General features: G+C 37.1%; 21 protein-coding genes and 2 pseudogenes across 25 annotated transcripts in view; 10 read left to right on the top strand and 13 right to left on the bottom strand.

Moving 5' to 3' along the window:
• CRLK2 (Protein kinase superfamily protein) overlaps positions 1–163 on the bottom strand; it is a 3640-nt gene extending 3477 nt beyond the window's left edge. Inside the window, exon 1 of the mRNA XM_086241133.1 lies at positions 6–163. The gene's annotated coding sequence lies outside the window, so the exon portion shown is untranslated. The remainder of the gene's footprint in view (positions 1–5) is intronic.
• Positions 164–2983: 2820 nt separating this feature from the next.
• On the top strand, positions 2984–4504 carry LOC147288409 (GDSL esterase/lipase 7-like). The gene is made up of 5 exons (XM_086242741.1): positions 2984–3146; positions 3319–3440; positions 3597–3845; positions 3946–4198; positions 4290–4504. The coding sequence occupies exons 1-5, from the start codon at positions 2984–2986 to the stop codon at positions 4502–4504; spliced, it is 1002 nt and encodes a 333-aa protein (XP_086098867.1).
• A 571-nt stretch (positions 4505–5075) lies between these two features.
• Positions 5076–6865, bottom strand: LOC147288408 (uncharacterized). Its single transcript, XM_086242658.1, has 5 exons — positions 6781–6865; positions 6632–6684; positions 6334–6485; positions 5669–5759; positions 5076–5438 (listed from the first exon to the last, which is right to left on the bottom strand). Exons 1-5 carry the CDS (start codon positions 6863–6865, stop codon positions 5076–5078), a joined length of 744 nt encoding a protein of 247 aa, XP_086098784.1.
• A 4039-nt stretch (positions 6866–10904) lies between these two features.
• On the bottom strand, positions 10905–13175 carry LOC147288407 (Galactose oxidase/kelch repeat superfamily protein). Its single transcript, XM_086241645.1, has one exon. It carries the CDS (start codon positions 12692–12694, stop codon positions 11378–11380), a length of 1317 nt encoding a protein of 438 aa, XP_086097771.1. The 5' UTR covers positions 12695–13175; the 3' UTR covers positions 10905–11377.
• A 3667-nt stretch (positions 13176–16842) lies between these two features.
• LOC147288406 (alpha/beta-Hydrolases superfamily protein) lies at positions 16843–19993 on the top strand. The gene is made up of 6 exons (XM_086239097.1): positions 16843–17380; positions 17515–17551; positions 18030–18266; positions 18376–18423; positions 19130–19596; positions 19719–19993. Exons 1-6 carry the CDS (start codon positions 17073–17075, stop codon positions 19789–19791), a joined length of 1170 nt encoding a protein of 389 aa, XP_086095223.1. The 5' UTR covers positions 16843–17072; the 3' UTR covers positions 19792–19993.
• Positions 19994–20689: 696 nt separating this feature from the next.
• Positions 20690–29767, top strand: LOC147288405 (DNA/RNA polymerases superfamily protein). Of its 4 annotated transcripts, none has more exons than XR_015121651.1 (20): positions 20690–21786; positions 22148–22357; positions 22452–22585; positions 22669–22735; positions 23076–23134; positions 23711–23828; positions 23941–24054; positions 24343–24474; positions 24560–24976; positions 25669–25719; positions 26404–26474; positions 26631–26715; positions 26964–27116; positions 27246–27320; positions 27445–27534; positions 27644–27691; positions 28464–28578; positions 28731–28834; positions 28999–29264; positions 29384–29767. XR_015121651.1 is itself a non-coding variant. In XM_086239045.1 (19 exons), the coding sequence occupies exons 1-19, from the start codon at positions 20863–20865 to the stop codon at positions 29107–29109; spliced, it is 3078 nt and encodes a 1025-aa protein (XP_086095171.1). In that variant the 5' UTR covers positions 20690–20862; the 3' UTR covers positions 29110–29767. The 4 variants fall into 4 exon arrangements, 2 of the variants coding, with proteins under 2 accessions (XP_086095171.1, XP_086095172.1); XR_015121650.1 differs by having other exon boundaries at positions 29354–29767; XM_086239045.1 differs by having other exon boundaries at positions 28999–29767.
• A 269-nt stretch (positions 29768–30036) lies between these two features.
• Positions 30037–35442, bottom strand: LOC147288404 (SMAD/FHA domain-containing protein). The gene is made up of 12 exons (XM_086240300.1): positions 34988–35442; positions 34812–34897; positions 34615–34694; positions 34440–34495; positions 34305–34353; positions 34034–34180; positions 33766–33861; positions 32245–32358; positions 31961–32091; positions 31437–31675; positions 30513–31322; positions 30037–30340 (listed from the first exon to the last, which is right to left on the bottom strand). The coding sequence occupies exons 1-12, from the start codon at positions 35389–35391 to the stop codon at positions 30291–30293; spliced, it is 2262 nt and encodes a 753-aa protein (XP_086096426.1). The 5' UTR covers positions 35392–35442; the 3' UTR covers positions 30037–30290.
• Positions 35443–35610: 168 nt separating this feature from the next.
• EMB2076 (Pentatricopeptide repeat (PPR) superfamily protein) lies at positions 35611–38317 on the top strand. The gene is made up of 3 exons (XM_086241102.1): positions 35611–35664; positions 35845–37650; positions 37965–38317. Exons 2-3 carry the CDS (start codon positions 36007–36009, stop codon positions 38175–38177), a joined length of 1857 nt encoding a protein of 618 aa, XP_086097228.1. The 5' UTR covers positions 35611–35664; positions 35845–36006; the 3' UTR covers positions 38178–38317.
• Positions 38318–38561: 244 nt separating this feature from the next.
• BLOS2 (biogenesis of lysosome organelles complex 1 subunit-like protein) lies at positions 38562–39171 on the bottom strand. The gene is made up of 2 exons (XM_086242302.1): positions 39049–39171; positions 38562–38954 (listed from the first exon to the last, which is right to left on the bottom strand). Exons 1-2 carry the CDS (start codon positions 39139–39141, stop codon positions 38685–38687), a joined length of 363 nt encoding a protein of 120 aa, XP_086098428.1. The 5' UTR covers positions 39142–39171; the 3' UTR covers positions 38562–38684.
• A 1500-nt stretch (positions 39172–40671) lies between these two features.
• LOC147288401 (amino acid transporter AVT6A-like) lies at positions 40672–43095 on the bottom strand (annotated as a pseudogene). Its single transcript, XR_015121805.1, has 5 exons — positions 42175–43095; positions 41887–42040; positions 41595–41802; positions 40890–41247; positions 40672–40802 (listed from the first exon to the last, which is right to left on the bottom strand). The product of XR_015121805.1 is annotated as an amino acid transporter AVT6A-like (transcript).
• A 524-nt stretch (positions 43096–43619) lies between these two features.
• Positions 43620–45541, bottom strand: LOC147288400 (amino acid transporter AVT6B-like). Its single transcript, XM_086241950.1, has 5 exons — positions 45136–45541; positions 44885–45037; positions 44527–44730; positions 43942–44407; positions 43620–43759 (listed from the first exon to the last, which is right to left on the bottom strand). The coding sequence occupies exons 1-5, from the start codon at positions 45524–45526 to the stop codon at positions 43642–43644; spliced, it is 1332 nt and encodes a 443-aa protein (XP_086098076.1). The 5' UTR covers positions 45527–45541; the 3' UTR covers positions 43620–43641.
• Positions 45542–46939: 1398 nt separating this feature from the next.
• On the bottom strand, positions 46940–51143 carry WIT1 (WPP domain-interacting protein 1). The gene is made up of 5 exons (XM_086241564.1): positions 51066–51143; positions 49384–49981; positions 48071–49179; positions 47422–47604; positions 46940–47189 (listed from the first exon to the last, which is right to left on the bottom strand). Exons 2-5 carry the CDS (start codon positions 49946–49948, stop codon positions 46998–47000), a joined length of 2049 nt encoding a protein of 682 aa, XP_086097690.1. The 5' UTR covers positions 49949–49981; positions 51066–51143; the 3' UTR covers positions 46940–46997.
• Positions 51144–56842: 5699 nt separating this feature from the next.
• LOC147288398 (amino acid transporter AVT6A-like) lies at positions 56843–60760 on the top strand. The gene is made up of 5 exons (XM_086241596.1): positions 56843–57950; positions 58125–58277; positions 58795–58998; positions 59578–60043; positions 60290–60760. Exons 1-5 carry the CDS (start codon positions 57524–57526, stop codon positions 60423–60425), a joined length of 1386 nt encoding a protein of 461 aa, XP_086097722.1. The 5' UTR covers positions 56843–57523; the 3' UTR covers positions 60426–60760.
• A 413-nt stretch (positions 60761–61173) lies between these two features.
• On the bottom strand, positions 61174–73982 carry LOC147288397 (ARM repeat superfamily protein). The gene is made up of 17 exons (XM_086239320.1): positions 73674–73982; positions 73044–73162; positions 72883–72928; positions 72505–72577; positions 72356–72413; positions 71989–72084; positions 71577–71694; positions 71238–71504; positions 70427–70528; positions 69887–70244; positions 69679–69792; positions 68534–69162; positions 68209–68405; positions 67522–67744; positions 66165–66284; positions 65278–66051; positions 61174–64625 (listed from the first exon to the last, which is right to left on the bottom strand). Exons 1-17 carry the CDS (start codon positions 73767–73769, stop codon positions 61557–61559), a joined length of 6459 nt encoding a protein of 2152 aa, XP_086095446.1. The 5' UTR covers positions 73770–73982; the 3' UTR covers positions 61174–61556.
• A 3403-nt stretch (positions 73983–77385) lies between these two features.
• Positions 77386–80282, bottom strand: LOC147288396 (Pentatricopeptide repeat (PPR) superfamily protein). Its single transcript, XM_086239321.1, has one exon. It carries the CDS (start codon positions 80228–80230, stop codon positions 77552–77554), a length of 2679 nt encoding a protein of 892 aa, XP_086095447.1. The 5' UTR covers positions 80231–80282; the 3' UTR covers positions 77386–77551.
• Positions 80283–80666: 384 nt separating this feature from the next.
• Positions 80667–85376, top strand: LOC147288395 (UMP-CMP kinase 3-like; annotated as a pseudogene).
• A 734-nt stretch (positions 85377–86110) lies between these two features.
• LOC147288394 (RING/U-box superfamily protein) lies at positions 86111–87493 on the top strand. Its single transcript, XM_086241484.1, has one exon. The coding sequence runs from the start codon at positions 86179–86181 to the stop codon at positions 87331–87333; it is 1155 nt and encodes a 384-aa protein (XP_086097610.1). The 5' UTR covers positions 86111–86178; the 3' UTR covers positions 87334–87493.
• Positions 87494–95458: 7965 nt separating this feature from the next.
• On the top strand, positions 95459–96109 carry LOC147288393 (basic leucine zipper 63-like). The gene has a single exon (XM_086241773.1). The coding sequence runs from the start codon at positions 95459–95461 to the stop codon at positions 96107–96109; it is 651 nt and encodes a 216-aa protein (XP_086097899.1).
• A 2774-nt stretch (positions 96110–98883) lies between these two features.
• Positions 98884–101724, bottom strand: EMB2261 (Tetratricopeptide repeat (TPR)-like superfamily protein). Its single transcript, XM_086241775.1, has one exon. The coding sequence runs from the start codon at positions 101722–101724 to the stop codon at positions 99151–99153; it is 2574 nt and encodes an 857-aa protein (XP_086097901.1). The 3' UTR covers positions 98884–99150.
• A 4583-nt stretch (positions 101725–106307) lies between these two features.
• On the top strand, positions 106308–109020 carry GAUT9 (galacturonosyltransferase 9). Its single transcript, XM_086241087.1, has 3 exons — positions 106308–106721; positions 107019–108257; positions 108480–109020. The coding sequence occupies exons 1-3, from the start codon at positions 106551–106553 to the stop codon at positions 108753–108755; spliced, it is 1686 nt and encodes a 561-aa protein (XP_086097213.1). The 5' UTR covers positions 106308–106550; the 3' UTR covers positions 108756–109020.
• Positions 109021–110536: 1516 nt separating this feature from the next.
• Positions 110537–113512, top strand: LOC147288390 (6-phosphogluconate dehydrogenase family protein). Its single transcript, XM_086241716.1, has 2 exons — positions 110537–110730; positions 111717–113512. The coding sequence occupies exon 2, from the start codon at positions 111725–111727 to the stop codon at positions 113189–113191; it is 1467 nt and encodes a 488-aa protein (XP_086097842.1). The 5' UTR covers positions 110537–110730; positions 111717–111724; the 3' UTR covers positions 113192–113512.
• A 1507-nt stretch (positions 113513–115019) lies between these two features.
• Positions 115020–115455, bottom strand: LOC147288389 (protein SOB FIVE-LIKE 3-like). The gene has a single exon (XM_086242557.1). It carries the CDS (start codon positions 115453–115455, stop codon positions 115102–115104), a length of 354 nt encoding a protein of 117 aa, XP_086098683.1. The 3' UTR covers positions 115020–115101.
• A 12049-nt stretch (positions 115456–127504) lies between these two features.
• LOC147288388 (protein GLUTAMINE DUMPER 4-like) lies at positions 127505–128031 on the bottom strand. The gene has a single exon (XM_086242464.1). The coding sequence runs from the start codon at positions 128026–128028 to the stop codon at positions 127669–127671; it is 360 nt and encodes a 119-aa protein (XP_086098590.1). The 5' UTR covers positions 128029–128031; the 3' UTR covers positions 127505–127668.
• Positions 128032–130475: the final 2444 nt, after the last annotated feature.

Below are 130475 nucleotides of genomic sequence, written 5' to 3'. Positions count from 1 at the left end.
CATACCTTATCACCTGAAAACCCAAAGAAAAGTTGATGAATGTTACTGGCATGGGTCAAGACTGATGACTCAAAGAGCAGTGACCCAGTTGATTAAAGAAACTGAAGGAAAAAAGAAACTGAAACCAAATGTGGTGGTCTGAGTTAGACTTGGAGTTTTGACCAAAAAAAAAAAAGTTAGACTTGGAGTTGATGGAATAAAGAAACGCGGTTTTTGGTTGGATTAACGATTAGGAGTGTTTCCTGGCCAAAAAAAAAAAAAACGATTAAGAGTGTTTTGTTGAGGCCTTAAAAGGAAGGAATAATTGATCGGTGAACCTAAGACATTATTTAAGCACATAATTAATAGTGTAAAAGCCAGTAGACTAGTCTTATTCGGCCGTACCCGTACATGCCTCCTTAACTTTGTTGCATCCGCCTTTAATATTTCTCATGCTTTTTTTTTTTTTAAAGTTAATTACACAGTTTATACTTACATTTTTTTAGGTTTATCGTTTTTTCACATACACTTTTTGAGATTTTAATAATTACATATACACCTCCTGAGGTTTCAAAACTGTTGCATATAACCTCTTATGGTGAGACAAAAAATGATGAGAAATTATGCAAAAATGTATGCTAAGGGGTGAAATGATCTAATAAAATTACTCAAGATGTAAGGTTCAACCTCAATACAAATATTTTTTTTTTAATATTTTTTTTCTCTTGTAGGGAGTTATATGCAATAGTTTTAAAACATCAAGGGTGTATGTGTAATTTTTAAAACTCTAGGGAGTATATGTGAAAAGACGATAAACCTCAGAAGAAGGTGTAAGTGTAATTAACTCTTCTTTTTGTCTTGATGGTCTCTCTTGTCTTTGAGTCTTTTCAAATGCAAGATAGACCAAACCCAATAGGATCTTCCCAATGCTCATGGGTTTGAGGCTTTGAGCTTGACAATTGTAATTTTACATAATTTTAAAAATTATAAAATTATTTGTATAACATTTCGTTATACCAGAGAAAAATGATAGCTGAGTTCTTAATCCAGTGTAAGAGGTAAATGCTAGTACTATGAAACTATCATGATGGAAATTATGTCAAATAATAATACAGTTAATGAAAATGAAGAAAATTGTGTTACATTTCTCTTAATGTCTTACAGTCTTTCATTTGTAGATCCCACCATTACCTACTTCGCTGCTCCAACTTGGATTGGCAAGTGGGTTTTGCTAGTTGGTTTAAAATTTCATTTTGTTAACTAAATATGCTTAATTTAAACCATCTTTTGGTGGGTTGACAACTTGACATGGTCTAGGTAGACTAATCTGACCAAATACTTGGTATGTCCTTAGATATTAAAAGTAATGAATATGAAAAGGTATGTGTTGCTTAAAATATTAATTTCTATTGAAACATATTAATTTTCAAAAAACGTTTTTGGTTAAAGACTTTTCTTCCACTTTCTACCAAAAAACCAAACAATAATAATAGAAACCCTTGTCTTCTATACTTTTTTTCTTACATGTTTTCTATTTTAAATTGCCAAGCACATCATATATAGTATACAGTAAATACATTGACTTGAATTGTTCTTATATCCTATGTCATACAAGACTTTAGGGATAGTCCCAAGAAAAATATTAGGCAAAAGTGAGATTTTGAACTCTTGATTTACACTAAGAGAAGCGTTGTTTATTATGCATAATATGTATTTGTTTGTTGCAACAAAGCAGTTTCTGAACTGGGTGATCAGAAACAATGATATTCTGGCATTATATGGTGGACCTTGATAGATATATAATAAATTAATGAATTGGGTAGATCTCTATGAGGCAGCCTGCATGATCCACGTACTATTACAAGGTTCAGAAAATATTAGTTAATTGACATCAAGGCTAGATTGCTAGAATTTTCATGCAATTTATGACTTGCCTTAATGTCCCAACCATAATTATTATTCCAGATTTTTGTTTTTTGAGAGATCCAATTATTAAAGATTTAAAACAATGTAATATTTTTGGCAGGATTAGGTAGAGCTCATGAAAGAGGATTTGTTATGTAAAAAAGACCTACCCACTTGATTTTACAACATTGCCAAATGCATTGGGAGTGGTCCACTTTAATTATTGTTTTGCTAATTAAAAGACAGTGTTCAAAACTTAAGGTCTCTGGCATCAACTAAAGTTGGTCCTCTTGTGGCTGGTTCATGGGTGCTTTTCCTTTTATGAAAGCCAATTGCCAGACCGGTCTTATTTTGCAAAGTGGAATCAGTTGGGAAAGTTTCATGGGCCGGGCTGTGATATTCTGTAAATGAATTATGAAAGTCATACTTTTCAGTTCTCTGCTTCAATACCCAAATGTGAGTGGTTGGGCCTTGCTATTTGACCAGTAAGGCAAGTTACTCTTAATGGGCCATTCACGGAAGCCCATTCATAGAGATGGGTGTAGTCTAATTACCAACCTCCTTTCTTTTTAACAAGTAATATACTGTTATATTATCTGTCACATTACTTGGTAACTAAAATTTCGTGAAACTAAATTTGCAGTGAGGTCAAGTTGTTTCTAAAGATCAACTTTCAACAACTGCAGGCGCAATCCATGACCCCAAAACAACATGTTTGCAGCATCTGTTTGTTTGGAGGCTGCCTGTGGTTCACATGAGATGTGAGTTGGGCCTCCAATTAAGAGCTAGTTAGCAGTTACTTATAGAATTAGGCCATGATTCAATCACTTTCCAAAAGAGACATACCAACCAATCCACATCGGTTATACCTTTAAATCCTCACCCTCATTGGTTTTCCATGTGACTCAGCAATGCCAATGAGCATTCCTCCCAAGTCCCAACAAAGCTATATATATTTCAGGACTTACTAAGTTTCCTTTTGCATCAAATTAAGCATGCAATAATATTGCAGATGAGAACCATGAAATCAATGTCACTTGTTTTGTTGTTCACAGGTTTCTTCCACTTTCAGTCACTGCAGATGGTGCATAGTTTGCCAATGGCACCAGCATTGTATGTGTTTGGAGATTCCTTGTTTGACAGTGGCAACAATAATTTCTTGCCAACTGTAGCCAGAGCAAACTTCCTTCCCTATGGTGTGAATTTTGTGGAGGGAGTCACTGGAAGATTCACCAATGGTAGAACAGTAGCAGATTTTATAGGTACGAATTGCCCAAAAGAAGCTATATATGCTTCTGTTTAATTGTTAAGGCTCCGTTTGGTATCCTTTCTGAAGATACTGTCAAGAAAATGTTTTGAATCGCGAATCAAACGGACCTTTTTTCAGTCATTATTGAAACTAATTTAATTGGTTTGTGTTGTGATTTTCGTTAGCTGAATTTCTTGGCCTACCATACCCTCCACCATATATGAGCATACGTGCATCTGCAGCACTTACAGGCATGAATTATGCATCTGGGTCTTGTGGCATTCTCTCAGAAACTGGAAGCCATTTTGTAAGTGAATCAGTGAACCAGTTCTAGACCATATATGCATGTTTATGAATTATGCACACCATATCATCAAAATTAATTATGATGAGCTTTCATCAATTTGATTAAATTGACTATTGATCTTATATGTATATGGTGGTGGTTCTTAAATTTTTGCAGGGGAAATGCTTGAATCTAAAAGAACAGATAGATTTTTTTCAAAGAACAATCAAGTCAGACATATCAAGACACTTCAAGCATCCAAATGATCTTCTTGAGTACTTGTCCAAGTCCATATTTATATTCTCTATAGGCAGCAATGATTTTATCAATAACTACCTTGAAACCCAAGTATATGATACAAGCAAACACTACTCTCCTCAACAATTTGCACAACTCTTAATCGATACACTTGCTCACCATTTTGAGGTATACTAGCTATTTATCTATCTATCTAATCTTTCTCTCTGGCCATTCATTGTGGGATTATCGAAACTAATTTAATTAATTAACAACCATAATGGTGCAGAGGTTGTATAATTTAGGAGCCAGGAAAGTGATCATGTTTGAAGTTGGCCCCATTGGATGCATCCCATCAATTGCAAAGACACATAGCCACAGTGGAAGCTGTGTGGAAGAAACAAACCGCCTAGCCTCCATTTATAATGTTAAACTTGGTCCAATGCTTGCAAATTTAACATCCACCCTCCATGGTTCTTTCTTCGTTCTTGGGCATGCTAATTGGATTGGCTACGATGCAATTACAAGTCCTGATAAATACGGTAATTAATTAACTAATTTCAAAGAATTAGTTCTGATTAATTAATGAATTAATCACATATATTAATTGTTAATTATATGAATCTATCTCAGGCCTAATGGACTCAAGCAATCCATGCTGCACTACTTGGGCAAATGGGACTTCAGGGTGTATTCCATTGCTTACACCATGCTTTGAACCAAATAATCACTTCTTTTTTGATGCTTATCATCTCACTGAATCTGCTTGTTCAGTCATAGCAACTGGTTGCTTCAATGGTACCACTGTATGCGCCCCATTCAACATTAAGCAACTTGTAAAAATGTGATATTATATATAGTACGTATACATACATATATGTAGTCTATGCATCACATCAGCAATGTAATTGGTAAAATTAATAGCTAGCTTAATGTACAATTAAATTAAAGCTGCTTCAAAGAAGGAATTAATTGGTGATATTTTTTTTTTCCATGATTTTGCATAATTAGGAGAAACCCAATAAATTAAATTATATAAAGGTCACAAAATTTACTAGCTAGCAGCAGATTATGATATTCTTATATATATGATCGATCACTTCACAGAACTAGTCTAAGTACTTCACATTAGTAGAGGCCAGCTGTAAGAAGGCACACGTACACTTAATATTGTACAGCACTTGTTATATATGTAAAAACTAATAAACTAGTTCTTAGTTTCTATGCTATTGCTGATCAAAAAACAAAACATATAAACAAAAGCAGCACACCATATATATTATATAGGCTATATATATAGGGGACTTCACTAGCTCGTTCCTACTGGGAGGGGGCCGAGGACAAAATTGTGAGCCTAGCTAATCAATCCGAAACCGTACGTTTAGGGTTTTGGGATTGAGTAGTACTAGTACTAGTGGATCAATGGGATGGTTCATGATTGTTTATGGGTGGCTTGCGGTGACCCATTCCCTTATAATCTTTATGCATCAGGCTTACTAACTCTCTTGTTGCCTTAAGAAGCCTTCTTGTTTCATCATCATGATCAGTACTATCATGACCATGATCATGAGTCCTCCTACTCTTTTGAGAGGCTACTAGTACTGGATGATCCGCCGACGTCGTCCTTGATGAGGCACTGATCTGCAAGCCGGCTTTGGTATTTGGCTCTGTCTTGGCATCTTGAGAGTGCTGCTGCTTTGGCTCATCACCTCTAGGAACTCCAAAAGTACTACTGGCTGCACTTTCCAATGTTCTTGGGCGCTCCAATATTTTGATATTGCCCTGCTGGTGTGTAAACATAACCAAGTTAGCGTTAGGTTAATGTGAATGGTATGTATATGGTCCATGTTTCGATGTTTTGTAAAACAATAACATTAGGGTTACCAAATTTTTTCACCAAAAAAAAGCAAGAAAAATTAAGCAACATGCAACTAATTTGTTTCTGAAAGTTAGTGTACGTACGTGTGTATGAGAGATATATAGAGCTAGCTAGGGAGAAAAGGAGAACAGACCTGTTGGTTCAGTTTGCTTTGAGGTCTTCCATGGGAATTGCAGTTAACTTTTGAAGCTTGACTGTGCTTTCCTGCAATAAGACAACAAATTAAATATTTAACATGAACCCATATTATTATATATTAACCTTTCTTCCGTGAAACCGGACAATTCACATATCTCAAAATTTTGGTTCCAATAATCATATGTAATAAATTAATCTTTTAAGATCATGATAGATTTACATCCATTAAATATCGAGTATCTAGAGCATCATATAAGAGCGCAAGAAAAGCCCTTCCAACATATATATATATTTTGAAAGATTGATACATACACAATTCTACATCACATGATCATATATCTCACATATGTTTTCACTAGAGCTAGCATCTCATGAAAACGTACAAGCTAGACACAGAAGGAAGATAGATAAACGGATCTTAGAAGCTTGGGTTTCAATGGTTTCCCTGGTCAATTGTGCTTAGGAGGGTGGCGTATAGGCCCGTGATAATCAGCACCAAAAGCCACAAAATCATGATGAACAATTTTGAAGTACTTCTTAGCAGTATTATTACTACTACTTTTATGATGATGATGATGATGATCTCCAAGTTTACATTTTACATGATTTAGATCTCCCTTTCCTTCAAAGTCACAATTTCCATCAGAACTATGGGTTGCACCTGAATTCTTTGATGATGTACTGATCTCTCCATTCAGCCCAGCTGGTCTTGCAGCTATCTCTTCCCTCAACACTTTGTGAGCCACCATTTTCCTTCCTCCAAGCCCTATCATCCTTGACCCACCCATCTTAGAAATTCTATCAATTACTTCCTGTATATCATGTATATATATATATATATATATACTTATTATATGATTTAGCTATACAAATATTATCAAAAATTGTAAAAGGCTACTTGATTAATTAATCATAAAAATTAAACAATATTCATGGAATAACAAGCAACTCGATGTACCTTTTGAGCAGACAGTACTACATGTTTTCTAGTCATTGAAAGCCCTTCTTTTCCTACAAATTCAAACGAGATCGAGTTTAATATATATGGGAAAATTAATCCTCCCAAATATTTCAGAGAAAATAATTAAGCCATATATATATATCTACCTTGATGATCATGTGCGGTGCTAAACTCGGCTAGGGCATGCATAACAAAAAGAAGCCCTACTACGAAGCTTTTAATCTGCAGCATCTTGGTCATTTTCTGTTTCTTGCTTATCTAATTTCTAGCTAGGGTATTGATCTTTAGACTAACAACAAAAAGAGGGGAAACTCGGAGAGACTGAAGTGGGTTATATAGAGAGTTTCAAACCCAAGTCAAAGACTCAAAGCTAGAGTTCAGACACGTACGTACTCTTTCTGCATAAAATATATTTCTCCTGGTTTTGCAGGCTACAGACACAACTTGGAAGAACCCAAAACTGAATAAAATATTCAAAACAATATAAAAAAAGGAAGACAGCGTTTCCAGTTTTCGAAACTTTGAATGTGGTTTCTCACTTCACTGCTTAAACAAATTATTAAGACGTACGATGATATTTACATTTTGAGAGCTAGAGAAATTAAAATAGGGTCTTAATTTTTTGCTCATGTCTAGTGCCATGCATGCAACGAGAGGTGATTAAATAATTAGGTGCTCAAAGATGATCCTCTAACCCTTAGTATACTGATCAGGATTTAGAGAATAATCAGAGTATACTCTAGTGCTTATCTAGAGAAGTAGATTGATACATTTAAAATTGCAAAATTGAAGTGCAGGACCACTATGAGATATATGTATATATATATTTCTCAATTTCTAATTGCATTTTCAAGTCCAACAAGGAGCTGGGTCAAATTATCAGTAGTGCAGTACACATCTGCGCATTACTAAAAAGTATAGATTAATTATAATTAATTATACAGTTGTACATATATATATATATACGTACTGATCTAGCTCTAGCTTTGGCATAAATTTGCAATTATATAGGTAAGTATATATGTTGGTATTTGTGTCTAAATCTTCATAGAAATCATACTTTCAACCTTAACTAAGTTGAATAGTCAAAAAGAAGAAAAAAAAGTTGAATAGTAGTCAGATATTAGCTGTTATTTTTGTTTTTCTAATTAGACCAACCAGAACCCAGTAAAATAATGAAATGAAATATTTGATTACAAAATTAATAGGGTCAATCCTGCAGCAACGGTCTGAGTCAGAGATTCGGTCCTCAACCTCAATATATATTACACTTATATTTACAAACAAGTAGAAGAATGAGGTTTTTAAACAAAAGTACCTAGTTACCTAGCTTCTCTTGGATACCTTTTAGGGTACTGTCAAAATTAATTAATTCTTCTTTTGTGTTTAGCCAGAGGAATCATTTCATTTAGAAACATCAATTAATATATATGCATGAGACATGGTCTTAAATCATTTCTGCATCCTTAATTTGCTACCATAATCACAAACTCTGCAATTACATGCTGGTGTGGTCAGTAAATTAGGTGATTAATTATCATATAGAAAAATAAATTTAAATAATATAATCTTTTTGTAACTTCTTTATGCTATCTAATGCTCAAACAGTATAGAATTTCTGAAAATGTAGCACCAAGCAAAACAAAAGGCAATTATATTATAGCAAAAAAAAAATTGAAAATTTGTCATATGTGTCTGTGTGCGTGATATTAATGAATGCTTGAGAGCTAAGAAAAAGGAGGTGGTGGCAAGCAAAAGCATAGTTCCCAAAGAGGCATGAGCATCAAGCACGCATCAAATTAAGAGCCTGCAGGACATTGACAAGTGGCCGGTTATGCATAGAATTACTCAAAACATTTCACCTTTTAACAAGTTAATGTATGAACATATTTGGGTTATATAAATGAATTAAATAAACAAACAAGGGGATTGGAGTTGCAATTTTAGAACACGAGGGCGTGACCTCCAACTATGTGCTAGTGCTTCCACCTTGAGAACAGTGCATCTCATTTCTATTTCTCATCGCAAGTCGGTTCCACGAGTACATGGCCGGCATACCATACCAAATATTGGCTTGGGACTTGGGACTTGGGCTTAATTAACCCATCAATCACCTCTTAAAAGTTAAAACTATACTCATTGCCAAGTAATGTTTCACAAATTAAATCTCAAATAAATCCTAAATGGGGAACCATAAAAGTATAAAACCTTTTGTATTTAGTCTTTTTTTTTTGGTAACTGAAGGTGTCTTAAGCCAATTTTCACGCATCAGATTAATCTTTTAAACCGATAAAAAACAGACAATCTACATCGGACTTAAGGAATTCACAAAAAATTTTACATTCCTTACTATCTGACTTCAAAAGTCAAATTGAATGTGACTGTGTGAGTTACACAATGAAAATACTCATCCAATTAAAGGTTTATTTAGCCGTACTTTTAAAATGCCTAAAAGAGTTATCAATGAGTTAAAAGTTGTTCTAGTAGCATTTGGTAGAAATAGCTGAAAGAACTTATAGTAGTAGAAATTTATAGTTCTTTACTCAAAAGTATCTATCCTACATATGAGCTCCCCGAGTTCGAAACCCCGGCCTCCTTAATATCATTCCAAACAAAAAAAAAAAAACCCAGCAAATAGATAGAGATATTCACATGAAAAAGAATGAAATTTAGCAACAGCTATCTAAAGAGAAATGGACACATGGACATGGACAAAGTCGGCTCCTTTTACCAATATATTGTCTCTGTCTCCATAATTCTTTAGATATTTTGATAGTTATCCGAATACTACTACTAATCTACCCACTAAACCGAGGCAGGAGCACAAACCAGACGCTAGAACCAACCTTTGCTGGTTCGGAGTAAGCTACCACTTCACTTAGACACAATAAAAATGTCGGAGGGGCATCCTCATGTAATTAACACTCTTAAAATGTGTACCCACGTAAATTATGTACGGAATGAAGCTTTTTAGATTTGGGAACTTGCATCATTAAAACTGTACAGAAATTATGTACAAATTGGTGTTACCGAAGCCTGAGACCCAAGAAAAAAAAAAAACTGTCATCATTAAAGGGCTTTTGCTGTTGGACTTTGATAAGCAAAGACCCATGTTGCTAAGTTGTGAGCTACAAAGGCCCATGTTGATGGGGATAGACTCATGGACCCAGTGGACTAGGATTGGATCTTAACCATTCCAAAGAACAGGTCCATGTTATATGAAAACCTTCCTTTGCAAGAGAAAAACTTACCTACAACATCTTATTCTCGAAATGAATACATGCACTGTAATTATTTTCATCAGACCCAAGCTGTCAATGTCATTGTAGCTAACAGCTACTACAGCAAGTCAGTAGACAAAGTAAGGGTCTACCGAGGGTGCAACTCGGTCGGGTTGAAAGGTCAATTCATGTTTTATTTTTTGGATTCAGGTTTAGATGGATTGCAAATAAGTGAACCCATTATAATCCAACCTCAATTCGGGTTGGGCTCGAGTTGTCCAATATCTTTGGGTTGGACTCAATCCGTAAAATCAAATAACAGATTGGTTATCAACTTGTGAAAAAAAATATATATATATCTTATTAAAAGTATAACACAATTACCTCAAGTAATCAATCACCATAGTTCAAAACTTTAAATATCGGCTATGTTTAAATAAAAAATACCTTCAAGACTTCTATATACATAAAGATAAAATAATAATAACATCACAACCATATGTCTACCAAACATCATAATTTAAATTTTATTCCACATAAAAATATATATTTTGAGCTCCTTTTAAATCTCTAGTTCATATTCAATAACAATATATAAACTAAATATTATGTTACTAATGTAAACTAAAATGTAATATAATATATAAATTATAGCATAATACTAATACAAATCGAGTTCGAAATTCGGGTTGGCAATTCGGGCTCGGGTTCGGCTTGGGCTTGGGCGCGTATGATCTCTACCCAAGCTCAACCCAAAAAATTTGAGTTGAGGTCGGGTTCGGGTTCGGATTCGGGTGGGTTTTGATTTCTTCAAACCCTCCCACACGGGTTCAAACACCGGGTTGGGTTCGGGCAGGCTCGGGTTCACCTGGCCCAAGTTGCACCCCTAGGTTTACCACATGCATCTTGTTACATAATGAAAAGCTTCAGGAATCCAAACTATGAAATGAACCTAATCTGGTTCAAATGAAGAAAGTTACTCAGTTTAGCCTGAACCAATGGAATTGATCACAGAAAACAAATTTATATCAAGAAGACCACAGAGCATATGAAATAAATTATTAGATGGTAAATTAATAAAATGAGCAAGGTACATTAAGAATTTAAGACTTTAAGATATACACAAGTTGGATTTGTTAATAGTTTCAAAAGGTGTACAAGAGTTGGGAAAATTGCCTTCTTACAGTTCTTCCCCCGAGAACATATTCCACTAACAACCCCAGCCCTCGTCTCCAACCAAAACCTTGCTCAATCATTAGGCATCACAGAACCCTTGTATGAGGTAATATCACCAACTGTAGTCTATAAAGTCTCATTGAAAAAAATGGTTTCCTGGGATGGCACCCATATTGCCAATCCACGTTACATAGCCATGGAACTTAAATGATTAGCCAACAAGCCCAGTGTCGAATCCCTGGAGCATCAATACGTAGAAGTAGATAGGAATGGATCAGGAGAAATATGCCAACTGGACACGATATCCCCTCTACTAAAACAAGAACTGCAAAGCAAAATTTTCTGTTCAGTAGATGGAAGCATCAAATCTTGGCTCATAGAAACAAACCTGGCTGTTGTATGACGGAAGATCACAGCCTGCAATCCAGGACCACGCCTTCTTATCCACGTCATAAAGGAGGCCCTTCCCTTGGTTCCAAGATGTGAAGCAAATCAAGTTATCCTGTCCAGAGCACTCAAATCTCTCAGCTGATAACCTTAACAGAGATCGGAAATACTTTGGTGGCATCCTGCTGATCTCCACCCATAATAATTTAGCATGGTCCAATTCCCAAATTCTCATGCTCTGAAGAGTACTATAAAGACCAATCCTTCCAACTAGAAACAGACGCTTCTGGGTGCCAGCAACCAAATAACCATCCAATAGAGATCGCGGGAACCTAGCTGGAATGTGTTCCCAGTATCCTGTGTCCAGCCGATACATCATCAGGCCAAGTGGAGAAAGGGTTTCCAGATATAATCTGGAGTCACAATATGCCATCTTTGAGGAGCAAAGATTAACTGCAGGCATTATCTGGTGAATTGACCAAATATTGAGCTTCGAATCATACACTTCAGTGGGCAATGATCTGTCACCATAAATATCACTAGTGGCTATAACTTTAAATGACTGATCCTTCCGATCAACAACCATTATCAGCTGCCTTTGCTGATTATAATGCATACTTGGCAATGTCCTCCAAGTTTGTGTAAGAGGATTACAAACTAAGGTTTTAAAAGTTAAACCATCAAGCCCAGAAAAACAAACCAGACCAGCAGAAGAGCCAACCAACCAGAACGCCCACTGTGGCAAAAATGTGAATGGAATCCTGTACCATGTTTTTAATGGCAAGCTGAAGACTGAGCATTGTGGGGTCTGAGAGTTCTTCCAAAATGTGAGAAGACAAGGCCCATGAGATGGCACTTGTGAGTGAAACTTAAGAAAGCTTCTATCTTGTAGAATTGTATTCCACCGTTTACAAACACATCGGAGTCTAAATATCATAAAGGGCGGAACCCTAGCTAATATCTCATTCAACAAGTCCTCGGGCAACATTGCCCATATATTATCCTCCATTTGAACATCTGGGTGAACCGCTTTACCAAAAGTAGCAGCCGTTTCCTCATCTAGTCCTCGCGGTTTTGTCTTAATCACCTTTTGCCTCAAAGGGCTAGTGTTTCTTGATCTTGCACAACTCAAAGGACTAGTATTCCTCGACCCACCACCTCGAAGAGGTGAAACTTGATTGGGGCACCTATCATCTTCACGAGGAGACCCATTTTCTACAGATTTCGGACTAGATTCTACAGTCCCAGATTCAGATGATCCCCCAGTACCATCCATGATGGTAAAATCCTATCTAACCCAATATTTACCTCGACGAACCCAATTGATAACTCTTATTCATGTTTCGCACCCCAAAAGATAAAAACTTTCAATGCCAACCATAAATTTCCAGAATCAAATAAGAAAACCCATAATTCAAATACTACTAAGAATCATGGCATAGAACCAGCATTACAGTTCAGATTGAAAAAACAAGAAAAACCCTACTAATCTTCGGTCAGATCCAAAATTGATAATCTTGTAGATTGCAAGATGGCTCAAGTTAAACATAAAATTTTGTTGGGCACAGATCAGTTACCATTGCAAATTGAAGCCCTTTTGCCTTGTGATTTGAGATGGGTCACCTCGGGAGTCAAGAATCTTCTATGGTTCTGTTTGGTGAAAGAAACTTGTTGCAGCATAGATGAGAAAGATTTAGACATAGAAATGAGAGGAAAACCTGGGCCTAACTTGAAGGTTTCTTTCATTTGTGATTGATTTACTTCGTCACTATTTGACAAAATGGACAAGGAAGAATTCATCATATATGTGTTTGCAGGTCGTTAATCTGCTGCAGAGTAATTTGCATGATGTTGATGTCTAGCCAAGTAGAGGGTGCCACGTCAAAGATTGAAATGTGTCAAAGGGTTGATTTTCTATATTGCCTGTTAATGACATTGTTTGACTAAATCACTTTGGATATTGGACGGTCAGGATTGACTTTTAGGTGTGATTGTGTAAGCAGCAAATACATAGCGTATTCTGACCCAAAAAGTAAATTACCTCTTTGGGTTTCTTATACAGATTATTGGGCTCCACTAAGCTGCTGGTACTTTTGTTGTTGGGCTCCACTTATGTTCTAGTGGTTGTTGAAAGTGTGAAACTTTAATCTACAGAATGTACCAAACGAATACATTGTTCTTTACTAAATGTCAACCCTATGCGAAACTGTCTCTCTGTGTTATGGAGGAGCAGGCTGAGAGGAGAGGGTTCTTAGATCTTGATTTGGTGCAACCTTCATATCTCAAATATAAATGAGTTACGAACCTTATCCCATAATGAGTCTGTTATATATTCAAGACTCCTTGAAACTTAAGTTTGTTACTTAGACCGCAAGTTCTTCTTTTTCATGCGTTGTCTCTTTAATTGTCGCTCACTCTTTGGGGTACTACTGGAGCTTCAACTCATCTCTCGAATGAGTCTTTTTCCTTAATTGGGCTCTTCTCTAAAAGGGTTCATCCTCAACTGGGCCTCGGAATTGGGCTGCAAAATATTTCCCTCACGCCCTACATAAACCTTTTATTTTTATATTAAAGTAAGATCTTGTGAAATGTTACACCAAACTCAATATTAGAATGTAAATTAGAGCTTATGGCCAAACTCAATATTAGGATATAAATCTTGCTAAATTTTACTGCAGAGAAGAGTATTATAAATTTATAATGAATGTAACCTATATATGTATAGGCCCATATATATTTTTGTTCATGGTCCTATATTTTTTGTTCATTCTCCTATATAATATAGCTGCATTGTGTTCAGTGTATTTATTCATTTGTATACTGGTTAATGAATATAAAACTCAAGAAAGAATATGCAAATAGTTCTAGCTACATTGTTTTCTAACTTTTGAGATAACTGGAGAAAATCCAATGTCATCTTTAGCAATGATTGAGCAAGTTTACTATGCATGAGTTAAGAGGTTTACTCCAAACAGAGCCACATAAGGATCTATGGCTGAAAGCCATTTCCTTATGCCTTTGTTACTTTGGAAGTTGTGGATTTCCCTCCATCTGCTTCTTTTACTTTGAAACATTAGATTGGTAATCTCTCATTCCTGCAACACGGATGTTTTCTGTGTGGTAGCTTGAGCATACAACTATACAAGTACCTTTACCACAACATTACTAGGGTACCTCCTTTATACCCTCTTAATTTAGAGCCTTGTATGCTTGTAGTCATTCACTTCTATTAACCGCTTATGAAAAATGATTCTGGTAGCCTGGTGCCCAGGAGATTCTGCTTTATGAAATTGTGAATTATTGAATAGACAACTCAAATTTTACCTCCATTGGGATTCTGGGAACAAGCCCAAAAGGTGTCATACTAGTATGTTACTATATCAAAGATTCAAAATTAAATGACAAAAGAGTCCATGGCAAGCCCAATAGCCCAGAAGTACTCAGCAGATTGTACCTGAATCTGATCGGCCACAGCCAACAGGCAACTAGCAACTACCATTAGTCAAGAACCAAATTACCAATCAATAACTTCCTTGTAGGCATTTACTTACCACAAGTCACATGATACAAAGTAAAGCATTAGAAGATGAATTAGTTTCTTGCTGGAAATTGTAGGAGGATGTAGTGCTTCAAAATCAAGCATGTTATGTCTGTGGTATGAGAAATTCTTTTATGAGATATGTCTTATGAGCCATCATTTCATAATGAGGTAAAACTCACAAACATGAGACGTACCTTATTATGAGAGAATACTCCATAAAACATGTCTTATTCAAAAGTTAGTGCTACAGTCCACTTGAAATTCTGAATTTGTGAGCTCCATAGTCTATACTTTGAATCTGTTCAATTCTTATTTAAAATGGTATACAATACATTATACATGTTAGGTGTGAAGGCTGGCCCATGAAAAGCAATAACAACCTGAAAATAAACAGATAACCTTCATTTTCATGTTGTCTCATGGACAGTGTTACACTGATATGGTCCTATGGAGCCATTCTTCTAAAGATTGTCTAAAAAACCCTCACTAAATGTCAAAATGTTAAGAGTTGCAATAATGAGAAGTTTCCGGGTCAGTCTCGTCAAATTGCCGGCTGCCTCCAGGTTTATTGGGCCTTTATGGGTTGTGGGCCGGCTTAGGACTACCACTAAACCGACCCGTTTGGTTCGTTTTTGACTAATCACGACCAAGTTCACTCACAACCCGAATAACAATCAAAGAATCGGACTCCAATTTTGTATTTTTTTACTTAAAAAAAAAAAATTTGGACCCCATAATTCTGGTGTGAGTCCACTTCCCTATTCCGCAATAGATGACTATTTAATTAAAATTTTAATAAATTGATAAGAAAAATGACTGAGATTGTATTATAGAATAACTTATCTATTCCCCTATATGATATTACATGGTATCCTCACCCTATCTTATTAATAATAATGCTAGTTGTCCCACATTTATATCTCACCTGATGTGTCATTACTTTACTGGAAGTGTATTTCCTTTTTCTTTTTTAGATTTTATTTTTTAATTTGTAGTGTCCAATGTATGAATGTCATGTAAGATGGTATGAAATTGTGGTATAAAAATGTGATAAGTGTAGCATTACTGTCTTATTAATTGGCTCTCTCTCTTCTCTTATCATCTTTCTCTTGTCTCTTATCTCTATATCTCTCTTCAATGGATACTACATCACTATAACATGAACATACGTAAATTTTTTCTATATTATTAGGGTGCAAAAATGTTGTCAGGCTAACTTTGAATTCAAATAAATGGTCTTTTTGTCCAATCATGCGTACACCAATCACCCAAATTTAAATAAATTACCATATATAACCGAAAAGTTTTAGCACATAAATACAAACAATCTAGAAGATTTCAACCCTAATTTTAAGTTTGAGAAATGTTAGTGTCTGTTTTCGAAAATATGTAAATAATCGACAATTATATTAAAAAAAGTTAATTGTTATGAATCTCACATTCCCTCAACAGAATCTCCCACACTAATTTTTCTTTATAGAGTTTTACAACAACCCAATTACCTAATCGACTAAAAGACACACAAATACACAAAAACAGCTCTCCTATGACGGACTTGTCCACAGACAGCCATGGTCCAGCCATTACAAACTGATCCAAAAAAAAAAAAAAAAAAAAGTCTATCCTAAATTTCCTAGTCCTCTCAAAACACAAAAACAAAATTATTACGTTGCCAATCTGGATTTGGCAGTAGCGAAAAAACCCACAGCTTCCCAAAAGGATCAGTGGACCACTGTCGCCCCGAGAGGACACGTGTCGGCCCAGCAAAGCGCGTGCAGGTACTTGTATCTCAAATCACCATCACTGGACCACAGCCCCCGCCAGGCTCTGTCAACTTTAATCATTTTTCACACGTGGTGTCCTCCATTTCCACGCCGGAAAAACCTCCGTTCTCACTTCTCTCTCTGTCAACCTCTCAGAAATTCATTTTTCTGAATTCCGAACCCTAGAAACTCATTTTCTCTACACTTTCCCACCAACCAAACACCGATTTTAAACCTTATATTTACCGTTTCAACTTCGTTTCTGAGACTATTTCAGTATTTCTGCTGCGGATGTAAATGAGCTTAAATCTAATTTTTGTTTTATAATATTTTATTTTTGGGGCGTTGAGATGGGGGCGGTGACGTCATCGATGGCGGCCAAATTCGCGTTTTTTCCGCCGAATCCGCCGTCGTACGGACTGGAGGAGGAGGGGGAGGAAGGAAGCGGGAAGCTGAAGATGACCGGGGTGCCTACCAGGGCAAACGTCGACGTTTTGAAGCTCCGGACCAAGAGAGGGAACGACGTCGTTGCTTTATACTTTAAGAACCCCTCGGCCTCGCTCACTGTTCTTCACTCGCACGGTAACGCGGCTGATCTGGGTCAGATGTACGAGTTGTTCAGTGAGCTCAGTCTTCACCTCCGAGTGAACTTGTTGGGGTCAGTGAAAAACATCTAGTTCAATATTTGTGTGTTTCTATGTTTATTTGCATAATTATGTGTATGTATTTGTGTGTTTATGCGTTGAAAATTTTTGAACTTTATGGGTGTGTGCGTGTGTGTGTGTTTTGTAGGTATGATTATTCGGGGTACGGGCAGTCTTCTGGGAAGGTATGGGATTTGAATTTGTATTGATTTGTTTGGATGCCCAGAAAACGTCGCTCCAGTAGGGGGGGGGGGGGGAGACTGGAAATTTTCAATTTTTATCGTTTTATATCATCTATATTTTAATTTTGGTTTCTAAGAAATGGAAAATTTAAGTAAATATGAATGATGCAGTAAAGTTCTGGGCTAAGGTAAGTTTAGGTCTACAATGTGACAATTCTTTGATAATTTAATTTCAGTAGGGTTTCCTTTCTTGCAATTTCCATCAGAGGGAAATGAAAATTCAATTTGGTGGTCCAAAACACTTTAGACCAAATGATGCATCCATTAGTTGAGTTTTTCATCCAACTTTTTTCTTTCTAAAAAAATATTTTCTTCTTTCTTAGTAACCAGATTGAGCATTAGATAACCGAAATGAAGTCTTAGCTATAATTGGTTAGGAGAATGTTCAAAATAAGATATATATTCTTTCCCTTCTGGACAGCCGAGTGAGCAAAACACTTATGCTGACATAGAAGCTGCATATAGATGCCTTGTGGAGAAGTACGGTGCAAAGGAGGAAGATGTTATCTTATACGGGCAATCAGTTGGTAGTGGGCCCACTCTAGATCTAGCATCCCGGTTGCCGAGATTGAGGGCGGTGGTTCTTCACAGTCCAATCATGTCTGGCCTTCGAGTCATGTATCCGGTGAAGCGAACATACTGGTTTGACATTTATAAGGTTCTTAGACTTTATAAATTGCTCAGGTTTTGACTGTTTGATGCTTAATTTTTCACAACATTTGGAACTGTATGCACATTAATGGTAGTTTTTTCCCTTCATGGTGCAGAACATTGACAAGATACCCTTGGTCAATTGTCCTGTTCTGGTGATTCATGTGAGTACCTCTTTTTCTTTAAATCATAAGCTATATTTTCCGATACTTTTTCGAATCTAAATATGGCATGGTTTTAAAGTAGATTGATGGCTTAACAGATTGGTTACGTCATTGGACTTCAAAACATGCACTGATGCACTAGCAGCACTTCATCTATGCTTGTTCAAATTTTACTGAACCCTAAACCAAATTTAACAATTTTAACTATCTTGCATGGCTCTCTCCCCCTTTTTGAACAGCCAATTTAATCCATTGAACTGGATACTTGGACAGATATAACTTCATTGTGCCATTATGGTACTAAGTGTTCCAGAATCTAGGTGGATGTGGGTCCCAAGCACCATATGGGTTCAAAATGGTTTTACACAAGATGACTTATTTATTTATTTTTTAAAACGAAAAGGCTTGAGCTTCATTTGGGTATGAAATGAAATTGTAATATAGTTAAGTTCTTATTGATTTGATGTGCATTAAAGTAAGGTCTAAAAGGGATGCCCTTTTGATATAAATGCGCATACCTTTGTGATCTCTCTTTTTCCAGTTGCCAGCCTGTTCTTAATTCATTAGATAGCATTTCTTCGCAACGCAGATTGTATAGCATATAAAGTACATTCCTTGAGTTATGGTATCATTCATTATATGGTTAGCTTTTGAAGCATACTTATTGTCCAGGCCATTTTGTTCTGTGTTTGCCTGTTGCCTGCAGGGGACGGCTGATGATGTTGTGGATTGGTCCCATGGAAAGCAGCTTTGGGAACATTGTAAGGAGAAGTATGAACCATTATGGATAAAAGGAGGGAATCATTGTGACTTGGAGCTCTACCCACAGTACATAAAGCATCTCAAGAAGTTTGTATCGACCATCGAGAAACATCCACACCTGAGAAATAGATCTGGGCCAATTACTGATCAGCCACGGAGAAGCACTGACATTAGGGATAAATCTTGGTCCAGCACAGATCACAGAGAGATATCTAGAACAAGTACTGACCATAGAGAAAACCCTAGGGTAAGCACAGATCTCAGAGAGAAGTCAAGGGCCAGCACTGATAAGAGAGAGAGATCAAGAAAGAGTGTTGATAACCCTGAAAAAGCAAGGATTAGCATGGATCAGCCAGAAAAATCAAGGAATAGCATAGATCAGCCAGAGAAAGCAAGGAATAGCATTGACCGGTTAGCTATAACTGAATGTGTTTTTTTCACCCCATGCATGCTTTTTCTTTCTGAAACTCAATCATGCACAAGATCTTATACAACTCAAGTTTTCTGACTGTTGAAATTTATTTTGATGGCAGCTTTGGAGAGATGTTCAGATCGGTTGGATTGTGCAATATTGATTGTTTTAGGCCCACAGCGACCAGTGTATGAAGAGAAATGAGATCAGTTCACAAATTGAATCCATATTCTGCCTCGCTTCTATTTATTTTATTGGTTAATGGGGTGGTTTGGGTGATAATATAAATGCCATTGTTTCTCATTCTTAAGAGGAAAAATAGGAAATTTATTAGACCAGGCAAATTATGTATCTCAGTTAATTCTTATTCCACTTAATAAATCTAACCTCTCTCTCTCACTCTCTCTCAGTTTTGATGTGGCATGATTGTTCTATCCAAGTTTTTATAAGAGAGTCAAATTTAAAGTAATAAAAGCACCACAAAATTTAATGGAAAGCAAGAGTCCTTCAAAAAATTGGCTCAAGGGGCATATAGTTTAATATCATTTGATCAATGGTGCGGATTGGTTATCTGTAAGATGTCGTGGTGCTGTAAATTGAAGCTAGGTTTTAATGCTAAAATGACAAGTAACAATCACATCTTGGGTCTAATAAGCTCTTTGAAACTTGATGAATAAAACCATCTTGTAAAATGGATGCACACCACTTTTAATATGGTAGCTCAAGGTTTATAAGCCTTTTCAATTGCTTAAATGACATTTCACCCGCAAGGTTGTGAGCATCATCATGCTCTAATCAATAAAAGTTCCTTATGGTAAGGTGTATTTCTTGATCTCAAGTTTATGGTGTTTTTTATATTAGCCAAGAGTTTAAACAAATGTGAGAGACTACACCTGACTTGGTCATTGGCGGGATGAGATTTGAGTACCGCTCATGTTTAAATAAATCTTATTTATCATTTTAAATAATTGGTTAGTCCCAGATCAGCTATAAAAGAAATGAGAAATTAGTCCACATCATCAATAAAAGTTCCAGCACATTATCGTGAAATTACACATATTAAGCCCCCAAAAATCCGAACAGAAGCGCAAAGGCAGGGTTTAAGAAAGGGTTGAGGGCTTAAGGGCTTAAGGCGGCTGTTAGCGTACTACTCCCTCTCTCTGTCTCTATGAATTCCATTCCTTCTTCGACCCATTTCCTCTGGTCCCATCTTCATCATCACTTTCACCGATTAGTTTTTTCAAGAAAAATTTGATTATAATTTGATGTCCAGCAGCCAAATCCCACTCTCCCCTGCAAACCTCAGCACGGATTTTACATTTCTTATCCCCATTTTTTTCCACAGAAGCCCATCAATGATATCCACAACTGTGTGGAGAAGCTTTGCTAAGCAAGCCATTTCGAGGAACCAGAGGTTTCATCTCAACTCGCAATCTTTTTCACGAGCTTATAGCCTTCTGGGACTTCGCCAAGAATCTATTTTCCCAGAAAATTTTAGGCCCTTTGACCTGAGTTATCGCTCAATTTTGGGGTTTCCGGAGGTGGGTTTTTGTCGAAAAGGTGAAGTTTCTTCACGTGAGGATTATATGTGCAGGCCCAGTTTTTCGTACGTGAGGAATACGAGTGGGTTGAATGGGTCTGGTCCCAAAGGGTATGCGAGCGTAGCTGAGGCGGTTTCTTCCTCCACTGATGTTGAGGAAGATGTGTCTATTGTTGATGAAATGCAAGAATTATTGCAACAAATGAGGATAGAGGAGAAGAGGCAGGGCATACATAGGTGGCGGATTCGGCAAAATAGAGTGAGAGGAATGGGGCAAGGGAAGTACCTCTTTCTTAAGAGAAGACAAATAAAGCTTGAGACTGAAGCGTGGGAACAGGCAGCGAAAGAGTACAGGGAGCTTATGATGGACATGTGTGAGCATAAGTTAGCACCCAATTTGCCATACATGAAGTCTTTGTTTCTTGGCTGGTTTGAGCCTCTGCGCGATGCCATTGCCAAAGACCAAGACTCAATCCGGCTGAGGAAGAATAAGCCAGCTTACGCTCCCTATTTTCATCTTTTACCAGCTGATATGATGTCGGTTATTACAATGCATAAGTTGATGGGATTGTTGATGACCGGATGCGAACATGGAGCTTGCAGGGTTGTAGCGGCTGCTTGCACGATAGGTGATGCCATTGAACAGGAGGTGTGAACTTTTATTCTTCATGGATGTTTTAATTTGGTTTCTGCTACTCGTTAAATAGTCAATGCACCTCCAATTTGTTTTTTAGTTTCATTTATCTTTGCTGGAATCCAGATAATGCTGGTGCCATAGTGAAAATTCATACTTTTCCCTTTGTTTCAAAGCATGTTACCATTTGTGTGGATATGGACTTGAGGCAGGTTCTGATATCGAAACCTTAGTGCCTTGCTCTTTGTTTCTTATTGTTCTTTAGCTGCACTAAGTAAAGCATCATTCCTAAGGCTTGGTTTTCTTACTCTACACAGTGTCATCCACCCATCTCTCTTAGGATGAACACTGATGTATCACTACTTCAATGCATCAGGTTAGAATACACAATTTCTTGGAAAAGACGAAAAAGAAAAAGGTTGATAAACATCAGGTAAATGGAGAGTCTGATGCTGTAATGAAGGAACAAAAGCAGTTGAATAAAAAGGTCACTAATTTGATGAAAAAACAAAAACTGAAAGCAGTGAGACAGATAGTGAGGGGATTTGATGATTCAAAACCCTGGAGCCAGGAAGCCAAGGCTAAGGTTTGCATGGTCTTTTTTTTTTACTGGTAAAATGCTCTCACCGTTTTATTTATTTGCATTCTAAAAGGGTGCTCTTTCCCTGTGTACTTTTCAGGTCGGTAGTCGTCTGATTGAATTACTGACTCAGACAGCTTTTATACAACCCCCGGCTGATCAGTTAGCAGATGGTCCACCAGATATACGACCTGCATTTGTACACACATTTAAGACTGTGGCGAAAAATGCAAAGTATTTATTAGTCTGTCTTATCAATAAGTCTATACCACCCCTCCCCTCCCAAATAGTTTTATAGTGTTGTGTCCTTTCAACAGGAATGTCAGCAGAAAATTTGGTGTTATTGAATGTGATCCTCTTGTCCTCAAAGGCCTTGAGAAAACAGTAAGTAAATCCAATCCTTTTTCCTTTCTGTTATTCTTGAAAAAATTTAAGTTGCCTGTTTACACTTGGCACTTGGCACCTATTTTATCCATTTCTTCTTTTCAGTATCTAGGAAAGTGGTAGATAAAACATTTTGATAATATTGAAATTGATTGAAAGGTAATAACATAGTCTGTAGAGTGTTGTTCATTTGCTCCTGGCAGGTGATGCGGTGTTGGTTATCTACTTGTATAAAATTCTTATGTCCTCCTGCCAAAGGAAACACCTTGAGAAGTTTTTGCAGGATTCTTTTTTTCTTCTTTAGTGCTTGATATATTAATCATTGTTACTGTTTAAACAGGCAAGGCACATGGTGATTCCTTGTATGCCCATGTTGGTACCCCCAGTGAACTGGACAGGGTATGTTAGTTTCAGTTCTGTGTTACCATTTAAATTTTTTTACTTGATGTTCATATGTAACCAGATTGTAGGTTTTGTGATTCATAAACTTGGTACTGGATGGAATGGTGTGTATATAAGTTGTTCTATTATTTTTTTATTGCTATCCCCCTCACCCACTCCTCCCATCCCCCTGTTATGATCATCAGATACAAATTAAAACCTAAAAGTAAGGGGTGCGTTGAGTAGGGGGTGAAAATAGAATTACCCCAGTGAGAAAACTTGTATTCTTGTGGGTATGAGCTGTAGATGGAGAGTAGGATTTGATATAGAAAATAGAATAGGATTACTCTTCCAGGAAATTCAAACTTCAAAGGTGGCATGATTCAACTTTTGTAGTGCACATGAACATAGAAAATAGGAATTCAACCTTTTAAGTTCCATGTGTGGGTTTGCTAACCAATCAGGACGAACAAAAAAAAAAAAATCCTATTTAGGTGTTTTACTTCTGTTTAGATCTTTTGAGACAGATTTTCCGATTACTTTGGTTGATATAGGTTAAGCTCTTTATTTCACATTACTTTGGGTCTTTTGAAGTTATGACAAAGGAGGGCACTTTATCCTACCATCCTATGTCATGCGCACTCATGGAGCTAGACAGCAGCGTGAAGCAATTAAGAGGACTCCGACGGTGCAACTGGAACCAGTTTTTAAGGTTTGTATGCATGCATGACTTTTTCATTATGAGATCCTTTATGGAACTCAACCAATATGAAGAGTGTGTACCTGTCTAATGTGTTGATTCTCATATGTGTTCTTCTGGCCAGGCCCTGGATACTCTTGGAAATACCAGATGGAGGGTTAATAAGAGGGTACTTAGTGTTGTAGATAGAATATGGGCTAGTGGAGGCTGTCTCGCTGATTTGGTGGACCGGAAGGATGTAAGTTCATTTATCAGTCATATTTTTTTTGCCTTTATTTAAAATATTTCTAGTTATAATGTACTTGCCTAACTGACTTTAATTGGTTTGGGAAATTCAACTAACTGATTATGTGAGAGGAGCCGAGCCAAACTGGTTGGTTTAATCAGTATTTGAATTTTTTGCTCACTCGTCACTCCTACTTCATTTTACTTCCAAACTATTAATATCAATCTTGTGCTATCTAAGGCAAGTATGATTTATTGAAATTGATATGAAACTGTTTTTCTTGAACTTTCCACATTTCAGGTTCCTTTGCCAGAGAAACCAGATACTGAAGATGAAACACTGCTTAAGAAATGGAAATGGAAAGTGAAGTCTGTGACGAAAGAGAACAGGGAGAGACATTCACAGCGTTGTGACGTAGAACTTAAACTTGCTGTAAGATTTATTTCACTTCCTGTGAAGTCAGTGACCATATCATACTTAGAATAGAATATATGAAACTCATTTTACTGGGGAGCAGGTAGCACGGAAGATGAAGGATGAAGAAGGTTTTTACTATCCACACAATCTTGACTTTCGGGGTCGTGCATATCCTATGCACCCATACTTGAATCATCTTGGTTCAGATCTATGCCGGGGAATTTTAGAGTTTGCAGAGGGCCGCCCCCTTGGAAAGTCAGGCTTACGTTGGCTGAAGATACACTTGGCAAATCTCTATGCTGGTGGTGTGGACAAATTATCTTGTGAGGGTCGAATAGCTTTTACCGAGAATCATTTGGATGATATATTTGATTCTGTGGACAGACCACTAGAAGGAAGGCGCTGGTGGTTGAAGGCAGAAGATCCATTTCAGTGTTTTTCTGTGTGCATTGGCCTTACTGAAGCTCTGCGAAGCTCTTCTCCGGAAACATTTATTTCACATATCCCTGTACATCAGGTACTTTTACATTGACATTGCACTAGATCTAGGTCTCATGAGAATTCTTTTAGATTTCTATTTTTACCTCAAGGCTAGGGGATATCAGTTGACAGAGGGAGTATCCCAAATAATCTACTAGTTCTGGATTTTAAAATGGTCACAAACATGTATAATGGAGATTTTGTATTCTAGATCTTATTCGTTTGTTAAAGTTATAAAAAAATTAAACTGGAAAAGAAAAAAAAAGGAAGATTAATGTGATCAGAGCCTTGTGTAAAGGTAGCTATAGCATACAGTTCCAATTTGTTTTATGCATATATTGTCTTTGCAGGAATTGTTCACACATGCATATATACTGTCTTTTTTTTTATTAATTTTTTTTATGTGTAACCCAATTCTTATGGGATTTATTTCTTATAGTAATAATCTCCTTCCTTCAGGTCTATGTAGTAACAACCTAAGAAGTAAGTTTAGGTGGGCTTGTTTCTATTAGTTTGAGTACTTGGATACTGGAATTACCACTTATGGTAGCCTATAGGGCCTTTATCAGGTGATTTCGATGTTTCACAAATGGGGGACTGTTGTCTTAATCACATTCATTGCTCTTTTTGAAATATGAATTTTGTGTCTCATTCTCATAAAAGGTGATAACCGTGATATAATCTGGAATATCTTGTTTACCTTTCTTCCATTTATCTCATGTTCTCTAGGATGGCTCTTGCAATGGTTTACAACACTATGCTGCCCTTGGAAGAGACAAGGTAATTTCTTTCTCTCAATTTTATTTTTGAGAATACATGGGTCGCTTTTGTTTGCGTTGGTTTCCTGCTTCCCATAGAAAAAACCCAAAACTCCAGTTTTTGGAGGAATCATGTAAGCCTCTCAATAAGGGGATTCCAAAGATAATCTAGTTTGAGTAGTTTTGAGAGGACTCTAGTTTGCCTATTAGTGCCTTCCAAATGTAGGTTTGTTGACTTTTTTGCTTCCTATATCAGGTTTGAAGACATGTTCTAAGTTGGCATTCATGTTGGCTGTTAATTGTAAAATTATGAATTATGCACATCTCCAAGGTGTTAGTAACACTTGGTAGACAGTGGTTAAAAAACAAACACATAGTAGTACCGATCAGTCAAGCAAGTTTATTGAAGTACTCATGAAATTGATCATCAAAATAGCTTGTTAATTTCAGTGGTTTACTGACAAGAAGTGATTTTCAGTGGAATACATCCATTTTTTTGTCCTTTATTTTGTCAATCTAGCAGCATCGGAATGAGATTACTATATTTAATTTTGTTGAATGCCTACTCTCTCTCTCTCTCTCTCTCTCTTTTCCTCCCTCCCTCCCTCCCTCCCTCTCCTTTATCTACCTATTGTATAGCAGAAACTGTATGCATATGTTTTCAGATGTCTGTGTACTATTTTCTCATTGAAAATTTTCCATTCAGTTGGGAGCAGCTGCTGTCAATCTGGTTGCAGGAGAGAAACCTGCAGATGTTTACTCAGGAATAGCTGCTAGGTAAGTAGTTTATGAGAAAAGTTACTGTCACATAATGGGTATTGAACCTCTTCAATTTCACACATGAGTATTACCTGTCTCACTTTCCATAGAAACTATCATCATGTCATGAATAAGTAATTTAATGATGAAAAAAGTGTCATGTTCACGATGCAGGGTACTGGAGATCATGCAGAAGGATGCACATAGGGATCCTGAAGTTTTTCCAGATGCATTGCGTGCAAAAGTATTAATTAATCAGGTTGATTTTACAGCAGTTTACAGTCTTTTGGCCGAAAAAATTGGATAAGCTAATATAGGAATTAATATCATTCAGTTTCATTACAAAATTAATTTGTGTTCTAATTGACCAAAACACGTGTGCTTTACTCATATATCAGAAAATATAAGGTTGTTATCTAATTTCTGTGTGTAAATTGACTTTTTCGTATGGCTACCTGTTTATATCGTGTAACTGATAGTTGATCCTGATGGCTGGACATCATTTAGGTGGATAGGAAATTGGTGAAGCAGACTGTGATGACGTCAGTATATGGTGTCACTTACATTGGTGCTCGGGATCAAATCAAGAGGAGGTTGAAGGAACGCGGTTCCATTTCAGATGATGCAGAAGTCTTTGGTTGTTCTTGTTATGCCGCAAAGGTAACGGAAACTTATTCATATTGTCATCGCCTCACTTTTTTCTTCAGTATATAATAGGAATGCTTCTCAGATGCACACCTGCGTGTATGAGGATTTTATCCTAAATGACAAATTCTGTATTATTGGCAGACCACCTTAACTGCTTTAGGTGAGATGTTTGAAGCTGCACGAAGTATCATGAGCTGGCTTGGCGATTGTGCAAAAGTTTGTACCAGATTTCTTTCTTTTCTTCATTAATTTCTCCCAATGATTTCTTATGTTTGGATATTTTTGTCTTGATCTGCAGTTTATTGTATGAAATAATGACTGTAAGCTTGAATGTGAACAGATAATTGCAGCTGAAAATCAGCCAGTACGGTGGACAACTCCACTTGGACTTCCAGTTGTGCAACCTTACCGTATATTTGGAAGGCATCTTGTGAGTATTACAAACTTGGCTGAGTCAACAATGGTCATCAATATTCTTATCATATTCATAATTGCTAAAAGGTTAAATCAAGCCACTAAGCTTTTGGTAAATATTGCAGATTAAAACTTCCCTTCAAGTTTTAACATTACAGCAAGAAACAGAAAAGGTACTTTACTTATCTTCGTTGGGGATTCTGTCATATTGCTCTTATATGCCATTTAGTGTTACTTTCCAGCTCACACTCTTATGTTGCTTACCATCACACATTAAGTTGAGATATCTATGGATTTTCTTGTTTATTACTGGAAGGATTTTGCTAGGATCATATCATCTTATTTAATTTTATATGTGGGACACATTCCATGTGCTTTACCCCTATTTTCTTTACTTTGTACAATTTGATATCCAATATTTGGAATTTCTGCACCTGGGTTATGCAATTCTTCACCTCCTGTCCCAGAAGGTGACACTAGACATCTTTTTCCCCTCATCTCACTGGTTCTTTAATTCTTTAAATTAATATTCGGTTGCAAGCTTCTTTCTACAGAACTATGGTAGTGACCCCAATGGTTGATTCATTTTTAAGTAAGCAACTCCTCAGTTTTACGTCACATTTTAGAGGGAAAAATCTTGTTTTGTACTGGCTAGCTACCATATATGTGAGGACATTCTTGCTAAAACTGAATGTGGAATACTGAAGACTCCTTGAATCCCAATTCGAAATGATAAAATGTAGACCTAGAGTTTATGTTTACACCATCCTTAAAAGCATGGAAGTTATCTTTGGCTTGCCCGCTTGTTTTTTTTTTTTTTTTTTTTAAATCACATAACATGGTTTATGGCCAGAAAATTTAAGAGAGAACTACCAACAGTATTGGTTTAATATTTGAGATTTTCGAGCCTCAAATCTTAAACTTAAATGTTTTTCTCTATTATAGGTTATGGTCAAGAGGCAGAGGACTGCTTTCCCGCCAAATTTTGTTCATTCCCTCGATAGTTCTCATATGATGATGACTGCGGTTGCCTGTAAAAAGGCAGGCTTAAACTTTGCAGGTATCTTCTTGTGTACTCCATCTTAATTAGCTGCTCCTCTCTCTCTCTCTCTCTCTCTCTCTCTCTCTCTCTCTCTCTCTCTCTTTCACACACATACACATACACATACACACTACACTTATAATGGCTGTGTATATAACATATGATTACAGGAGTTCATGACTCGTACTGGACACATGCTTGCGATGTGGATGAAATGAACAGGATACTTCGGGAAAAGTTTGTCGAACTATATGAGACTCCAATACTCGAGAATGTACTGTATCTTCTACTTTGAAATGCTCATTCAAGTGTAATTTGAAATTGAGAAATGATTATGCCATCGTGAAGCATCCCCCAACTGCATTTTTTGAAGATGTAAACATTTTAATTTTGTTATCTTGTGTCATTGATCTAACCCATCATCTGTTTTGTGTGCAGTTGTTGGAGAGCTTTCAGCAGTCCTTTCCTACATTAACTTTCCCCCCCTTGCCTGAACGGGGTGACTTTGATTTAAGGGATGTGCTACAGTCACCTTATTTCTTTAACTGATAGATGCAGGGTTATCTTCATTTTAAACTACCTCTGCCTCCATTAGCATTCTGCCTCTGGCGTTCACTCTGTTTCTATCTACAAGCATGGAAGCAGGTTGAAGGAGAACCCTAGTAGAGTCGCTGCATTATGGGTTTAGGAAAGTCCCATCGATGGTATGTTGTCAGTGCACTTCATTCAGCTTGAACTAGCTTTGTGACACCCTTGTACAGCCATTTTTTACATGTATGCGTATGTGTAGTAGAAGATAATCCGAGGTTGATACATCAAGCAGGCTTCTTTGAGGGAAGCTGAGAAAAAAGATGTTGGGATCCTTGCTACAGCTATTCAACATTCCATTGGATTCTTGCGAAGTATGTAAAGCTGTGGCTGATTTGAGCAGTAAACTAGTCTAAAGACGGCTAGGAGGACCATGTCTTGTTGCAGGTTGCTGATGAAGATAGTTTATTTTATTTGTTTTTTACTGCAACAATGTCGGTGTAATTGCATTATTTGTACCTCTTCTAGGGTTTTGAATTTGATATCATGGCCCAATTTTATGTCAATATGTTTCTTCTTTCCTTGTAAATTTGAGAGACAAGTTTGGTTGATTAAATTTGTAATTACTGGGGAACAATTGGTTTACAGTTTATATCAATATACAAGTTTATGAGCTCTTTGGAATTAGACTGTTGAAAAGTGATTGTATGTAGCTATGTGCCTTGCTGAATAAAAGACCTGTTATACAGATTTTCCTGCGAGACATGAATTTTCATAACCAAAAACAAGTGGCAAAGAAAATCCCACTACCACTGCGAACTTTTTGAAAGGCAGAAATTGGAAGCGTAGCCCAACTTTTTTTAAAGTATATGCACATGCAGTATTGGAATAATTTACAGCTGGGCATCAGTGCCTAATTTGCTGTTTCATTGTCTTGCTGACCAGGTATTATCAATCTATATCTTCATATTAGAGAATGATTCAAAATCGAGTCTAACAATTCTCAACCTGTTTTTTTTGTTTTTCTTTAACAAAAAAGAAAAGAAAACACATTTAACAATAGGAGGAGGGCCCTGGCCAAAAAAAAAAAAAAAAACAATAGGAGGAGGGCTACCTTCAACTGTCAGCGTGTCTCCCAATTTCAATTTGATAGATGACATTTAGGCACATAAATGATCGTTCAAGAACAAACTGTCACCACACTAGTAGCCATAACGATCATTCAAGGACGTTCGTCCATCACCAGATTGTCCTGCATGAGATATAAAGATCAAAACTATCATTAAACAAGCTTTTTTTCTAAATAAAAAAGAAAGCAACAATCGGTATTCTCACCACCACCACCACCCCCACCTCAAAAAAAAGAAAAGAAAAAAAAAGGTAATAAAGAAGAACATGGAATCAAAATAGATTATTAGATTTACCTTCAGGAGGCACCCACGTTTCATCAGAATTAGTATCAAGAAATGAAGGTTTTTCGGGCCCGAGTACTCTTTTTGGCTTTTTATCCTTGCTCAATTGTTTCCCTTCTAAAATGTGTTGGCCCACATCATCTGATGCATAATAGCCTCTTTCATGTTTTAACAGCAGTGCCACAGCATCCTCTACCACAAGTTCTGGTCCTGTGGATGATGTCAACTGTTGACGAGAACCATTGTCATTACCTTCAGAATCATGAACTTGTTTCCGCTTCCTTATAATCAAACCAGGGGCAGCATTTTCAATCCCAGATTCCAGGTTAACTTTCGTGTCACCATCATTGTCCAAAATCTTCTTCCTATCTTTATAGTCAACAAATCCAACAACCTCATGCTCACTTGAAGGTGCTGCCTCTTGATGACCCTCCTCTATTTTTTTGTCCTCAATAGCCCCTAGCCATTGGGGCTTTGCAACAGTATACACAACTGTTTTGCTTTCAGTTGTATCAGTCACAACCCCAACAGGTTCTGGCTTCTTGCTCGGTTTAATAGTCACATCAGGAGTTCCCTCTTTCTGTATAGAGCCACTTTCTGGTTTTACAGGCTGAAAGCTTTCCTTTGGTTCAATTGGAGGTTGCTTCTTGATGGCAGCAGCAGGAGTTTCAGATTTGTTAGGTCTTGACTCTTGCACTTTCGAATCCCTTTTCTTGGCAGCTTCACCTGTTGGGTCAGCTATCTTCAAAAGGAAGGCTACCCTATCCAATTCGGACTGGAGAGCTAATAGTTCCTTTTGGAGTTGCTCGGTTTTGTCAAGCACTAACAAAAAGGAAATCAGACAATAAGTGGTAGCAAAAAAAGTCACCCATAATCAATTATCAACTCAAACGTACTACATATCTAGCTACATAAACCTAAAGCAAAAGTCCGCACCTAGCTGAGACGAAAGCCCTGACATGTATGCATCCAGTGCATCTCCAGCATCAGTTTCTTCTGTTGTTTTTGATGGCAATTTGTTTTTCTCAATTGAAAGCAAATCTTTCTTGTTTTCCATTTCTTTCACGATCACATCTCTCTTATCAAGAAGTGTATCAGCAGTTTCAATTGATTGGTTTTCACCAGGCTTTTTACCGGAAGGCTTCTTTGTTCGGTCATAGAATTCATCATCATCACTGAAAAGTAACAAATAATTACAGTCAATAACAATAAATCTAATTATGAAGTCATTAATCCTTTCAGAACCATATTGTACTGACAAATAAAGGATGACATTTCTACAGGCATCTAACTTAACAGTTAATCGTGAGAATGAAAAATTCAAGATTGCTGTTATAAGAATACCAGATCAAATCACATGGTCCAAAAATTTTGCGAAGGGGTGATTGAGTTTTCTATTACACACACAACCAACAAACGAATAAAAGTACAACACTTTTGCATAGTGTTTCATACAATACCTCAAGAGTTCTTCATCTTCTTCAGTTGCTCCTTTATTCTTACCACGAGACAGCTTCCCAACACGTGCACCTAAACTTTCTCGAATACTCTCATTCAGTGTTTCTTCCAAATTTTCAAGCTCTTCCATAATCTTTTAACATTTCAACAAAATAACATGTTAACCAGAAAGGTTGGGTTCTTCCCTCACCCCTTTTGGGACTGATGGTCACAAAAATCTTGTATTTATCAACTACTAGTGTAGGAGAAAGGACCAGCATATATGCCTGTTGGCAAAGAATTTTACCTGTGACATTCTTTGTTCATTTCGAGCAATCTGAGTTTGTTGCCCTTGAGTCAACCCACCTTGAGAGATGTCCTTAGCACGAATAGCATCTATCTCTTTCTTCATATGTGCAATCTACAAGCAGAAAAAATATGAGAAAAAAATTCATTACAGAAACAAGAAGTATCTACCAAAGAGCTTAGAAGCTTTATAGAGAATATTTTGTTGAGTTGACAGATTAATATGATTGGTAAGTGGTAACCATTTCAACAACCTAGGTAAAGGGATGAATAAGTCTATAAAAACAAATCTTTTATGATCAACCTATAGAAGTTTGCCAATCTTTAAGACTTTGTATCTTCTCTTTAAAAAACAAATTAAAAGCAATGAGGAGAAGGTCAGTGTTGTCAAAGTGAGGCTGTGAATCATTAACCACAACTTCATGAGAACTACATCATGTAAACAAAGGAGAGGAATTTACATAATTGGGATGACTAATGCTGGTATGCCCAACCTATTAATGGATAGTAGCAACCCATTAACTAGAACTACAAGTGCCACTCTCAACCATTTTTAATTGGTGCACTATTGCTATCATTATAATGCAAGTACATCAATTATTGCTTTCCTCAAACACCAAGCAACAATATACTGTTAACAGGTATATTAGTATGTGACTTTTCTGAAAACCAATTCAAGAACATCTTTCTCAAATATCAAGCAATATACACATATCGAAACAATAATATGTAAACAAGATTGTTGTGTTTTTTGTCTCGTCGGAAATTTCTGGAGGAAGCTACAGGTCTGGCCGAGAGCAATAGGAAGACTGGGCAGTGGGGTAGTTTGGTGTTTTCCTAGTGGGGTACGATTTTGGAAAACAAATAGGACTTGCGCAAGACTTTCCTAGTGTGGGAAGGAGTTCTAAGGGGTTTTCCTTGTGTACAAGGGAATAGAATTAGCTAATAGGTAGATTACCTAATTCTATTAGGATTAGGAATCCATATTGTAATTGGTAAGTCTATGCTCTATAAATAGGCTGCTGCAAGTCTCATAGAAAATATAACTATAGCTAGAGACTTCTAGGGAAGAAACTCAAAGGGAGACTCGGGTTAGAGACTCAAGGGTGAGTGACTTCAAGGGAAGGGTTTTTCAAGAGGGAAAAACACAAGAGAGCTATTTGTGCAAGAGAGAAGAGAGCGGCTGCGAGTTGGGCAGTCTAGGGTTTCAATAAGTTCTTGTACTCTTATTCTATACATAGTGCAGCTGTGATTCTCTAAGGATCACACGGGAACGAAGGCAAAGTCCGCCGAACCTCGATAACAAATCTTGGTGTTCTTTGTGTTTACTTTTGCTGCCATATTGTGTGTTGTTTGCTATATATGTTTTAACTCTAGAATACATCAAGGACAAGATCACAGGGGGTGTTAATTCATTACAAAGATATCTTGAGGGCATAAACCATTGGCAACAAAGGGATCTAACATATGAAGGAAGATAGCATTTCATTGATAAAAAAGCAAGAAGAATTAAACCACTTGCCTTTTCCATTCTTTTAATTATTTTTTCACGGGTTTTTTCCTGCTTATCTGTTAGCTGTCCTTTGAATGTCTGCCAAGTTACTTCCTCACCATCATCCTAAAATTCCAAAACCACACAAGTTAGTAAAGATATGAAAAAATTATTTTCTTTCAATTCATCATCCAAAAGAATGTCATACTTGAAAGAAATAGCAGGATATATAAGGCAGTTCAGGGAAATTTCTATTCACAACACATTTGATGAGGAACTGATCCTAAAATACGCATACCTCAGCTTCTTCAACAGCATCCTCTCCCATGCCCCACGAGATGCCATCAGCAAGACTAGCTTCCAGTCTTGCTCGTTGAAGTGATGCTTCCTGATCTAGTATATCTTCACGCATTTTGGCCACTCTCAAACGTTTCAAGTCTTTTTCCTACAATATAGAACAACACAATGAGCTTTTAGACACATTAATGGGTTGCAATAACTGATCCTCATAATTCGGCTCATATTCTTTCGTAAGACTTAAATCAGAAACAGTAAAATTGAAGTCTTACTGGTGGCATCAACTCAGCTGGTCCTTGGAAGATGTACAAACGAGATGAACTGTGCAAGAAACATAGAAGTTAAGAAGCTGTAGATATCTATGACAAACACAGAAGTCAAGATGATCAAGATAAAATGATACGTACAGCCCGAAACGAATGACATCACCAACATGTAAGTCCACATAAACTTTTTTGTTCACCTGATTATAAGGCAAGAAAAATGGTTACGAAATAAATATAAGATACTAACTTATTGTAACAAGAGCAATTACGACATTCACAGAAGAGAAAGAACAATCAGCTGCAGAGGAATGAATACCTGCGTCTTGTTAACAGAAGTACCATGAGTACTGCCAAGATCATAAATATAAGCCTCTCCACTTCTCTTGAACTGGAGCACTGGCAAAAGAGTGAACATTCAAATTAACAAGTCATCATTATAGATTTAGCCCAAAAAAATTTATCAAATCTATAAGAAAACCAATCATAATTATATACTAATAATGAAGTGCTGACCAGCATGAAAGCGAGAAACGGTGGGGTGCTCCAGTACGAAGTCGCAGAGATCGATACGGCCAAACATGTAAGCCCCTTTCTCATATCTAACGTTTACAATCACAAACAACTTCAACACCAATATACGAGTACGTGAAAAGTTACTTTCTTTGCCAAAAGAAGAAGAAGAAGCTTACACATTGAATTGGTCGATGATAGCACCGTCCTTGAGGACCTCGAGTTGGAACTGGTGGCATGGAGTTCCGCTCCAGGGAGGGGTCGTGTACGGGACCACAAAGCCTTTGGATTGCTGCTGCGAGGTCTGCTTGGCATTTTCCTCGGTTGCTTCTGTGGAATCGGAATTGGAGGAAATGGATTGGGGTTGGTCTTCGGGGACAGTGGTTTCGGATTGTGGAGGGCTAGAGGTTTTGGGAGGTGGAGGGCCCATTGGAGCCTTCATTGTAGTTGCAAAAGAAGAGGTTTCCGCCTGTTCGTTGTCTAGGGTTTTGTCCGGTTCGTTGTTTAGGGTTTCGGCCGGTTCGTTGTTTAGGGTTTCATAATCGGAGGCTGTGGAGGGTAGAGGAGCCATGGCGGTCGTCATTGTCGGAGAGAGAGAGGCGTAGAGAGCGTTTAGAGGCGTCGACCGCCAAATTTTGTGGGCTTGGGCCTATGGGCCGGGCTTAGCTTATGGCGCTTATTAGTAACGTTGCAAATTAGCAACGGCGTCGTTTTGGTGCGTTTTATAAGGAAACGAGACGGTGTCGTTCTGAGGATGTTATTTAGCTGGACAGATTCAACAGGGTGGTCCATCTCTGTGAATGGAGATATTTTCCTCTCTTTTCTATCCCTTGCATAGAAGAAGAAGAAGAGCATGGTATACTAAATTTGTATTACGCGGCTCAAAAACATTTATTTTGAGCTAAAATTTACCTGTATATGGGTTTTATTGGGGTTCACCGAATTCCCAATCAGTAAATTTTGTTGTAATTTACAATTTTTATGAAGAAAAATACTTGTTTGGCGCCTGAGAAAGTTGGTTCTTTTGCTGGAACAGTGGCATGGGCTTCATCTTCGTCTTCCAAGATTCAACTGAATCCTCCATTTGGGTCATGCTCTTAAGGTCAGTTCTATCATCAAGTAGCTTCATATGATTGAAGAAAGACCAATTTTGTATCTTTGCATATATGTGTGTTGGTTCTTAGCTCTGGGTTAAGCTATGGGGGAGGTAATGAGGATTTCAGTTTTCATAGTGACAATGTCAAATGGGTTTCATTGCCAACACAAACCATATAACCCAACTAGTTCTTTGCATAAAATTCGGTATCGGCGTTCTCGTCAGTGCTTATTTGTTGATTCTGCTTTAAATCCGACTAAAAGGTGCGCAAGTATTCATGACGTTAGCTTAGTTTCCATGTGGTTACCCAGTATGCTGCCAAAAAATTTGACAAGTTGGCGTACAAGGAAGGCAAAATCTCTTACTGTGCCAAACATGGTTGCTAGTGTCCAATCTGGTTTGGTTTGTGAAGAAGAGGAAGAAGATGAGTTTGTGCAAAGAGAAGGAGGATATGAAGTTTCTCTTGTTAAGCAGACATTGCCTCCATGGGGAGAATTGGAAATTAACAAGGATTCGAATATTGAACCTGAGGTTGCCATCCAGGCTGAGCCAACTTTGAAGAGGAAGGGTACATTGAATGTAAATAGGGTAAGCTTTTTGGAGGAGATGGATGAAGAGACCTTGTCAAAGCGGATTTTGGTGCTTAGTAGAACAAACAAAAGTCGAAATGCATTGGAACTGTTTACTTCCATGGAACTATCAGGTCTTCGTCCTAGTTTACATGCATGTAATTCACTGTTATCTTGCCTCTTGAGAAATGGCTTACTTGATAATGGCTTGAGAGTCTTTGAGTTTGTGAAGAGAAAGAAGTTAACCACAGGGCATACTTATAGTTTAATACTTAAAGCAGTTTCAGATGCTCAGGGCTGCAACTCTGCCATCAAAATGTTTATGGCATTGGAAAGGGAAAGTGAAGTAAGGGATGGTTTTGATACCATCGTCTATAACACAATGATATCAATTTGTGGTAAAGTGAGCAATTGGCGTGAAACTGAGAGATTATGGAGACATATTGAGGAGAATGGCCATCCTGGAACACGAGTTACTTATTGCCTCTTAGTTAGCATTTTTGTTCGTTGTGGTCAGCATGAGCTAGCTCTTGAGGCTTACAATGAAATGATTCAAAACAAATTTGAACCAGGGATTGATACAATGCAAGCTATCATTGGTGCATGCTCGAAGGAGGGAAAGTGGGATCTTGCACTAAACATATTTCAAAATATGTTGGACCATGGGCTCAAGCCAAATGCAATTGCACTCAATGCATTGATAAATTCGCTTGGGAAGGCTGGGGAGGTTGAACTAGCATGTAGGGTATATAATATCATGAAAGCTTTGGGTCATTCACCAGATGTTTACACATGGAATGCGCTACTTGGTGCACTGTATAGGGCAAATCGACATGATCAAGCTCTTAAGCTCTTTGTGAGCATCAAGAGAGGTCAGGGCTCCCAACTGAACTCACATTTGTACAATGTGGCTTTAATGTCTTGCTGGAAGCTTGGGCTATGGAATAGATCTCTGCAGCTTTTATGGCAATTAGAAGCTTCTGGGCTGTCAGTTTCAACTGCATCCTATAATCTGGTAATCAGTGCTTGTGAGATGGCCAGGAAGCCTGAAGTTGCATTGCAAGTGTATGAGCATATGGTTCACCAGAAGTGCACCCCAGACACATTTACTTATCTGTCATTAATAAGGGGTTGCATTTGGGGTTCTCTCTGGGATGAAGTGGAGGAAATCCTGAATGTAAGTTTTTACCCCCTTGAGGGTTCTGTTAGTTTTGTGCTCCAGCTTATATCATCTCATTGCTTCTTTTGGAATAGCATAGAAAATATGTATAAAACCAACTTTTTTTTAGTGTAACTCAAAAACTGATCGCCACACTTCCAACCCTTACCAATGCATAACCTGAATTTCAGAGCAATTGATGAATCATACTTCTTTTTACATGCTTTTTCTTTTATTTGTTCCCCCATTTATAAGGTGGTAAAATATGTAAATTCATTTTCTAATATCTATGGCCAAGATAATGACCTCTATAATGTTTATTTGCTTTGCAGCGGGCTGCACCAGATGTGTCACTTTATAACACTGTCATTCAGGGAATGTGCTTACGAGGCAAAATTGAAGTAGCAAAGAAGCTTTACACGAAAATGCGCAAGAGCGGTCTGCAACCAGATGGGAAAACAAGAGCTTTGATGCTGCAAAACTTAAGAAGACATAAGAAGAAGCAACCTTCTCGTTACAAAATAAGTAGAAAGTTTTCTTCTTAAAGCGGTAACTAACATGAGAGAAAGAAAAGCCGACAAAAGTACATAGTGTTTGTTGTGTTGATGACTTCATGACTTCATATCGGTTGGTTGTATATTTGTACCATAGCAAAGTAAATTCAGTGCTTCATTTTACCACCATACACACATTAGCCATTCAAACAACTGTTTCTTTTACATAGAGAATATCCATTCTCTATGGCCACTTTGGAAGGTGAATTATAGGATTCTGCATAAGTGAGTGATTGTTAACAGTTGATTCACATGTCACGCACACAACAACTGACAACTGTTCGTGCTCGTAAGCTGACAACTGTCAATGGCGTTAACGATTGTTCGAATCTAGTATCTCTTTAGCATTTTCAATCTCTAATTTACAGTGGTATATTCACTTTGAGCAGTACACTTATCATTTCCAATTTTAAAGCGTTGTACAAAAACACATTGCAACAAACTTCAAATCAACAAAAAAAAATTTCACAAACACTTGGTATTGTGAATAATTATTAATTAGGAAGGTGGTGGATTCTGATACACAGATTGAACTTTGGACTCTAACATAGACACATATCTATCAAGCACTGAAATCACAGCTTCGAATTCCGTTACTTGCTGATCTATAACGTCAATCTGCTTCACGTACTCCTCGAAGTTACCGCTTTTCGACTTGAGCTGCTCCACGAAAACGCTCAACCCAGAAGCCACGTCGCCGAAGCCTTTGTATTCTTCGGCCACTCTCAGATTCATTTTTTCTAGAAGTTCCAAGTGGTTGGTTGATCCCTGATAAATGGATTCATATGCTTCTTAGATGAAACGATTGATTGCTGCCGTAATTGATTTCAAAAGTTAGAAATTAGGGTTCCAGAGACCGAACCTGGAGCTCGGATTTGACCATGGTGGAGACGCTGGTGAAGAGATCGTTGAGAGACTCGGCGAGCTCGTCTTTTTGCTCCTCCTTCGTAGCCATTGAAATTTGGGTTCAGTTCGGGCCCAATAGTTTCGCCCAATGCAAATAAGAAATTTGCTTTATAAGGGCTAAAGTCGCTGTCAAGAACCGCGGTTCACGACTTTTAATTAATATTAGATTCGCATCTATAACTCGCGGTTTTGAAATTGCGCTTTACAGCTCCATTTCTAGGTTCTCTGGCAAAAAAAAATAATTTGTAGGGGCAACGGTGCGGCGGGTTTGTCGATACCATATCCGCCCTGCTGGGTAATTAGTTTTCATTGGAGATATTCGGGACCTATTATTTTTTAAAAAAATTTTTTTTATTAATAACATATCAAATTAATATAAATATATAATATAATAAATAAAATATATTAAAATTTATCATATTATATTACAATAACACTAAATCATAAAGAGAACATTATTAAGTTTTAAAGACATGCAACAAAAATTAAGAAAATAAATTAAAATATAATTATATAATATAATATTTTTATTAAACGGGTATACAGGGCGGAGCGGGGACGGGAATTGTATTACCATACCCGCTTAATCGGGGCGGGTCCCCATGGAGATTTTTGGGGACGGGGAATTTTGCCATCCCTAGTCCAAATTTACCAAAATAAAAATCTTTTGGTAACTATTATAAAACTCCTCAAATCCGGGGATTATGTATTTGGATTTCTAATTTTTTCAATTGGTGACTTTTGAGTTTTGAGTAAAAATATAATTAAGCTTGCCGTTCCCTGTATGCCAAGGACTTTGAGATGATATTCTACATAACATAGCTATATATATGTAACAATTTGATAGGTGGGGACATATTAAAGAGTTTCCGGGAGAAAAATTGGGGTCGGCCTCTTAGACATGGGGACTTGTGATTATGAGTATGTGGCTCAAAAGGTGAGAGTAAATCTCTGCATCTTTTATCACAAGGGGAAACCCAAGTTTAAGCACTAAATTTGAGTAAGTTTCTTGTAAGTATGAGGCGGAGGCCGACACCACTACCACCGCCAGTTTTTCCCAGAGGTTGGGAGGTGGTGGTGTTGGGTTTGGGAGGTGGTGTGATAATGTGATGATGTTGGGGTTTAGTGTGTTTGTTAGGTATAGTAACAATGTAAAATTGATGATTGTTATGTTGAGTTTTAATAAGAATAGTTTAGGAAAATATATTGAGTGTACTAATAAGTTTTTAACATTTTTAAAAATGAACATGGGTATAAAAAGTGTGTCGGTGATATTGATAAAAAAATTGGGTTTGAATAGCGGCACCCTAAGTAATATTATTACGTGTATGGCAAATTCACTTACATTGTATGTCTCATGTGTGACTAATCAAAATTTTGTGTAAACAATTTTATGCAAGAAATTAAATGAATTGAAATTGTCTTAGTGATTGAACTTATAATCAAAGGTGTACAGAAGCATAATTTTCTTCTCTTACTCCATCTCTATATTTCATTTGAGATCAAAAAAATATAACTCAAACACTCTGCCTTTACAATTACGATTCATTCATGGGAATAGAAATATTTCAATTGATAAGTTAAAGCCCCTCCTATGTCAATAATGAATATGCATCACTGTAAATAGCTACCACACTTGAGAGTACAGTAAGAAAGATCATGAAAACAGACACAACCTTGTCCTTCTTCCAAGCTACGCCATGAGGGTCCCTGAAAATAATACCATATGTGAAGATCAAAACCCCAATTTCTTTTGAGATGAATTAAGATGAAACAAAATGTGAAACCAAAACTCACTTGAGAGCAATGCAAGCAGGAAAGATGAAGACAAGTAAAGCTCCAACATTTGCTCCAGTGAACTCAAAAGCCACCCATATGCTTGGTATGAATATTGCACCCAAGAGGGTAATAGCAATGAGTCCTGTGCTAATCAAAGAAAACCTCTTGTTGTCCGAAGCCAGCGGTCTGGCTGAGGAGAAAAGAAGGCCATCCAAGTTAAGCCGCAGTGGAAAGAAAGCTATGGGATATACAAGTATGATATGGCCTGCGTAGCTGATACGGACAATGTCATTGAACACAGAGCTATATGGAATTCCAAGGTCTGTGTCGAAATTGGAGAGCAGGCCGGAAAGAGCAACTGTAGTCCTCACAATGGCTTGCATCCTTGGGCATCAAAATGGCCAGGTCTCCATTTGAAGTTGGGGAAATTGAGATATTTAGACTAGGATATGACTAAATGAGAGACATTGCTGAAGATGCATATACATATATACATATATACACATATAGTTCTATGTATGTGTGTCTGTGTTCCCAACTGATATATTCATCCCTAATATACTGGTTTTGCAGATCACAACTGTATAATTTTGTTTGTGATGATGATACCAACTAGCATTGGATTGATAACAAAGAAATATAATTATTAGTACTAAGGTCTAAGAATTTTCATTTTCCTAAAAATACTGTGCATGGAAGGAGAGGATCAACTGAATTGCTTACCATTGTAGTGGCATACATAGGCGAAAACCACAACAGGGAATGCAGTAAAGAGATTAGCAAAGGAGGTCAAATCAGTAACACTAGGAAACCATGCAGGCCAGTGTCTCTATGCTTCCCAACATGAACCTGTATACTGTGATTACAATCACAGCAAGAAGGAAAACAACTGCCAGAGTAATCGATATAGCTGATGTGAATCTCAGTGAGTCTGCAGGCAAAATTTAAAGGATCTCCTTGGTGGTTAAACAGAACTAGTTCCTCATTACTAATTAACAAGGAAGGAGATACTGACCAATACGCTTAAAAACATATCAAAGGAACAAATATGGCAACAGTTATGACAATAAGAACGAAAGCACGTCCGGTCCACCAGTGCACTCCTAACCTTTCTTCCAAAATACCAGCATGGTGAACCCCACTTGAAGTTGACCCGGAAAGAACATCCTCTGGTCACCAAAAAACAGAATTAACCAAGGAGCTTAGCATGATTTGATGTAGAACAGCAGGCATACGGTATTTGAGCTTAACTTGAAATGTAAAGGGGAACATAAACAGAAGAAGAAAAGCATTGAAAATACACCTATCATAATCATATACACAGTAAGAGAACCAATGGTGTTGATAATAACACAAATCTGAAGCAAAATCTTCCCAACTTTTCCAAAGGCATCACCCATGACTTCACCATAAGAAAATGCTGACCCTGGCTTGCTAAATCTCAGCAACATCTCAATTGATGTCTCTGTTAAGAATGCAGCTATTATGATCAAAGCAACCCCCGGGACGAGTCCCAATATTTTCAAGGTTGCGGGCAGGCTCATGATTCCAGAACCAATAACTGTGCATGACAAATTGAACACAGCCCCATGAAAAGAAGCTCCAGTACTAGGTTTGCCAATTAACCCAACTTCAGCTTCTTCATTTTGATTGGTGGGCAGCAAAGGGGTCCTCTCATCAACCAATTGCTCTATCTCGTGTGATATGTTTTCAAGACCTTCACTAGTCATATTCCAGTGGTTCACTACTAGCTATAAATATGAGCCACAAAAGGCTTTCAAATTTATCACTTTGAGAGCTCAATATACAAGATTAAGTAGAAAGCAGAATTCTTGTATAAATTCCAAAAAGAATCACTTAATGGGCTGTTTGCAATGCAAAACTACTAAGCAGAAACAACTCTGTTTTAAATTTGATCCATAATTTGGTTCTGGATTTATAACTTAAAAGCAAGTATTTAAAAAGGTCTCTTGGAAACAAGTTGAACTGAGAAAAGACTCAAATATGGCTTCTACAGAATCTAAACAAAATAAACACCTGTACACAAACATCAGACAAATAAATAGAAGACCAAATTTATAGGACAACTAGTTACTAGAGCTCAGCTGCCAGTCAAACAAAGATCTACACACATGATTGAATGTGCCCATTTGACTGGGAGGTCTGCATGTTTGGTGGTGAATAAGACATGTAGGTTAGGTGGACGATCTCTGTGAGAAGTACGAGGGAGAGTCATCCAAATCTTTTTTTATATTAGTTTTGAAGTTGAAGTAAGCACCTTGGAAGATGTTATATACAAAAAAGATAACGAATAGAAGCTTCTTCTCTCAGGACCATACTTAAGGAGGAAAGAGCAAAAGATAGAGCAACTGAACTGCAACTTGCACACTCCACTGGGTATTATAGTTGCAGTTTCGTTATAAAAACTCCTTAAGAAATTACAAGAGGTTCAAATTGCGACACGTAATCATGTTTTTGGCCACCTTTTTCAATATACGACAAGATAAGATAGTTTGAACTTAATACGACTCTAACATGTTGTTTGTGCACGGTACGGCATGGTTCTTTTTGACGTGTACGAATAAAAGAGAACAAGTTAGTGCAATGGAATGGAATAAGATGTGAATTTATACTTGGAAGAACCAAGTTCTGATAATGTCATCCATGACTCAAGTCACTCAACATTGAAATATTTCACAAAAGCAGAAATTAAATTGAATGTCAATTCTTTCTCTTTTTGCCCATTTGGTCAAAGATTGCCAAGTCCCTCTTATGACAGCAAAAGGCTCAGGTTGCTATATATGGCCACCAGGTTTGCAAATACTGCAAGAATGATCATGGAAACTGACACAACCCTGTCCTTGGTGGTTGCTATACAATGAGGGTCCCTGAAACACCAAATTGAGAGAAAATTGTGTTAGAAAGTCAAAATCTAACAAAATTTAGCTATATATATATAACCCTTTTTAGGCTTTTTTTGTTTTTTTTTTTTGGTTTTTTTGTTTTTTTCATTCTTTCAGAATAGCTAGCAATTTGTAAATGGCTAGTTGGAGAATGAAAAATAACTCACTTGAGAGTAATGGAAGCAGGGAACACAAATGCAAGTAAGCATCCTATAGTTGCTCCAGCAAACTCGAAAGCCACCCAAATGTTGGGTATGAATATTGCACCCACAAGGGAAAGGAGGACAAGCCCCACACTTTCCAACATAAACCTCTTCTTGTCCAAAGCCAGAGGCCCTGCTGAGGGAAAAAGCAGGCCATCCAAGTTGAGCCGCAGTGGCAAGAATATGGCTGGGAATACAAGTATGACATGCCCCACGTAGCTTATCCGAACGATGTCATTGAACACTGAACTGTATGGGATGCCAATGTCAGTGTCAAAGTTTGAGAGCAAGTCAGAAAATGTGGATTCACCAAACAGGAGGAACCCGAAAATGCCTGTCATTACATAGACAACTGCACAGAGAGCAAGTGAGCTCCGTACAACTGCTTGCATTAGGGAAGTATCTTCAAGCTCATTCTGTATTGTGTGAACTGCAAATCAATAAGCAAATTGAATATTCTAAGAATGCAAATTCTAACAGCAGTGAAACAAATGCTATGCTATGCATGAAAGGGCTTGAATATGCATATAAAGAGATGATCTTGATAACCATTGTAGTGGCAGATGTATGCAAAAACAACAACAGGGACTGCAGTGAAGAGTTTAAAGAATGATGGTGAATCAGACACATTTGGAAACCATTTAGGCGTCTCTATGCTTCCATTCATTAATTTGTAAAGTGTGACCCCAATGACAAGAAGAAGAAACACAAGCGCCAATCCAACTGATATGACAGAGATATATCTCGCCGAATCTGCCGCCAAAAATAGAAGAGTTATAGAAATCAGGCAGCAAATTCAAGCTACCAAAAAGGTTTACACTGAAAGTGTATAGGGTTGCAGCTTTTGTTAGGCAGAAACAAGGTGATTACAAATTAGTACTGATGCACTAAGGAAATATTTACCAACCAATATGCTCAAAGAACATCAATGGAAAGAATATGATGACAGTTACAGCAACAAGAACAAAGCCGCGGCCAGTCCACCAATGTTCTCCGAACCACCCTTCCAAAATGCCGATGTGGTGAACCCCATTTGAGGTTGATCCAGAAAGCACATCCTCTAGTTTGGAAAAGAAAACAAACACTATCTGAGCCATAACAGAAACAACACAAAACAATGCTTTTAAAAGTAAAATCGAATGTAAAATGGGATTATACCAATTATTATCATATACACAATAAGAGAACCAGTGTTGTAAATGATAATGCTGATCTGAAGTAAAATTTTCCCAATTTTTCCAAAGGCATCACCCATGACATCACCATAGGAACTTGCAGACCCTGCCTTGCTGAATCTCAACAACATATTGATGGATGCCTCAATGATAAAAGCAACCACAATGATCAAAGCAATCCCGGGAACGAGCCCCAGAACTTTCAAGGTTGCAGGCAGGCTCATAATTCCAGAACCAACAATGGTGCATGACAAATTAAACACAGAGCCAATAAATGATGCGCCAGAATGTTTACCAGTCATGGCCCCTTCATGTTGAGGCCTTGACAACAAAGGTGCTCTCACATCAAAGTTTTGAGTGTTATGGTTTGACATGTTTTGATTCCCAGTAGTTATATTCTACTGCTTCAGAACTTTTTCAGAGCTCAAGGTGGAGCTTTGAATTTCCATAAACTAAGAGCTTCAGAAAATTAGGGGAAAAAAAGAAGAAAAAAATTATAAAAAAAAAAAACTTGTGTATTAGTAATACAATATCTGTGTGGGAGGGATCAAAAAAATCAATCAGAAACCAGAATCATCTTGTACAATTGAAAACAATAAATAAATAAATTAGACAGACAAAACGAAGCAGTGAGCACAACGATCAATGATCAGGTATAAAATCTAAAGAAAAGGTTCAAGATTCTGCATAACAAATTAAATTGTCAGTCAAATTATTATATTCAAGCGCTCTTATACATATTGGCCACAAAATAATAAGGAAAAAGAAAGAGTTCATATACATGTTGGGCTAGATGGATCACCTTTTTTTCTTGACCATGTTAACTAATCACCGACATATCAGTTGATGAATACATATCATGTCAGTTAATAGATCAACCCTGATTTAAATGGTATCTATTTTTATAATTAAAACACTTTTAACTGAAAAAAAAAAAAAAAAAAAAAATCAACCTTTTGACTCCCCCAAGTTCACGTTTTGTTGAAATAAGAACTCAGTGCAGCCAGAATTTTGCGTGCATCATTGATCATAGTTCTGTCAAATTCTCCCTTTTTTATTTATTTGCTTTAACATGTACTTTTTTCTTTTGTTTTACCGAGAAGATTCGTAAACATCCATAAATTTGTGTAAACAAATTTGATAAGAAAATACAAGCATTGAAAATTTGATGGTAATGACTATTGTTGAAGTTGTTTCTCAAATATTATTTACAACTATTTAAACGTTTAGATACTAGGTTTGAATCTTGATGTAATTAAAAAAATAAGTGACTTTGACCTAATTGCCCTGGGATCATATCATGGAAACCAGGCAACTTACAGAGAACTGCCAACAAAATGAACTTCTAACTCATCCAAATCCCAACATCACTAGAGTAACTAACTGTGCAGAAAGCCGGGGAAACTGGGAAACCTTAATGGAAGAAAACTCTGCATGGAAGCCTAGTGCTGTTTTGGGAACACAAAATGCTCTGGTCAAAATGGTAATTCCCATCAATCTCTGGAGTCCTGAATGAGTTGGAGGAAACATATTCTTCAGTAGAGCAAAAATTTCCCCTTTGAAGAGTAGGATCATCAACACTACCATAAGTTTTATGACACAACAACCAGCTATCAAATGATATCATGCACAAGGGCATTCAGCATGTCACTTGATGCAAATTTGTAGGCACAATGGATTGTAACTCCCTGAAAATATGCTGCAGGGAGTTACAATCCATTGTGCCTACAAATTTGCATCAAGTGACATGCTGAATGCCCTTGTGCATGATATCATTTGATAGCTGGTTGTTGTGTCATAAAACTTATGGTAGAGATTAGCCGATGAGGAAATCCAGCTGCAGCATCAAAATGGGCAGCCTTGTTGCAGAAAAAAATAAACCACAGCTGAAATCAGTAAAATGAGCATTGCTGCGAATAAATGCTTAATGCTTAGAACTCCTGCATCTATTCTCCTCACAGTCTCAATCTCTGATGTCGAACCAGTAGGTCCCACTTCAGTTTCACCAACAGAAACATTTTTCTCTGTCCTATCCAGCTGAGAAATACAAATGAGGCATAGTTTAGTGACAACAATGTTGTAGTCCAAGTTGGGCTACAAGATGAACCTCTCAGTAGAACACGGAACATGCAGAAAATGCGCAAAGAAATGTGGACATTGAAATGAAATTATATTGCATGACAACAAAATGTATTCCTGAAGCATGGTTGAAAAAGGAAACCAAGGCAAACAGTACAAGAAGTCAAATTGGTTTGATGATACCACCGACCTTAGAATTACTAGCAGACAACTCATAAGCTTCTTCCTTATTTTCTCTTGTGCCAGTAGCCAAATCATGCTTTGGGAAGTCTTTACCATTTCCTCTATCATCAGTGCCCACAACTACAGATGGACGATTGTTCATTTGCAACTTCAGTACCAAAGTACTGTTCTCCATTGCTAATGAAGAAATCTGCACATTCAAGCACCAGAAGCTCAGCTTAATATTTTAGAGTTGGGAAAAACACATTTTACTAAAACAGGCCGGCTGACCCTCACTTAGTTTCGATATGCTACAACAGAAATCTCCATCTTTCTCTTAAGCTACCTTTATCAATGTTAACAGAAACATATATTGGCAGGAAAGAAAATGTATAAGTGCTAAAACGCAATGATAGAAAAGTAAAATTTGCATTTTGTTCCAAATTATTTAAACAGGACAATGTACAACTTTCGGCTATTTATTTATGTATGAATATTTATGGATGAAAATCACAAGATTCATTTAGTGATCCAAATAACTCTATGAAGGCTTTCCTTTGTTGGATTGTGATGAGATGACATCCTAAAGACTACACGTTAAAAAGAGACATTTCCCACTTCACGGTCAAAAACCAACCCTGAATTTTTCATCAAATATAGATGGGTCAAGAGTAGACCTGCTTATGAAGGCGCTCTCTTTCAAAAGCAAGTTGCATGACCAAATTTGTAATAACTTTGGACCGGATACCGATATCAGTTGCAGTAGCTATTTTTCCTTCCTCAGCTTGATGCAAAGCTGCCTCCAAACATTCCAATCTACCCCTTAGAAAGCTTAGTTCCTCATTTATCTCTGCATTAGATTCTGATAATGTTATACACTTGTCCTCTGTACTGTCAGCCCGACTTTCAGCTTTCAAAACCTTCTGCTTTAGATCCTCAATCACACCTTCCATATCACTGATTGTAGAATACAACAAGTTCTGTTTCTCTTGGCTAGCTTCAGCAGATGCCAGTGCATGCTGTAACCGGAGATCAGGTTCCCTTAACTGCCTCTTAAGAAGTCCGAGCTCTTCATTAAGTTCCGTATTAGTCTCTGTTAATAAATTGCATTTGGCTTCTGCATTGTCGGCCCTACCTTCAGCCTTTGATACATCCTTTTTCAGCTCTGTAATAACATTTTCCATTTCACTGATTTCAGAACAAAGAGAATTATGCTGCTCCACAAGTGAACTCACCTTTTCCCTCAAAGTAAAGACCTCAGAATCGGCAAGAATTAACTTATCTTCAGCTTCCTTCAAGCTGTCTTTTAAGCTGCTTGTCTGTGCTAAAAAGAAGTCATTAAGTTTCGCATTGCTGCTTTCAAGCTTCCTCAAAGTGCTTTCTTTGGCGTTCAGCATACCATCAAGCTGCGATCTTAGCTCAGCTTCTCGCTGAAGTGAACCATTTAAATTAAACTGGAGAATCTGGAGTCTACCCAGTAGTTCTTTTGAAATACCCATCATGACCCCAGATGCATTATCTGCCTCTAACCACCTCTCCCAACCATCTGCTGATTCATCCTCCATGGAGTATACTTCTTGTTCTGAAGAGCGTAGTCTCAGTTTCAGGTCTTCTTCAATTTGTTTTGATTCAGTAAGCTTCTTTTCAAGATCCATCTCTCTTGCCAAAGATTTCTCTAGCATCCTCAGAATATGTCTTTGCTGTTCAGCAGTTTGCATTTTTATCTTAACATTCATGCTAGAAAAATTATCATCCTCTAAATAGCCCACTCCTTTGTCGCTATTCCCTGTCAATATGCATACATTAGAATGGGATGAAAATAAAAGGTATACCCTCTAATATTTAAGGACTCATGCCCTGCACCAAAGGTGGTTATAAACCTGCCTGGCCTACACTATAAAATTTCCTGGCAACCCCATATAAGCACAATAAGAATGAGTAAATAATGATATTGACAAAAACATCATACTGAATGAGGCTTGTATCTTACAGTTTTCTTCTCCATCAAAACATGAAAAGGTCCTCTGGTACTTCAAAGATTGCACCCTAATTTCAGAGACCTGATCTTGCAACTGCTTCAAAGATTCTTCAGAATCACACAGCTTTTCTTCCATTACCGCAAAAGTTTCTCCCAAGTATCTGTATGAAGATAGTAGCTCCTGGGAAATGGTGATATCTCTTTGAAGTATAGCCATGAGTTTATCCAATTCATTCACCTCAGAGACTAAAATTTCAGATAAGAGAGTGAATTCCAGAGCCTTCTCAACAGAATCAACTGATGTCTGCTCTTCCTTGGAAGCAAAGGCTTCGAAGTCACTCTCTTTGGTTGCTACATGCATCATAAGAACACTTAAATTAACTAACTTCTCAGATGCACATGCTAGATCTAGTTCAATCCTGGTTAAAACCTCGCCAAAATTTCCTAATCCTCCAATAACCACACCATCCAGTGAGTCCCTTTCAAGAATTTCAACTTTATTCAACTCTACTTCTGGGTTCTCAATATTAACATCAGTGAAAGATAAGCTTGCTTCATGACCAGCCTCATAATCCATTTTATGGTGCACTTGTTCAAATGGTTCTGAAACCTGAATATCAACAATAAAAAGAAATAAAAGATAACTCCTGTATGTAAATATGTACGAGTCATGACCCGAGGGGAAGTTCAAATCAGTGAACCTTGAAATTGCAAAAAAAATCAATTATAGGAAACAAAGTTCACTTCTAGTTTAGAACTAAAATCAAACATTGTCATGCAGGAGCCATTTTTGCAACAATTTAAGACATCCAGCACAATGGGAATGTAAAGTATCAAGTTAAAATACGAAATGTCCTTTCAGTTGAGGAAATAATCCATAACATAAGAGCCTTAAAGGAAAAGCAATTGTTGTGAGGGAAAAATAGTGTAAGAAGATGTGTTGAATCTGAAACTTCAATTAATGAGGATGATGGATTAAGCACTATCTGAAACTATAATTAATTGTGTCTGATGGATTAAATAAGGTAAACCTCCATACAAAGCGTTGTCACTACTTGGCACATTATATAAGGAACCGTATCTTTATAGTGTCCATATTCGACTGTGATATTTGATTCGACAGACCCCCAACAATGAAGCAACATATTAAGTCTCCTTAAGTTTATTAGTAACAAATATACATGGAAATGTGAACAACCCATAAGAAAACTTTCCACAACCAACAAAGGAATATTTTAGTAGGACATCTTCCAAAATCAACAACCCAAATACACATTAAAAAACTAGAACACTGAGAAAGCAAGTTCAGTCATGCTAACCACACATTATATTTCATTCATTGTTTTGGTTCAAAAAAATTGAATTTTTTCAATTTATGATTCTTTGTAAATTGTAGAACTACTAATGATTGTAATTCAAACAGATTCTGAAAGGCAGATAGCAAGGTATTCCAATATATCAAGGAAAACCCAAAAATATTCAGAAACCGCATATTCTAAGACACCCCCATCTGGCCATCTCGTCCATCTCGTATGATTCACAATACATATGAAATCTTAGAGATGGCAGATGTAACCCACATTATTTTCAGGTCACAAAAACAAAACACCATAGAAGTAAACAAAGCTAACCATTTCTTCAGTATTTGAAAAAAACATAAAATAAAATACATACTGTGACTTGTACGGTTGTACCTTTTCTCGGCTTTTGTTATAGCTCGCTAGAGTTGGAGACGACAAGAAAATGGGAAGCAAACGGTTTGAGGGGAAAGAGAGGGTTTTAGCGATAGGTTGCGTCGCTTTGCATGATACGTGTTGCTTGCTTGTCATCTTGGGCTGATTGGGTCGGTGGATTTAGACACTTTGAAAGTATAATGGGCTTGGGCTTAATATCCAACCCACTAGATCCAATGGGCTTGGGCTTAATATAAATGGCTTTGCAATAAACTAGATCCCACTAAAACCCAAAACCCCCCAACAAATTCACAACATCCTATGCAACTGAACTGTGTATATAAGTGGCCAAAAAAAAAAAAAAGAACTGTGTATATAACGGTGATTTTGGGTGGGTGGGATAATGAGTCAGTGCTAGAATAGATTCAGAGTTCAATTTCCTTTAATATAATCAGAAAAAGAGCAATTGTGCAAACACCTTCTTTGGACAACCACGTCCAAATTTAAAAATTCTGAAATTTTTTTTAGACACCTAACACATTTATAAATATTCCTAAACTACCCTTTAAAAACCCTATATTTTGATGACTCTAACATTATTATAAATAAAAAATGTCGGTAAAAGTTTATCACAATTCTAATCGTTGAGTCACCGCATCCCAGTGAATGGACCTCTGTGGGCCATCATTTACATATGTGACCCAATAGTTGATACCTCTTCGTGAAATATTGGGCTCATGGCCCACTCAATAAAATACAACCCATAACGGTTTTTGGAGGACAGAAAAACATGTGATCGAGATTCATCTTAGGAGGGCAGTAGCCACTAGCCACCCACATTATTAAATAAGAAATAGATATGTAATGTTGTACCAAACTAAAAGCAGATATATGATATATCTGATATAGTTCTGTCCACAATCAGATTCATGGTTTATATATATATAGTCACTAATTTATAACACCCATTTACAGAGAAAACTTTGTTGCCGCACCCACCCTTAATCAAACACACCAACAGCACCCAATAATAAGCCTACTAATAATTTAGGCTTATTAATTACATTAATTTACATGTATGCCATTAGAACCCAACCATTACCGCATCCAAGCAAGTCCACAAGACAGCTGGAAGCCCAACCCTAAACATTCTGACGTGCGCTGACGCGCGCTGACGCATGCTGACGTCACTGTAACTGTATTTTGGTGAAACTTTTTTTTTTTTTTTTTGGAATTGAAGTTTTTGCTAAAACTCAATATTTCACTAAAACTAAAATCAAACACTGAAATTGAATTTCATTACACTGAAACTGAATTTCAAAAATTCAGTTACACTGAAAATGAATTTCAAGAATTCAATTACACTGAAACTGAATTTCAAAAATTCAGTTACACTAAATTGAAGAATTCAGTTATGAATTCACTTACTGAAACTGAATTAACTGATAAAACAATTACACCTCGACTAAAATGCAATTACACCTTAATTAAAAAACAATTACACCTTTACTAAAACAATTACACTTCACTAAAACAGTTACACCTTTACTGAATTCCGTTTCACTAAAAAGAATACAGCAACCTTATCAAAAAAAAAAAACCAACAATACAACAAGTCATTGAGATGAGAGGAGTAGCCAACAATACAACGTCGTCCGATCACCTCACGCGCGACGAGTACACGACAGTCGCCACTGCCTCGATCTGTTTCTACCTGCAAATTTGATTCATCATATTTCAGAACCATAATTTCATTCAAAGTTCATTTAAAACTCATGTTTCACGAACTGAAACTGTTTCAAGAACTGAAACTGTTTCAAGAACTGAAACTGTTTAATCAATAAATTAAGTAAATTTGTATATACTTATAAATCAATTAAAAAACCCACATTTCTATCCGATTAACATAATTAAGCTAGAACTGAATTTTCAGAAAGTGAAACTAAATTTTCTAGAACTGAAACTGAATTTACACAGTTACACTAATTAAGCTAGAAACTGAAACTGAATTTGTTGAATTCAGTTGCACTTTTTAATCGCCGAGGTACCTGTTTAAGACCAGACAGTTCAACAAATCAAACAGGGTTCATAAAATTGATCGTTCAACGGCCGAGTCGGGCGGTGACCACCACACACAGTGGCTGCCCAGCCCCAATCAACACACAGAAAATTACAGAACTCACCCAAAAATATTCTCGGACCTCGAATTGAGCTTTTAGGATTCGGGGGAGGCTGAACAGCAAAAAAAACACCCAACCCGCCGCCACAAGTGGCGGATCTAGCGGTTGCAGCGGCAAACCAACCTGAAAACCAAGATTTGAGTTAAAACAACCCAACCAATAGCAAGAGCAGGTCGATGGGACAAATATTGATACCTGGATCGACAGAAAACACCACCGGAATCGGCTCAAAAACCGTCGGAGAAGCCGCAGCTTTGTAGCTTCGCAAAAGCCGTGCCCAGTGGTGGTCGGAGTGAGGAAATGGCATGGAGAGACTCAGCGTGAAGAGAGGAAGATATTGGTGCCAGAGCTAGGTTGCGACGCTGCCGGAAAAGAGAGATCGCCGGCGAAGGCTTCGCTGCTGTTTGGCGTCGTTCCATCGCCGTCGAGGGTCGGTTGGATGATCGGTGGGCACCACCGTGTTCGTCGCGAGGAGAGGAAGCTATTGGTGCCAACCGGTTTCGTCCCCGTTGGCTGCCAGACGACGGCGATATCGCCAGTCAACAGGCGCGGGGAGAGAGAGTGTCGAGAGAGAAGAGAGAGATCGGGTTGGGGGAGAGAGAAAGTGATTTCCAAAATAGCTGGGCTTGATATTTTTTTAAGGTTATAATTGGAATATTGAAAATAAAAGGGGGTCAAACCTAGTTGGATATAGTTGACCAGGGGGTTTTGGGAGAGATTAAATCCTTAATAGGGGGTTTTGAATTAATTCAATTAAGGCTGGAGGTTTTGAATTATTCAACTTCAAAAGTGGGGGTTTATAATAATTTACTAATATATATATATATACTACTTTTATTAAGGTATATCTCAACTTATTTATGTTGAGGTATACTCTATTAGAGCCCACACAAGTCATTTTGTGTCGATCTAAACCGTTTATTTTTTACATCTCCATTGATAGATCATCCTTGCAAAAAATTATTCAAATCGAAAATTATTTGCCTATCTAACTTTGATCAAATAAGTGGACGAACCAAATATTTTCAATGAAACCGTCCTTTTGTTTTATCAAAGTTAGATAGGTAAATGATTTCCGATTTGGCTAATTTTTTGCAAGAATGATCTATCAATGAAGATGATCTTTGCAAACGGTTCGGATCGACACAAAACGACTCGTGTGGACCCCAACAAAGTCATACATCAACATAAATAAGTTGAGTTATATCTTAATAGAAGAAGTCTATAAATAATACTATTTGGATCAAATTAAGTGACCAGATTTAATAAGAGGAATCAATTAAGGTGTCACTTAAAGAGACGTGGAGATGAGGATCATCTCACCAAATGACACCTTACTTAATTCCATCTAAATAGCACTACTCTAAATATATATATATACAAAAATATATATCTCACAAATCATAAATTAGCTGATGTAATAAGAAGAACAATAACTAATAATTGAGTTTACAGCTGCCTAAGATTCCTTGTACTTTGCTCCTGCATCAGCAATTTCACACTTGTCACAACCACAACCTCATGTTTATATTATATGATTCAATTAACTTATTGGTCATTTTTTTTATTGTGAATTTGTGGTGTTGGTGTTACCACTGTCCTCATTGTCTCACCATGATTGAGTTGGTAATTAAATTGAGTAAAGGTAGGTTATTGGAAGCCTAAACATGGTTTCACCAACACTGGCAGGCCCACATTGTACAAGACTTCCAAAATTGAATTGATCTTCTTGTCGGAAACATTGCATTGTATCAAGAAAGTTAAGGAAACCCACTTCAGAATTCTCTGTTTTCAAGTCTCTGTCATATATGATGTGTAACCATTAACATTAAGTAGCTTCAGTGTGATGACAATGTATTGTGTGTGGATGGTTGATTCATTTGATTTTTAGGTGTTCATATATGTGAGTCCTATAGGTGGATTTCATGTATATTAACCATCGATAACTATTCATAATTCATAGTTGTAACTTGTAAGTTATTTTTGAAAGAAAAACTTAATAATATCTAAAAATATTCATATTTCATTTATCTTATACATTTATATTATTATAAAGTTAGAGGCCGCCATGTAGTGTTAGAGTCTTTACTAATGTTTGAATTGTTTAAAGCACTCACTATTCTCTTCATTTTTCTTCTTTCTCTATTTCAACTATGATGGTTATTGCTAAGAGTAATGTTGTTGGGACCTTCTCAACTGATCATATGGGCTGACCCATATGAAGTGTCAGTTAATCTGTATATGTCATGTCTATTAATATTACAATCGAGATTAACAGATCAACTGACACCTCATATGATCAATCCATATAGTTAGGTTGGGAAGGTCCCAACAATATTATTCTATTGCCAATAACTATTTAGCCTAGCTATTGAATGACATACAATCTCCTCTAGGAGAATGTTACGAGTTTTAAATGTATTGTCTGTATAGACAATAGTTGACAAAAAATATATATATATATTATAGACAATAGTTTTTTATTATTCAAAAGAATTATGACAATTACAGTTATTGAGTAGTCCAGTTAGAAGGGCCGTACATGTGGGAAAATCAATTAACACACATGAACTGCGCGCATGTAAAGAAGCTAGTAAATATAATTAACGTATGTAACTGAGAGTGCATTGGATTATGACTTTTGTGAGTTTTAACTTTGAACTATGGATTTGAAGTTTTGAACGGATACCATGGTACACGTGATCATGAAGAGAAAACGCAGGTGATGTCATTGCGGAGCAAGAGTTGCATCGCTTGCTGTAACGCTCTGCCTTATGCTTCTTAGTTGTTGCATACTTGAGTCACTTGTCAATACAGTCCTCGGAGTTGCATTGAAGCCGCCCATGCTTTGGCCATGTATGCTATTTCAGCGCTGAGACTTAGTATTTTATTTTCCTTCAAGACTAAAAAGAAAAATGATGTGGAATTTTCCAAGCGGCCAAAATAAAAAATAAAGGAAAAATGATGCAGCATGCCAACAACCATAAAATCTTATCTGAAGTCTGCACCTTCTAAAATGTTTCCTTTCCCATTTCACATTTTCGGAAAATTCATTACTCTCAAATCTTAAATCATTAATAAACTTCTATTTTAGCTCATCTAATCCAGAAGCTTTTTCCACACATAATAATTTAGAATGACCATATTATTCACCAATACCTTCAATATTTCAATTTACAATGAATTATAATCTTAATTCTTATTTCGTAGTCAAATATGGCGGTTACCATAGCAAGATTTTTCTAAATATTTTTGTTATTTTAGATAAATTTCATAAAAAATAAAAAAAAAACTTATTTCTTAGTTATGAATTATAAAATCTTATTTTATAGTTAAAATTTTTGCTAAAAGTGAGAGTGCAAATGTTGATAAGCAGTCAGTTGTTAATTAATAGCTTATTTACGGTTGTCATCAGCCAATGATACAATCCAATCCAGATTTTCAGAAAAAAGTTCCTTTTTTGACGTAGACGTCGATGGACGTCTTTCAGTCTTTGTTTCTACTTGAAAAAAAATCCGTAAAACTCAAAACTCACCAATCTACAGTAATTCCACAAAATACCCCAATATTATTAATTTGTAGTCTTTGTCTCCACCTCCATTAATATTCATAATCAAACTTTATTTGCGTGTCTTTCTCTTTCTTTGATTTTTTTTTGGCTATAAAAATCATAGCTGGACCAGAAGAATCCAGTCACGTTTCTCGCCTACTGATTATCCGGGTCTGCTAAATTCTTGACTTTGAAATCTGGGTTTTGATTGGCTTGGTTTTGGGTGCTTTATCTTTTAAGTGGGAGAATTTGGGTTTTCTGAAGTTTTCTCCTCTTATACAGCTTGTAAAGATTTTCTTTCAACTGTGATATATTGATTAGTTACTTGGATGTTCAATTAAATTCAGATATTTTTATTTCGGGGTTTCAATTTTCTTTTTGGTCTTCTAAGTTTCTTCCCCAAAACGCTGTCTGTATTCGTTTCATAGTTTATTTGGTAGAATTTGCAGAAGATCCACCTTTCTTATTGGATATTTGTGAATTTTAGCTTTTTGGGGTGTTGTGTCTGAAATTATTTTCATTTGATCATTAGCAAAGCCCAAAGGTGATATCTAGCCTGTTTTCATTCCAAAGCTTTTGTTATCCACAGAATTTTATCCTCAAACTGAAACAGTATATATTTTGGAAGCTAAAAATTTGGCATTTGGGCACTATTTTTCTTGAACTAAATACTGGTGGGTGGTTGAGCTGATTTATAGATTTTTCGTAAGCTTCCAACCTTTGTTTGAAAAGTTTGAAGGTATCAAAAGATGACGATTAAAAATGTTGAACCAAAGAAGGAGAGGAGGTCAAGAAAGAAAAAAGAAATTATTGATGAGAAAGCCCCCTTGTTGCCCAAAGGGCAAGATGATGATGTTGGGTTTGATGAGTTTAATGGAGCTTCCTTTACTGGGGCAGTGTTCAATTTATCAACCACAATTGTTGGTGCTGGGATCATGGCTTTGCCTGCAACCATGAAAGTGTTAGGTCTTGTTCTTGGGATTTCCATGATCATCTTTATGGCATTCTTGACGGAAGCTTCAATTGAATTGATACTCAGGTTCAGCCGAGCAGGGAGGTCTGCTTCTTATGGAGGTCTTATGGGGGATGCCTTTGGAAAATATGGGAAAATGTTGTTGCAGATATCTGTTTTAGTCAACAACCTTGGCGTGCTCATTGTTTACATGATCATTATTGGTATGGCTTTCACTCTATAATATCTATCGAATTGTATTTACTCTGTTACAAATTTGTCATTTTGGTAATCTTATGAAATTTTTTGTTGAACTAGCGATCTTTCAAGGTTTGTCATAGGGAATGCTATGTAAAAGCTATGAATTTGTCTAACAATCTCGAACTGCTTGTATGAAGGTGACGTGCTTTCTGGTACATCTGCAAGTGGAGTTCACCATGCGGGTGTGCTTGAAGGATGGTTTGGAGAACGCTGGTGGACTGCGCGTGCCATTATTCTTCTTGTCACAACACTTGCCATATTTGCTCCATTGGCATGCTTTAAGCGAATTGGTTAGTCTCAATTTTTTATATTTGAAGAAATTGTTTGGTGCATTGCTATTACATTCACTTACATGTGATTAGTAGATTTCTCTTTTGATTTTCCACCTCAGAAAATATCAATAAGAGTTTGTGATATAAATTGCAGCCGGTGGCCTCTTTTCTTTTGCTTTGATAACTTTTACAATCTTAGGAGAATCAACACACAATTTTTATGCTACTTTATCTGATATTACATTATAGTTCATGAGTTTTTGGTGATTTGGTTAAGGTAACAGTTGTTTAGCATATATTTATGAGAACACTCTTTTTTGAACATTTTCCCTGCCCCTTTCACATTTGTGGGATTCCTTATCTTAAACCTGTTCAAGAGTCATTGTGTAGCTTTTGACTTCAGTTGTTGGTGGAGTAGTGATTAAATTTTCCAGTTTTATTGAATTTGAGCCTATTATTTGGTGAATTTTATTATTAATTTTTTATTTGGATTTGAATGTTTTGGTGATATTAATAGCCCCTATTATGGTTTCAGATTCATTGAGCTTCACGTCTGCCTTGTCGGTTGGACTAGCAGTTGTATTTCTTGTTATTACTGTTGGAATTACAATGGTCAAGTTGATCAATGGAAGCATTGCGATGCCCAGATTGCTACCTGATGTTACCGATGTTTCATCATTCTTCAAACTCTTCACTGTAGTCCCTGTTCTTGTCACTGCTTACATCTGTCACTACAACGGTATGAAACCTTTTAATTCATTTACACATAGTTCATTTGCCTGGAACCTGGCCCCTGTTCCTTCGATATGAGAATGAGGATTCTTGGGTAGATTAGTATAAAGATTTCCACTTTGTGCCACTTTGTGGTTCCTTAATGTTTAGAAAACATAAAACTAAAGCCCATTTGAGCAGTAGCACGTCTTATTTTGATGAATTGGACTAAATGGTGTTTACCCTTGGTGATTCCTGTATTCATAATAGTTAATATTGAAAATATTTTCTTTCTTTTTAAAACTAACTATGTTAAAATATGCTCTCTATTTTCTAAATTAAAAAAATTTCATCTTTAATCATATATAGTTTGGGCATTACACATCTTGATCCGTTTATCATCCTGGCCTTGTATCTTCCATACCAACACCAATGATATTTTGGCATAATATATCCACTAATGAGAATATGCAAGACTTGGAGAAACTATAGAAATGGGAACCAGTGATTGAATATGGGCGATCTCATATATTATATGTCTTTCATCTTTTAAAATTGCAAACACTTTTGTATTGAGTAATGATCTTCCTGAGTACTTCATCTGCAGTCCACAGCATTGACAATGAGCTTGAAGATTTTACACAAATAAGACCAGTTGTGCAAACCTCACTTGCTTTATGCTCATCTGTTTACATAATGACGAGCCTTTTTGGGTTCCTCCTATTTGGGGATGGAACTCTTGACGATGTGCTTGCCAACTTTGACACCAACCTTGGCATTCCATACAGTTCCTTGCTCAATGATGCTGTCCGTGTCAGCTATGCTGCTCACCTTATGCTTGTGTTTCCAATTGTCTTCTTTCCATTGCGGCTGAACTTGGATGGTCTCCTCTTTCCCTCTGCAAGGCCTTTGGTCCTGGAAAATATGAGATTTGCACTGATCACCATTGGGCTCATAAGTGTTATCTTCTTGGGTGCAAACTTCATACCCAGCATCTGGGATGCTTTCCAATTCACTGGAGCAACTGCGGCAGTTTGCCTTGGGTTCATTTTTCCTGCTGCAATTACTCTCAAGTGAGTTTTGACTTGATCACTATAACTATCTATTAAATTATTCAATTTACTTTGATAAAAATTCCTTCTTTTTTTCTTTTTTTTTCCTACTATTGATGCTTGATATTTGGAGAATAGTAGTTTGCAGAGAAAGAAACCATTTGGGATATCATCTGCCCATGTTATAGTGGCTACTCCAATTTTAGTGAATAAAGTTGGAATCAAAATTTTTTTTAATAATAGAGTTTTTGTCTCTTGGTGTTTCAGGGATCGACACAACATAGCAACTAAGAAGGATAAGATCTTGAGTGTTTTTATGATTGTGATTGCTGTGTTCTCAAACGTGGTGGCCATATATAGCGATGCCTATGCCTTGTTCAAGAATGGATCAAAGCGTGAATGATCCCCTAATGTGAATCCTCCTTTACTAGAGAGTGCCAGGAGGTCCTCATGTTTGTAGTGAAGACAACGATTGGCTGGCTGGATCATATGAACTGTATTAGAAAATCAGGGTTTTCTGAGAGGGTTTAATAAAAAATAAATAAACACTCTGCTCAATGTAAAAAGGTTAGTTTGCTTAGTGTAAGAAGTGGGCACTGGAATTCTTTGCCCTCCGAATGTGTTGTTGTAAACTTGTATTACATTGTTCTTGACACTGAACTCTGTTTTTTGGACCCGAATGAACTGAGCTGTGAGAAATGCAAATATGTATTTTAAATTTGTGATGCATTTTTCTTACTCATTTGTTTTGCCCTTATATTGTTTATTTGGATATTTATTCTATTGTTTGTTTGCAGCATTGCTTTAACAACCGGAGCATGTTTCACTGCTCTAGGGCTTTTGTTAAAAAAAAGAGAATCTGTTTACACAGGTCTATTAAACTGATCTTTTCAAAAAACCAAAAAAAAAAAGATCATGAAACTTCTCAGCTTTTCATTATGTCAAGATCGTGAAGTTATATGTAATGGGTGTATACATATCAAGATGTGGATTGAGATTAAAATACGACTCACATATCAATTCCATCTTTATCCTCTCAAGTACAAAACCAAACAAGTATAACCATTTGTAAAAACATATAACACATTAAACTGATAGATTGCAACTAAGTCAGCAAGCCAAAACTCTCAGAACTAATTCAAATGGGAAGCTGACAAAATTTAGCTAACATTAAATTCAAGGGATAGAGCAGACAACCTTTATAATTGGCCAAAAAAAAAGGATGCAAGATACCGTCTGCAGGACTTCTAAATGCATTAAACTGTACAACATATTACACTATTAGCTTCACAAATCACTACCTATATACATATTCAGCAAAACTTTCTCCCTTGTCCCGCGCATCATCATCCTCTAATATACATTAAATATATAACCACCAGCTCCAGCTCTTGTAGCGCAGCAACATCTCTCCTCATTGTCTTGGTATGACTCCATAGTTGAACCCCTAAATGTGGGAAGGACTACCCTCTGTTGTATAACCCAACCATTGAAAAGAAGGAAAAAAAATACAGAAGATACAAGTGTATGTAGGTTATGGGTTCCCAATACTGGTCACAAAAGGCACCAGCCTTCTGTAATCCCTTCTCTTCCCTAGGGCACAGCTGTCAAGAACCCGCCCCAGGATAAGACGTGTGTTCTGCAAAGCCACTTCTCTAGGTGGAATTCCAGATTCAGTTGAGCCCCCTTGTGCTGGTGTTGAACCTGTTGCGAACGGTGATGTCATACCATACTGTAGCGGGCCACTGCGAGCCTTAAATGAGGTCTGAGGAGCTAGCATCTTCTCATCACTACCACCAATCCCATTCTCAAACGACCCAGGTTCATGAGGGTGAGACCCTGGCAATGAGCTACAGCTTTGCAGAAGAGCTTCTAACACACTAAGTGCCTCCCAGCACAAAGTGCTCTCCACCAACTGGGACACAATCGCATACATGTGTGGACTTTGTGCAGCATCCATGGGAGTGTGCTGGAGCAATGCCTTAAGCATGAGCAGTATCACACGCTGATACTCAACTGGCCCCTTCTCCAGTAGCCGTAATAAGTGCCCAAAAGCCAAAGCCGAGTGCTTTGGGAACCACTCGTTGCATAATAGCGGTGAGACACAGGCAAGAAGATTGGTGATACTTTTGATCTCACCACGTGAGTAAATCATAAATACAGTAGCTAATTCATCTAAAGATTTTGCTCTACACCAAATTGAGATGTTGGCTGCAACAGAGCAAGCTTTCTGGAACTGCTGTTGGAGTGGTGAAGCAGGCCCCATCACCGGATCCTTGCTAAGCTGCAAGCAGAGCCAGGGAAGTAAGCCTGTGATGTGCATCAAGAGTCTTGTCTCTGCATCCCCAAATATGGAGTCACATGAATGCACAGTGATCCGTGAGAGAACTTCAATAGAAACACCGTGACTAACCGTTGACATGAGTCCTTTAAGAACAAGAGGTTGCACCCCTTCAAATGTTGGCAGATTTCCTGCAGATGAAGGCTGCTCATAGCCACTTCTGGTTTCCATTCGTTGGAAGTCCCCAATGTCATTACTAGTATCAAGCTCATCTCGAGGCATGCTTGAAAGGAGTACATTTTCTGTTGTTCTGTCCCGGAACGATAAACGGTCAATCACACGTGAGAAGAGCTCAAGCACTTGACAGTAGACATGAACAAAATCTGTGTGCATCATAGCTACACACCCCCAAAAGAGTTGGGGGTAAAGTATCACTTTTTCTGGTTCCATATTCTCCACCATCACTTGCAATGTCAACAGAATTTCCATAATGAATCCCAAAACTGGAGGTACTGGATTTCCTAGGCATCTATGAAGACACCGAAGGAGCAACACACATGTATCGCTTGTGACACTAGGCCGCAAAGCACGGTAAATCTGATGCGAGCGGCAGGCTAGGTGTCTCGATGTGCACTCCATGGCCCATTTCAGTGCCTCAGCTCCCCAAGTCTCACGAAGATCTCCTTGGAAGAAAATAGCATCCACCATGCTCTGAACTAGTGCAGACAATAGTGCTGCACTTGGAAGCTCAGACCTCACGACCGTGGGGTCCTCATTTTCCCACATCATACTTCCTCGCTTTGACTGGACATACTTGATCAGACTCACAACCTGCTGCTTGTTCTCTCCGTCACTATTTTCAACCTCATACAGTTCCAAGTGCCGTCCTGCAAGAGAGTATAGAAGATTAACGAGTAGATGTTGGCAGTGTTCCAGCACAATGTCTTCCGAGCTATCCATTGAAACAAATGTAACATGAAAGAGCAGAGGCAAGTGCTCGCGAAAATCTTCATCATTTTCATATGCAATTTCTGCAAGTAGAATCAATGCTATATCTGCATGAGTCAGTGAATGTTGCTGATGACCCTGCAAGGCTGACTGAAGTTCTTTAGCACTAATTCCATGCATGGCAACCCCAGAGTGCAACCCATCTTCACCAGAGTTTGGAGTATCAATAAGGTAGTCTCCACTGTCCCGGGAAACATGGCGACTCCGCAAACTTCCTGTTGAACTTCTGACCCCCATTAAAGGCCCCGACATATTTACCAACGCTGGGAGGAGCTGGCCTGATCGGCCTGCATTTCCAGGAACAATATTCAACTCAGGAGGCACTGGACCTATTGGGCCTGAGACACTTCGGCCTGTAACACCTGATGTTCGCCAGCTGAGGCTCCCACTGGCATTCCTTAATGGACCATCAAGGGAACCCCGGACAAGTAGTGGTGACATGTGTGGCTGGATGTCCACAAGTGATGCAATTTGGGGCACTGCAGGCCCTTGAGAGAATTCTAACACAAAATTTCCACCAGCATCACCCTTATTTGCAGTTGGCCCAATTGGATCTATGCTGTCCTCCAGCATCCTCTGAGCCAACTGGTAAACCAGGTGATCAATTGTACGCTGAGGACATACTCGTGCTAAATATAAACTTACTCGCTTTGCAACAGAGAAATATGTAGCAAATGCACCACTTATTTCTGCAGATGCATTTGAATCGCAGTCCTCTATCCCTTTCGTGATCAAGAAATCTAAAACAGGACTAATGTTCCTGGGTTTGCTAGCAATTGTGCTCCAAAGTTTCTCAATTTCATCAGGGAAGTGGTCACCATGCCGCCATGTCACGTAGTAAAGACTTTTTAGTAATCTTTCACTCCAACCTGAGTCCTTAAGTTTCCAGAAATTTAGGTTCTCAATCCAAGGAGCCATACATGTTAAGACCTGATGTTGTGCAATTATATCAACAGCATCAAGTTGCCTCTGCATAATCTCCTCGCAGAGGAGCTGGCTCAACTCAGGATGATCTTTGGCAAGTTTGCACGAGAGCTTGTATTGGAATTGTTGGTAGGAATCAGGAAGGTTACCCACAACAGCAGCTCGGTAATTTCCTGAGCTCTCGATGCCATCCTCAGCCCACTCACGAACAGAAAGTGTCTCGAGCATCTGAAGGGCATCATCACGGATTTGTCTTGATGGATCTACCACCTTGTAGAGAATCAGGCTCAAAAGTCTCTGGATTTCACATTTTGGTATCTCTTGGCGCATATAGACCTCAGCTAGCACACTGAAGTAACCATCAGCTATAGCAGCATCAGAGTAATAGCACTGAAAAAAGTATCAAATTTTAATTTGATAAGACTGAAACAATGTATAATATTTATAGACCCCCACGTAATGAAATCCGTAATTATGAGCTATAAAATAAGTTCACAACAATTCAGAATCAATACAGCATATCAACCCAGCAATTTAGAAAAGCAGCGAACAGCAAGTGAACACTAGAGAGACTGAATATGAAATGTCACCAAAAAAAAAAAAGGTGTAAGCAAAAAAGGAAAAATGTTGGCTTAAAGACATTTTATTGGAACCAAGCGACTGGCAAAGCATTCAGTGGACTTGAGTCACCACATTACTTTTTTGAAAGTCAGAATTATCTTGTCAATTTTAAATTTTTCATCTGAAAATACGATGGATGTACTAATGAATTAATAATCCATCAATTATCATGTGTAGTAAAGGCAAGATGAATCAAATTATAAAATTTCTCAAGTAGTAAAGAGGGTAAAGATTCTTATAGAAGTAGCTATATACCCCAACGGACTCTGTTTAGTATAGGCTAATCTGCCTTTGGGGGGGGGGGGGGATTGTTCAGTAACTTGTCCACAGCTATGTGTAGCAGGGTCACTGTCCTGGATTTTCTCATACAATTCTAATCATAATAGAATATGAAGACAATGACCAAAGGAGACAGGAGTACCTGATCAATACAAGCAGGAAACAGGTCCAAATTCGTATGTAATAGATTCTTCAAAGCCAGTCTTGCTAAAGAAACACGATGATGGCCACCCCTATGCCTATCACGACCAGCATTTCCACGACCACCCTCTCCTGTGTACTTCGAATAAGATGGAGTTCTTGGGTCAGCTGGTGAATACCCAAATGGAGCCCTGGGCGCCGGCTCAATGAACAAACTGTTGATCCAAGATATAACCCGGCCACTCATCTTCCTCGCATTATCATCAAAGCAAGGCCCATATAAGAGTGAAGCCATAGCATTCATGGAGGCCCACTGGATTGCTTCGACCTGTTCACTCAGTTCTTTATCAAATGATAATTTGTCCACAGAATCTTTTGACCGGGCATTCTGAGAAGATTTGTAACGTTCTACTTCACGTCGGTAATCACTAACACCTTCTTGACCCCATGTACTGCCTGTGTCATCACACCAAGAGAGAAGAAGATCGAACAGTCGCTTTCTAGTTCTAACATCAAATTTCTCTGATTTTGACTCAACAAATTCAGGGGCTAGTGATCTTAGAACAGAAGCAAGTGCATAACGGAGAGGTTGCATATCTTGGAAGTTTTCAGCAGGTGCTGTTAAGATCTGTCTGGTTGTCTCATCAATGAACTTCAGATAGTGGAGACGGAAAACTGGTTTACGGGCCAGCATGCCAGGCCATACATTTTCAGCAACAGCACGAAATATGTTTGCAATATGTATACGAAGCTCCTCACGGCGAGATTTTTGACTCTGAACATTATTTTAGACATATTTTACTGAGAATGAGTATCCCAAAATGCTCACTGTCTTCAAATGACAGTCATCACATAAAAGGAAATTTAAGGAGTTTAACCATACAGTACCTTCCACTTTGGTTTTCCCTCTGCCTCTGAAGAAACCTCATCAATGAAAGATGCAAGCTCAGTAAACATGATTTCACATCCTTCCAGATGTGAGTGGCCAAGAGTCATTGTGGCTGCATGCTAAATTTAGAAAGGATGAAATTTAGTCTAACCAGTTGAAAAAGAATCAACAAGCATGGAATAATAATAATAATAATAAAAGAGTACAATTTTTCAAATTAGAGCAAACCCTTGTAGATGAGAAATACCTCAAACTAGTAGTAACATAATAGCATTCTATCATACTAGAACTGACCCCCATCTGACCAAAACAATTGCCATGTATCCTCCCTTACCCTAAAATCCAATTCTATAATGATGATGATGGTCTTACTTCTCACAGTGTCTTCAGTCCACACCAACATTATACAGGAATATAATAACTCGGTGCAAAGAACTCATTCTTACACTATTTCCCAACAAGGGAGGAATAAAATTTTAAATAAATCCTACCAATCTGATGATAAATACGTTGTACTCACAGAAAACAAGAAAAAACAAAATAAAAAAAGGACAGGTTGCACAAAACATACATGAGGTGGCATTTTGTACCACAGAATAGCTTTTAATTGAACTTTGTCTCATTATCTGTTACCATTCGGATAGAGTATAAGTTATTTGACTGGGGGCCTGTTTGGCACTGCTTTTAGAATTACCAAAAGAACTTTCAGATTAGTAGAAACACTTATGGTAGCGTTTAGCAAAAACAAATAAAAATGCTTTTAGGTCTTTTAAGGGGTTTTTTGAGAAGCACATGTTAGGTGCTTCTTCATGAAGCACTTCCAAGTGCTTTTACATGAACTACTTAGAAGTTTTATAAAAATATGTTTGTGCTTCTTAACAGAAGCGCTTCCAAGAAGCAGTGCCAAACGGGTCTTGGATACTGACACAGCTTTCACTCTGAAGAAAAATGACGAATTAGATGTGATAATTAACCAAACAAGTAGATCCTTGGATGAGATGGAACACACTTAATTACTCTTCCTCCTTTTTACATTTTCTTTTTCATAATGGGCTAAGAAACAATCTACCAAAGGACTGACTGCTAACAGCAAGAAACAGTTACCCATGAAGGAATTCCAGAATACAACTCAAATCTTCCTCTATCCATGTAGCCTTTTCTAAAAGAACGATGATAATTTAGAATTTCCATTTTTCTTTTCTTCTCTTTTTTTCTATTCGTGGGAACTGACCTAACCACCCTTGTTTCACCTCCAATTACTTTTTCTCAGTTTGAAACACAGTAGTGGCTTGCTTAACCATACAATGCAATGTCAGAATACACTGAAAATTAATCATTCCTTTACCAAGTACTTACTATATGTGCTTCAGATCCAGATTTTAGAGACGGGAATATTAGATGGTAAAGATCTTTGGTTGCAACTATACTACCAGCCTCTTTATTATTTGGTGGGCATGAGCATACGAACATTGCATACATGAGCCACTGATCCAGTTTGTTGTCTGCATCTTGTGACTGATGAGCCTTCCCACCCAACTCAACAGGTGTGATATGAGCCAGACGTTGCATAACCTCTGCCCTGCAAATAAAGATTGTGTTACAACTAGATCCAGGCATTTGAATCTTGAAATTTGGGTTGACCTCTGATCCTCAGAAAGCATGTAGAAGATAAGAGCATGTAACCGTACAAGAAAAATTCATGTTCCAACACAAATTATAACCAATCATGTTTTACTAGATGATAAATCTTCCACAAGAAAATCAGCTTACATGCTAATAGTTTGCAATTCATTACTACCATGTCAGTCTCATAGAAACCTAACAAAAAGTTAAGGTATGTGCAACAAAAAATAAAATTGCAAACTCCACATACAGAGTAATTTTTTTTTTTAGTTGAGCAACTCCTAAAATACCAACACGTTCAAACTAAAAATGTATGGAGAGAACAAAACATCAATGTTGGAAAGAAACATGTTTTTTTTTTTTTGGCCATTGGAAAGAAACATGTTTAAACATAAATAAATGTAACAAAAATATACTTACCTCGCTTCGTGGACAGATCTTGGGCAAAGTTCAGCAGCGTATTTGACAAGCTCACTAAGACAACGAGCCCACCTGTTCTTATCAGGGCTCTCAAATATTATAGATTGAAGTGTCACATCAGGAGGGATTGCATCAGATTCTCGTCTCAGATCAAATGGACGCCCAGAATCCCAATAGCAGCTCTGGACGATGTCATCCTGAAACATTAAAAAAAGATTCATGGATGAAATATGATAAGATGCGCAATTACAACAATGCTCCTCAAATGAAAAGGGGGGACAGGGGGAAAGAAAAGAAAACAGTTAAAGATAGAAAGATATCACACCCCATGCTCTTCCAAGACATCGATTATAAATATTGGTTCAGCTTCATATTTCAGACTATGATCAGGTTGCATACATAGTGTAAGGTATCGTATATCATTCCTTAAAGCACGAACACACCGCAATAATTCCAGTGCAGTATGTCTAATCTGGCTATCCACAGAACTAAGGAAGATAAGACCGACTGCATCTATCTCTGATGCACGAAACTCAATCAAGTCTCCTGATAGATGTAAAGAAGGTTTCTTAAATCCGTCATTTCGCCCCACAAATTTTACATCAAGAGCATCATGTTCCAGCCTATCATCAATTAGACAAGCTCTCCAAAAACGCATGAGCTCCAACAGACGGCCCAATGACGTTTGGATGAGAAGAGGAAATTCATCAGGAAGTCGTAGGATGAAGTTGGCCATCCCTCTCATTACTGCAAAGCGACGGTGGGGAAGGTATCTCACAATCCGGTTCAGTACCTGCACTGCTTCCTCACGAACACCAGGATCAATGCTTATCCCATGTTGAGGTATTATTTCAGTGATTTTATCACTTCGTCCAACTTCTTCTATTAGATATGGTATGCATTTCAGCACAGACCGGAAGAGATATCCTTGAGACTTTTCCTTGGTTACAGCATCTGGAAAAGCACAAATTCCTTGTCATTGCAGCAACAGAATCATAAAATCAAGTAATGTAAGCACATCCAATGATTGAGTAACAATTAAGTAAATATTCCATAACTGCAATGAAAATATTGAGTAACTTAGCAACTAAAATTGGCAGGCAGAAAACTTTGATAAGAAAATGCACAACGAAAGAAATACTAGTCTGCTCAGTAAAGTAGAGAGAAACTTAATGGAGTAGGCTGATGTTTAGAGAGAGAGAGAGAGAGAGAGAGAGAGAGAGAGAGAGAGAGAATTAATTAGTAGATCAATGCGGATTCCAATCCCCACACATTCAACCTCCTGCATCTTCAAACGAAGCTTTCCCATCATAATGTCGATTGTAAAAAACAAACTAAAATTTAAAATGTTGTAAATTAATTAGTATTTCCAATGCAAGCATGAAGAATATATAATTAAAAGCAAAATTCTTTGCTTCATTATTGTCTTTACTTGGTTCTATAATTGACATATACTAGTAAAGAAAATACCTATGGCAGTCCTTGAAGATGTTAGAAGAGCTTGACTAAAGGTTCTATGACAAGACCTCAAAATTGACTCAATTGCAGCCTTCACTTTTGGAATATAGTGGCCAATATCATGACCTGGTGATGCAACAGGACTTAAATGAAGATCAGTGGAAAACTTCAGATACTACAATATAATTATAAATCACATATTTTTGGCATATGACCAAACCTATGAATATTTCCAAACCAACATGCTGGCTTGAAGGTGACATCACAATAGCAAGCAAAGCCCGAAGACCAATGACCTTTGCTTCACTAGGACTATCTTGCTTCAGCAATTCCAGTATCATATGGTTCATCGCAAAATCAAGGTTATGTTCTGCTATAGTCACACAGAACTCCACAAGTTTATCATGTTGGGCATCTTGAGTAAGCATTCCTTTCCGCAGAACCGTTAAGAGTTGTGCGGTTACACTGTCTAAGTGGTCCCATATACGATTAGGCGCCTGGTTTGCTGCATGGACGCTCAAGTAAAACCTCAAAACTCGATGAAGACAGTCCAAGGCCATGAAACGATGGGTTTTGTCCTGAATGATTAAACCACATAATGTCATACAACTTACACCTGAAATGGAAGACCATAAGGATATGACTTCTACCCCTCAACAAACCAACATGATAAGACAACATGATTGAACCTGGGACAAAACAACCAATTAACCAAATGCAAGCTTTATTGTCCTCTACACAATTAATTTCTTCAACTTACTCTAAGAAGCTTGTAGAGTTGCTCCATGTGAGAGCTTAAGTTGTTGTGGAAAATTTGAGGATCGCCAAGACAGAGAAGAAGAGTCACCAAAGGATAACCAACCTGACACAAAATAAATAAATAAATAAATTGTTCACACAAAATTAAAAACAAAAATAAAAATATGTAAGGGCAGGATGCAGCGCTAATTTGATAGAAACTTCATATCTAACAACAATAGTAAGGGATAAACAAAAATAACAACTGATCTGACATTGTAAGGAAATAAAAATATCAAACACCAATCAAGCCTTCTAAAAGCAATTGAAAGCCAACTTCAGGAGAAAAATTCTTGCTATGAAAACTAGAACTCTTTTGGGAGAAACACTTGTAATTTTAGCATATAATCAAAGTGGAAGCAAAAGATGCCTCTGTAACTGTGGCGTATAAATTTATCATGCACACACTACCCCATTCAGCAATAAAGATAAAATCAGAAATTCTATGGATGCAAGCACAAATAACAAAGGCTGCAATGTCGAGGCAAGTACATGCAAGTTGAAAATGGGAATATCCACAAAATAACTTCCAGGAGTACCATGATTATTTTTACAGGTCAATGAACTAGTTATCTCCGTAAAAGGTATCAAATTCTTTATTTTTTTTTCTTTGGATTGTATACTAAAATCAAATTGGAGGCAACACAAAAGTATAAAGTAGAAAACTTTTTTCATGATAAGTGGAAGTAGTATGAAGATTATTTTGCACATTACAGATATTGGGAACCCAAATTAGAATTAGATAAAAAAGAAGAGATTTGAGCTCAACTTACAGAAATATGTTTGCTCTGTTTGTCCATCCAATGCATGAGTTGTCCTCTTATCCGCCCAACAGCTTCAAACCAAAGTGTAAGTGCAGGCTCTACACCTGAAGGTGGCCACTGGCTTTTTCCACCATCTGCCAAAGGTGCTAGGATATTTGAAAGCATATTGCACAGTGCATGATGAAGCTCACTTTTGCGTTTATGTGGTGCACGATTAAGGGGATTTGCTTTTGCCACAAAGGAAGCAGATGCATTCAGTCCACCCTCAGTTTTGACCTGACAATTACTTAATTGTTATAGAGATGTCCTAATGCCATTTTTCCTATATGAATGTTATTTTCCACATACCCCAAGCTTCAAGTAGCGCATTCCATTAATGATACTAAGTGTTTCACTTCGGGCAACACTAGTGTCAATCCGACGAATACTAAGTTCCATGAAAAAGCGCTCAGTTACAGAACTAAACCTGCACACCACAATCAGTATATAATACATTAACTTAACTTGGACACTTTGATGATATTGGATAGGTAACTGTAAAAAAGATGTCAGACCAAGGACATATAATACAAAGAAATATATTAAATTTGACATAATTGCCAGTGTTATTATCTATTTGTCTTTGCAGCATAAATCACGTATATTACAAAGAAAAAGTATTAAAAGATACAAACCAACAAAATAGTTGATTTCAAATCCACATTCATAAGTATTGCAATTTCCATCAATTAAAAGTATCGTAACTTGATGTTTCAGTCACCTGATACGAGATAAGGCACCTAAGAGCTGAGCAACTAAGTCCAAAAGAAGTCCTCGCAGATCAACCAATGAGGGATATTCAACCTGACTAACAACCCTGCAATGAGAGTACAGTGAGTTGTTACCAGGATAAGTATATTAGCAAATGAAAAATAAAGCTTTTAGTGTGTTTATCAAGTTTTGAGGTATGTGCTTGAATCCCTGCATCTCTACATTACATACAACAACAGGGAATAGGGATGTTGGTGGCGAAGTGCAGGTTTCAGGCTAGACCACTAAAAAATAGCTATAGCAATGTTCTACATTACATAAAACAACAGGGAATAGCCATATATTCAAGAATTCCTACAACCAAACTATAAATTTACCTGTCAGCATTAATCAGCCAGTCAAACACAAAATTTTCAAGCCCAGACCAAAGTTTCTCTGCGATAAGAACAAAGCGTGTTATATTTCACTGAATAGTACAATTTCTCTAGCCTCAATGTAAACTAAGATAACAGTGAAATGAACTAACCAGTAAGCCCCTCCTGTGGACAGAACTCAACAAAGCGAATACATGCTGAGCAAAAAATGCACTCCACCGCAAGCTGAGGTTCATGTAAACATGTTATGAAAGTTATAACTAATGAAGTAGACCTCAAAACTTAGTTTTCCAATCACAAATACAAATTTATATATACATATGGATATACATTGAAACTTATAACATAAAAATAAAAAAAATCATAAATTTTTGATATTCTTAGGTGCTATGCACTGCACTGATAAGTCAGACTTTCTTGACCTCCACCACATAAAATAAAGAACCACTGCATATGGTCAGAGAAACACACTTGTATCTTTTTTTTGTATAAGAGAAACACGCTTTTGATGAACTAATCTCCATACAAACCTTCCTCTGAAATGTAGATGCATCGTTTGCGCCTTTTGGGGATTCACTGCAACCAAAAGAATCCCATGTAACAAAATCATATTTTTAGAAAAAAAAAAAAAAAAACAATGAATAAGTTAGAATCAACAACAATGCTTTGATATATTGAAGCTATCCCCCACCTTTCTCTCCATCTTAGAAGAGCTTCTAAAAGAGGTATGGGTGTATGTCGTGCTATCATAGCTAAGGAATCCAGTACTTGCTCATAGGCAGGGTCAGAAGGTCGGAGATATTGTCCATCCTGTAAGTTGCCCACATAACAAAAAGAAGAAAGGCCACACATTAGATTAATGCCAACCCATCATAGAATTCCAAAAGTTCACTAAATAGCAAAGGCCTTGGTTCGCATGGTGGAAGATATCAATAATGTGCATTAGGACGAACCCTTATAAGTACTTTAACTGGTTATTACTCTTTCCTCAGTAAATGTTTAGAAATCATGTCTAGCTGCGGACACACTAAGATTAGGAAGGAATCAATGACCACTCTAAGTAACTCTACGAAGTCCCTCGAGCCATCGACGAACCACAATAGAGCTAAATCGGCTACTGACCGAGTAATTGGAATTCTCAGCCTTTAAAAAAATGGAAACAATGAAACTAAATATGAAGTTTCAAAACAAGTAGAACAAAGATCTCTATTAACGGTGAAACTAGATTGTTCTTTTCAAGCAAAGCAGGAGAGAGCCAAATACAGCCAAATATGTGAAAATTGCAGTAATTTAAATGCTCATTTAAATCATAAAAAAAGACCTGAGCTTGAGCGGTCTCAATACGACGCCGTGCGAGTGGAAGAAACCGCTGGAGCAGGGCGTCCACGATAAGTTTCGCGGCGCCTCCTGCCTTCATTTTCCCTCTCTATGATTTCTTCTCTCTCTACCCTACCAGCAGCTCAGCTTCCACTCCCTTTGCTTGTTGCATTCGCTTCGCTCGCGCCCAATTCGAAACCCTAGAGTAGAAGGATTTACGAAATTCGCAGTGGGAATTGTGGATTTCGGTAGCGTAATTTTGGAGCTGAAAGCTCGGATGTGAGATCGTTGTTGTTGAACGTTGAGCAAACTATTTTTCCAATAACAGACTGTTTTTCCTGTTTCATTATTTCGTTCTTTATTTTCCTTTTTAGTTGGGCTGAGAATTGGGCCTTTGCCCACGACTTGTCATTGGATCGAGTCTTTTCTCGGCCCAATGAAACGGTCCACTCTTTGTATTCCTAGTTATATTGGGATTTTACTTCTTGTACTATATATATGATATATCTAAACACCTACGTTGGTTGTGGAGTTGTGGCACCTTCTGCTGTTGAAGAAGCCAATAGATCGAGATCAGTTAGTAGTTACCTTTCTCTAAAGCCGCAATGGGAGGTGGTGATACCACTGCTACCAAAAGAATTAGCTGCAGAGCTGAAATCCTTTGTCGGCTTGGTTGCAATAACTTGGTTTTTCAATGCAAGTGGGTTGAATCCGTTTGTGATCAACAACAACAACAAGTGTTGTAGTACTATTAGTACTTGTGCTGGTAATGATAATGATTATGAAAGTCATCTCATTGAATGTGATGAGCGTTGGCCTGGATTATATAACATCTTTATTAATTGAGGAGGTGTGTACCAAGGGCGTTGGCTGATGTGCGACTTCAACACAGATATCGAAAGTCTAGTGGTTTGGGAGTTGAAAGATGGAGGAGCTGGAGAATTGTGTTTGGAACACAAAAGGGTTTATCCACTCGATCCAGAAATGTTTCCGAACGATGATAATTCCGTTATTGTTCATGCGCTTGCTTTTGACCCAAATAATAAGGATATCTTGTATCTATATGTGGCGTTTACTCCAGGTGCGGTAATGTGCAACATTCGTACAAACAGGTGGTTAAGAATAACTGATCATTACTGTTCACTCAATATATGTGTATATATATATATATTATATTAATTGCAGTAATATTGGAAAGGCTTAATTGTACTCTTTTTTGCTTGTGATGCAAGTTTTCGTTTTTGTTTGGTATATCGATTAGTTTGTGAACAGCCTAATCCTAGTTGGTCTGTAATTCCCAATTTTATTAGGTTTAGTTGAATTCCTATTTGAAAGGGGTTCACTCTCTTTATTTGTACGGGTATAAATAAGTCAATTCATATCAATAAGATCATCAGAAATTCATACTCTTACAAGGTATCAAAGGTGATTGTTAGGGTTTTTCTATTTTCTCTGATTTTCGCTTCCAACAAACAGAACGCAGGACTAAGTTAGTTCTCTCTATATCCAACTATCCAAGTTTGAGTACCACCATGAGAGGTGGTGATAAAGATACTAGTGCTACCAAACGAAGCTGCAGTACAATATCAGTAACAGCCTCTGATCATATTCATCACTCAAAAGATCAAAAAGATCATCATCAGCAGCAACTAATATTGATGATGTCTCTGACATCATATTGACTGAAATCCTCTGTCGACTTCCTTGCAACAAATTGGTTTTTCAATGCATATCTGTGTCCAAGCGTTGGTGTACTCTCATTTCTAAGCCTTATTTTATTGGCCGATTTCTATATCTCCAAAGTGCAAAAAAATCACCTATAATTCGTACTCTCATAACCAAACAAGCAGAGGAGTTCTGTCCAGGATCAATGTCGTCGTCCATTGCAACATTAACTGATCCGTTGGTGTTGAGCAAAAGATTCTCTCTGAGTTTTTGAAAGAAGAGCCAGTTGTGGTGGCTACATATAATGACTTAGTTTTGTGCTATGCAACAAAGTTTCATCGTGATTACTACATCTGCAATCCATACACCAAGCTATGGCTTGCCCTTCCTTGTGCCCCTCGAGTCCAAAAGAGTAAATCAGTAAGAGTGGGATTCATATGCGATCCCTACGATAAGGACGATGTGTAAGAAATTAATGGACTTGATCCTTGTTCTATTCGGATGCTGACAACGCTAATAGAACTTAAGAGCCAAGTGATAGGAGTATTAATCAAACTACAACAGGAAAAGCTCAACTAAGTCATATTCCTAATTAGAATGAGATTATGATAGTGAGCTGTCTTATACTATAAACAAGGCATTTATTAATTAGTCATTATATAGAGTTATACTAGGATTGAACCATAGATATCTTAATGGGAGGTACACGGTTTGATCAAGACTTTATATAAGGCTCAGGTCCCTGACCACACAGAACATCAATCTATGCTATTTGGTACTCTGCCCCATATTGAGTAAAGCTCTGAAGAAAGTCTGTGTTGGTTGGAAGGCTTGTGCTCTTAAACTTCAAGATACTTGCTGCAGACTACATGGCTTCTTCAGGTAAGTTTATTCTCACATGTGTTATACTTCTGCAATGGTGAATATACATGTTTAGTATTTTTATGTTGTGTGTTCATACAGAATATGTATAAAGAGTTTACACGATGATCGCCAAAAAGATCAACAACGCTTCAATACTAATACGGAGTATAGGTGCAGAGTTGTGAAAATTTATCCTCTACATTTACATGGTCATAAACACAAATTCAAGGTGGAGATCTTCTCTTCTGAAACTGGTGAATGGAGAAAGACAACTACATCATACCCACAAGACTTTGACTATCAAATCGATTCCACTATTAGCTTTGCTCACAATGGAATGTTGTATTGGTTGGCACGTGATTCTAACTTTCTTATTGGGTTGGATCCGTTCATGATCAGCAACGACAACAACAACAGTTGTAATACTATGGAACATAATTATGAATGTCCTATAATTAAATGTCATAGGCCTGGACAGGACGTCTTTGTACTTGATTTCTTAGGTGTGTTCGGAGGGTGTTTGCGCATGTGTGACTTCGACATGGACTCCCAGAGGTTACTTGTTTGGGAGTTGAAGGACGAACAAGATCAGACTGCTGGCACATTGTCTTTGTATCACTGGAGGGTTTATTCACTGGACCCAAAAATGTTTCCATACGAAGATGAAGAGGGTGGGGTGTTTGAAATGCTAGGTCTTGATCCAAATAATGAGGATATCTTGTATCTAACTTCTGGTGGAGACATTTTCATGTGCAACATTCGTACAAGAAGGTGGTTAAAGATAGCTGTAGGAAATACTCCAATTTATACTCTTTATGACTTATTCCCATTAGCACTCCCATGGTGGCCCACACCACTTCCTAGACTACCACAGCATGCCCAAATTGCCCATGGCCACGGTGGAGGAACTAGCACTTGGTAATTGGTTCCCTCAACCAGCAGAACACTACTGCATTAATTTGTTTTTGCATATATAATATGCTGGTGATGCTTAATAATTAATTGGAACACCCACTGTGAATTACTATTAAATCATTTTGTTGATGCACCATTCTTTGATTAAAGCACAAATTTTCAATATTTACCTTGAGGCCTGAGCAAGTCCAACTTTTATGTATTAAGTTGAAGTATTTGAACTAAACTTTTATTAAGTTGGATTATATATACAGGTTGATGCTTTAGGTGCAGCTAGCAAATATCGTGTGTTTGTTACTTTGTCTGTCGTAGTGGTTCATTCTTGTGAACATGTTGTACGTTGGACTTGTTTTCCAACTCCTGATTCCATATTCTGAATTCTCACAAGCCAATTGACTGTAAAATCCCATGTCCACCATAAAAGGGTAAAACTACACATTAATTATGCATGCAAATTCTGAGATCATCTTGGAGCTCCTGCTCTTCCATCTCCTCATCAAGCACAAAATCAATTTCTGGCCTATATCCAAACCTCATCATCTCAGCAACTAGCAAATCAAGCTTCTCATATACCTCTTTACATCTTGGATGAGCCTTGTCTGCAACAAGAAATGCATGTACCTCATCTTTTACCTCAATCCAGCTGCAACCAGGCTCCTTCTTCAACTTATTAAGCCTCATTGTTTTCCTCATGTTTGAGACCTCACCCCACATTCCAGCTCCAGCATATATATTTGATAATAGAACATAGGTAGAGGAGTCTTGAGGGTCCAATTGCAAAATAGAGCTGGCTGCTATTTCAGCCACTTCTACGTCCCCATGAAGCTTGCAAATGCTAAGCAGAGTTCTCCATATAACATCATCAGCTTCAAAAGGCATATCTTGAATAATCCTCAAGGCCTGATCAACTTGGCCAGACCTCCCTATAATATCCACCATACATGAGTAATGCTCCAACTGAGGAGCTAAACCATAATCACTACGCATTGCACCGAAGTAGTAGAACCCTTTTTCAACATGCCCAATATGCCCACAGGCACAGAGGACTGAAACAAAAGTTGCATGGTTTGGCTTCACATTCTCAAGCTGCATAAGCTCAAAAATTCTAAGGGCATCTTCTCCAAGACCGTAGTTTGCATAGCCAGAAATCATGGCATTCCATGTAACAGCATCTCGCTTAGGTGCTTTCTTGAACATTAGATGAGAGTCTTGCATGTTACCACACTTTGAGTACATATCAACAAGAGTGCTGGTTATATATACATCTGATTGCAATTCATGCTTGATAATTTGAGCATGGATCTGCTTCCCAAGTCCAACGGTAGCCAAATTAGCACAGGTATCAAGAACTGTTGCGTATGTGAAGTTATCAGGCTTTGCACCCATTTCCAACATCCGAGAAAAAAATCTCTGTGCATCCTCATTTTGCTTATGCAGTGAGAAACCAGATATGATTGCATTCCAAGAAACCATAGTTTGTTCTTCTGTTCTGTCATGTATCTTTTCTGCCTCTTCCATCATTCCACACTTGCAGTACATATCAACAAGGGCACCTCCAATAAACAAGTTCATGCCCATTCCAGATTTAATAACTCTGCTATGGATTTCCATTCCATGGTTCAAGGAATGCTGACCCGCACAAGCTCTTAAAACACTACCATACGTGAACTCATCAGGTTCCATCCTTGAGCGAAGCATGGAAACAAAAAATGAAAGTGTTTCCTCTTTATTTTCATTCTGTCCATGAGCTGCAATAATTGCATTCCAAGACACAGCATCTCTTCTTACCATCTCATCAAACACACGAGAAGCTCCAAACACATCTCCACATTTACCATACATGTCCAGAATGGCATTTGCAACACATATATTTGATCTGAAACTACTCTTAACCACTAATCCTTGTAGTTGAATCCCCTCCAAATGCCCTTTGATCATTGCACAAGCGCTAAGTGCACCAGATAACGTTATTTCATCAAATCCAAGGCCAGACTTCTGCAGAAGCAGAAATAGCTGCATAGCTTCAAAACCTTGCTCATTTCGAGCATAGCCAACAATAATTGCATTATATGATTGCAAACCATGGGTTGGCATCAAGTTAAATATCTTTCTAGCATCAGACATATTGCTACATTTTGCATACATGTCCAATGTTGCAGTTCCAACTATGACATCAGATTGGAATCCTGTCTTTATTGCATGTCCATGAAACTGAGTGCCTAACCTATATGCGGATAATCCTGCACAGGACCTGAAAACGCTAGCATAGGTAGATTGGGTTACCCCAATTCCTGCTTTCTGCATCTCATTAAATAGTTCTATACCCTTAACAAACCGATCATTCTGAACAGAACCTGCAATTACAGCGCTCCAAGAAACCCAATTCTTTTCAGGCAATTCACGGAAAACCTGAAGTGAACGATCTAATTTCTTACACTTGCCATACATATCTACTAAAGCACTTCCAGTGACCACATCGATGTCAAAAGCCATCTTGACAGCAACACAATGAATTTGAATCCCCAAATCAATCTCTTCCATAACCGAACATGCTTTCAGAACAACAGCAGACGTAGTACGGTCAAATTCCACACCCATTCTCCCCATTTTCACATAAACATCAATCAACATCTGATAGTCACCATTTTGCAAGTACCCTGAAATCAAAGAATTCCAAGAAATCACGTCTCTCTCAGGCATGACATCAAAATAAGACTGCGCAAACCCCATGATGCCACTCTCAGCATACCCGAAAATCATGGTGTTCCACGAGACTGTGTCCCGTTGAGGCATTCGATCAAACACCTTACCCGCATATTCCAAAGCACAACACTTTACGTACACCTGGATCAGACAATTTGTAACAAAGACAGTGGGCTTGAACCCAGATACGAGCATGCGAGCATGGGCCTGTTTGGCCGGATTCAGAGCTCTGCCATGGGAGCATTGCTGGAAAATATGGGAAAAAGTTTTGAAATTCTTTGCGGTGGCTGTTGTTGGGTTGTGAGTGAGAGTAGAGAATGTGCAAATGGGTTGTGTATTTTGGTAAAGAGGTTTGGAAACGAAAGAGAATAGCCTCATTAACCAATTGTGAGAGAAATGATGAGGAGCAGCCATTCACTGTGCTAGTCATTCTTTGGCGGGAAAATTCATAGGCACCCGCGTGTTAATTAAGTTTGACCAGAAGGACTTTAGCTATCTTCTATTTGCCTATTAATATTTGGGTATGTGATGTCATTTTTTTTATTGTACCTTCTAAATTAAGGAAATTAATTATTTTTCCTTCTTATTTTACTTGATTTCAATGTATGTTATGTATCACATTCTAAGCAATAATTGTACACCCAAAAAAAAAAAAATTAGATAGGATTATAAATGTTAATAAACAAAAATAAATTAATTAGTAGACCTTCCTTCTTCGCGAAAGTAGTAGCCTCTTCGGTACCAACAAAGTTGCAGCCGCGGCAGTGTCTTTTGGGTGGCCTCTGTTCTGAAGGTCGTTTGGCTTTTTGTAGGCCTACCGATAAATCATGGACCCTCATTGAGGCCAAGGATGGAGAGCATAGAGGAGAGCTCGGAATTTTGCGATATAGTAATTATTGATCAGAAATTATACGCTGTAACTAGAGATGTATTGTGTTTTGTAATGGTGTTTGACATCTTATATTTAGATAGCGACCCTCCTAGCTATATGAGTAAGAGGTTGGTTATGCTTGATCACAGACAATACCCTAATAGGTTGGGTGTGAGAGACGGTCGAGTCATTCATCTGATTAGTCAAGACCCTTACCTCGTAAAAGATTCTGCATTGAACAAGTTAATCATGATTTATCTTACAAAGATTTGCTCATACGAGGAGCATCCAACAAATCCTTGGCACATCTTAGATGCTAAATACGTCGATCCACCTAAGACTCAAGCCTTTCAAGTGTTCAAGCTTGAGCAAACTGTTAATGGTCCTCGGTGAGTTTTGTTACGCGACATTGGTGATCAGATGTTGTTTATGAATGGGATCAACAACAAATTCATCACTTCATGCAGTATTGGCCTTAATGGTTACCATGATAAGACACTTGATGTAGTACAATCAACCAAGTTTTACAAGCGTAAAACTAAAAGAACAAGAACCCTCGAATCCACCAAGAAATTGAGAGAAAACCTCAATAATTAAGTTGATAAAATTCTGAATAATAATTGTTTAGCAATTGTAAAATTGCTTAAGTACGCTTAAAAAACCCTAGAGCACAACTAACCAGGCTCACGAGTAATTACAATTCCAAATAAAATATAAACGAAATTAAATAAAATGTATGAAAGTTTAAAACGAAGATTTGAGGCCCTAAACAACCTTAGAAGACCGAAAAAGCCCATACATCATGGCACAGCCATGAGTTTAACTCGCTTCACAATTCCCTTCGAAACAATATGCAATAGTACCACTTTCAGAGCTAAACCCTCCGACTAATAAAAATCATTTCCCGGATTTCTTGAATTTGCAACCATCAAAAACCGATTGTAGATGCCCTAAGGAACGACTTGAGAAACTCTAGGTTATGACTTAGAAAACGTCAAAACATGACTTGAAATGTTACTAGGTACAATTTGAAATGCACCAAGAGTATAAACATTTAAAATCTCTCGATTACGAAATGAAATTCTAAATGAACGACTTCAGATACCCTAAGGAACGACTTCCGAAACTCTAGGGTATGACTTGGGAAACGTCAAAAAATGACATGAAATGTCACTAGATACAATTTGAAATGCACCAAGGGTATAAACATTTAAAATTCTTCGAGTTACGAACTGAAATTCTCAAGGACCGACTTGAGATACCCTAAAGAACGACTTCAAATTCCATAAGGAACGACTTGAGAAACTCTAATATATGATCGACTTGAGAAACATCAAAACATGACTTGTAATAGCACAAGGTACAATTTGAAATTCACTAAGGGTATAAACATTTAAAATCCCTCTAGTTACAAAATGAAATTCTCAAGGAACGACTTGGGATGCATTAAGGAACGACTTGAGAAACTCTAGTGTATGACTTGGAAACCGTCAAAACATGACTTAGAATATCACTATATACAATTTGAAACGCACTTAGGGTATAAACATTTAAAATCCTTCGAGTTCCAAACTAAAATTCTCAATGAATGACTTAAAATGCCTTAAGGAACGACTTCAGATACCCAAATGAACGACTTTAGAAACTCTAGCGTATGACTTAGGAACAGTCAAAACATCACTTGAAATGTCACAAGATAAAATTTGAAATGCACTAAGAGTATAAACATTTAGAATCTCTCGAGTTACGAAGTGAAATTCTCAAGGAACGACTTGGAATGCCCTAAGAAACGACTGTAGATGCCCTGAGGAACGACTTGAGAAACTCTAGGTTATGACTTAGGAAACGTCAAAACATGACTTGGAATGTCACTAGGTACAATTTGAAATGCACCAAGGGTATACACATTTAAAATATCTCGAGTTACGAAATGAAACTCTAAATGAACGACTTCAGAAGCCCTAAGGAAACACTTCATTTGCCCAAAGAAACGACTTCAGATGCTCAAAAGAAAGACTTGAGAAACTCAAGGGTATGACTTGAGATACGTCAAAAAATGACTTGTAATGTCACTAGATACAATTTAAAATGCACCAAGGGTATAAATATTTAAAATTCATCGAGTTACGAATTGAAATTCTCAAGGAACGACTTGAGATTCCCTAAGGAACGACTTCATATTCCCTAAGGTATGACTTGGGAAACGTCGAAACATTACTTGTAATGGCACAAGGTACAATTTGAAATACACTAAGGGTATAAACATTGAAAATCACTCTAGTTACAAAATGAAATTCTCAAGGAACGACTTGGGATGCCTAAGGAACAACTTCAGATGCTTTAAGGAACGACTTGACAAACTCTAGAATATGACTTGAAAACCGTCAAAACATAACTTGGAATGTCACTATATATAATTTGAAACACACCTTGGGTATAAAAATTTAAAATCCTTCGAGTTCCGAACTAAAATTCTCAAGGAACGACTTGAGATGCCCTAAGGAACGACTTTAAATGCCTAAAGGTACGACTGAAGAAACTCAAGGGTATGACTTCGGAACCGTTAAAACATCACTTGTAATGTCAGTAGATACAATTTGAAATGTACATAGGCTATAAACATTTAAAATCTCTCGAGTTACGAATTGAAATTCTCAATGATCGACTTAGAATGTCCTAAGGAACGACTTCTGATGCCTTAAGGAACGACTTGAGAAACTCTAGGTTATGACTTGAGAAACGTCAAAACATGACTTGGAATGTCATTAGGTATAATTTAAAATGCACCATGGCTATAAACATTTAAAATCTCTAAAGTTACGAAATGAAATTCTAAATAAATGACTTTAAATGCCTTAAGGAACGACTTGAGAAACTCTAGGGTATGACATGAGAAACGTCAAAACATGGCTTGCAATGTCACTAGGTACAATTTGAAATGCACCAATGGTATAAATATTTAAAATCTCTCGAGTTACGAACTGAAATTCTCAAGGAACGACTTAGGATGCCTTAAAGAATGACTTGAGATGCCCAAATGAACGACTTGAGAAACTCTATGGTCTGACTGGGAAAACGTCAAAACATGACTTGGAATATCAGTAGGTAAAATTTGAAATGCACCATGGGTATAACCATTTAAAATTCATCGAGTTACGAATAGAAATTCTCATGAAACGGCTTGAACTATGTCACAGTAACTCTGCCCGATGGAAATTATGTAGTGGATCTGGTCAAAGTTCTATTCTCAAATTTGTGCTACATAAGTCTTGGTTAGAGATCTTCTTTTGAGCTTGAACACCTTCACCTCATTTTGTAACTAGTAAACTTATGTTAGATGTGCTAGAATGTTTACCAAGAATGATATATGGCCTTCTATTTCTTGTGCCTGCTGATGTTGATTCTCAAGCTTACTCATTGTGACTTCCCACTTATAGTTTTCATGGTCCTCAATCTATATTTTGCAGGTGGTCCAGGCAGTGGAAATGGTAAACAATGTGCCAAGATTGTTTCACAGTTTGGGTTTTGCCATCTGAGTATTGGTGACCTTCTTAAAGAGGAAGTTGAAGCTCGATCAGAATACGGGTATTTCATTCAAAAGATTCTTACTTTCATATTCTCATATTAAGCAGATAATTTTGCTTTCAGCTTCCTCATATAGAAGTTAAAATTACTGTAATTTTCATTGATGGCATTCTTGCAAGCATTTTTCAGATGACACTTCTATTATGCCCACTTTTTTACACATCTTTTATTGCTATCATTTTCTTTACAGTAAAATAATTGAGGACTATAAGAAGGAAGGGAAGCTTGTTCCTTCCAATCTGGTTGTCAAGCTTCTGCAACAGGCAATGCAGAGGATCCAAAACAAGAAATTTCTCATTGATGGCTAGCTTCCCAAGGAAGGAAGAAAATCTTGCTGCAGCTGGAAGCATTGTAGGCTTGCATTTTTTTTTATTTGAGGAATCAATTACTTTGATTACACTTCTTAATGTAGATTATCTTTGCAATTAGTATAGCATAAGTTATTATTTCACCAATTGTAACTTATTCGTATCATTATTGTTCAGTTTCATGTGCACAACTCCAACTTCTGTTGCAGATGAAAATCGAGCCAGATTTTGTATTGTTTTTCGACTGCTCAGAAGAGGAGATGACAAGGCGTCTTTTAAATAGAAACCAGGTAAGCAGATTGCCTGGTCCTTTTTTGTTTTTAGATTCCTTAATCTACAAATTCTTCATGTGTTACATTCCTCTGACTCTTGTCCATGCATATTCTTCTGTGGATTTAAGGGGAAGAGTTGATGACAATATTGAAACAATATATACAGAAGCGTCTTAAGGTTTATTCTGAATGCACTCTTCCCATAATCAATTATTACAGCTCCAAGGGGAAGGTTCGAAAGGTAACAATCTCCACAAAGCTTCTGATTGTAAGATTTCATGGAAGTGTGATTGCTTTGCCTTTTGCCTATGGTTGAGAAAATCAACAAAAACTTGAAAGCAAGACCTTATTTTCTATGAATTTATTCAAGTAGGTATGCTAGAGCTTTTCTCTAATAAGTAGCTTTAACTTTTTATTCATTTAATTCTGCCCAGATTGATGCTGAAAGGGCTGCTGAAGAAGTATTTGAAGCAGTCAAGAATGTATTCTATGAGCTGAAAGAGAAACATGAGGAGAGCAGCTAGTTAATCAGAAGTAGAACTAATTTGCATGCCCAGTAACAATCTGTTAGGATAATATTTTTCTTCTTCATGTAAGTGAACTTAGTGAAGCTTACTATTTGCACTGAATTGGATTGAATGCTCTCAAGAATTGGGACAATGGATGATCTTTTCAAAATTCAATTCTCCAATTTTCTGGTTAGGCACTCAAGCATCATAGAATTGTGGCTTTATGTGGTGATACTATTTGGTATGCCACATTCGGAATACCAAGTGGGTAGGCGTAAAGACCAATATTCTTGAAGAGAAAACCAAAAAAAAAAAAAAAAACGAAGAAGAAGATGAATTTGAACATTGTATAAATTTTATTTCATAAACTCATTTTCCTAACCCAATTAGTAGTAATAGGATTTAGATTGTTAAATAAGTAATAGAATTATAGAATTAACTCTTTAATTAATTGAGTGCTTCTCCAAATTAATTTAGTAGTAATAGGATTTAGATTCTTAAACCAATATTTTGACCGGTAGGTAGCAATAATGCCAATAAATAAGGACTGCATAATCCATCTTAATCCTCATACGCCCATCTCAAATCTTATCCACATGGTATACAAAATATAAATTTATTTCCACGTAATACTTTTTTTTTTTGAAAATAATGATGGAAAGGAAATGACAAAAAACCCCCCAAAATTTGGTCATCTTCGTTCTCTTAATTATAATTTTATTCTTTTACGGTTCGAAATAAAAAAAAACAGTATATAAACTGAAGGCGCCTTCCAAACAAAAATTTCTCCAATTTTCCATTATTATCTCTGAAAACAATGTCTGAGCTTTCGGCCACTCACCTAACCCGTGAACCAGAACCAAACGAACCCAACCCACAAATCCAAACCCTAGAGCCCCTGACCCACTGGTGCACCAGCCACAATTGCAACCCTTTCGCTGATGATCCTGTCGATCCGCGAAGCTCCGATGCTGACTGGTTCTCCGACACCGCCTCCGATTCGGACCGTGACGTCAGCTGCTTCGTCACCGATCTCTTCGACCGTCGCACCCCGGAGCACCAGCAGCAGCCCAGCGGATGCGATTTCGTTTCGGGTTCGGATCCGTTTGCAACCGAATTGGAAATTGGGGGTGTTGATGACGGCGATGACGTGGGGTCGAATTTGGGATTAGGGTTTGGTGTCGAGTCAAATTCTCAGGGGTCGGTGTCTGAATTGGGTGAGTTTGTAGGTGCGGCAGGCGCTGATTCAGGCTTTGGTGGACTTCGGGTTGTTGGGTCGGAATCCGAATCGGATTCGGATAACAACAATGATATTGAAAGTGATCGGGTCAACGATGGCATCCAATCAATCTGGGACAACCTTTTGTTGGATGAACAGAGGAATATGTATGAGAATTCTGAATGGGAAGAAGTAGAGCAGAGCGAGGGGCATATAAATGAGAACCCGATTGAAGGCGAAGTCGAAGAGTTATCAATGGCCTCTGGGTTTTCCACTGAAGAAGAAGAGGTTCCGGAAGGAGCAGCTAGAAGCCTGGAGTGGGAAATCCTATTGACAGTGAACAATTTCCATAGGAATATCGATGATGTTGATATAGAAACTGCAGAGTACATTGAAGCCATTTTCGGGCAATTCGTGGAGAATGCGAGTGCCTTGAAAGGTAGCCCTCCGGCGGCTTTGAGTGCCGTGGAAGATCTTCCTTTTGTTGAATTCAAGGTGGAGGAGCTGAGGAGGGAGGAGGTGATTTGTGCTGTTTGTAAAGACAACATAGTGTTGGAGGATAAGGTGAGGAGCTTACCCTGCTGCCATTATTACCATCAGGACTGCATTGTGCCGTGGCTGGGCATTCGGAATACGTGCCCGGTTTGTCGGTATGAGCTGCCCACGGATGATCCCGATTACGAAAGGAACAAGTGTGTAAGGGATATGGATTCAGAGGCAAGGTTTGATTTTCATTTTCACCACTTTGTCTGAGACTTTAATATATTTTTGCTTTGCTAGCTCCATGTATAAATTGTAAATACGGTTTTCGAGCACTCTTTCATTACATTCCATGAAGAAATGAAGCTTTAATGTAATGGTTTTGAATGTTGTATACTTCTCATTGTAATAAATTGCTTGTGCTCTTTCCTTTCTTGGTTGTATCGGCTAGTGGGCTTAGTTTTGGGCTGGTTCTGTTTGTTCTTCTTTGTTTGTGTTTTGGGCTTCAATCAAATTCAATTATGACCAGAAAAAAATAACAAATGGTTGAGTGGCTTAGGCTAAGAATGATCATAATTTTCTATATATATGGGCCTGTATACCTATATACTTATATGTATATATTTACCTATTATATATGTTTATATTATATATATTTATAATTTTTTAATTATAATATTAATGTCCCTCAAGGCTCGCCTCGTTGAAAACGCATCGCCTCACGTTTTTGCATCTGAAAACACTGGCAACATTCGTACAAGATGGTGCTCAAACATATCTAAAAATGCTTCACTTCTGGATCCTTGCTGGTTCCCATCAGTGCTTCCATGGTGGCCTACGCTAGTTCCTAGGCTACCATTAGTTTGAGCTAGTGTAACATTTATTTATTAAGTTGGAATATTGGACTTTATGTTGGGGTTTCCTTTTTGCTGGTAGTCTGGTGCAGTACGGGCAATGCATGGGCCCTCAGTGCTGAGGACCAAGCTTGTCCTCATAGCCGCAAAAAATCATCTTTCTGCCTTTCCGGCTCAAGATCGGAACCTTTTTATTTTTAGATCACTTATTAAAAATCATCTCTGTAAAAAATTAACTCAATTGAAAATCGTTTAGTTGTAAAACTGTTAACGAATATATACACAGTTTGGTCAAAAAATCACTCTTTAATGAAATTGGGAGAAAAGATAGAACATGGGAACAACAATCACAAGACAAGAAAAGATAGAGCAGTCTAAACCTGTCTAATGGCATTGTTGACCACTCAGTCCACTCAACTTGACCACCCAACCCCCTCTCAACCCTCAGGTGTTGGGGGGGAGAGAGAGAGAGAGAGAGAGAGAGAGAGAGAGAGCATTTGCTGCTGCCTCAATAAGATGTGGGCTGTGCACTGCATATCCATTAACATTAGAAACTTTTTAGTTAGTGGGGACTGTTAATTGAGGTTTTCAATCTGATGTAATAGATCTAGATGATGAATTAAGTAACATTTAGTTCATTCACCTTTATGATCATCACTATCTCTGTTTTCCATTGTTTATTCAGTTCATGTAACATCTAAATCTTAATAGAAAATATGATCTAATCAAATCTCCTTTTTTAATATAACTGTGCAAACTAGTTACTACAATCTGATCTAACATGTCAATATGGATCTGATAAAATTATTACTTCTGTTTATCTAATATATATTGTGTAAAGACCTCATTTGAGCTTACAACTATTTAGGAGTCCTAATTAATTAAGGATGAGAAGTTTTATTTTATTATCCGGTTTCTTAGAGGTGAAGTACTAATTAATAAGGAATATCTATCCTATTAGGTTATAGATTGTGGAGATAATAAGGATAAGTTTTGAGATTTTCTTTATGGGCAAGAAACCTTAAGGCTTTCACCTTTAAATATAAGGCTTAGGTCTTCACTCTCATGTACGATTCAGCACATCGTTCCTACCCCATATTAGGAGTGCATAAGGAGATACACAGAGAGAGGAAGACCTTTGCTGCTGCTGTGAGTGTTTGTTGACTGTTGCTGCTGTGTGAGTTTTTTGAGCACCATCAATGGCTTCTCAAAGTATGCATATATTTTGTGCTCCAAATGACCAGTGAATTAATGCATTAATTTTAAACTATGTTACTTAATTGATTAATTCACCCACTTCCAATCTATCTGATTGAACTTTTATTTGAACTTTGAATTTGGGGTTACGTCACCATAAAAAACACACACAAAAAGAGAAACTACTGCAAAGAAGAAACAAACCAGTCATTTTCACTAATGGAGAGAAACCTCATATGGCTCTTGTAGTGTTCACAGAGACAAAAAGAGCACTCACTCAGTCCCTCTAGAAAGCTTTATTATGTAAAATGGCCTTTGGGAGTGCCCTTGGTTCCAAAATTCTACAAATTGAAGACAAGCCCTTCTGATTCAGAGGGATATTTTTTTAAAGAGGAGTGGGGACTTTGGAATTATTACTTCAATCATTTTGGGTTTGAAAATGATGTTAGGGGGATAGACAGTGTAGCTATCAAAATCTTAATGGTGCCTCCTCTGCCTCTTTGTTTGGTTGATCTAATGGTTCTGACTGTGCCTGCCTTCTTGGTCATTTTTAGTTACCATTTGCTGTTGGTAGCTCAACCAATTAGCCCCCACCATGACCCAGCAGGTTCTAAATGGTCCCAAAATTGGTTTGTTGTTGCCATTTTCAGAACCCAGCAGCAACTTCCTGCATTATTAATTTCAAGTGGTTCTATATATACAACCTTGGTTGATGATCATGAATTTGTAGGCAAAACAAGGATGGCGTATTAAACCATCTTATATATATGGCTATAGATATATTATAGAACAGCCCTATCCAATGGGTTGTCAAAGCCTATATATGCAACTATGCAAGCAATTTTGGCCTTTTCAAAAGGTACAAACTACAAACCAATCTGGTCCTCTCTTTTCTGCTGGATTTGGCCATCATATTGTGTCCCATAAGATTATATTTGTAGCCTGATGATGAGAAATTTTGGTCAAGGAGCAATGGATTATGAACAATTTGGTGAGACAATGGCAAATAGATAGAGATTGTAGATTCAGAATAACCAATTGGATTAAGAAATGTATACAACAACCCAAATGTCTGTTTTGGCCTCTGTTTTTAATTTCCATGAATTCAGATTTAGAAGGATTTGAGTGATGATGATCATGATCAAGCCCACATCAAAATGAGTGGTGATATTGAAGAATCAAGCCAAAGGCATATGATCATGGGGTCACGAGGGAGAGAAAGATTGAGAGGTTTGAGAATCTTGTACGCATAAAGCCAAGCCTAGCTAGCTATAGAGGACAAGCATGCATTACCACAAGAACTTAATACCAAACTCAGAAGCCAACTTGTCCTTAATTTTAAATTATCAAACACTTCAATCACCTCTATTACTAACTTTCTAGTTAATAAATTTCATTCACCATGATCCAAATGAGTTAGGCTTAAAGCAATCAATCCAAAAAAAAAAAAAAACGCAATGTTCAAGCACCACCAATTGATGACAAATTATACCCATTAAATTAATAATTAGAAATCAGATCTCAGCCACCAAATGCCAATACACCATTATTAAAATAGACCAGCAGTTCGTGTGCTTTTTTGGCTTAGCAATTGGGCACCATGCAAAGGTTTAACAGTGCTTAATTGGATAATCTAAGACGATTGTATAGCAATGAGCAACAACAACAGCATCAATAATAAAAACAACAATATAGATGATGGGGAGGGCAAGCATGAAGCACCCAGCAGAATATAAAATTGCAGAAACGACGTCACTTTGCTTAAAATAAACCTGCACCTTTATTATATAAGTACGTAAGCAGACATATATGTATCTATTAAGTGTGAGTCAGTCTTACTCAAAAATGCACCACCCAGCATTAAGTAAATTAAATGCATACATACATTGCACCCGAGATGGAAAATCTTGTTAAAGCATTAAAAAAAGGTTAATTAATTAATTAATAAGTCTGAGAATAAATTTGGGATTAATTTAATTACATAAACAGAAGTGGAACTTAAAAGGAGAATAGTGAAGAGGGTAATGTAATAAGCTCATGATGGGTTTATCCTGTATTAGCCAATCTCTTGAGATCTCATGAGTTCATTGGAAGAAACCAGTAGGATTGCTTTGTGGCGGAGGAGGTAGAGAATATCTATGCTCTTGGGATAAATATCTGACAAGTGTACTAATCAAGCTTTTGTGTTCTCTCAAAAGCTCATTAAACTCATGTACTTTTGCTGCATTGAAAAAATTTAAATTAACAAATTAATGTAATGGTTCTTACAATTTTCACTAATTCATGTCAACGAGTTAGTAATCAAATTTTAAGACACATAAGTACAAGAAAACATGATTTCCTATTGGAAAATGTTATGGTCAAAACCAAAATTATCGTCATTGTTCTATAAAAACAATACTAGAATTGAATTATAGACCCCCACTATAGTTCCGTGAGGAATTCAAATTCAAATAATCTGTTTGAGCGAGAACAAATCCCATCAAATGAAGTGCCATATTCGACACGAAGTCCTTTTATAAATAAATATAAGATGTTATCCAATAAACAAAGCTAGGCATATATATTGCAACTCTAATTGCACTATTGCCTTCACTTTTACGGTCTTTCATGCACTTAATTATTTGAAGTTATTGTCTACCTTGATTGTTAGAGAGTTTTTTAAAGACACAACACTTGTATTTCTGTAATTTATGATAATTGTTTCTTTAATTACTCTAAAGTGATTGTCAAAAGTTTTTTTTTTTTTTGTTTGACAACCATATATATAATGTTATTGTGAGAAGTTTATGAGAAATTTTGAACACTAGACTTAACTTTTCGTTGAGATTAAAGATTTTTAATCATTTTTTATGAATTTAAAAATCTAACCTTCGAGTAATGCTCAAGCTTCCATCGAGAGGTGCTTGAATTTTCCTCAAGCACTACTTGATAAGGTCCAACCACTACTTAAAGGAGTTCAAACAATTCTCGATTGAAGCTCGAACACTATTTGATGATTAAATTTTAAAATTTTCAAAAAGAAAAGGACTAAAACTCTCTAAATAAAACAAATTCAAATTATTGTAGTGATTGTCATTCATGCATTTAAAGGGTTGGAAAACAAGGAAACCCATGTGCCACATTTTTCATGAATTAGCATGGTTGTGGTAATTGGATGAAACACTCAGTTTCTAGTTTCTGCCCTAGCTAGTGACTTTGTGTAGTTGTGTTCATCATCCATCACCATTTAACAAAAACAAAATTGCAGTAAACATAGGTTGCTATAGTGGGGTGCACACATGGGTTCTATGATGTGTCATAGCTAGGACAACACCCAAAAACTTGCAAGCCCCCTTGATTGGTGGAGAAACCTGAAAAAGGCCCCCAAATTTGGAGACTCTTACACACACAAATCCCTACACAGACACTGAAATCAGAGGGAGAAAGAGAGAGAGGCTTTTGTTTGAGTTGACAGGCTAAGCAATAGGGATAGGGGGGGGGGGGGGGGGGTGGTGCACTAAGCACCCACACGCGCTCGTTAGCCAGGGCCCGCAGGTGACATCTATCATGCGCTGCTCGCGTTTTTCTCGTCTGCCTACTTTAGTCTTTATCTTGTTCTTTCATGTCCTTCTATCATTGTTGTAAATATTTCGGATTTTTTATAAAATTTCTTTTCAATATGTTGGAGTATCTTTCTTTCGTACGAAAAGGGCGGCAGTTAAATCAAGTACCCTTCCGTGCATGACCCTGACCCGTCATTATAGGGTAAGTGTCCAGGTTGGGACATCAGATTCCCCAAAATGCCCTTGCAATCTTGGATTGTAGTGATTGTGCAGCAAAGTACAAGGGCAAAATGGAGACAATGGAGACAATGGTGAATGATCTTTTGAGAGGTAGATAAGATATGTAAGTTGAGTGAGGGGAAGAAAGAGTTATTGATTATCATCACTTTCTTTCACGTTTGTTTGAGCCTTTGAAGGGAAAGAAAAAGTGACCTTCAAAATGGAGGTGCATGGGAAAGATTCTTTTGGGGTTGTATTCCTTAATTTGATTGTATTATACAATGAGATTAGTACACAACTACACATTGCCTAGTATAGTAGTATGCTTATAGTTGAAAGCAAATAAGCAAGCATAGGGGTATGATGGGGAAGAAATTGATGCAGTTGATAATAGTTATTTTATTCAGTAGCAAATTTACAAGCCAACCCTTTTAAATCAAGTGGCAATTGGGTTAAAATTCAGGTTTAGAATGCCCAATTGAGGCAACATATGACCATCCAAATGCAGGTTTATCTATACAATGTACACTACAAGTACAATTGGACACAAAGACATACTGATCTTGGATTCTTGGGTTTTCCACTACTTATGATCCACCTTTATACTGTAAATCCTTAAAGAAAAAGAAATTGAGGGAAAGATGGAACAGGGGAAGAACAATCACAAGACAAGAAAAGATAGAGCAGTCTAAACCTGTCTAATGGCATTGTTGACCATTCAGTCCACTCAACTTGACCACCCAACACCCTCTCAACCCTCAGGTGTAGGGAGGGAGGGAGAGAGAGAGAGAGAGAGAGAGAGAGAGAGAGAGAGAGAGAGAGAGAGAGAGAGAGAGAGAGAGAGAGAGAGAGAGAGAGAATTTGCTGCTGCCTCAGTAAGATTTTGGTTGAGCATCATATCCATTAACATTAGAAGCTTTTTAGTTAGTGGGGAGACTGCATTTCAAAGTACATCCATAATAATCTCCTTATATCCATTCCCACCACTATATATACAACAAGATTTTTCCACTCAGTAACATCTGCTAATTTGAATGGTTAGGACAACATCTAATCCCTCTCCATGTTCCTGCTACAGCTGACATAATTTGACCCAAGTGCACCATTATATGTATAAGCTAATTAAATACTTAATTAACCTGGGCAGGCTAGTCAGTTTGGCTCTGGACAATTTGTCTTGGACTGGGCTAATATAGTAAACACTAAACAGAAGATTGATTTAATTTAATAAAGCAGATTGATAATAATTGAGTTGCACTTCTTGGAGAATATATGCTTACACCTTTGTAGCACACCTACAAAAGAGGACAAGAAATTTCTTGTCTATCCCACCTCAAACATCTTGTATGTACTAAACAGTGGATTTTTTATCTCACTCTTTCCAATGGACATAGGAACTTTTTTTTTTTCATTTCATTTCACTTCAAAATAAAAATAAACATTTTTTTATGTCCATTTGAGAGTGAGATAAAAATCCGCTGTCAATGCAAAGATTACTTGGATTTCAAGTTCTTTTTACACATACACTTGACACTCTCTTGATGTCTTTAACATGCCTAACTCTTCTGTCAAAAACTCACTCAACCACACCAGATGTTCATGTGAAAAGATCCAAAATACTATGAGTCAAGACTAACAAATTTGTAGAACTAATGCTAATAAATCAAATTATAAATCAAATTCTTGATGAACAAACAAAAAGAAAAAAACCAAATTGATACTTTATATTATTATTCTTTTCAAAGATGAAACCAACTATATATACCGAAATTTGAGACATTCTCTGACAAAAACAGGGCAAGAGGATTAGTACCTAAAAATACCCCAGAGGGCAGGGGTTGCTAACAATCAAAGTAATTAATGTCATTTAGTAGTGTTGATTCATTAATATTTTGAAGGGTTTCAGTGTCTGATGAGTCATGAACTCCTTAATTATTATAGCCTGTACGTATAAAAAAAGGGTTTGCTTTTCTAAACCTCTTTAAATTCTTTCCATTCCTTACGTCACAAGGACCTATTGGATAACAAGCATCCATCCACACATACTTGACAATGGCACACCAAAATTAAGATTGACTTCTTGAACCCATTTTCTCTGCACTGTATTATTTTGCTAAAGCATTCCCCCCATTAAAATAATTGTACTCCCCACATATAATATGACCTCTCTCTCTCTCTGATGTAAGCAGAGATTTGATCTGAAAAATGATTATCCACAAACACTACTTGTAATCCCCCATGTTACATGCATATCTGTGCATGAACATCATAGCGTATGCATACATGCATGAAGCCATTAATGCATGCCCATATGGAACACATAAAATAAAGAACATCATACATATATTCATGTACACATATATGAATGTGACATATGCTCTGCATAAAACAGAGACATTGATGTGCATGATGTTCCAATCAGCTGAACCTTAGGGCACTCTTTTTCATCCTATAAAAGACCTCCTCTCCTCAAGCCTCTATCCCCCCTTTAAAACCAACAAGTAGTAGAAGTAGTGGTAGTACTCCACTCACCTTCACCACCAAGAAGACCTTGAAATTTTCCACCAAAAGGTTGAAGAAGCCATGCAGCCTTCTGGTGAGGTCACAGGACTCCATTATCTAGTTCCTTCAAGCTCCTCATCATCTCCCTACCCACCTCATTTTAGCATGAGTACTACTACTCAAAGCAACACAGCCTCCACTTTTCAATTCAACCCATTTTCAAGTCCCTTATACAACTTCCAATTCTCTTCCCAATTTCAAGAAATTAATAACAATAATAATAACAATCCACAGCAACCATCTTCCTTCAGCAGTAACTCAACCTCTGATGAAGCTGATGAGCACCAACTGAGTCTCATCAATGAGAGGAAGCATAGAAGAATGATATCAAACAGAGAGTCTGCTCGCAGGTCACGTATGCGAAAGCAGAAGCATCTGGATGAGCTGTGGTCACAGGTGGTCTGGCTCAGAAATGAGAACCACCAACTTGTGGATAAGCTGAACCATGTCTCAGAATCCCATGACAGGGTTCTGCAGGAGAATGCTCAGCTCAAAGAGGAAGCTTCCGGGCTTCGCGAAATGCTCACTGACCTGCAACTGCACAGTCCTCCTTATCATCATTCTTCTTCCTTGAGAGACCTGCAGGAGGATGTCCCCTGCAACACAGCATATCTGAGAGCAGAGTCCTCAAACCAGTCCATGACAAGTACTTCTATGGATTTGCTAGGCTAATTAATTAAGATGGAGCAGAAAGAGTAGTTTTTTTTTTTATTTATTATTTTCCCATTTTCCATCTATGGTTATCTTCTGTTTGTGTAGAAGCCAACCAGTCCTTGCCTCACTTCAATGATCTGTATGAGATCCAAGAAAATTTGCAATAACATGCTTTGATGAGCATTTTTATTTAATCTCTAATTAATTTGATCAATAAAATTAATTGGCAATCTCTTAGCTAGATTCTTATGTATGTTACATGTACTACAACCATAACAATTACCAGATTACTGGAGCAGTAAATGAGAGATTCAGATAAAAAAACCTGCTAGAAATTGTTGAAGAAAATAAGATTTATTATGCAGAAGAAGAAAGTACTAATTATGTCAGGTGTAGTAGAACAAAGGGAGGAATGAGTAGTGGCCATGCAATGGGTGGAGGGTTTGAGTGGCAATGGGTGGGGGAGAGTTGGATATGACACAGAAATAAAGGTTGCAAAATGGGTGTTTGGTTCGTAATATTAAAACTATACTATAAAAAGAAAAACATTTGGAAAAGCTATCCACTAGCATAACAATCCAAGCCCTTGTTGGTAGCTTTTATGGTGTGTTTGGAAGGAGGAAAAAAACTCGGAATTTAAACAAAACTCAGCATTTAAGAAATTAAATGCTCTAATTTCCTTGTTTGGGTCAATCAATACAGAATTTTGTAAATTCTAGGTGGAAAAAAACTTGGGATTTGAAGGCTGTAAATTCCACCTAAATTGGTGTCATTTTCAAAATTCCAATTTTTACAAAAGAAAAATAAGTCGTGTCGACCATGTCAACACTACCACCACTACCACCAACGTCACCACCACTAACACCACCACCCCCGCCACCCCTGCCACCACCCCCGCTGCCGCTGCCGCTGCCGCCACCACCACCACCACCAACACCTAGACCGCGCACCACCGTCGCCGCCACCACCACCATCACCATCACCGTCACCACCACCACCACCACCTCCATCACCGTCACCGCCGCCACCACCACCACCACCACCATCACCGTCACCCCCGCCACCACCCCCACTGCCGCTGCCACCACCACCCCCACCACCACCAACACCTAGACCGCGCACCACCGTCGCCGCCACCACCACCATCACCATCACCGTCACCACCACCACCACCACCACCACCACCACCACCACCATCACCGCCGCCACCACCATCACCGCCATTGCCGATACCACCACCACCACCACCGCCACCGCCAACACCCCAATTTTAGCCACCACCAATTCTCCCACCGCTTGTGGGCCATCACCCCTACCAATATGGTCAACTCACCATAAACATCATTTTTATTGTTGCCACCATCACTATCACTCTTTTGAATTGATTGATGCATCAAAAATTAAAACTACCATAAATTCCGTACTTAAACTCTATTATGTTTACATGTTATCCAAACAAGAGAATCTACATATTCTAGAATTTTAAATCACATCGTTTTAAATTCCGTCATTTGTGAATTCCTTAGTAATTTCAAACTACTTCATCCAAACGCACCATTAGAGAACTGGCTGACTAAATGTAACATGTTTTATTTTTTTGTTTTGTGAGTTTCTCTCTTGATTTGGCTATGGCTCAGAGAGTGAGAGAAAGAGAGAGAGACTGCATTCCTCTTTTTTGCTACAAGATCATCACCTTGTTTCCTAGGAAGATCTACAAACGTAAAAGCCTTGATATTTTATTTTATACATTTTCAATGACCATTTTTTGTTTCTTATCTTTTCTAACTGAGTTGATAGCAAAAATTTGATGTTTGACATTTATGCGGATTATAGACTTTGATACAGAATATATAATCCCCACGCAATTGAACTTCATGACTCCATCTCAAATTCAAAGCCATAATATTTGAACAAGATCTCATCATAATGAATCCTATCAAGATTTACTGGGTTTCTAGACAACTCTTGTAATTTTGCAAGTCAAAGTTTCAGAAATTTTTAGCTTAATAAGATAAGAAAAATACTGAATTTTCATTGACTAACATCCTAAGTTATATTCTCTCTTGGATCTGTTTTATTATTTGGAATATATGGAAGGCCAGATGTAAGGCTTTGTTTCAAAAATCTTTTCCTGATCCTGTGTGGGTTGGTCTATCTGCTAAAAGAGCTTGTTTAGAATATCTTGAGTGTATGTATAAACCTTCTATTTCTCTGCCTCCCTCCATTTCTAATGATCATGTGGCTTGGAGTTTTGGCGGCTGATGGACTCCCTCTGGATTGATTTTTTAGTTTTCTTCTTCTATCTGCTGTAGTTTTCTATTTTGGTTCTGTTTGAATTTTCTAGATGTTTGTTTCCCTTGTTTTGTTGCTGCCTTTGTGGCTTTTTTGAATGGAATCCTTTTGTTCTTGGCCAAAAAAAAACATCCTAAGTTATATTATATTATACACACACATATTCACTTTTCTTTTTCTCGAGTTTATTTAAAATAGCATCAAGAGGGGTGCACAGAATAGGTCATATACAGGACAAAAGAAGAAAGGGGAAAACCAAGGCTCAGTTCCAACAAAAAGTTTACAGAAAGCAGAATATGGGGAAAGCTCTAGCCAAAGATTCCAATCTCAGAATCTTAAGATGATCTTTAAAATATAATATTTACTTCTAAATACATTGAATGTGAGAGAACAAGAAGCTGTCTAAGTCCATAACCGCTTTGAAAGGACTCAAGTTTGAGCAGTACTGCTGTGTGGTAAGTATGAGTGTGAGATGTAGGACAAAATTGCACATAATTTTATTAAAATCAATCATCAAATAGAGTATACATCAATAACATTACAAGTTTACAACAACTATGAGCTGTACAACTAGAAAAACAAGGAATTGGGGCCTCTAAACCTGAATTAAGAAAATTCCAAATCTTCCACTCCACCTCTAATGAGCAACCAAGAGCATCCAAAGCAGAGGCTATGAAATGAAAGGTTGTAAGCTGTATATTTGACTTCTTGAACAATTTTAGAACTCCCTTAAGAAGATTGTTCTATCATTTGCAGTTTTATATACATTACCAGTAATCATTGCAAGAGCATATCCCATCCTTGAAATGATGAAACCGATTTGAATCCCTTACCACTATTTCTCTCCCAGTGGCTTTTGAAATATATTTAATCGCAGTGTGACAGTCTCCACAAACACGGAGATTCTTAAACACTCTGATGGCTTTCGATGTCGATGTGCTAATAAGACCAAACGCCACTGCTATTTTCTCACTGTGTTGAAACAAATAATATTCTTTTTGCTCCTCCTCCACATCATGAAGTACAAAATCTGTATTGGGAACATAACCCAATTTCTTTATCTTTGAACCCAACTGGTCCAGTTCATCATAAATCTCCCTTGCTTTTGGATGTGAAGTATCCCCAACATGGAACTTGTGCATCTTATTTTTCACCTCTATCCAGCTAGAACCTGCTTCTTTGATCAAAGATTTCTCCTTCATATCTTTTCTTATTTTTGCCACTTCTTCCCACTGACCAGTAGAAGCATACAAATTTGATAGTAGACTATATGCTGCCGAATCATCTGGGTTCTGCTCAATAATCATCTTTGCTGCATATTTCCCAAGCTCTATGTCACCATGCACATGGCAGGCTCCAAGAAATGTTCGCCAGATTAGTGCATCAGCTGGAAAAGGCATTGACTTGATAAACTCAATGGCTTCTACAAGGGATCCTGAGCGGCCCAACAAATCAACCATACATGCGTAGTGTTCCATTTTTGGGACGATACCATGTATTTTGTACATTGCCTTGAAGTGTTTCCATCCCTCGGCAATCAAGCCCACATGGCTACAAGCTGACAAAACAGCAATATTCGTGACCTCATTCGGTTTTAATCCAGCCTCAAGCATTTTGTTGAACATTTCCACTGCTCTAGCCGCATATCCATGCTTCGAAAAACCTGTGATCATTGAAGTCCATGATATAACATTCCAATTTTCCATCTCATTGAACACTTGAAAAGCAGCATCTATGTTTCCACACCTGGAATACATGGAAACCAAAGCATTACAAATGCATTGGTTTGACTCAAATCCTGATTTCATTATCCGGGCATGAATTTGCTCACCCTTACCAACTGCACAAATGCTTGCAGCTCCACTCAAGAGACTAGCAAATGTGAAAGCACTAGCCCCCAATCCTGTATCCTCAATTTCATGAAAAAGTCCAAAGGCTTCTTCTGTTTCTAAATGCTTGGCATATGCATCAACGAGTGTGTTATAAGATATTAAATTTTTCTCATACAGAACATCAAAAGCTTTCCGGGCATCTTCCATCTGGCCAGACCTTGCGTACATGCTAATAAGTGAATTTCCCACACAATTAACTGATGCAAGACCTAGTTTCACTGCAAGGGAGTGAACTTGATCACCCTTACGTGAATCAGAAAGATTTGCACAAGCCTTCAGAATGGTAGACAATGTTAAATGATTTGGTGGAACAAGATCCAATATCATTTCAACGAAGAGTTTGATAGCTTCCTCATCATGTCCTCCACTCTGCACATACCCAGTGATAATTGCAGTCCATGACATAACATTATGGTTTGGAATCCGATCAAATACCTTCCTTGAATCATTGACCGATCCATCAGATGCACATTTGGCATACATGTCCACCAAACAACACCCGACACAATGATTTAAAGCCAATCGAGACCGTATAGCCCATGAATGCAATTGCTGCCCGAACGGCAATGCTTCTAACTTTGTACAAGCCGATAAAACGCCGCTTAGTGTAAACTGGTCAGGCATGAGCCCACTCAATAACATACTCATATACAAATCAATAGCCTCTCTTGGGAAACCCATTTGTGCAAACCTAGTTATCATCAAAGTCCAAGTCACTGCATTCGTCTCAGGCATTTTCTCAAACACTTTATATGCTTCATCCAACTCTCCACTACCCTTTGCAAACATATCTATCAACGAACACCCAACACACACATCAGACTCAAGATACCCACTTTTTATCACCGACCCAAAAATCACCTTCCCAATCCCAACATTCTCGGCATTCGAACACGCCCGAATCACCGAAGCAAAGCAATACTCATTCGGGTAAAACCCATTTTCAAGCATAATAAGAAATGTCGAAATGGCTTCACTTCCCATATCATTGTTCGCAAAGCAAGACACCATGGAACTCCAAGAAACCAAATTTCTCTTATTTCCCATACTTTCAAAGATCGAATTCGCCTTCTCCCAGTCCCCGGATTTCGAGTAGACGCTGATCAACGAGTTGAGAACGACCGGGTCGAGCTTGAGTTGAGACTGAGTCAACCGGGCGTGGACGAGTTTGCCCAGGTCGAAGTTTCGGGACCTGATGCAGGACTTGAGGAGGAGGGAATAGGTGGGGAGGTCTGGGTGGGTCCCGCGCTGGGCCATGAGATCGAGGGTGGAGATTGCTTTGCGGAGATGGCCCACATCGAGCTGGCTGATCAGACGGTTGTTGAGGGGCTCAAAGTTAGGGTTTTGTTGGGGTCTCACAGAAGATGAAGGTAAAGGGAATTTGGCGGAAGCGGGAAGAGAGAGGCTCGAGCTCGCCATGTTATCTCCAACGGCTAGCTTGATTTCCATTCCAAATCATTTTATAATTAGATTTTTTTTTTTTTTTCCCCCAAAAAAAAAAATAATTATTATTTTAAAGTTCATTTTTGGACTGTTAATGAGTCGTTAGTATCTCTTAATGTTCTTAGTTTTGAATGAGCCCTAGTACCGGTCCACGTTCTAATTAGGTTTTCATTTTCTTTCTTCATCATTCTTTTTTTTTTTTTTTTTTTTTTTCTGTCATTCTCTCTTTCTTTATTGTTTGGAAAAAATTTATCTATCCCTCTATTGTAGTGATGTGGCATCTCTTAAAGAGAAAGATAGAGATGAGAGAAAGAGAGTGAGAGAAAAGAGAGAGCCAATGAAAGAGGGTGGAGATACCATATGGTATCACATGAGGAAATATGTAAGTTCTTTTCTTATTGTTCTCTACTCGATCTCTCTCTCTCTGGCGATCTCTCTCTATGGTGATCTCCCTTTAAAGGATCTCTCTTCGACGATGGAGGAAAGCAATCTCGCTCATGAAGAATCCTTGCAGAAGGTTATGCTTTGTCGCCGATCTCGCTAAGCGCTCTAAGGCTAAGAAGAAGAAGCTCCAAATCCGGATCAATATTTCTGTCACTTTATGGATTTTTTATTTTATGGAAGGTACTTTTTTTACTGTCTTTTTTTTTTTTTTTCATAAAATTGCTATCGTGATAGAGTTATTGTGTTTAAGAATGTTGAATTTTTTGTTTTACAAATATTTGAATTATAAGCAAGGAATGAAATTTCGAAATTTTCGGCGAAATTTCGCCGAAAATTTCGTTTTTTTGGGTCACCGAAATTTTATCACATACCCAATTATTTTCGGTAATTGTTTCGGCGAAATTTCCCGAAATTTTGCCTGGGTTTGGGGGAAAAGGGGTTGGGACTTGGGAGGGGTATGGGTTCGGGGGAAAAGGGGCTGGGAAGGGCTGGGTTTGGGGGAAAATGTAACGCCAGCCGCGGCCCAAAATCTTCGATCCGCCGCCGTGCAGGGTCGTCGGAGCCAGGGAAGCACATGGGCAGACTCGCCGTGACGAGAGGAAGACAACCCAGGTGATGGGAGGTCGCGTCGTCGCCGGAAAAGTGAGATCGCCGCCGGAGCTCCAAGGATCGGCCTCAGCTGGTTCGCGAGTCGGGGGAGGTTTCTGGGCTGCGCCGCCACCAGGGGGAGGAAGAAGGAAGAACGGCGAGGAGATCTGGGCCGGTCCCGTTGCCAGCCATAGCCGGACGCGCCGCCACGCGCCGGTGGCAGGCGCGGCGAAGGAGAGAGAGAGAGAGAGAGAGAGAGAGAGAGAACGGGAGAGAGGAGAGAGAATGGGATAAAAATCTGATTTTTGGGTTTTAAAACCCCTTTTGTAAAAATTACAAAATTGCCCTTTACTTCAGATGTCCGTAACTTTCAAACCATAACTCCGATCGACGCGTGCTACGTGTCTATGAACTCGTGAACTCGAGACCTATCCAACGTGCCCAAAATCTGAATCAAAAGTCCACTAATTTTAAAAGTTAACTTTGGGTCAAACCCAATTTAAAAAAAAAATAATTAAATAATTAAAATTAAATTAAAACCTTTTTAAATTCCAAATAAATTTCCAAAATCCTTAAAATAAATTCTCAAAATATTTAAAATAATTATCTGAAAAATACAGGGTCTCACAGAAAAGGGACTGGGAAGGGTTGGGTTTGGGGGGAGAGGGGCTGGGTGAGGGGGGGTGTGTCGGGGATGGACTGTGTTGGGGGGAGCGAGGCAGGGGGCTGGTGCTTGGTGGGGAAGAAAAAGAGGGAGAGTCATGGGCAAGGAGGAAAAGGAAGGAAGAAAGAAAGAAGACTGTGAAGAAGAAGAGAAAGAAAGGGAGTCATGGGTAGGACTGTAGGAGGAAGAGGAAGGAAAAAAAAAAAAAAAAGACATGCCAACATACTGTCATGCCTAGGTAGAGGAGATAGGATTTGATCTGGGTTACAATTTATTGACAGAAAATGACAAAAAACAACAAGATCTTATCAACAATTTTAACTAAAATGGAATTCCCACCACTGATGATAAAGCAAATGAATGACCATCATGGCATCATCAAAGCAAATGAATGACCATCATGGCATCATCAATGTATATTGCTTACAAAGTTACAAGTTAACTATAAAGAAAAGGAAGAAAAGGAAGGAAAGAAACAAAAAAGAAAAGAAAAGAAAAGGAAGAAAAGAAAAATAAAAAAGAAAAGGAAGGAAAGGAAGAAAAAAAAATTAAAAAAAATTAAAAAAGAGAAAAAAACAAAGAAAAAACTTTAGGGTTGATTGGGATTTGAGGCCTTTGGGCAATTGGAAAGAAAAAAAATGATTTGGAGTTTCGTATAGTTGTTTTTAAACCCTAAACCCTAATACACTTTTATATAAAAAATAATTAAAAATATCCTAAAAGGCCTAAATCATAATATCTTATACCATATGGTCCATATCTTAAAGAATATACAGTATATAGGGTTTAGTGCATAGATTATAGAGTATAAAGAGTATTAGAGTATTAGAGTATATAGAGTATATAGGGTTTAGTATTAGGGTTAGTGTATAGATTATAGAGTATAAAGAATATACTGAATTCATTATTCATTATACTAATTTTGTTTAACAGTATTTGCCTCCAACGCGCATTATATTCATCTTATATCACATGAAACCTATTATATAATTTGATTTCTTCAATGTTTTTTATTAATATAGTAGATAATATGTTAAATAAACATATAGTCAAGTTTCATTCAAAATTTCCGTATTTTGATAACAATTTCCGTCGTTTTTATCTAATTTTATCGAAATCGAAATTTTAATCGAAATTTCCACGAAAATTTCCTCGAAACCGAAATTTTACTCCTTGATTATAAGATAAAGTTATTTCTTGGTAGAAGAAGTGAAAGAAGGAAGGCAAATTTAATATTAGTCTTGCAATGGTTTTATTTTGGTCTCATACTCCACAATTTTGGATTGTTGATGTTTTTTGAGTTAGAATTAAGTTTTATGAGCTGGGGAGGTTGTGTAGAATTCTAATTCTTTTTCTATACTGGATAAATGAAGAAATAATTTGACTTTAAAATTTTGAGAATTTCTCCTCTTCCTTATCCCCCTTTTCTTTTCTTTTTTACTACTCGATATAGTTCTTCGAAATTTAGCACTACAAGTGATAATTGGTGTTTTAGCCATGTAGCTATATGGAGTCAGACCCTATGAAAGTTGTGGTTGAAGGTATGGAAAAGTGGGCATGATTTGGAAGTACTGTGCAATTTTTACTATCGAGTAGAAACTAGTTGGGACGATAGTTATTATCAAATAGTGACAATTATTGTTATTGTGAGCACAATCTGGAGGTGTTGGGCGCAATTTGGAAGTACCGGACGATTATTACTGTCGAATAGTAACTATTTGGGACGATAATGACAATTATTGTTATTGTTAAAATTAATATTTTTTGTTTCAAAAGCTTGAACTTTTGTGTTTTGTTTTGGTTTTATGCTTTTTTTGACAATTTTTATGGAATAAAAGACAAAAGATTTATATAAGTAAAATCTTTTTTGGGATATTGTTGCTCAATGAAAATTGTTATTGTCTAACAATGACTATAATTGTTACTGTTCAACCGTGACAATTCTCTTGACGCAAAAAAAGAAAAAAAAATTGGTGAACCTTAAAAAAAGCCTAATTTATAAAATGGACTAAAAAGCAAAAGTTAATTAGTGGATAATTTAGAAACTAAAATAAATAGATCAAAATAAGCAAGTCAAATCCGGATTGTTTTGAGCTTTGGTGAGAGGTTGATATGATCCATTGGCCCATTGGCCCATTTCAGCACAGAGGCCCACGGTTCACACGCGTTGCTGATAGAAAATTGATGGGCTTCATTCATCTCATGCGGATCCAAATTTGGACATATTCCAATTTCTTTTTTTAATCTCAAATTTTTAATTCATTAATTCCTATTTAAAGGTCGTGATTCGCGAATCTTAATTTTTATTCCAACTTGGCAGATTGGAGGAGGAAGTCAACGGACCACATTGAACCAACACAGAAGCTACTTTCACTGCTTTGACCAAAATGAAAGTACTTTCCCTATTATGTGTTTCATTTTCTGAACGAGTTAAATTAATTTGTGAAATAAAAAGTGAAGTTCTGTAAATGCAGAATGTTATACGTGGAATTAGTGCGGCATATAAGAGAATGTAAGAATGCAGTATTAGAACACTTTTTCACACCCCGTATCAATTGTTCATAGAACTGATTTGATTCATTTTTAACAGCCATAAGATCGATTATTTTAGGATGATTCTTTCGTAGACGAATGATCTTATTAAACTTGCATCTACTACGAGAAGACTCCGATATAAAAAAAAAAAAGTTTTTCTTTTATGAAGTAACTATTAACTATCATCTTGTGTGGTCCATGGTCCCACTTTCCCTCCAAGTTCCAACACCTCACATCAGAAAAATTACACACACACAAGAGAGTCACACTTCAATAGCAATACATTAAAGTATGATATTAATTTCTAGGATTAAAGAAAAATAATTATAACACCGAGTCACCGACACGGATTAGATCTCTTTGCACTTGGAAGTTTGATTTCTTCCACGCTCACATGGTCACAAGTCACAACCACCCAGCTGAGATCTCACAACACAGTCAGAGACTCTCAAGACACTTCCAATCAGCCTCGCTTCTCTCACTTGCTCATTGCCGAAAACGCTGCTGCTTGCAATAACAGTATCATTCTCAGTTTTGAGGTAAATAGAGAGCTTTTAGCTTTCTGATCGAAGCTTGGAGACAACGTCGTTGCTTTGCTCAAATGGCGGTGGCCGTGCGAGGAAGCCGAGGCGGAGGATCCGGTTTTGGCGGGTTCAGCCTCCGCAGCTTCTTCTCCTATCGGATCTTTGTCTCGGCTATGTTCTCTCTGCTCTTCATTGCCACGCTCTCTGTTCTCCTCACCACCAACCCCTCCACTCCTCACCTCGACTCTGTATGTCCTCCTATCCATTTTTCTCTCATTTATTTTCATAATTAAGCGACACCCTGATTGAAATTTCATAACTTTAGCAATACCAGGATCTCAATTTCACTACTTATGCAGAACCCATATTGTAATTTTCACATTTGCACAAATCCCAGGTAGCAATCTCAGATTGAATCAATAACCCAAATTTGAAATTTCTTCATTTTCCACTGACAATCTTAGAATAGATCAAAACCCACATATCAATTTTTATGATTTGATACCATTGGAATTATAAATTTATAATCTTGATGTTTAATGCAGGCACTTCCAACCACTGGAAACGCGTACATGCGCAGAACGTTTCTAGCTTTAAATTCTGACCCACTGAAAACCAGATTAGATTTGATATATAAGCAAGCGAATGATCATGTTACTCTGGTGAATGCGTATGCTGCGTATGCAAGGAAGCTTAAGCTTGAGATATCTAAGCAAATGAGGATGTTTGATGATTTGGCAACGAATTTCGCTGATCTTCAAATGAAACCAAATTATCGGGCGGCCTTGTTTCAATCAGATGGTCCGGTGGATGAGGATGTTTTAAGGCAGTTCGAGAAGGAGGTAAAGGATAAGGTTAAAACTGCTCGGTTAATGATAGCGGAGTCAAAGGAGAATTATGATAATCAGCTCAAGATTCAGAAGCTGAAGGATACTATTTTTGCTGTTAACGAGTTGCTTATAAAGGCAAAGAAGAATGGGGCATTTGCGAGCTCAATTGCTGCTAAATCAGTACCAAAAAGCTTGCATTGTTTGGCCATGAGGCTTGTTGAGGAAAGAATTTCACATCCAGAGAAGTACAAGGATGAGGAACCAAGCCCCGATCTTGAGGACCCAAGTTTGTACCATTATGCAATTTTTTCGGATAATGTGATTGCTGTCTCGGTGGTGGTAAACTCTGTGGTGAACATTTCGGATGAACCGTGGAAACATGTTTTCCATATTGTTACAGATAGGATGAACCTTGCGCCAATGAAGGTTTGGTTTAAGATGAGGCCAGTGGGAGGAAATGCGCATGTGGAGGTGAAGGCTGTAGAAGATTTTACTTTCTTGAATTCTTCATACGTGCCAGTGTTGAGGCAACTTGAGTCGGCAAAGTTGCAGAAGTTCTACTTTGAGAATCGGGCAGAGAATGCTACCAAGGATACACATAACATGAAATATAGGAACCCGAAGTACTTGTCAATGTTGAATCACCTTCGGTTTTATTTGCCGGAGATGTATCCAAAACTGCACAAGATTCTCTTTTTAGATGATGATGTTGTGGTTCAAAAAGACTTGACAGGGTTATGGAATATCGATTTGGATGGGAAGGTGAATGGAGCTGTTGAGACCTGCTTCGGGTCCTTCCATCGATATGCCCAGTATTTGAATTTTTCACACCCTCTTATTAGGGAGAGGTTCAATCCCAGGGCTTGTGCTTGGGCATATGGGATGAATATATTTGATCTTGATGCTTGGAGGCAGGAGAAAAGCACAGAGCAGTACCACTACTGGCAGAGCTTGGTAAGTGTATATTTTCTTGTGCTCAAATTCCTTGTGGCTGGGAAAATCAGGTGCCATTTGGGTTAGCATTTCCAAGTATGTAACTTTTCTACAAACAACAAAATGTGTAATTTTCACTTGGAAATTGCTAATCAAATGGCGCCATATATAGTTGAAGTACAATTGTACTATTGCTAGTTGAGGGTGGGATACATGAATATTTTTTGTCCATGAATTGTGCAGAATGAGGACCGGACTCTGTGGAAGCTGGGGACTCTTCCGCCGGGACTGATTACCTTCTACTCAACAACGAAGTCTCTCGACAAATCTTGGCATGTGCTTGGACTGGGTTACAATCCCAGTATTAGCATGGATGAGATTAAAAAGGCTGCAGTCATTCATTACAATGGAAACATGAAACCTTGGCTGGACATTGCTATGAACCAGTATAAGCATCTGTGGACTAAACATTTGGACAGTGAGATGGAATTTGTTCAGATGTGCAATTTTGGCTTATAGGTAACCAACATATTTACTGCTTCTCCTCCATTAGTGAGTCCCATGCAGCTATTGTCCATCACTATTTACTTATTCTCACAAGTTTTGGATTCCTTCATTAGTTGCAACCCTCAGAGCGAAGCTCAGTGAAGTTATGTGTTTTTTTTGGGGATAAGCTGTCTGATAAGCTTGTGTTTAATGTTGTATCTGTTATTAATGTCAATCATGTATTGTAAACAGCAATATTGGGAATGTACAAGTAGCAATGATTCTTTTGCACTTTGCAGTATGTGATTGACAGACTAATTAAAGTTCCTTCTTTGGTATATTTTTTTTCCTTTGTCGCTATAAAATCCGACTTTTGTCAATTTTAGCCTGAATATACTATAATACCCCAATTTGTGTCCATCCAAGAACTCTAATCTATTATGCAAAACCCTTAGAAGGGAAATTAGGAAAGAATGGTTTCTTACTTTCTCTCCTCCTAGACAAGACAGAGCAACCAAATTAAACGCAAAACACAAGATTACTGATCAAGTTGCTCTGAAAGGTACTCAGAGGCAGACAGAGAGCAGAGTGACTTTTAGAAGTTGAGTAGAATGCAGTAAAAGCAAAGATGTTCTATTGTCGTTTACGAGACTAGAAAAAAAATTTGGTATTCCTGTCCTCCTGCTAATGTTAAACCACAGCATGAAGTAACCACTGCCTTTGGCATGAATAAGATCATGTGCTTCTCAAAAGCACAGTGCAGAAATTTTAAAAGCCAAGCCTTTAGCATGAATAAAGCTGATCATATGCTTCTCAATGGTTCACCCAACAGTTGCAAACATTCATGTGGATTGAGTAGAAATAATCTTTCTTCCTTCGGTTTATCTGGAAAAAATACTTGTTTCTTTGGGCTCCCCATTCGATCCTTCACAATAGAAGAGAACTCGTCCCAGCTCCATGATGAATCACTTCATTAATCATTTTGCTTTCTCTTTATTTATGTTTATTTTTTTTGGTGAAAGCTTTCTCTTTATTTTTTTTCTTCACCAGGAATGTGAAGTTTTGGAAGAATAAGACTCATTGGTGTTCTGAGCATTAAGAGGCTCGTACCCTCATTCGCTTCCTGCATTACATCCTCATCAATGCCACCACCCATTTGCATTGTCCTATTCTTGGTATATATATATATATTTTTTTCAACTTTTTGATGGAGTGGGTCTTAAAATATCTATATATTTCATCAAAATAAATTTTTATACATTTTTTCAGCTTTCCGTTAATAAATGAAGGGATTATTAAATTTTGATCATAACTAAACTACCAAATTAATCATTATTGTCCAAGAGTATTTGGTCTGGTAGTAATTTATTTATTTTTTACTTTATTAGGAAAGAAGGTCCCAGATTCCAATATCATGAAGGAAGAATCTAATACCTCTTAACAACTCTTATGTTGTAATTATAAAAAATTAATCATTATGATGCTGCTGGTGATCCTAAGGCTCTGTACCAAAAAAAATTGTCAAATTTGGATCAAAATCCGATCTGTGTACATGCCTATATTCTACATGTGTTAATTATGATTAAAATTTCATATTAATTATTTCCAAGCGAAAAAAAAAACTCGTATTAATTATGATTAAATTCATATTAAATAATTTTTTAACGTAATCATAGACTTAACCACTGAGCAAATTGCACTCGTAGTCAACGTTGGGGTAAGGGCCTTTCCAATTTCTATCCCACCTACCCCATATTCAACGACGGCTTGTCCAACTCACCAACCAATTGAAGCAGTGGCCAAAATTGACCCACTCACTTCAAAGCGTCCCAAACAAAAAAACCTTTTGTTAAAAGGTGAACACTTTCTTTCCTTCTTGCATTTTCTAATCTTAATCACAATCATTAACCACTTTTGTCTACCAAACCCAGATCTTTGATTTTCTGGGTTTTGCTCAGTTTCGTTTGATTTTCGGTCCAATTCTTTGGTTAGAGAAGAAAACTTTCAGGTTTGGATTCTTTTGCTTTCTGGGTTTTGATCACAATGGTCCTGTATAGCTATACTTTACTTGGTTGCTGAGAACTCGCTGTATTTGCAAGTAAAGCATAATATTGTATGACTGTCGTTAAAAGTTCAAGCTTTTTCAAATTCCCAATTGGTTTTCTATGGTTTTTGGGCAATCAAGCAGAGAGTTGCTGTTTTTTGGTTTCTATGATTTCGAATTGCTGATCTATGTTTGCTTCATTATGTGTTATTGGCTTATGTAAATCCCTTTACTCTAGTTTTCTATGGTTGCGCGTTTCAGATTGATCTGTGCTTATTTGGAGTTTGCAGAATTTTTTTTTTGGTCGAAGGGGTTTGCAGATTTGTTAGATCACGCTTTTTAGTTCATCCACTCATTTGTGTTGATGAGTTCGAGAATTTTGAGATCGAGTTAATTGTGTCCGTCTATGTCACTTGCTTGTGTGTCTTAATCCCTTTAGTATGATTGAATTTTGTTATAAACAATGAAAGAATAAGTGAGTGTCGTTTGATTTGGTTAGCTTTAATGGATAGACTCAGTGTAGTGATCACTTGGACTATTGTCAGGAATTAGAAGTGTGATATATTTGGATCTGTTTACTCTGTTGTTACAATTGGACTGCAGAAGTGAGGGCTTTATCTTTGTTTTCTAGATTTGTTAGTTTAATTTAAACCCATCTCGGCATCATATACTTAATGTTTAATCTTGTTGATGTTTTTCAATACATTGCTAAAATTAGTATCTAGGTATTAGAATCTTTATCAGTGAACTTCATTCAGAGATTCACATATGGTTCCTTGTGTAATTCTATTTACGATCTATTCTCCTATAAATTGAAGTTCGTAGATTTCATCAAATCACCCTGACATTTTATTTTTTTGGGACCAAGGATTCTCAGATCTGCTTTTCATATTTTGCCAATTTATGGATCTAGTCTCATTCTCTCACTAACAATTCCAAATGTTAAACAGGCAAAAAGATGGCTGCACCCAAGAGCCCTATAAGAATTGGCCTTGCTGGCTTGGCTGTCATGGGCCAAAATTTGGCCCTCAACATTGCAGAGAAAGGCTTCCCCATTTCCGTATATAATAGAACTACCTCCAAAGTTGATGAGACTGTTGAGCGAGCTAAAAAGGAAGGAAATCTTCCCCTTTATGGCTTCCATGATCCTGAATCCTTCGTCAAATCAATCCAAAAACCTCGGGTTGTAATCATGCTTGTCAAGGCTGGGGCGCCTGTTGACCAGACCATAAAGACCCTCTCCGTCTACCTGGAGAAAGGTGACTGCATAATTGATGGTGGTAATGAGTGGTACGAAAACACTGAGAGGAGGGAGAAAGCCATGGCTGAATTAGGTCTTCTTTACCTTGGAATGGGAGTTTCAGGTGGTGAAGAGGGGGCTCGATATGGACCGTCTATGATGCCTGGAGGATCCTTTGAGGCCTATAAGTACATTGAAGACATTCTTCTTAAGGTGTCAGCTCAAGTTCCAGACAGTGGTCCCTGTGTGACTTACATTGGCAAAGGTGGGTCTGGTAACTTTGTTAAGATGATTCATAATGGAATTGAATATGGTGATATGCAGCTGATAGCAGAGGCTTATGATGTACTGAAATCAGTTGGGAAGTTGTCCAATGAGGAACTGCAAAGTGTTTTCTCTGAATGGAACAAGGGAGAGCTTCTGAGCTTCCTGATTGAAATCACTGCAGATATATTTGGAATCAAGGATGATAAGGGAGATGGATATTTGGTTGACAAGGTTTTGGACAAGACTGGCATGAAGGGTACTGGTAAATGGACTGTACAGCAAGCTGCTGAACTATCAATTGCAGCTCCTACAATTGAATCTTCCTTGGATGCAAGGTTCCTTAGTGGGTTAAAGGAAGAGAGGGTTGAAGCTGCTAAAGTGTTCAAAGCAGGTGGCTTTGGTGATATCTTGACAACCCCAGAGGTGGATAAGGCAAAGTTGATTGATGATGTGAGAAAAGCTCTTTATGCATCCAAGATATGCAGTTATGCACAGGGGATGAATCTGATCCGTGCAAAGAGTCTTGAGAAGGGATGGGACTTGAAGTTGGGGGAATTGGCTAGGATTTGGAAGGGAGGCTGCATCATTCGGGCAGTGTTCCTCGACAGAATTAAGAAGGCATATGATAGGAATGCTGATCTTGCAAACCTTCTTGTGGACCCAGAGTTTTCGAAGGAGATCATTGAGCGACAGTCTGCCTGGCGAAGGGTGGTATGCCTTGCTATCAACTCAGGTATCTGCACCCCAGGTATGTCAGCTAGTCTTGCTTACTTTGACACCTACAGAAGGGAGAGACTGCCAGCTAACTTGGTCCAAGCCCAACGAGACTACTTCGGTGCTCATACGTATGAAAGAATTGATATTGAAGGTTCTTACCATACTGAATGGTTCAAGATTGCTAAACAGTCAAAGATTTAAGTCCATTTTCTGTGGCATTCTACTTAAGCAGAACTCTCCTTTATCCCAATAATTTCTGCTGAGGATTTTATGCCGAGCAGAGCTTCTGCCAACTCCTTTTCGTGAAAATTTATCCCTATATTAGTTTATCAGTTTTCTTTGAAATTAGGAGTGTGCATTAGATTTGGTTTGTTGTGCTTTCCTTTGGCATATTGGTCCACGTCACAGTCCCTTTTTAGTTTTGGAAGATGTATTCAAGTACTGTGGGGGACTGGGGGGTAGTACTGTAAAATGCAATGTTTGAAGATGAAAATCAATAAAAAAAAGTTTCTATATTTCTCATTTTCTGCAGTTATTTATTTTAGTAAATTTTTCTTCCCATGATTGCCTATCTTGTCTTGTATGTATGTACCTTATTGTTGCTAAATATTCCTCAGATAATACTTGCTTTTGGGGTGTCAATGTGCCTCACAATCTGAATAATGTGACTGGCATGTGCTAATTCACTTTAAATGAACGAACCCAAATCTGGTGAGGCACCACAGCTGTGCAATAGGGTCCAGAAAGCCTAAAGTGGTTGTCAACCATGAACATTTATCCACACCGCTACTCTATCTTGGTTGACTCTAAGCTAGAAAACTGTATTCCACCTGTCAAAACTTGAACTAATATTCTCTTCAGTTTAAACAAACCATATTGCCAAATACTAAAGTACAGCAGGAATCTCTTGGTGGGGATGGTTTTCAGGACCTGATCCTCTGTGATGACTTACACAAGAACAATAAGACAAAGGCAAGAGACATGTTTCACAGTTTCTCTATCAAATTCAACTCTCATTTCACCAAAGAAATGTTTGTTTGAGGTTTAACTACAGGAATAGCTATTTCCTTTGTCAGTTAAACGTGATAAAATTCATGACAAGGATTTTGTTGTTAGAACTTATAAGCAACTGGGAATGTTCATCTGGTCACTAATTTTATTTTAAAAAGTACAGCCAAAATTCTTCTCATTGTTACATAGTGGGGCAGTATCTAACTGCAGACAGATTCTGTTTTGTATGTGCTAAAATATTCTTTGAAGTTAAAGTACAGCCCATACTTGGTATTTGCTTTGCTGTTGGCCTTGCACATCTGGGGCAGTACTATATACTCTACCAATTGTTGTGTGACAACAAAACCTTTAATTAGCACCCATATATAGTTGGCATTTGTCTTTCTACGGTTGGCTTTTGTTTTTTCATGTTGATCTTTCTTCTTTCCAGCACAATGTACACCCTGTTGGTATGCATACACATACTGCATCATAATTGGGAAGCTTTTATTGGTGATTTTATAGTTTTTTCGTAAATACCCATATGTGTGCCATTTGATCTTTCTTCTTTCCAACAAATGTACACTCTTGATTCATATAGACATGACACAGGGACACAAACACTCATACACAAAATGCATTACTGTTGAAAAAATTACCCTGCGCATGAGGACTGAACAATATCTTTCTCCTCAATCTCAACCCCTGCTCACCTTAATTACTGCTACCTCAGCTGTATTAAGTAATAACAATATTGATTTAGACTTTTCTTCTAGTAAAGTTGACGAATTTGAGGCAAACACCATGTTTTAATATGTTTGCAGAACATAATACCAGTCAATTATCTCATGAACTTAATTATATATTCCTCGATGCAAGAATGTGTTGTAAAAAAACCTAACCTTATGCAAGAAGGATGGAAGTTGAAGAATATGAAGTTCTGTGAAAGAAAAGAGAAATATATATGCTTCCATTTTTGAAGTTGTAGATACAAAAAAAGAGTATACATCTTCTTCTCACTTGCAAGCTTGTTGTTTTAATTAACAACTGTGATTTGTACCCTTTGAGCAGGACTAGCACTAGAAGTGCGCTCGTCAAATGTCAAATTCAGCACCGAGTTCTTACTTCCTTTTGGTACTCTTTTCACCAGTTTTCTTCTCTTGTTTGTCTGTGTTCTTGTGCCTAGATTGCTTGTTCTCACGCTTGAAACGAGCAGGGCCATGACTTTCTTTACTGCGAGAACGTACAAGGTGATGATGACTTGGGCCAGAGGAAGCATCAGAAGCCATTGAATCATCACTTTCATTGTCATCTTTGTGAATTTTTCTAATGTGATTGTAGTTGTCAACATCAATTTCCTCATCAATATCACTGCATTCCGCATCATCTTCTTGCATGGGAGAGACAATATATGTTGTCCACCCTGATTCACTGCTGCTACATCCTTCTGTGCCCAAAAAGTGTTTGAAGTCCATTTGAGAGAGAGAGAGAGAGAGAGAGAGAGAGAGTCAAAAATGGCAGGGAATAAAGGCCTGCCTATGGATGCTAGAAAGAACTGTGGCATATGCACCTATGTAATTGCTATGACTATTAATACTCTATAAAACCAGCAGAAGACAACTTCCTATGATTGTAAATTGTATCAATGATGAAATGGTAGATTTTCAGGGCTAAAAAATCTCGTGCAAAAGGGCATGAAGCTTCCATTTAAGGAGGACAAATAGTATAATATGGGGTTGGTTTTTTGGTCGTTAAAAGAATATTATTCTTTTTACTTTGTCATTGTCATCTACTCATCTTAAATGAAAAGTCAAGTGCAGAATACAGATAACCTCATTTTACGACTAGAGAGAATGTAAAACCCATCTTACTTAAATATGAAAGTGTTGAGTATCTACATAAATTCTGTCTTTTTCTACGAGATAAAATGCAGAGAACCCAACTGGGTCTTGGGGTTTTAGATCAGGATGCTGAGGATTCCTCCTAATGTTTCAGTGCTTTTCTTCTGTCCATCCTTTGTTTGCTGCCTACTCTGTCTTTGTTAATGGGATTAAAACAGGACAGGATTTTATGCTTGTATCATACAGGAATCCCAGTTTGAATATAATAGTCTTACACTAAGTTGAAAATAGTAACTATGTATGAAGCAAAGAAAAAAAGAAAGCAACTTTCATGTTCAAATTGGGATCTCATTTATCACTGTGCTGGTACAAACATTACATTGTTGGTTAAAAGAGAGTTTTAAGAGTCAAATCAAACTGTGATTATTTTGCATGCTTACTCCATTCTGTTTTTGTTTTCTCTATGTCCATGGTTGACTGGTTGTTCACAAATCTGTCACTCTCTGTCTGTGAATTAATGGAGTATTACTGTTTGATTGGGAAGTGAAAGAACATACATTGTTGTCATTAGAAGAAGAGAAATGTGGTGAGCAAGCCTGCACGCGTCAGACACACGCCTGGCTTTGGGTTTGGGCAAGCCTGCACGCGTCAGACACAAGATGGATTTGGGTTTAGGTTTGTTTTTCCACTAACATTTTTTATTCGACTACTCAAACTGTCAAACATGTTAAGCAATCATTCAACGTGTTTGGGTTGGATTGACTTGGGAGTTTAAGCGTAGCCAATGGTTTAGCCCAAAATCGAATATGGGCTCCAGCTTTGTCCAAATTCATCTTTACTTGGCCCAATATGTTGGGGCTAAACAGTTATTTTCTTCAATTTGTCACTTGCCCTTTTTTCTTTTTGCACTTACAAATAAGTAGTTTCCAAATTTTTATTTTTTTTATAAATGAAACTTATAGTAAATATGTATTTAAAAATACAGTTTGAAAGATCTCACATTCTCAACGAAATTTTTAAAAATGAATCTAATATTTATATTTGAATTTATTTTAACTAAATGATGATAGGGTGTAAAAGAGTAATTCAACTGTTATTTTAATTGGATTACCCAACAACTTAATGATGTAATTTAAAGTTGATAAAGAAAAGTTATATACTCAAGTTTGTGTGTCAAGGTACAAAGTACACCATGCATACGGGAGTGATATGACTCAAGGGTTGTCCATGGCACAGTGTTATAGAAGCTGGTTTTGACCTGGAATATCCCTGGAATATATCCATATGTATGATGGAGAATATAGCACAAGAGGTGTTTGAAAAGAAGCCTCAATTGATGTCCCCCATTACTCACAGTGTCCGAAACCCTTTAGGCAAAGCCATTCAACTATGCCATCATTATCTTATATTCTTATTTTTGCGTTTCCAAGTCGCCGCGTCTGCCCACTAAACACATATAAAATCAGCTACAAAAAACAACTTTTAGCGAAAGCAAAAGTAATCATGGTCGATTAGCTAGCGGCAAGTGGTTAATGATCGAATACTGTTGGTGTTGGGGTACTACTGTACATAAAGGGGAGGCTAAGTTGAAAATAGCAAAGGAAACTCACATGCCCAGATGCTCTGTTCTCCAATGTCGACATTATATAGACACTTGTGTGACTTGGGATTGACAATAAGACCCAGATGAGATGAGGATCATCAACCACCACCTCCCAATACCACAGATTGGCTCTTTCCTTGGTTTTTCTAAGTAAGAGATTGCTCTTCAAGTTGATCATGATTAACTATGTTAATTTTACTCCTCTCTTTTTTTGTCCATGTACATAATAGTAAGTGTTTTGAATATAGTATGTTAGAGTTAAAGCACCAATATTAGAGTTGCAACTCATTTGGACGTAGTACAAATGATTTATTTTCTTAATATATATAATCACAAAATGAAATTGAATATGTTAGACGTACCACAATTTTAATAAAGTTGGAACTCACTTGATCACGCTTAATAAAAAAGCGTATATATGAATGCATGTTTCCGGTCATACACATGCAGAACCCCACATGCATGTTAGTATATGATTAGAACCAGTTAAATCCCATTTTTTACGCATAATTTTATTTTGGTTCGAGGGAAAAGCAAGTGTCAATATATAAATTTGGATTACGATTGCTCAGAACAATTCAACTTGCACTAGTATTATAGCTCATAGCTAGTCAATTTACATATTGCTGCCAACACTAATACAGAACTACGAAAACAGAACATGATTGGAAACAATTGAAATAAAGACCAACTAAAAGGGATACAATTAATATATAATTCAATATTTTCTATGTACGATTAATTAGAGAACAAAACTTCTAATTAATTTCTATGATATTGTTGTCTTCAAGCTAGATGATGATCAATCCCTGATCAGACTTGCTGAGAAGAGCAAGAGCAAAAACAAGTACTGGTACTAGTTGAAGTGCTGAGCTCTGTAGCTAAGTGGGTGGGCTTGTCATCCCCAGCCATTATGACAACTGCAATGTTTTCAAACACTATCATGGGCTTTGAGGTTGGCTTCTGATCTTCATGATCATCATCTTCATGGCCTGATGATGAGTCAGAATTAGAGGGTTTGCGGTATGAGCAAACAAGGATGACCAAAGCAACAGAGATGAGCAGCAACATTAAGGCTAAGCTGCCAAAGAGGTAAGGTATTGGAGACTTCCATGGGTGGTGGTGGACTCTGGTGCTGTTGGTGCTTGTAGTAGTAGTTGAAGGCCTCATTTTCTGTGTTTCTAACTTCTAATTCGTAAAGGGTTTTTGCTTAGGAGGGTATTGGTGCAAAGAAATGATGTTGGTGGCTCAGCAATTTATAGGGGGATTGGCCTTTGAATGACTATAATGCCCATATGGGTTTAGGAGGAAGATTCCTCCTTGTGCTTTCTCAGATGCCCAATTATATACTAGCTAGCTAGTTCATTTCATGATGCCAAAAGTGACTCACTTGGTGATTTGGGTGTTCAAAAGTGCCGGTTGCTAATGCTTTTGTCTATTAGAAAAATATTGATGGGCATGAACTTTTTGGTTTTTGGGGTACTGAATATTGGAGATCAATTGATTACTAGCTAGTACTGCACTACCCACTAGTACTAAACTAGTACTGCAACTAGCTATATGCTCAGACTTGGAGATCTCTACTCCCCTTGTTTTCGTTCTCAATTTCTCGTCGTCAAGCATCGGACATTCGCTGCCTCCGCCTGTTCCCGCCTCTCGGCCTGCATCTTCGTCTTTTGGTAATGATGGTTGGATCGTGGTTGTCGTCATATCACTGGAAGATGTGCGCTTCGGCTCAGGTGTTCGTACCTTTATCTTCTTCGGTTACGGTTACTCTTTATTTTCTAGAGTCTCTCTGGCTCCTTTGGTGGATGTGGTTCTTGCTCGGTGTTGACACGATGAGATATTGGGGATTCTGTGGGTTTTGCTCACTTTCACCTCACAGTGTTTCTTGGCTTCCAACCACTGGCGGAGTGGCTCTCATGACCCACCTCTTTAGCCTAGGTTTTGGTTTTTTGTTTAGATGGGCTTTACTGTTTGGGCCACTTATTATCTATTTTTTATGTTTTTGGCTTATGGGCTCTTACTTTGTATTCTCAATGTCTTTTGGCTCTTTTAATGCAATTCTTATTTCGACGCAGAACAAAAAAAAAAAAGTACTGCAACTAGCTAGTTTATGCCAAAATCTAATTAAAGACCAAAAAGCATATGCTGCAAGGATTTTGTGTTTTGCTTAATCTTGCTTTTTCTTTGTGCCTCATCAATCATTTGAAAGAAGAAAATCTGTCCATTTTAGCACGGTTTTATTAGGGGTGGGTTTTTTCCTTAATTTTCAACATTACAGCACATAGACAACTAGAGGTCTCTGAAAACAGAGGGAACTTTTTGGGTATGCTTCAAGTCATTGGTAATTATCAGAAAACTAATCTTCCAATAGAAATTAATGATGTCAACAAACAGAAGAAAATGACTACAATTTGTCAATGTTTCCCTTCAAAGTTGAGACTTTTGGGTTCTATTTGGCTATTTGCAGGACCCACCAAGCGTGCCCTTAGCAGTAGTAAGTTCTAATGTAAACTAGCTAGTAGGAATGTAGGATTGTGTAGCATGTCATGGGGTAGCTTAATTGCGTACCAACATTAATTTTTGGATCTGTATGATTCAATTATGTCCTAATTCCTATGTCATATCTGAGGGGACCTACGGATAAGAGAAGGCCCCAATTGTAGCTGTTCATACTTGTCTACCAGGAAAACTTATATATCATTAATAAATGGGAAAATGAGTCCTTAATTCATATTATAATATATATTTTTATATGTATTTGTGGCATATATTTATCTAAATAATCAAGAAAACTAGTCCTTCATAATTCGTACTTGGCATACCACGAAAACATATGATAAATGGGAAAATGAGCTAGAACATATTGTCTTATGTGCTCAGTTAATCACTACTTAATTAATGAAACCATGCATCAAAATTAAGCACCTAGTCGTACTGGAATTAAATTACAATAGATGTGTACGTCCTGTTATGGATAGGCTTAGCTTATTACAAGTGGTTAATGAATACAGATTGCAGTATGTTTCAAATCATCAAATGAGGATGAAATTTCCACTATACATATATATTTTTCTTAGTTTGCAGGCAACCTTATCCCCCTTAATTCTCGTAATTTCCACCAGACGCAAACAATATACAATTAGCTAGATGCTTACATCTTCCCCTTAATTTCTGATTGTGATGATCAAAATGTTGTCATGTCTTGCAATTAATTAAGTGCGAAAAGTACCATAATTTGTACATCATCTTTTAATAAAATTGGGAGTAGTCAGGAATTTTATTCTTTTTTTTTGTATGGATGCAAGGTGTGGGCTTCTTCTTTTTGGAAAATGAGAATTAATTAGTTGTCTATTTATTTTTGAGGCTTTTCTTCAATCAGGTTGTAGTTACTCCTATGCAACAATACTCAAGAGGTCGATCAAGTAACCCATTTGCTCTTATTTGGCTCGATCCGCAAGTAGAGTTACTCAAGTAGATCTTCGTTTTAATTAAAAGGTTTAATTATCGATTTACCATCCAAAACTGTAACTCATTCTCACTTTACTACCTGAAAGTTTTTTATCTCAGATTACCACTTGTAACTTACATTTGTGTCCCATTTTACTTTGTTCCGTCAACAATTCCGTTAAAAATGATGACCTGGCAGTTAATGCTGACGTGGCGCACTGGATGTGCACCACGTGTCACATCTTTGCTTTTATTTTCATATTTTTTTATTTTTTAAAAATTAAATAAAAATAGCTCCGAACTCATAAAAATACATAAAAAATTCCTCCAGACTTGTCTTGACTAGCAATAATTTACTATCATGTTAAATTACCAATTTGCCCTCTAAATTTTTTTTAAAAAAATTAGAAAGTCCAAATTTATTTCTAAAAAATTAAAATAAATTACCCTATATTAAATAAATTCTAGAATTTTAGTAAACTATTGGACAAATTCTCAAAAATATTTTGGAAATTACCAAAAGCCTGTTTTAGAGAATTATTTCGAAACTTTACAGAAATTCTAGAATTTTTCTAAAATTTATTTTCCTCTAAGACCGAGAGGTCTTTTGGGTAGCAAGTGTTCACGAGAAAGTTATTGTTAGTTTTTAGAAGACTAACGGTGTATACCTCATATTTTTTGGAGTTCGGGAAATTTTTCTATGAATTTTCAAAAAGTCTAGAGTATTTTAATTTTCTATAAATAAATTTGGACTTTTCAAATTTTCTGAAAAATTGGCATTTTGACCCCATAGTAAATTAGTACTAGTCAAGACAAGTTAATAGAAAAATAGGAAAATAAAAAAAATCAGAAAATACAAGAAAAGATGTGACACGTGGCGCACATCCAGCGCGCCACGTCAGCATTAACGGTCAGGTCATCATTTTTAATGGAATTGTTGACGGAACACGATAAAATGGAACACGGATGTAAGTTACAGGTGATAATATGGGACAAAAAAAACTTTTAGGTGGCAAAGTGGGAATGAGTTACAGTTTTGAATGGTAAATCAATAATTAAGCCTAATTAGAATAATATATAGTATATAAAATAATTAATGCAAATAGTTTTATTTGGTGTGAAATATTATGTACAATATATGAATATATGTCCCACAAATTATAGAAGATGAAGTGGAGACGCTCCTTACTTAGTCCTAATTTCCAACAACCATATTGAAGAAGAAAACCTTGCTCTGCTCATTTGTTTTCATCGTCCAATATGTATATATACCAACTTTTTGAACACATTTCACCCTCCCAACAATTTTGTTTCCACTACGTACTGACTGTACGTGGTTTCAGCAGACAGCAAAGATATATGAGATTGAGGGATGAAAGAAAATCTCCATTTTGTGTTTCAACTTTCAAGAATACATATCCAACCGATCGATCATTATCCACATCATTCACACTTAAAATATTTTGCAAACCTGCGTCTTCAAGCCGTCGCATCCGCCGACAATATATAACCCTATAGGGATTAATATATTGACACCTTTTCTATGAAAAGATTTAACAGATTAATATATATCGATATATAGTCTAACATGCTAACATGTTATATATATGTTGTTTCAATAAATAAATAAAAAACAATATGTCATATGTTGTGAGACTATTACACATTCAGAAATGATTCAATATACTTAATTACTAGCTCACAATATTAGGAATAATTAATAATTGGCATCATGAAGTTAAGTGTAGGCTGTAGCGTAGTTAATTACGTATCGTTGGATATTAATTGGATATGCTGTTAGATGTACCTAGGGGTGTGTTTCGGCCGGATCGGATCGGAAATAGGGTGTTCCAATTCCAATCCAAAAAATTTTGGAATGAAATTTATGTTCTAATTTCCATTCCAAAAAATCGGAATTTCAACATCTCATTCCGATTCGGAATTTTCGGATTTCTCGGAATTTTCGGAATTTTTCGGAATATAACATTTTCGGAACTTTCGGATAAAATTTGAAATTTTCGAATAAAAAATCGGAATTTTCACATTTTCATAATATTTTTTAGAACATGTTTGGAATTTTTTTTTAGAATAATGATGAAATTAACAAACAAACAAAAATTAAAAGACAATAGATTATGATGCATTTCAATATTTATATTAAAATGTAATTAAAATATATGTCCAATTTAAAAAGAAAATTCAAAATATTAATTTAAATAACATTTAGAACCATACCATCTCATACCATTACCATAAAAAAAATCTAGAAAAGAAGGAAAAAAAAAAAAAAAGATGCAATTTAGCAAGTTTTTCATTGCTAGATTATGTATGTTAAGAAATAAATTATGTATGATATATATTGTGTATGTTTAATGGTATATATTATATATTATAACATATATATTATATAAGAGAAATAAATGTCACTATGAATGTATAATAGGCTTAATAGCACATATCTTAGAGGTGGGGGATTAATCTTTGGAGCTCATCCAACATTGTTAGAATAAATGCCATTAGTAGATACATGTTACTCACATATATATATATATCATGTTTGAAATTTTGAAAATAATAAGCTTAAATATTTAGTAATTAGTAATTACAACTGGTGGGATATTCTAGTTGGAATAACTGTAGAATTGCTCCATATCTTCAATTCCCCTCCCTAATAAAAAAAAAATAGTAATTACATGTACGGAAAAATGTGGGTGTTTGTGTTACCAACTTACCATTTATGTTATTATGATACACATATATTTATAATGTACATATGTTTATATTAATAGTATTAGTCATCTTTTTTAAAATATATGTTATATGTATCATACTAAATAAATGATAAAATATATAATATGGAATAAATTGGCATAATTTTGGAAATATTGGATCGGAATGCCTTCGGAACATTTCGGAATTTTTTGGATCGGAATTCGGATCGGAATCGGAATTTACATAAACATTCCAATTCCAATCCAATTTTTTTCGGAATTTTCGGATTTCGGCATTTTCGGATTCGGCAATTTCGGATTCGGAATAAAATTGGAAATTTTCGGATAGGAATCGGTCGGATTCGGATTTTCCAATCCAAATCACACCCCTAGATGTACCCTTTAAATACATGAACTTGTAGTAGCTCCAGCCTCCATGAGAAACTAAACAAAAATGTGAATATATATAAATTCATTGTACTAATATTAAATACAAAACCTAGTGGAAATTATAGCAGTTCACATGTAAGATGTTTCCCACTAATAAAGAAGATGTGGAAATGCACTTCCCTTTAGACTAATTTGCCATATCTAAACTTTGAGAGATATTATAATAATTATGAAAACCCACCACCACCTTTTTATTTTCTATACTGCATGTTTCCAAATTTCTGAGTCTTCCATTAGTAACAGTCACCCAATTAACACATCTCCGAGACGCCACTTCTTTCTTAGTTTTACCTAATCCAATTAATAAAGCATACCCTGCATTCTGCCAAACGTCCATTACTTGGCTAATTGCTGTATTCAATTAATAATTAACAAGCTAGGTGTTTCTTTTTCTCTATTTATTTTTGTTTGTTTCTGAAAAAAGCAAGCACATTCGAGAACTGGGCTTAAGATTTTTGGTAATTTACTAGGAAGCTAGCTTTGTGTGGAATTATTTTAAAATTAATATAACTAATTCGGTTAAAAGATGTTATATGTCGTAAATATTAGTGAATATATAATCACTTGTTCATGTTTTCCGTACGTTTAATTTTGTGGCTCATTACTTAACTAGATTTAGTTTGGAATGTGAACAGACTCATTAATTTTGTGGCTCATATTGCTGCAGGCAGAATTTACTGTTGCAAATACATGGGCCGGTCCCTACCAATTTTGCGGCGCTGTCAGCACTAAATTGATATTCATCAACATTGTTTTTTTGGCCACTGATATTCATCCACGTATGAATGGGCTGGAAAGTGAAAAACTGTGAAAAAGATAGATGGATTTGGTCAATTTATATCAACTTCCATGAGAAACTTTACAAAAATGTGAATTATATAAATATAACTAATAATATAAAACCAAGTGGCATATCCATCATTTCATGTCTCCCACTAGAGTACGTGTGTGGAAATCGAAATCAATTTGCTTTAAGGAGTGTATTTAATCAAAACTTTTAAAGATTTTTGTTAAATTAAAAAGTCAGGAGATATTCAATCAAGACTTTTATATACTTCTAAAAAATCTATGAAAGTGAGGGGGTACTCAATTATGACTTTTTAAAAGTCTATGAAAGTCATACGGTACTCAAAATGTTAATGACTTTCACAGATTTCTCAAATTCATAGACTTTGAAAGACTTTTGGCATTAAAGTATACATACCAAATCTTCTTATTTCTCTTCCATTCCCCCTCAAGACTTTAAAAGACTTTTGAGAAAAGGCTTCCCCTTTTCTCTCTCCGCCTCCTTTAGCATTGCATGCGCGCGTGTATGTCCCTTCCAACATTGATACACCTATTCCTTATATTGTCCCATCACTATGCCATTACATATAAATAGACCTGTTATATACGGTTCTAACTCCAGACTTCAGTGCTCCAGAAGTTAGTTTTATGAGTTTACAACATGTCAATTATAATATATTGTTCCACCTTTTTATTTTTTGTATGTTTACGTTGGGAGTTTCAAGGATGACTTGAGTTAGATTTATCTGTTAGATATAATAATAAAGATATTAGTTCAACATTATTTAAATTTTTGACTTATATGTTAAGTAGTAATACAACATTTGAAATTATAATATACCTAAAAAAATAATATGCATACTTATTTAATAATGTTGTTCTTAGAAAAATTAATGCTAATAAAAATTTGTAGTCAAAAATTTAAAAAACAAGTAAAAAAACATTTTATTTTTACCAAACAAATAAGTGAAATGCACTTTCAGCATTATGTCCATTTTAGTAATTACACACAGTTACAGCATTTTTATATTAACATTTACCAAACACTTTGATACTGTTTTTTGAAAATATAGTTTACCAAACACTCAACTGCTCTACTTTACAGCTGAACTTACTTCACAGCTGTTTTTTCTCACAGTAATACCAAACTGGCCCTAAAAAACCTTACCCTCTGTTTCATAAAATTTAGAAAATTTAATTTAAAATTAATTGATAATCGAAGAAGATTAAATTCAAAACATTGCATACTGTAACATAAGCCTTTATATTTTGGATGTGATTGAGATATATTATGACACCATTTTTTATTATTGAGCTAAATCAACTTTTTGAATGTTTTAGATTCGCTGTCATTATTATTATGAGCATATCTAGGAATCTCAAAATTGTATCTCAAATTTAAATTCGAATGATGTGTTAGTATTTTATTGATTAATACATAATTCACCTTAATATTATTTATTTCACAACAAGTAAAATACTGATGACATATCATTTAGATTCAAATTTTGGATATAAATTTTAAATCCTAATATTATTGTTTTATTATACATATTCATTCTACATCAGACATCAGATTTCTGATCAGTCTTCCAAAAATACATGTGGTCCATGTGAAGAAGCCACGTCTGTGTTAATCTAGCTGATCCACTAATTGGTAATTACCTTTTGGCTTTCGCATTGTGTCAAACTTAGTTGCTTATGATGGGATAGAGTAAGCTATTAAAAGACCGCAGTTGGTAATTACTAATTATTATTAGATTGGTGGCATTGACTCTTGCAGACTGCAGGGTCCTCTAACTTCTTCTTTTAAGTCATCCTCCGTCAGCTTAATTGATTATCCAATTAATTAGTATTAATTCCATACTTTTTATTAATTAGTATTAATTCCATACTTTTTATTAATTAGTAATCGTAGTTGGTATCACTGTATCAGTGGCAAAACGCTGCGTTTTAGTGAAAAGCTGCTTGCAACAGTATTAACTCTAAATTATTGAACGTAATTAAATTCAAGAAGCTTGATTTGGGATGCAGAGGAATTCTTATCACAGCTGCAAAAACCATATATATTATATAGCATAACACAAACTGATTGATCGATATGCTTTCCTTCTCATCCTCAGCAAACGTGCATAATTTAATGTGGAATCACAATTAATTAAAATCCTAGCTACCACCAAACTTTATTGCTCATGAAGTTATCTCAAATTAATTAATTGTAACTTTGAAAAGGAATATTAGAACAAGAAAGAGATATCAATATATTGGTGGTAATTCATCATTCGAATTTCGAGAGAGAACTGGTCGAGTCACCAATGGAATCAATGTTGAAACTTTTGGTACACAGATGAATTGAACCTTCAAGTTGCTTAATTCCCAAGATGCCCAAAAGTTTGCTTGGCTTTAAGATTACAACATATATCATCATATATAATATCACCCAACAAATATGCCAAACTTAATAATTTCATGGCCATGCAATTCGAGGCCTAAGAAATTGATCCCAATGCTTATATGCATATATGGTTCAAGATCTGTGATGCCTAATAAAGTACAAGATAATTAAACTATATCATATATAACAAAAAGGAATGAGATCGAAGAGAAGAAAATGAATTGATTGTATAACAATTAATTTAAGATCTAACATATTAATTCTCATAACACTCTTCAATTTACATGCATATTCCCGAAACCTACAACATTACATTGCCAAACCAGTAGTAGGAGAGACTATAATTCTATAACAAATAGAATTATATATATAATAACCCAAAAAAGAAAGAACCCAAAAAAAAAAAAAGAGAAAAATAATAATAGCAATTGAAGCAAGAGCTATAGATTTTAGATATTTTGATGAGTTTGGTGAAGAGTGGAATTAGAGGTGATGGGCTTGGCCAAGTATGTAGGTGTTATGTCTCCAGCCATAATGACAACAACCTTGGGCTCGGAGTCTGCAGCTTCTATGTCCACTGGCTTAGCAGCTGGCTTTTCTTGATCAGCATCATGAGTACTACTACTGGTTGAGTTGGACGACGACGTTTTGCGAAAGGAGCAAGCTAGAATGAGCAATGCAACCGCGATAAGACCCAACATGAGGGCTAGGCCACCGAAGAGGTATGGCATCGGAGACCTCCAGTTTGTCAACACAGCATCGCCTGTAGTACTACTAGCCATGCTGCTGCTGGAGTTTGAAGCCCTCATTCACTATATATGCTTTTGTCACTGCAATATATTGAACCAACCATATATGTTTGTATTTATAAGCTAAGCTTTATAATATATAGTTTTGATGCTACATAAAGTTACAAATATGGCCTTGGTTTTTGGTTATATTTACAAAACGTGATTGTGTTTCTTTCCTCTCTATTCTTTGCATGGCCCCCACCTGGGCATGATTCATTGTTATAGAAGTTTCTTTGATGTATTGCCATATGTGCATTTCTACCACTCAATTCGAACAATAGCTTTCTTTCTTCTACTTGATCAGCAAGCATTTCTTTTCTTCCCAAAACTCACCGTTTAGACTTCCAGCCCAAGTCGTAATGTACCGGTTACAACTTATATTTCATCCCAATTCTCTTTTTCTCAACTTTAAATCATCAAAAATAGATCACAATTACAATTACTTGGGAATGCTCTTTGAGGCATTTCTACGAACAGATTACCCCAACTTTAGGGATCAAACCAAGATTCAAGGATCAAGTGCCTACAATCTAAGGGAAGAGTTATGAGTTCATAGGGTCAATCTAAACCCTAGCCTTTTGCTCTGACTAAAAAACTTTTATTCCTGAAGTTATTCTCAAATTTGTAAGAAGAAGAGGAGAATCATAGTTGGAGGTAATATTTAATCTGAGAACCTTCAGGTTGCTTCCCAGTATGTGCCCAAACGATTGCTTGGCCATTTTTTCTTATTCTTTTTTGTGAGAAAAAAGATTGCGTGGCTTTAAGATTACAACATCATCATAATATATACCACCCAACAAATTAAGGGCCTTAGCAAAAAAGAAAATAAAAATCAATATGCCAAAACAGAGCAAAGAGAAAAGAAAAAGAAAATCCTTGGAGATAAGTAATTTCATGGGCATGTACAAATGTCACAAATTTTGAAGCCTAACAAAAGTACAAATTGATCCTATTTACAAGAAGCAGGAGATTTCAGATGGGGTTTGCCAAGTATGTGGGTGCTTTCTGTCCAGGCATTATGACAACCACAATCTCTGGCTCGGAGTCTGCTGCAGCCTCAACCCTAGTAGCAGCTTGTTCTTGACCATCAGTAGTTCTGTTTGAGTTGGACCTAGTTTTATGAAAGCAGCAAGCTAGAAGCAGCCATACTACGACCATGACTACCACCACGAGGGCTATGCCATCGCCACTGGAGAGGTCCGAGAATGGTACCCAAAACTTCCACTTTCGGTACCAAGCGCCGCCATCAATGGTGGTGGCGGTGGTGGAGTTTTCTGACCTCATTGCTTTGTCACTGTAGCTAGTAGCTTATGTTTCCCCTCTAGCAAGTTTAAGTTTTCCAATGCATACTATATATATATATATATATGCTTAGTTAGTACTACTTCCATAGTGATCTGATGAGAACAAATTAAAAAAGTTTGATCTTTAGAGCTACACTAGTTAAATTGATTGCATTGATCACTCTTAAGCCAATTTGGTTGCCTATATAGTTCATGTTTATTAATGCTAGGTACCTACTTTCATAATAGCCAAAAACGCATGAGTTTGCATCACTTGCTCATTTTAACATAGTGTGACAGTGTGGTAGGTGATATTATTATGACACTATGGTAGTGTATATTTGAAAAATTTATTGAAGCACGCAATTCTGAAATTAAAGATTATATCCTACACTTCAATTCATTGATATTATTTGAATTATAAATTTCAAAGCACATTAGTTCTGGTATGGAAAGTCAAATCTGAAAGAAAAGAAAAAAAGATGATTTGATGACATTTATAGGATGTAATTGATGCAGTTAGCTGTAAATATCAGACTGCTAATTAAGGCTACAAAGTAGTCCAGTTTATCCTAATAAAATTCAGTAGTGCTAGATATCCCACATTTTTATACCATAATTTTATACCACCTTATGTGGCAACTTACATGGCATTCATGCATTGGACACTAAAAAATAAAAACAAAAATCCAAAAAGAAAAAGAAAAAGAAAAACTTTGTCCAGTAAAATAATGACACGTAAGATGGTATAAAAATATGGTATAAGAATATGGTAAATATAGCATTATTCAATAAAATTTGTAACCCAATTACAACTAATTATGCAACTAAGCTTGGGTTACCTCCAAAAAAAAAAAAAAGAAGCTTGGGTACCTCCTACACCAGTGAGTAGAACAGAATATGGGATTTATAACACTTTAGTGGTAAAGCATTTATAACTTTTTTTCTTTTAATTATTATTTTTTAGTATCAACTATGTAATGAAAAAAATTATGGTGGGTCCACAGCCCAAACCTAAATTAGTCAGAAAGTCTAAACCCAAAACCCAGCCCAATAGGGCTTCAGGCTCTCACTTTGCCTTTTAGACTCAATCCAAGCGGACCCAAAATTTTGGAAAGTCTCGATGGGATCATCCTGGCCCAAGCCCAAACCCAAAATTTTTGGGTTGGACTCGCCTCACCC

The sequence above is a fragment of the Dryas octopetala genome, chromosome 4, assembly GCF_963921425.1.
Source record: "Dryas octopetala chromosome 4, drDryOcto1.1, whole genome shotgun sequence".
NCBI lineage: Eukaryota > Viridiplantae > Streptophyta > Magnoliopsida > Rosales > Rosaceae > Dryas > Dryas octopetala.
Note: the sequence above shows the minus strand (reverse complement) of the source record. Positions and strands in the feature narration are given on the sequence as shown.

Coding starts and splice junctions, on each gene's coding strand:
- LOC147288409 (XM_086242741.1), top strand. CDS start 2,984: ATGGCACCAGCATTGTATGTGTTTGGAGATTCCTTGTTTGACAGTGGC. Junction 3,846..3,945: donor CACTTGCTCACCATTTTGAG/GTATACTAGCTA, acceptor ATAATGGTGCAG/AGGTTGTATAATTTAGGAGC. Junction 4,199..4,289: donor TACAAGTCCTGATAAATACG/GTAATTAATTAA, acceptor AATCTATCTCAG/GCCTAATGGACTCAAGCAAT.
- LOC147288408 (XM_086242658.1), bottom strand. CDS start 6,865: ATGCTGCAGATTAAAAGCTTCGTAGTAGGGCTTCTTTTTGTTATGCAT. Junction 6,685..6,780: donor CACCGCACATGATCATCAAG/GTAGATATATAT, acceptor TTGAATTTGTAG/GAAAAGAAGGGCTTTCAATG. Junction 5,439..5,668: donor AAAGCAAACTGAACCAACAG/GTCTGTTCTCCT, acceptor ACACACCAGCAG/GGCAATATCAAAATATTGGA.
- LOC147288407 (XM_086241645.1), bottom strand. CDS start 12,694: ATGGATGGTACTGGGGGATCATCTGAATCTGGGACTGTAGAATCTAGT.
- LOC147288406 (XM_086239097.1), top strand. CDS start 17,073: ATGGGGGCGGTGACGTCATCGATGGCGGCCAAATTCGCGTTTTTTCCG. Junction 17,552..18,029: donor ACGGGCAGTCTTCTGGGAAG/GTATGGGATTTG, acceptor CCTTCTGGACAG/CCGAGTGAGCAAAACACTTA. Junction 18,267..18,375: donor ACTGGTTTGACATTTATAAG/GTTCTTAGACTT, acceptor TTCATGGTGCAG/AACATTGACAAGATACCCTT.
- LOC147288405 (XM_086239045.1), top strand. CDS start 20,863: ATGTCCAGCAGCCAAATCCCACTCTCCCCTGCAAACCTCAGCACGGAT. Junction 26,716..26,963: donor CAAAAGTATTAATTAATCAG/GTTGATTTTACA, acceptor GACATCATTTAG/GTGGATAGGAAATTGGTGAA. Junction 27,535..27,643: donor GTATATTTGGAAGGCATCTT/GTGAGTATTACA, acceptor TAAATATTGCAG/ATTAAAACTTCCCTTCAAGT.
- LOC147288404 (XM_086240300.1), bottom strand. CDS start 35,391: ATGACGACCGCCATGGCTCCTCTACCCTCCACAGCCTCCGATTATGAA. Junction 34,496..34,614: donor CTTCTGTTAACAAGACGCAG/GTATTCATTCCT, acceptor CCTTATAATCAG/GTGAACAAAAAAGTTTATGT. Junction 32,359..33,765: donor TAATTAAAAGAATGGAAAAG/GCAAGTGGTTTA, acceptor TTCTGCTTGTAG/ATTGCACATATGAAGAAAGA.
- EMB2076 (XM_086241102.1), top strand. CDS start 36,007: ATGGGGGAGGTAATGAGGATTTCAGTTTTCATAGTGACAATGTCAAAT. Junction 37,651..37,964: donor AAGTGGAGGAAATCCTGAAT/GTAAGTTTTTAC, acceptor TTTGCTTTGCAG/CGGGCTGCACCAGATGTGTC.
- BLOS2 (XM_086242302.1), bottom strand. CDS start 39,141: ATGGCTACGAAGGAGGAGCAAAAAGACGAGCTCGCCGAGTCTCTCAAC. Junction 38,955..39,048: donor TGGTCAAATCCGAGCTCCAG/GTTCGGTCTCTG, acceptor TCCATTTATCAG/GGATCAACCAACCACTTGGA.
- LOC147288400 (XM_086241950.1), bottom strand. CDS start 45,526: ATGTCAAACCATAACACTCAAAACTTTGATGTGAGAGCACCTTTGTTG. Junction 45,038..45,135: donor TGTGTATATGATAATAATTG/GTATAATCCCAT, acceptor TTTCCAAACTAG/AGGATGTGCTTTCTGGATCA. Junction 43,760..43,941: donor CCTGCTTCCATTACTCTCAA/GTGAGTTATTTT, acceptor TTGGTGTTTCAG/GGACCCTCATTGTATAGCAA.
- WIT1 (XM_086241564.1), bottom strand. CDS start 49,948: ATGGATTATGAGGCTGGTCATGAAGCAAGCTTATCTTTCACTGATGTT. Junction 49,180..49,383: donor TTTTGATGGAGAAGAAAACT/GTAAGATACAAG, acceptor GCATATTGACAG/GGAATAGCGACAAAGGAGTG. Junction 47,190..47,421: donor TGTCTGCTAGTAATTCTAAG/GTCGGTGGTATC, acceptor TGTATTTCTCAG/CTGGATAGGACAGAGAAAAA.
- LOC147288398 (XM_086241596.1), top strand. CDS start 57,524: ATGACGATTAAAAATGTTGAACCAAAGAAGGAGAGGAGGTCAAGAAAG. Junction 58,999..59,577: donor TTACATCTGTCACTACAACG/GTATGAAACCTT, acceptor CTTCATCTGCAG/TCCACAGCATTGACAATGAG. Junction 60,044..60,289: donor CCTGCTGCAATTACTCTCAA/GTGAGTTTTGAC, acceptor TTGGTGTTTCAG/GGATCGACACAACATAGCAA.
- LOC147288397 (XM_086239320.1), bottom strand. CDS start 73,769: ATGAAGGCAGGAGGCGCCGCGAAACTTATCGTGGACGCCCTGCTCCAG. Junction 72,578..72,882: donor CATCTACATTTCAGAGGAAG/GTTTGTATGGAG, acceptor CATGAACCTCAG/CTTGCGGTGGAGTGCATTTT. Junction 66,285..67,521: donor CTGGATCTGAAGCACATATA/GTAAGTACTTGG, acceptor TTCTAAATTTAG/CATGCAGCCACAATGACTCT.
- LOC147288396 (XM_086239321.1), bottom strand. CDS start 80,230: ATGGCTGCTCCTCATCATTTCTCTCACAATTGGTTAATGAGGCTATTC.
- LOC147288394 (XM_086241484.1), top strand. CDS start 86,179: ATGTCTGAGCTTTCGGCCACTCACCTAACCCGTGAACCAGAACCAAAC.
- LOC147288393 (XM_086241773.1), top strand. CDS start 95,459: ATGCAGCCTTCTGGTGAGGTCACAGGACTCCATTATCTAGTTCCTTCA.
- EMB2261 (XM_086241775.1), bottom strand. CDS start 101,724: ATGGAAATCAAGCTAGCCGTTGGAGATAACATGGCGAGCTCGAGCCTC.
- GAUT9 (XM_086241087.1), top strand. CDS start 106,551: ATGGCGGTGGCCGTGCGAGGAAGCCGAGGCGGAGGATCCGGTTTTGGC. Junction 106,722..107,018: donor CCACTCCTCACCTCGACTCT/GTATGTCCTCCT, acceptor TGTTTAATGCAG/GCACTTCCAACCACTGGAAA. Junction 108,258..108,479: donor ACCACTACTGGCAGAGCTTG/GTAAGTGTATAT, acceptor TGAATTGTGCAG/AATGAGGACCGGACTCTGTG.
- LOC147288390 (XM_086241716.1), top strand. CDS start 111,725: ATGGCTGCACCCAAGAGCCCTATAAGAATTGGCCTTGCTGGCTTGGCT.
- LOC147288389 (XM_086242557.1), bottom strand. CDS start 115,455: ATGGACTTCAAACACTTTTTGGGCACAGAAGGATGTAGCAGCAGTGAA.
- LOC147288388 (XM_086242464.1), bottom strand. CDS start 128,028: ATGAGGGCTTCAAACTCCAGCAGCAGCATGGCTAGTAGTACTACAGGC.